The sequence below is a fragment of the Dipodomys merriami genome, unplaced genomic scaffold, assembly GCF_024711535.1.
Source record: "Dipodomys merriami isolate MVZ:Mamm:240054 unplaced genomic scaffold, mDipMer1.0.p SCAF_1, whole genome shotgun sequence".
In the NCBI taxonomy this organism is placed as follows: Eukaryota; Metazoa; Chordata; class Mammalia; order Rodentia; family Heteromyidae; genus Dipodomys; species Dipodomys merriami.
The window spans coordinates 61,574,938-61,718,261 of NW_027202270.1; the positions used below are offsets into that span (position 1 = coordinate 61,574,938).

A 143,324-nucleotide genomic window follows, 5' to 3' on the forward strand; every position below is an offset into this window, starting at 1 on the left:
GGACAGAAAGGAACCTTACCTCATTGTTGGTGGGAATGTAAACTTGTTCAACCACTTTGGAAAGCAGTATGGAGGTTCCTCAAAAGACTTCACATAGAACTCCCCTATGACCCAGCAATCCCACTTTTGGGCATTTACCCAAATGTTTACAAACAAGACCACACTAAAGCTATCAGCACAACTATGTTTATTGCAGCATTATTTACCATAGCTAAGATATGGAACCAACCCAAATGCCCCTCAGTAGATGAATGGATCAAGAAAATGTGGTATATATACACAATGGAATTCTATGCCTCCATCAGAAAGAATGACATTGCCCCATTTGTTAGGAAATGGAAAAACTTGGAAAAAATTATATTAAGTGAAGTAAGCCAGGCCCAAAGAAACATAGGTCCCATGGTTTCCCTTATTTGTAATATCTAGTAGATGTATGAGTCAAGTGGAAAAGGTCAGATAATGTGATGTCAGGAAAATGGACCCTTAGATATGTATTTTAATGTTTTTCTTTTATGCATGTGTTTCTAACGCATTTATAAGATTATCTCTTTGTTGCTTTGTATGTCCCTCCCCCACAGTATAACCCCTGCTTTCACTATATTTGATGTCAGTATAACTTGTGGAGGAGATGGGGAAAAACCAGTTGTTTAAGGATACAGGTGGACCTGTTGCAACAATGAGAAGTACAAGTTGTCATGTCCAAAACGAGCTTTACAACGTCGGTGCGGGGGGAGGGGGGGAGGGGAGGTAAGGGGGGGAAGGAGGATTGGGATTGGGATTGGGGGGGAGGGGGGAGGCTGGGAAGGGATGTGAAGGGTAAACAAAGGAGGCTGCAATGCTTGGTAAGAAATGTACGCATTATCCTGCCCATGTAATTGTAACTCCTCTGTACAGTATGTTCACAAATAAAATAAAATAAAATTTAAAAAAAAAAAAAAGAAGGAAGGAAGGACAGAAGGAAAAGATAGAAAAAAGGAAGGGAGGAAAAGGAAGAGAAGGAAAGGATGAAAGTACAATGGACAACTGGATAGTCTGAAAGAAATAGAATGATCCTCAGGAACATACAACCTATGACGGAAAAGAAACGAAGAAGCAAAAATCTTAGGGCAAAACTGAGTAAGGCAATAAAATCAGTGATTTAGAGTCTCCCATCTAGAAGTATGCAGGTTTCAGGTCAGCATGCTGTCTGTGTTGTGAAAATGTGTTTCTCGGGCAAATGTGACTGGAAGCATAGGGAGTAAACAGGAAAAGGAGAATACATATTGAAAGGAGAGAAAGGAATGCCCCAGAGGAGCTCAATAGACCTAAAAATATTCTGAAAGTCGAGAGGGTATTTTAATAAGAGGTGTTCAAGAGACGCCATTGTGGTATTCCCTAGATGTCGACAAGAGGAAATGCAGTGTGGGGTGAGGGATAAAAATCATGACACAAAAAAGGCACATTGCAGACAAGGAAAATTAAAGGGGAACTCTGCTAGACCAGTATGTTCCCAGTGTGGACAGAGAAACAGGCTAAAGGCAAAACAGGAGGGAATAAAGGGCAAAAGCAAGGCAAAGGCAGCAGAGAGGCCTAGCAGATCCTCAAAAACTTGAAAAGCACCACATAGGACAGATGTGTGATTAGGGTGTATGTATTCAACTCCCATGGAATAAAAATTGTTTTCATATTTTAAGTTGGCCTTATTTTCCGTTATATAAACCCTCAGAATAAGTCCACTTTTCGGGGGAGGGGGAGGACTTGAATAAAATGTTTCCTTTGGTGAAAAAAAAAAAAAAAAGAAAGCCTTGGGAAAGAAATTGGGGGGGGGGGGGTGGTCTGGATAAAAAAGAGCTTAAAAAGTAAGGTCTTAAAATGTAAGTTTAAGTATGTAGCAAATGGTATGAGTGTGTCTTAAAATTGGAGCTTATGAGTAAAGCTGGTGGGGCTGGGAAGTTGGCTCAGTGGTAGAGCGCTTGCCTTGCATGAGTAAAGCTGGTATAAAACTAAGTTAGCTGTGCTATAAATGAAATCAGTATTGGTGACTAATGTGGAACCTTCTTTATGTCTTATCTCTATGCCTACCGCAATCTAGATGCTGGTTTAGTTAGAGCCCGCCAGTAGACTCTTTGGCAGAGGTAGTTCTCTGAAATGGCTGGGGATTGGACTTCTCATGAAGCAAGGTAGCCTTTGTGTTGGAGAAAGTTTGGCCTTGGTTCGAAGAATCTGAGGGACTGAGTCATGTTATCAGCCTCTCTTCTCATGGTCCTCAGGGGCGATAACCCTAATAACTGCCCTGGCTGGCATACTTCTCCTCTTGCTTCTGACATTAACTGTTGGTCTCCATGGATGATGATCCTGATTTCAGCTATTGCTGCCCACCTTGATTCTTATCCTCCTGATGCTATAAATGGGCCCTTATGTAATTAATGAATTAATATCATTCATACAAAAGAGGATTGGAGCTGAAAATTAATGGTAATGAGAACTCAATACGGTTCCATCCCAATAGAAAAACTGAGTCAATGATTTGACTCAGGAACAAGTCAAAGGGGGGAGTGAAGTAGGTGCTGAGAGTAGCTTCTTTCCAGGCTTTGCCTTTGTTTTAGGGATTTTAGGGAGGAAAAAAAAAAAAACTCTAAACAAGGTTAACTTGACCTTGGCTCCAACCAGCCCAGTTCTTGGAATGGGAAGAATGCCTCTAGGTCCCCCTCCCCTGAACAACCTAACCCACCTTGATTAAGGACTGACCCAAAAACAGGTTGTAATCTGGCTCCAACTGGTGACACCACGTGCTTGCAGTAAACTCCGCCTATTGGCCACCTGTGTGTGGTCTGGTATGACCCTACAATCCTTTGTGTGTGTTATGATCCCATTGATCACCTGTGTGTGACAATGCTCAAACTCATGGGTTTGCCTTTAAAAACCAAAGAATGGGGGCTGCTCAGGGTCGCAGTATCGGCTCCCGAGCCTGTGCTGTGGCCCTGGGCAGTCAGTGTAGGAACCTTCTCAATAAAGTTGCTTCCTTATTAACAACTTTGTTGCGGTGGGCTCTGTCACTCCCGATGACTAGGTAGGCTTGCCTGCCTGAGTAAGGGTCTTCCTACCACAACAGTAAATTATTCAGGAACTCCAAACCAGTAACCAACCATGCCTGAGTATTAGTAATTCTTACTTGTTTTATTTACCATAGAAAAGATCTGGAGGGCTGGGAAGGTGGCTCAGTGGTAGAGCGCTTGCCTTGCAATGCATGAGGCCCTGGGTTCGATTCCTCAGCACCACATAAGCAGAAAAAGCTAGAAGTGGTGCTGTGGCTCAAGTGGTAGAGTGCTAGCCTTGAGCTGAAGAGCTGAGGGACAGCGCCCAGGCCCAGGGCTCAGGCCCCATGACTGGCAAACCCCCCCCAAAAAAGAAAAGATCTGGAAAAAAGACCCCTTTTTACTAGGAAAACCCAAACATACTGAAACCAAATCAAGTATTAATACATTTCTAGTATTCTGGGTATCATTCATGGAGGTATCTAAAGAAGTTTCAAAGCAAAAGTATTCAAAAGTGACTAAGCTTACATCATTAAAGCAGTATTCTTTTTAACAAGCTAACATTTACCCCAAAATAGCATTTTTAAATACAACCTCACGGAACCACACAATTTGCCTTAATGATCAGTTATTTAAGTGAATAGTAATCATTTTGGTTATATTTCCTGTTGCACGGTTCTGCTCCCCAGAGACCTCATTCTGATAGCAAGTTAAAACAACTCATAGAAGATGTTTTAAAAGGCACGCAGTCATGAAATGAACAAATTTTGACACTGAACTGCAGATACTATAGTCATCTGCTAACTTTCACAGACAGGCTTACCCACTATCTTCATCACTCTTACTTGTTAAATGATCATGTTGAGTCAGATGAACATGGCAGTTAAATGGACAACATAAACCACGATGAGAATTGTTTTGAAAAACCAGTAGCTTTTTTTTCTTTATTGGTTATGCCTTCAAAGTACATTCTTGATTCAACAATCCCAGAACTCCTTTTTAAGACCACTCTTGGTATATAAATATCACATTTATATCCAGAAATATACATGATGATGAATTATGAAAAAGATACCAACTTTCTTCAAGGCTGGCAGGAGGTATCTAACTTGCCAAATAAAGGAGACCTTAATCTAGACATGATTAAAATTTGACTTGCATTTCTGACTTGATGAAGAAGTATATTGTTCAAAGTAGGGTTTAAATTAAGTGTGAAACTAGCATCACTTATCTATTGAAACAAGCAGGATATATTCTCATTTAAAAATACAGGAAGTCAGGCACTAAATACTTATGTAAATTTTACACATTTTAATTATATAGCCTATTAGTTTTAAACCAGAGCAAAACATATATATATAATATACATATTTTATATATATGTTTCAAATTTCTTTCAAGTTAACTTTTAGGTGTAATTACGAATAACAGATAATCTCTAGACTTCTTATAATACAACTTGTAATAAAATATCCAGACTAACTCTCCATTAAGAAGAAATGTAATGAGGCACACTTTCTAATGGCTGGCATCCTTTTCCAAACCAAAAGAAAAAAAAAGGTAAGGGCACGAATAGAAAAGCTGCTGTGAAACAATTTTCTCATTCCAATAATCTTACCCATTTTGAACAGTCAGATAAACTCATGTTTTAACTAAGTACAATCCTATTTGCTCATTATTTGTACATACAGAATCCTATACATTTCTGCAGCAAGCCCATGAAGCACTCTCTATACTGGCATTTCAGTATTATATACAAAATGTTGCTATTACACAGAATCAGGTATTCACAAGAAGCTGCAGAAAAACTCACACTGTAAATGAAAGCTAAACTTTATAAATTAAAACAATGTCATCTGTACATAATATACAAAGGGTCATGCTCCTCTCATAAGAATAAATTTTCTATATACCATGTGCCATCAAAGCAAATTTTCAAAGGCAGATGCTGCTGCCCAAACATTTGCTAATGCAAATAGAGGGAATATTAGTAAAATCTGTGATTGTATTTTTAACCACCAAAAGGCTCAGCCTTTGGTATTTATTTCAATATCCAAAGGTGAAATCTGTGGGAGAAAGTTCCAAAGTAGCACCTACTTAAACCCAAGCACAAGGATGAGTCACTTTTGAAAATGTTTAAACCCCTTTATCACTTCAGTAAGACCCAAATAAAATACTCCAACATCACATTTCACTAAAATAGGAATTTTTAAGTATGTGTGAAATAAATTGCTTTCAAAATCTCGTCATGCCACTTAAATTTCTTGAAAAAACAAAGTGGCCAAGAAAGCATGTGATCAGGGGTATCGTATCTACCAAACTGATAAAACTCACATAATGGTCATTGCCCTGCAGGGTTTAAAATGTTACCAACTTTGTAGAACCTTCTTCTAAAGTAACAGTATTTAAGAATTTTATTTCAGTAATTAAAAAATTCAGTGATATTTTTAAAACTTCAATTTTCTTACATAATATTAAATAGAATTTTCATTAGCTGATGATTTCCAACGTGATTGTAGATTTCTTATTATCAAGTTTGCCATAGTACCAAGTTTCTCATGCATTTCAAATAGCTGACTTCCTGAATAACTGTGGAGATCTTCTGAATTCAGTTGAAGAGCAAGAGCACTAATTTGTGCCATAAGATTTTTAGATAATGGAGTTTCTAAAGGTACAGGATCAAGCAAATCTGAGGGAAAGGGAGAAATAAAAACAAGGTATATGTCAACTAAAATTTACATTGTATATTATCTCCAAACAGAAGATGAAAAATTATGTTTAGATTTCAAACTGAGAAATGCAATATGAGGTATATATACCAGTCCAAGGGAACAAGATGTCCAAAAAGGTGCCATAGCTTACTATAGTTGGCATAAGTGGACAATATTAATTTTTGTTAATGCAACTGAAACGAAATGGATACCATGATGAACTAGAAACTGCTAAGAGAAAACTAGACATAACTATAAATTTTCCTACACCTGGCACCGAGGACAAAGTAAAACACACTGAAACGTGAAATTTGTCATGCTCAAATTAAATTAAAATTAAATGCATAACACATTCTCAAGAAAAGTTAGTTCACCTTTTAAGTAGAATTGACTATGCTAAAATATACCTGAGGCTAGTTTTTCTTCATCAGTTGAGAGAGATTTATTTTCTATCCCATTTACTGCCTTGTCAGAAAGGTCAAAAACTGGAATCTCTTCAAGTCCACGAGACTTCACCTTGATTATACATTCAAAACACAAATCAAAGCTTGTTTTTAATAGTAAGCATGGCACAAACATGCAAAAGGAAGATAGGTATATGAAATATGTCAAGACATAACAAGCATTGCTAAGAAATCATATTCCAGTTATCCACACAACAAAACAGCTTTTCAAACGATTCGTTCAAGTCACAATTTTCAATATTACTTAAGAAAAGAGTACTGGTAGCTGAAAGAATTCTATTTCCCAGTTCAGGAATGTGGGGAAAAATCTCATCAGATATTGTTAATATATTCTTCTGAAAAGAATGTAATTTTCACACAGGGTGTTAAGATTGATTGGAATACATTTTAAACATCCATGGAAAAGTCGGACTAAAATTTCATCTTGTATAATAAATGTAAAGAAACAAATAATTTAATTTTCAGGGATGGAGACACAGGTTAGTGGTACAGCAGGTAACCAACATTCATGAGGTCTGAGTTCTACTTTGCCATTGTCAAAAACAGAATATAATTTCTGATTACTCTCTAGGCTATGGGCCACTAATGAAAACTAACACTCATGAAAAACCTTCTAACTCTGTCAATGGACTAAAGATTTAAGGGGGTTTAGGGAGTCCCTTAAAACGGAAAGTATACATATGGTTAAGAATCTTAAGTTACCATTAAAATGTTAAAACCTTCAATGACCAAAAGATGCTTATGGGCAAAATGTAGACAGGGATAAAAAATAAATCACAATGGGTGCCAGTGACTCATGACTATAATGCTAGCTACTCAGGAGGCAGAGATCTGGGGATCACTGTTAGAAGCCAGCCAGGACATGAAAAGTCCGAGATTCGTATCACCAATGAATTACCAGAAGAACAAATTTAACAATTTGCTGCACTAGTATGTCGTCTGAGATGAAACTCTTTAAAGAGTAGCTGCAAGAACTATGATGCTTCTTTAATGACATTTCCACAGAATGTTTCAGTAAACTAAGTAAACTAAGAGTATGGATAAACAAAAAAATTACCACCACAGACTTTCCAGAAACCTAGACTTAGTTGTGTAAATTTGGAAAATAAATTCTAGAAGCCTCAATTTGCTCACTAATAAAGTGGGGGTAATGAAATACTTAAATCACAGCAGTAGTGAAGATTAAAATAAATATTACAAATACGTAAGTTTCAATAGGCATCTTACAAGAAGAAATATTGTGCTTTCATTATTATTGTATTATTGTGACATTTGGAAAAATTACCTGTAACAATGTACATAAATAAAAAATAAATAAAAAAAGAATTACCAGAAGTAGAGCTATGACTAAACTGGTGGAATACTAGTCTTAAGCAAAAGCAGCTAAGGGACAGCACCCAGGCCCTGAGTTCAAGCTCCAGGATTTAGGGGGGGGGGGGGGGGGGATGTTTTACAACAGTGTTTATGTAGCACTTGTTACATATGTTTGCAACATGTTATCTAAAATATAGGTTAACACATAATATGTACATATTTTTCATTTGAACATCTATTATCTAAGCTTTTATGAAATCATGGAATTCAATAATTTATTTGTCTCAGTACTGGAGCTTGAATTCAGGGTGGTGGGCAATATCCCTCAGCTCCTGCACCCCCCACCCCCAATCAAGGCTGGTGCTCTACCTTTAGCTACACCTCCATTACTGATTTTTTGCTGGTTAACTGATGTTCCTGGCTGTCTTCACACTACAATCCTCAGATCTCTGTCTCCTGAGTAGTAAGGATTTCAGGAATGGACCAGGCATTTGGCCAAGAGACTGAGACACATGACAAGCTTCTCTGTGGAATGAATTATTCTTTCATAACTTATTTTTTATGGAGGTGAAGAAAACATAAGCTAGGATTTTAAGCAATAGTTTATACAGCAACTTTCGTAGTTTTTATTTTTTTACATGATTCAAGTATTTAGTAACATCTAAGTTTTTACCTGTTGCTCATGATAAACTCTGAGTGCCTTCTTTACATTGATCACCTTCGGGGAACGGATAGGAAGAGCTTTTATTTCAGATGCCGTGAGAGTACTCAAATCCCCGATTGTTTTTATATTCTTGGCTCTGATAAGTTGTCCTAGGCCTCTAGCCCTGAAAGCGAAAAAATTAAAAATGTAGTTTTGTCTTTATTCTAAAAAGCCGGACGCCAGTGGCTCACACCTGTAATCCTAGCTACTCAGGAGGCTGAGATCTGAGGATTACAGTTCAAAGCCAGCCTGGACAAGAAAGTCCATGAAACTCTTATCTCCAATAAACCCTGAGAAAACCGAAGTGGCGCTGTAGCTCAAGTGGTAGAGCACTCGCCTTCAGCTCAAGAGCTGAGGGACAGCGCTCAGGCCCAGAGTTCAAGCCACATGACTGACAAAATAAAAAATAAAAAAGCTGTAGACACCTGCAATTTTCCATTTAGACTAAGCAATAATCTATAAATAAGCAAGGCAAGCACATACGTAGTTCCATTAAAAATAAAAATTAGGAGCTGGGAAGGTGGCTCAGTGGTAGAGCGCTTGCCTTGCATGCCTGAGGCCCTGGGTTCGATTCCTCAGCACCACATAAGCAAAAAGAAAAAGGCTGGAAGTGGCATTGTGGCTCAAGTGGTAGAGTGCTAGTCTTGAGCTGAAGAGTTGAGGGACAGCGCCCAGACCCAGAGTTCAGGCCCCACTACCGGACCCCCACCCCCCCAAAAAAAAGATAAAAATAAAAATTAATTCTGGCACGCATGTCTAGCTTAAGAAAAAGTACTGAAAATAGAACAATCCGGTGTACTTAATGCTTCAAAAAGTATTCTCCTTAATGATTTTAAAACTCTTTAAACATCTGTAAATAGAAACTTCAGTTCTACAAAAGTGTGAAAAACCCAGATACAAACCAGTGGCCAGAGAGGCCTGTGAAGAGAACATCTAGAGAGGAACCAGAAAAGAGGAAAGTCTTGGAGCAGGAAACAGACTGGAAAACAAAAGGTCAAGGCTGAAGGTCCCACCAGTATCTGGCTCCATTACTACATCCAAGGGATGGTTATGGAAAGCTCTGCCCCTCACTGCAAATACACTTTAACTATGGTGTTTATGCACAAATAGGTAACCTAAGAAGACAGAACTTATGTACAGGTACCTCACTGGAAATAACTATGTGTGTATGCACACGCATGTACATGCACACCAGACGTAGGGCTTGAACTCAGGTCAAGATCTAGGTGCTGTCCCTGAGCTTTGAGCTTTGTTTGTGTTCAAGGCTAGCACTCTATGACTTGCGACACAATTTGCTTCTGGCTTTTTGGTGACTAATTGGAGGTAACAGTCTCACAGACTTTTCTGCCCAGGCTGGCTCTGAAATCACAACCCTCAGATCTCAGGCTCTTAAGTAGCTTCCTGAGTAGCCTGAAGCCTGAGCTACTAGTACCCTGCCTTCACTGGACTATCATCTCTCCTAATCTAGATATATCTGCCTGATATTATTTGTAAATCTTCAAAGCTGGAGGTTGATAGTTCACACTTGTAATTTGATTTTTTTTGGGGGGGGGGGGAGGGGGAGGGGAGTGTTTGTCGGTTGTGGGCCTGAACTCTGGGCCTGGGCACTGTCCCTCATCTCTTCGGCTGAAGGCTAACACTCTACCACTTGAGCCACAGCGCCACTTCCGGCTTTTTCTGCTTATGTGGTGCTGAAGAATCAAACCCAGGGCCTCATGCATGCAAGGCAAGCATTCTACCACTGAGCCACCTTCCCAGACCCACACTTGTAATTTGAAAATAATGGTTGAAAGCCAGGCAGATAACCCTAGAGATTCTTTTCTCCAACTAACCTGCAAAAAACCAGGAGATAAAGCTCAAGTGGAAGACTGACAGTCATGATTGACAAAGCCCAGCAGAGCGCACAAGGACAGAGCAAAGCCCCAGTAACAGCAAAAAATAAATACAAAATAAGGGGTTGGGAAGGTGGCTCAGTGGTAGAGTGCTTGCCTTGCATACATGAGGCCCTAGGTTCGATTCCTCAGCACCACTTAAGCAGATAAGGCCTGATGTGGCGCTATGGCTCAAGTGGTAGAGTGTTAGCCTTGAGCTGAACAGATGAGGGAGAGCACCCAGGCCCAGAGTTCAGGCCCCACAACTGACCCAAAAATAAACAAATACATACATACAAAATAAAAAACCCAAACACACACACACACACACACATATATATATATGAACATATTAGCTTTACAATTTTGATAAGACTAAACATTTTTTTTGTGGGGGGGGTCCTATCATGAAACTTGAACTCAGGGCCAGGGTGCTGTCCCTGAGCAATACTGCTTTGAACTATAGTGCCACTTCTGGTTCTCTGGTGGTTAATTAGAGGTAAGAGTCTCATGGGACTTTGCTGCCTAGGTTGGCTTTGAACTGAACCTTGATCCTTAAATCTCAGCCTCCTGAGTAGCTAGGATTACAGGTGTGAGCCTAAAAATCATTTTACAAGTAGAAATGATGTTCATGTTCCTCAAAAAAGATACAGGACTTAACGTGATAATGTATATATAATAAAGGGGCTGAATATAGCACCTGGTTAATACTAAGCAAACATTTATTTTCTTAACATAAATGCTTCTAATACTTTCCCCTTTGTGGCTGTCTCTCTAACTTTTCTCTCGAACAAAAATGTTCGAGAAACATGAAAACTCTGACCATCCAAATATTCCTCCTAAACAAGTGGTATTTTGGAATATAATCCAGAAGCCTAAATAACCACTTACCATATATTTGATGTAATCTGAGGTAAAATGATGTCCACTGGTGCTGCACAGTTCACCAAAGCTGGGTAAACACTTTCTGTTGGGGATAGCATGGATTCTTTGACCATTTCTGTAATCTTAGAATAAATTTCAAAAGCCATTAAACACAAGTCACCCAACTGAACAGGAAAATATAAAGTTACATGAAAACCAAAGCACTTCTTACTAAACACTTCTTTGAGCTCTTAAATTTAGAGCTACGTGATCCTGGGGACAGAAATCCTTTGGCTGAAGTGGTATTATGCTAGACAGAAGGAGAGAAAAAAACACTCAGAACCCTAAATAACTATAGTTTTACAATTTAATTTTTACAAGACTGAAATCTAAAATTTCAAAAACTTAAGAGAATAACCTACCTAACAAAGTTACTTTTACAACCTCTTCATGTTACCATGAAGCAAAGAATATATCTAAACAAAAGTTTTATTAAATTATGCACATACAAAATTGTTCATATTTTAAGGCATAGGACTTACCTTAGACTGTGCAGTAGGCGAAGTTTTAACACCTTTTATTGTGGGAGAACTAATTGAAGAATGAGACCTAACAATAGACCTCCTATCAATATCATCTGCCAATCCTGCTTGGTATATTGGATCTGCAAATGAGACATGGCGAACCTGCAAACACAGGTTAGAATTTTAGTTACTAAAAGTTTCTAAAGATGCCAACCCCTCCCAAACTTAATATACCAGTTACTAAATGGGCAACAGAACTAAGAGACTTCTCAGAAGAAGAGATAAGAATGGCTAAAAAACACATGAGGAAATGCTTATCATCCCTGGTCATACAGGAAATGCAAATCAAAACAAAACAAAACAACCTAAGATACCATGTTACCCTAGTTCAACTGGCCAACATTTTGAATTCTAGTAACAACAAATGCTGGCAGGGATGTGGTGAAAAAGGAATCTTACTGTTCCTGCTGGTGGGAATGTAAATTTAGTACAACCACTCTGGAAAGCAGTTTGGAGGTTCCTCAAAAAACTAAACGTAGACCTTACCTACAACCCAGCCCTATCACTCATGGGCAACTACCCTGAGCATCACAAGCCAGGATATGATAAGAATACCTGCACATGGGCTGGGAAGGTGGCTCAGTGGTAGAGCGCTTGCCTTGCATGCCTGAGGCCCTGGGTTCGATTCCTCAGCACCACATAAGCAAAAAGAAAAAAGCCGGAAGTGGCGCTGTGGCTCAAGTGGTAGAGCGCTAGCCTTGAGCTGAAGAGCTGAAGAGCTGAGGGACAGTGTCCAGGCCCAGAGTTCAGGCCCCACGACCGGACAAAAAAAAAGAATACCTGCACATTCAAGTTCACTGCAGGACTATTCACAATAGTCAAAATATGGAAACAAGCCAGATGCCCCACAATACATGAGAGGATCCAAAAAATGTGCCATCTATTTACAATGGAATTTTACATGGCCATTAGAAAGAAAAATGTCATTTTCAGGGAATTGGATGGAACTGGAATAAATCATGTTGAGTGATAAGCCAAGATCAGAGAGACAAACAGTGCATGTTCTCTATGATGTGCAGACCTTAAAACTTAAAACACACTGGGATATAACAAATTACACAGAATTCTGGATAGCAAAGGTATAAAACCTATACACCTTTAAATATGGTATATAAAAGAAATGTACTTAATATATGATGTATGTAAAGGTATCTCTGCTGTATATCCCCTCCAGAACAATTTTTTTTAAAAAATAGCTAACCTGTAAGAATTTGAATAATCTTTAACAAGGATATTGTCATTTTGGACAATTTTAATGTATCTTACTTTCATGTAAGTGTTCTTCAAGAATACAGTCTACTAATATTAAAGACACCTGGACACAGGTGGCTCACACTTATAATCTTAGCTGCTCAAGAGGCTAAGATCTGAGGATCCTGGTTCAAAGTTAGGCCAGGCAGGAAAAGTCCATGAGACTATCTCCAATTGGCCACAAAAAGCCAGAAATGGAGCTGTAGCTCAAGTAGCAGAGTACTAGCCCTGAGCACAAAAGCTCAGGCCCTGAGTTCAAGTCCCAGTACAAGTACACAGTACGCTATGTTGGAAATGAACTATACAACATGTGCGTGGGAATGGGAGGGAAAACTGGGAACGAGCGAGGAAAGGAGTAACATTGTCCAAAAGGAAATGTATTCTTTACCTCTCTGTACATCACATTCATAATGAAAAATTTTAGTAAAAATAAAAAAACAGAAACTCAAAAGCCAAAATGATGTAATTCCTTAGAAAGGCTAAGCCACAGTTCAGCAAAATAAACACCAGGAAAACTAGTACTCAAAAGGGGAACAGGTCAAAAGGAGGGAGATAAAGGAAAAGAGGCAGCAGGGGACAATGCAGTCATAAAATTCAATGAATACCCTACAACACTCAAGGGAAGGGGTAGTTAGAAGGGATGAGGAAAATGATGGAAAGAAATGACATGGTCTGGGAATGTGGCTTAGTGGTACAGTGCTTGCCTACCATGCATGAAGCCCTGGGTTCCATTCCTCAGTACCACATAAATAGAAAAAGCCGGAAGTGAACTTTTGGCTCAAGTGGTAGAATGCTAGCCTTTGGCAAAGCAGCTCAGGGACAGGGCCCAGGCAGAATTCAAGCTGCAGGACTGGCTAACAACAAAGTCAAGATGTATTCTATTCATAAACTGCTTTGTTGACTACAACTCCTTTGTACAACTACTTAAAGATAGTAAAAAAATATATTAAAAAATACCTTGGAGCAAATGTTTAAAAAAAAAGATTTGGGTAAAGAAAGTGGTGGGAAGGCCTGACTTCAACCAAGGGCATTACATAATAGACATGTTAAACTGAAACCCTTCTGGCACAACTGTTTGAAGATAATAAATAGCTTTCTATTTGAAAATAATAAAATAAAGAACAAAATGAAAGAAGAAAATGAACAAAAGAAACCACTACAGACTGGCACTGGTGGCTCATCTGTAATCCTACTCAGGAGGCTGCACTCTGAGGATTTGGGTTCAAAGCCAGTCAGTCAGGGAAGCAAAGTCTGTGAAACTCTTATTTCCAATTAAGTACCAAAAACCTGGGAAGGTGGAACTGTAGCTCAAGTGGCAGAGAGCTAGCCTTGAGCAAAAAAGCTCAAGTACAGTACCCAGGCCTTGAGTTCAAGGCCCAGGGCAGATGGATGAACATATGCCCACAGATGGACACAGACATTATGTCATATCCCTGAGTTCAATGTGTACATGCCTGGAATCCCAGAATTGAGAAGGCCAAGGAAGATCATGGGTTTGAGACCAGCCTGGATTTCTCACAAGATTCTGTCTCAAAAAGAGTAAAAGTTTCTAAAGTAGAAACAAAACCGTCTAATGTGGTAATCTCTCAATTCTCAGAGAAAAAATTTTCACTGTATCTTGGAAAACTGAAAAGTTGTAAAAAAAAAAAAAAAAACAAAAAACAAAAAACAAAAAAAAACAAACAACTGCCTAATTAAACAAGGGAGAGAGTTCAAACCCTAGTGACAGTCAAACACGTACACAGAAGTTGTAAAAATAATAAGAGGTAGAGGTGACAAATGGAAGTTCTAAGAATGTTAGGTAAGTCAGGCCTGGTGGCTCAAGCCTGTTATCCTAGCTACACAGGAGGCTGAGATCTTTCCAAGCTAGAAGGCAGGCTGAGCAGGAAAATCCATGAGACTCTTAACTCCAATTAACCACAGAAAAAGGTGAAAGTAGCACCGTAGCTCAAGTTATATAGAATGCTAGCTCGAGCAAAAGCACTCAGGGACAGCAGACAGGTCCAGAGTTTAAGTCCCAGGACTAGCGTGCCTCCCACCAAAAGCAGTAACTAATCCATCATGTTTCATCTTTCTTAAACTGTCAATGTACATGTATAGTTCATATAGCACAACCCAAAATCTGACGCTGGAAAAAAAACAAAACAAAACAAAACCAAGTAAGTTGCACATTAACAGCGCAGGCTTGTGTTGACCCCAGCACACTATGAGTGTGAGGCAGGAGAATGTCAAGTTCAAGGCTCTGTCTCAAAAAGCCAAGGGCTATAGATGTAACTAAAAAGAGAGGTCAGAGCTGGGGCATGGCTCAAGATATAAAACACTTAACGTAGTATACTCAAGGCCCTGGATACAATCTCCAGAACCATTAAAAAAAAAAAAAAAATGAGAACAAAAGGGAAAAACTGGGAGGGAAGGGATGACATTGTCCAAAAAGAAATGTACTCTTTACCAGACTTATGTTACTTTAACTTCTCTGTATAGCACCTTTATAACTACAATTTTTTAAAAATTAAAAAAAAAAGGGGTGGGGGGAGGCGGCTGGAAAGGTGGCTCAGTGATAAGAGTGCTCGTTTAGCATGCATGAAGCCCTGGTTCGATTCCTCAGCACTACATAAGCAGAGAGAGTGGAAGTGGTACTGTGGCTCTAGTGGTAGAGCGCTAGCCTTGAGCTAAAGAGCTGAGGGACAGCGCCCAGGCCCAGAGTTCAAGCCCCACGACTGACCAAAGAAAAAAAAAAGGTGGGGGGGGGGGGACCTGAGAACGTGGCTTAGTGATAGTGTTTACCTAACATGAACCCCAGGGTTCGATTCCCCAACAGAAAAAACCTGAAGTGGAACTGAGGCTCAAGTGGCAGAGTCCTAGCCTTGAGCAAAAAGAAGCTCAGGACAGTGCCCAGGACCTGAGTTCAAACCCCAGGATTGATAAAAAAGTAAAAAAATAAAAATAAAAAATTAAAAGAGGTAAAACATTTGCCTAGTATACTCAAAGCCCTGGGTACAATCCCCAGTACCATTTAAGAACAGGTGGGGGGGAGGAGGGCAGCAATGGAGAGACAAAGGGTAAACAAATGAAGCAGTGGTACTTACTAAACACTATGATGATAAAAAAAAAAAAAAAAAAAAAAACTACACAACTTGTAGGTGGGGTTGGGAGGTAAAACTGAGGGAGAGCCAGGAAAGAGGGTGGCACTGTTCAAAAAGAAAAGCACTCGGGGCTGGGAAGGTGGCTCAGTGGTAGAGCGCTTGCCTTGCATGCATGAGGCCCTGGGTTCTATTCCTCAGCACCACATAAGCAAAAAGAAAAAAGCCAGAAGTGGCGCTGTGACTCTAATGGTAGAGCGCTAGCCTTGAGCTGAAGAGCTGAGGGACAGCGCCCAGGCCCAGAGTTCAGGCCCCACAACCAGACCTTCCACCCCTCCCCCAAAAAAAGAAAAGCACTCTACCTGCTTTATTTAACTACAATCCTTGTCTACATCAACTTTAGAATAACTATTTTTTTTAAAAAGAAAAAAAGTTAATTAGATTAAGACTTTATATAGGTACTTAAGCGAACTATCACTATGCCCCAGAACACATTAAAGTGATGAAAATGTTGTCAATGGCACTTAAGTGTTCCCTGGCTTCCTATATTTGTTTCATCACATAGTTTGAGGTATGTTGAACCAAAAGATCATAAGCAATCTTATGCATTTTGCCACAGGTGAACAACATGCACACCTATATAAAATTCCTCTAATTTGCAAAATGAACACCGAAGAGACTGTCTTGTCAGCCCTTTTCCACAACCATGGTAGTGATAAAAATAAATGGACAAAGACAGGTGATGGTGGCTCATGCCTGTAATCCTACTCAGGAGGCTGAGATCTGAGGATCTAGGTTCCAGCCCAGGCAAGAATGTCTATGAAACTCTTACCTCCAATTAACCACCATAAAACCAGAAGTGGCACCAGGGCTCAAGTGGTAGAGCACTCAACTTGACATGAAGAGCTGAGGGACAGCGCCCAGGCCCAGAGTTCAAGACCCATGACCAGACAAAAACAAAAAAATATAAAAAATGGACATATAACCCTAAAATTCTATCACTCACTAGCTGTCACTGTACAGCTAACTATTCCGACTAAATGTTAACACATTAATATTCAGTGTTTGTCTTCCTACCTTGTTAACAGGTGATGAGACTTCATCTTCTTGGGGTCTTTTTAGTCCTCTCTTTAAAATGCTAGTGGATGGAGAAGCTAAAGGAGACCAGACACAGCGTGTCTGCACACCAGTAGGACTTTCGTTGGCTGACACAAGTAAATGATCAAATTCCTTTTGTTTTTCAGGAGATACATTGTTTTGTGTTATCAATTCAGAGACAGTTATTTCAGGTGAAGATTGTGATGGCTCCTTCACTTTTTCTGAAATGTAAACTTCTTGCAAAGTATCATTTCCTACTTCCAGCTGATTGTCTTCCAATTTTGTTTCCTCACATTTATTAAACTCAGTACCTGTTTCAATTGTTTCAGTTTCATTTGAGCCAGTCTTTCCTTCTTCCACGCTCATTTCAACTGTATTAGGAATAAAGTTGTCAGGCTTGGTGTTTAATCTTTCAGTTTCAGCTTCTTCTGATGGAGAGGATTCTTGAGTCAAGTCCTTGTCCTCTGTTTCCTTGACTCCATGAATTTCAGTATTCACCTGACCCATCATTTTTCCCTCATTCTCTTCAACATTAATTTCTTCAGCTTCCAAACATGAATCAGATACATTATTCCTACTTTGCTTCCCTTCTGCTATTTGGTCAGAAATCCCAGTATGGGTATTCGTATTTTCAGGTGTGGTATTTTCAGAAAGACCAATACATGAATTTAAATCCTCAGCCACTGCTTTTGCAACACTCAGTTCTTCCAATCTATCTGCTTTGGGTTCACCACTTTTATTTTCTTCTGTTGCCTCGTATTCAGGTGTATCAATTTTGGCACTCTCTTTTTCCAAGTAGCTAGATTCAATTTTATCTTCTTCTATACTACTTACTTCCATAGCTTCTACTTCCTCTGCACTGGGTTCTGCTATTCCTGTGCACGTAATTCTGTCGTCATTTATATCACTCAGTTCTCTTTTGGGGGAAGTTTCTGGGTTTTGAGCATCTAAAGAATTTTCCTGTAAAATATCCTTGTCATCATCTAAAGATGGGTCCATGGCCTTAAATCTTTTATTAGATGGCTCTCTGCTTGGAGATACTGCTTCCCTAGAATCCACGTGGGGAGTTACTTCGTCCTTATTTGAGGTTTCAGAAGGGACAAATTTATGAGCACTTTCTTCCAAGTTTGTTTCAGACACAATCAACGAGTCCTTAATAGTACCATTCTCCTCTTCAAGACTGAAATGAAAATTCACACGGGGATGGTCATCTAAAATTCTTACTTCACACGTATTAGAGGTTTCTGTTCTAGTCTCTGCTTCTGTTCTAGTCTCAGGTGTGTGGACATCGGGTTTTGTTGTTTCAATCTTCGTACCATAATTTTCTGTGTTCTCTAATTCAATGAGTGATTTTTCCTGAAGTTGTGGTTTTTCCCCACAGCAGTCACAAGCTTTACATCTCCTCACCCTCCGACTTCTCTTATGGTGGCATTCAAGTTTTGAGACAATCTTTTTGGAAATCACAGACATGTTTGAAGTCTCTGTTTTTGAGCATTCTTTCATACTAGTATCAGAATCTTGCTTATGTAATTTTTTACTGGCATTTCTAGTCCTTAGAGGTGATTCTGGTATAGATGGACTTGCAAGGGAGAGTTTTGCAGATTTTCCATTTTTACTTTTTCCTTCATGTTTATTTGGTGTGTCATTAGAAACTTGCAATAAATCTGAAGCTACTGTAGAATCCTGGAGTGTTACAGTACTACTTGCATCTTTTTCACAATCCTGGGATTTTATTTCTATGTCTGTTACAGAAACAGGTTTATGATCATGCAACTGATTTTCAATTTTTAAACTGTCCTCTTCTATTCTTTCTTCTTGTTCTTCCAAGTCAACACTGTCATTGTTTTTATTTTTCCATTTTCCAGATCTCCTCTTTCTACAACTTTCATCTTTTGCCTCAGAACTATCAGATTCTGAGTTTTCAATGCTAGAAAGCAACCCCTGAGATGCTCTTCTTGTTTGGTAACGTGTTCGTCCCCTCAAAGGTTTCTCAAATGATTTGTCTACAGTGTCTTGGCTACCATGCCCCTCAGTACTATTATTCACAAGATCTGGTTTTCTTTTATTTTGGTCAATTTCAGCATTAGCACTGGTTTCACAAGTACTCTCATGTAAATCACCATTCTCAATTAAATTCTCCTGTACAGTTTGTTCAGAAGTCAGTTTCTCTTTATGTAACGCATCCTCTTTCATTTGCACTGGATTCTTCTGAACAGTTTTTTCTTCTTCCTTATGTCTTTCCTTTTTTTGAAGACTATGTTCTTTATCTTGGCTATCAATAGTAGGCTCCACTGTTTCAGAACGAAGCCTTGAAGATCGTCTAAGGATTTTTGGATTTGGAGCTATCTGAACCTGATTATCTTCATTTCCCATTTGATCTGAGGGTATTACTGCAGGTGGTGTATTTTCTTTGGATTCTAAATTTACCCCTATGTTTTTCTCTTCTGTAGTATTGTTTTCCAATATAGTACTTCCTGTTGTAGTACTATTTTCCAATATAGCATTTTCTGTTATTGGCTTAGGTTTTGTATCTTCATACTCCACTGTAGATTCAGAAGAATGAACTGGGCTACCTGACATACACCCTGTTGAATTAACCACATTGGGCAAATTATTTTCTAAGGTTACCAGGCCTTTGGTAGATTCCTGAGTATGTTCCTCTGGTTGAGTTCTTAATAAGGGATCAGATCTTCTATTCTCTGACGGTTCCACTTTACTAGATCTCCGGCCTAATCTCTTAATTCCATTCACTATTTTTTCAGTATCAGACTGTGAATTAGTTACTTCTCTTTTCTTTGTTTTTGGTGGAGTGTCTGTTTTACTCATGTTTTCCTGGTTAGTTTTCACTACAACAGTTGATGAAATATTATTTAAAGCTGATGGACTAAAAGGTCTATTTCCTGAAACATCAAACTTCTCCAATGTGATAAATGTCTGTCTCCTACTTGTAGGCTGAGGGAGTGTCCCAGAAATCGTGGAATTAGAAACTGAGTTGCTGCTGACAACAAATGAATTTTCCACGCTAGATGTACATTCAGTTGAAGTCTTCTTTGATGAAATGGAAGTGATTTCTCTGTCATCATTATTATTACTCAGTATTTCTGGGTTTGTTTCAGGAACACACAAAGAAGCCTTTTGGAGATGTTCGCCCATACCACAGTTTTCTGAGACTTTACTCTCCATTTTCACTTTCTCCTCCTGAAAAGAAATACATAAACATATAGATTAATCAGCAAAAAGATTTATTTTCTATGGAAATTGAAGTACCCAACTTTGGTTATTAGAAAGATAATCACCTGGTGAAGCTGAAGCATACATAGGAAAGCTCTTAGTTCAAACCCTAGTACTACAACCAATACCACCAAAAGACAAAGTTAAACACTAGCTTTTAATACACAGTTAAATACTCTAAAAGGGCAAATAACTATGAGTTTCTAATTTTAAATACTTAGAATCATATACATTTATTTTAAAAAATATACTACAATTCTATTTGTATTATCAGGAGGTTCTACAACTGATCTTAAAATAAAGGCCTATCAACAGCCTTCTAGAAAACTGAAGCAACTCTGAAATGGAGAGGAAACTAAAAACTCTGAAAGAATACTAGGCATACCTTTATCATCTTTGGATCTTCTGTTGATGTTTCTGTTAAGGTAGGAGTTAGCCTGAGATAAATGAATGCAGAGATTAGATTCACTTCATTCAAAAAGTAAGGAAGCGGGGAGCTGAGAAGGTAGCTCAGGGGTAGAGCACTTGCCTTGCATGCATGAGGCCCTGGGTTCGATTCCTCAGCACCACATAAGCAAAAAGAAAAAAGCCAGAAGTGGCGCTGTGGTTCAAGTGGTAGAGCGCTAGCATTGAGCTTAAGAGCTGAGGGACAGTGCCCAGGCCCAGAGTTCAGGCCCCATGACCGCCCCCCCCCAAAGTAAGGAAGCTAGTTTTTTAAATTCCACACTTACATCGAGTCTTCTTGACTAAATTGAGTGGAAAATAAGGCATCTTGTGAAACATCCAGATTATTATACATGGTAGGAATATCGTACCTAGGGGTAGGGTAAGAGTTGTATAATTACAAAAGGCTGGTGACATTATCACAATTTAGAAATTAAATTTATAATTCTACCAAACTGATATACTAAAAAATAACAAAGCCAGGTGACCATTTTCCAGGAAACTGTCTTCCCTACCTCAACGAAGTTCAGATTATAAACATAGGGTGCCCCTCCTAATATGGCACTTTACTCAAATTACACATTACACATTATATACAACATATCTTGCACCAATGAAATTTAGTACACACAGGCTGGGAATGCAACTCAGCAGAGTTACACTTGCCTAGAGCATGTACAAAGTCCTGAATTCAACCCCCAGAACAAACAAAAAAGCAAAAGCCAATTTAGCACGTACACACCTAAGTCTTAACCACAAAGCTATAATGCTTCATAATATCTAAGTATATAAAATAGCAAATTGAAGATCAAAGTCCTACAAACCTCTTTGTTTTGAGTACTTCTTTTTGATGTTCAGTTAGTATTCTTTCCTTTCCCTGTTTTTCTTCTGGGGGTATAAAAACGAAGTCAGTAGACTTTTCTTCTTCTAAAAGCATTCCACTCCTTACTTTTGGAGATGAAGATTCAAGTTTCAGCTGTTGATTTAAGAAAAGCAAATGTACATGAGTTTCCAGATTATTAAATTACAAATGTATACATCTATAAATCCTATAGTGAATACAAGTTTGAAGTTCAAATCTATTCTATCTCCATCTATCCATCCACAACAATCTCATTGGTCTGGCCTGGAACGTACTATGTAGTTCAGGCTAGGTTCAAACTCATCATCAGCACACTTTTCCCCATACAATATTCAAATCAATGTCCTTCACTTTTCCTACCTCTAATAAATACTGAGGAAAGAAAAACTATTTAGGCCTCTTTTCAGGATGCAATTCTGTGTGGTTACGATTGATGTTTTATCTAGGCCTGACTTCTTTCTATTCAAAACACTAAGTTCTAACTCCAGGGAATGGAAACAAGAGTTTTTCTTTGTTGTTGTTCTTGTTGATGTTTTCTTTTTGTCTTGTTTGTTCATTTATCTGTCTTTGGGAGGGTAAGGAGGGACACAGAAAAGGAGAGAGAAAGGGTGAACAATTGCGGCAGTAGTACTTACTAAACACTATGTTGAAAATGAACTATACAACTTGTAGGTGGGGATGGGAGGGAAAAACTGGGAGAGAGCGAGGGAAGGGATAACACTGTCCAAAAAGAATGTATTTATTACCTGACTTCTGTTAACTGTAACACATCTCTACATCACTTTATAATAACAATGGATTTTTATATGTACTCATTACCTAACTTATGTAAACTGTAAAACTCCTCTGAAAACATATGTATTATAATAAAAAAACAAACCAATATGCTATATTTGGCTGCAAGGTGTTGACATACATAATTACATAATCTTATCCTAATTCCTTTGGTTCTGTATTTAATTCTACTCTTATTCCTTGCCCATTCATTATAGTATCTTAAGCAATTATAAATGAACTCCAAGTTCTATAACTTACACAGAATAAAATTACTACATAAGCTAATTATTGCAGCTTTTTTTTACTAAAAAATCACCCAAAACATCCAGATTTACAAGCCATCCTAGCATTCTAAAACTTGTTAATCATCCTCTATACACCCAACACAATCCCATCTTTTATTCAAATATTGCAGTGCAATCTTGCAAGTAAATTGCATGTCTTTAGGCTATCACATATTTTCTAAATCTGCTAAATATACTTTTGTAAACATACTTTGGCTGATGGTTTGATATTTTCTTTTTTATCCTTTGTTTGTGCCAAAAAGGAGTCTCTTTTTCCACTTGATTTTCTTTCCATGCCACTTATCTTCATATTTAATTGTGAATTTTCTGCCTGTTTTGTACAAGGTAAAACAATTAAGGAGAACTCTACTGCTTGCTTTTCATTATGAAAATTTGTTTAGTGTCTACTGCAAATAATATTTCTTCAGACTATTAAAGCCTATTAAAAACAAAGGCTAAGGAAAGCCACGATCTATATAGCTGTCTTCATTTTTATAACTACTTTGAATCATTTAGCTTTATAAACTTTTGAAAATAAGAAATACCACATAAAAACTACAAAGCAAATCAAATTATTAGATTGGAATCATGCATGTATTGCTAAAAATATTTTCTGGCCTGAACTAGGGCTTGAATGCTCAGCTCAGCTTTTTGGCTCATGGTTGGCTCTGTATAGTTCTGGCACAGAAGGTAGAAATCAGGTCTTAATTCCAGGCCAGGATGAGGGGGAAAAAGTTAGCAAAACTATATCAAGAATTAGCTGAATGTGCTGTGGTAAGCCTGACATCCCAGATAAGCAGCATATAGTATCTTTTTTTTTGGTCATGGGACCTGAAGCATATAGTATCTTGGTCTCAGGTTAGCCTCAGTAAAGAAGACTATGTCTGAAAACAGGGGAGGTGGGGGGGGGGGGGGAGGGAGAAGGGGTAGGAAAAAAAGTCATATGCGTATGGATCAAATGAGACTACTTCTCTAGCAAGACCAAGAAAAACCTACAACCCTTCTCTGCTTTTCAGTTCAAATTACAGTATTGAAGGAAAAAAAAAAAAAAAGCAAAAGCCTGTAACACCAGAAGCGGTGTGGTTCAGGTGACAGTGCTGGCTGAGCAAGCAAGCTGAAGGCCTTGAGTTCAAATGCCAATACTGATAAAAAAGAAAAAGTAAAGGTTACTAAAACATGTAGAACGGAGGTTACACACCAAGGGCATTTTCTTTCACACCATAAATATCATGTCTGACTTTATCTCTTGAGAAGTTTTTACTTCAGCCAAAACTAAAAGAGTACTTAGCTATTACATTTCTAAGGAAAAAAGAGCAGGCATTACCTGGTGCTGAACAGAAACTTTTTGTAAGGCTCTACTACTTTATAAATGCATGGTATCGGTATGCAGGTAGATTCAAATCTTCTAACAGTAATCAAATATTAGTTATAGTAGCCTTGGTCCTAATGAGTGATATGACAGAAAATATGTTTTGTACTTTTTTTTCCAAAAATGAGAAAAATGAAGGGTGATTCTTGTTTAGGTATGAACTAGAAATATTATTTGTAGTTTCTTTAAAGCAATATCTAGTCTAGTATTTGAACAGTATATTTCAAAAAAGGCTTGAGTTTGAGGTTAGTTATGTGAGATATCTAGTTGACAACTTTTGCCCTTAATTCATAAAAGTACTTCAGGCTAAAGCCATGCATAATGGTACAAAGCCTGTAATACCAGCTTCTTGGAGACTGAGGTAAGCAGATCACAAAATTCAAAGCCAGCCCAGGCAACTTAAACCTGAGCTCCAAATAAAATGTAAAAGGGAGAAGGCAGTGATGGAATGAAAGTGAAGGCACGGTTCAGTCATATAACAATAGCATGCAGAAAACCCTGGGATCAAGTCCTAAATATTGCCTCTTCCAAGGCTTTTCAAACCAGACAACTGATACTATGTTGTCAAGTATGTAAATACACTATTTCAAAATCATGTTTCACAGTATAATGATGAAGTTAATTTTAAGTAAAATAAATGCTAAGAGAAACATGTCATGCGATATAAATTATAAAAAGACATTTTTGAAGCCAGGCACCAGTGTCTCATGGCTGTAATCCTAGCTACTCTACTCAAGAGGCTGAAAAGGCCTTTTGAAAGCCTGGGCAGAAAAGTACATGAGATACCTATTGCCAATCAGCCGATCACCAAAGAGCCAGATATGAAGCCGTGGCTCAAGCGTTATAGCATTACTCTTAAGCAAAAAAAAAAAAAAAAAACACTCAGGGACAGTGCCTATCCCCAAGTTCAAGCCTCATACAAAAAGTTATTTTTTCATATGTTTACTTCCAAGTACTTATTTGATTTTTAAAAAATGATCATTTGATAATCTAATACTTTATATAAATTTAAAATTTAGAACACTTTTCTCCTTGTTAATCACAAGTAAGCATTTACATTCAAAAGGCAAATAATAACCATCAACTTACTGTATCTGAATATGGTCCACTGGATTCTTCCATTATTTCAACTGTTTCCAAACCAGGCAACAGAAGCAGAAGTTTTGGTTTGGCTTCTCTTAATACTGGTCTTTAAAAAAGTACAAATACACACACAAATATACATATATACATATATATATATATATATATATTCACACACACACACACATATATATATATATATATATCATGTGCACTGACCTTTCATGTTACCAAGATTGCTTTACTATAACTATTAAGCAGGAAGACTGGTTTAAGGACTAAATTTCTTACTAACATTTATAAGTGGAGAAAATCATACAATATTATTTTTTTCTCAATACTTTTTAAGTTTGCAAGTTTTTCTTCATAAAAATAGCCCTCCAAAATTTCTATTTACCGCCGGGCGCCGGTGGCTCATGCCTGTAATCCTAGCTACTCAGGAGGCTGAGATCTGAGAATCACGGTTCAAAGCCAGCCCAGGCAGGAAAGACCATGAGACTCCTATCTCCAATAAACCACTAGAAAACCGGAAGTGGCGCTGTAGCTCAAGTGGTAGAGCGCTCGCCTTGAGCTGAAGAACTAAGGGACAGTGCCCAGACCCAGAGTTCAAGCCCCATGACCGACAAAAAAAAAAATTCTATTTACCATGAAAAAATATCTAACAGAAATATTAACTACCCATGTGTACCTTTAATAGCCACCAAATTTCTACCCTTGTCTTTTTATTAACAATAATAGTGAGGTTGGGGGCATGGCTCAGGTGGTAAGAGCACCAGCTAACAACAAGAGTCAGATACAGAGTTCAACTAGAGGACCAATAAATAAAACAATTGTAATTTTGAAAAGTTATTATTCCTCCCTAAGGGAAAAAGAGAAAAAAGAAAGGAGGTGGAAGAAGAAGAAAGAAGAGATAAGTACCTAAGCATAGTAGTAACATGTCTGTAATCCTAGTAACTCAGGAAAACCATGAACTTGATTGAGGACAGTTTGGGCAATCTGGCAAGTTCCAACTCAGCCTAAGCTACATAGGAAGGGAAATCTGAAATGTTTCCCATTCTGCACCAAAGGGGAAGAATTAATTTTAATTACTTTCCATGGTCCTAAAATTGAAGTTAAGTCTAAAGCCCAAAAGTTAAAAAAAAAGAACAGTATGTTTAATGAATACCCCAAATATGAAACTAAGAAAGCCTCTCCAGTTTCCCATAAGAAAAGTTCATGTTAATATTGTAACACCAATTTAAATTATAATAGAATACTTATAACAAGTTTTATTGTTAACATACTTCAATTCCTCAGGATAAATCAACACTGTCACTTTAGCAAAGGTGGCATTCCAAAACAGAGCACTCTGTTTCCGCATCTGTTTATTCTTATGCAGAAATAAGACACACAGCAGTGGGGAAAGCTGTTCAAGAAGTTCAGTATCATAAGTTCCAGTGTAGCTGAACTGTAGACAAGTAATAATTTCTCCTAGTAACTTTTCCAACTAGGAAAAGAGAAAAGTATATTTTAGTATCAAGTTGCATATTGTTTCTATTTTTAAATTTGAAAAGAAAAATATATAATCACTAATAAACTGACAAATTACAAGTTTGCATGGCTTATGGATACTACAGATTTATTTTTAACAAAAAAGGTAATATTTTACATCAGTTGTAACAAACTTCACATACAAAATCTTATTAGAAACTACTTTAATATAGAGATGAGTTATGACTTGATTATATGAATTTAAAGTTATTTTTAAGGAATGTGAATATGCTTGTGTATATTAAGTGCCTATTAAAAACTAGTAATAAAATCCATTTAAAAATTAACAGTTATGTTAAGAAAGACTGCCTGTTTTTCATCATGAAAGTTTGAAGTACAATTGTCTATTTTTACCTTGTTGTTCAGACAACTATATACTTTAGGAGCTTCATCAAGCCTAGGAAGAAAAACATATAAAACAAATAGCAATGACTATTTCAGGAAGTCCCCTGTTATTTAACAAACTTTTAAAATGAGGCAATACAATCATAAAAACAAGTAATAGACATTTGATAATATAAAACATTCCAAATATAAAGAGTAAAATTGCTAAGCATGAGTCAAATCTATCTTAAAAATAAAATCAGCGGGGCACCAGTGGCTCATGCCTGTAATCCTACCTACTCAGGTGGCTGAGATCTGAGGATCATGGTTCAAAGCCAGCCCTGGCAGGAAAGTCAGTGAGACTCTTATCTCCAATTAACCACTAGAAAACCAGAAGTGATGCTGTTGCTCAAGTGGTAGAGTGCTAGCCTTGATCTGAAGAGCTCACGGACACAGGGCCCGGACCTGGGCCCAGAGTCCAAACCCCATGACCAACAACAACAACAAAATATTAGTAATAATCAAGGTCATACCTTAAAGTGGTCATACTAGCTACTTGGTATTGAATAGGACCCAAGATTTGCAGAGGTATGAAGTTTGTAGATTTGGGGTTAAGCTGCACACAGTATAAATTATGTCTTGGAATTTCCTCTGCAAGTTGATTTATATATAAGCTTTCATGTTTGAATCATAAAAGCTTGTTATACCTGGGATCATTGCATCTAAAGTATTACCTGCTTCCTTTCAAAAGTAAAAGATCATGAAATTAATTCAAACTTTTGGAGGACAATTTTGTAATTTATCCCCTTTTGAGGGGGTAATAACTGGGATCTTAACACTGTGCTGGGCAAAAATTCTACCACTTGAGTCATATACATCAAAACCAAAGCAGCTTTTGTTTTTATTTTTTCTCAATACGATGCCCTGTGTATGCCAGGGAAATCCTGGACTGAGATCTCTTTAGGCTTCCCTCTATCTGGGATGACAGGTACGTGCCATCTAGCTTAGCGCTCTTATTCTGTGCCAGTCCTAGAGCTTGAATTCAGAATCTGGGTGCTCTCACTGAGTTTTTGTCTCACGGTTAATATTCTACCACTTGCCACAGCTCTACTTCTGGCTTTCTGGTGGTTAAATAGAGATAGGAATCTTAGGGACTTTCCTGCCCAGGTTGGATTTTAACCATGATCCTCAGGATCTCAGCTTCCTGTAGCTAATAGGATTGCAAGCATGAGCCACAGACACCCAGCTAAACATCACTTTTTATTGATTGAGATGGGGGGGAATTTATGCCAGACCTGGCCTCAAATGGCAATCTTGAAGCTCTCAAACCTGAAGAGTAGCTTCGCTTACAGATATCAGTCTCCACATTTCATGAAAGGAATCAGATTCTACACCAGTGGACAATGCAGGTAATGATTACATATAATGTTCATATGCTGTTATGGCGGAGAAGGAATAAAAAACATGCCTATTCTATTTAATGAAATACTATGCAGACATTAATGAGATTTTCATGTATATGGTGGAAGATATACACATATATTAAGTGCCTACTTACACAATTGTACAGTAAGTAGCATGTCAATTCTACTTTCTATTTCTATTACAAATTAAATGGAAAATACTGCAGTAAATTGAAGGGGACTAGGATTAATTAAAAAACAAACAAAATTTCTAAATGACCTGTCAACAAAAATGATCAAGATTAGAATCCCATAAAACCAGAGCTCAAGAGAAAATGCTGCTTATATACATTTAATTCAGAAACTAAGCCAAAATACTTACTTTGAATTTTCGTAAAATAATGCCACAGGTCTTATTAAAGTTGCAAACATTTTCCGAATCACAGAAGGCAGAGAAATATGTCCAAGTACATTGGAAAGAATGCTGATGACTGAGTTTCCAATTGCAAGCAATGTATCAGAATGTCCTTCCTTGAAGCTCAGAGTATGGAAAGAACACATAATTCTCACAAGCATCTTAAACAATGAAGCTAATTTCCCTAGAGGTTCTTTCTTCTTTTTGGACCAATCTGAAGATCTCTGTGGTGCTAAGACATAATTGAATTGATTACTGTGTTTCTGTGAATTTAAAATTATTACAAAATAAGTCACCCACAATTCCCAACTTGACCATACTACACTATGGAATAGTAACAATTTCCTTTCTGAAACCCCTAATTTTCTATTTCTATTCATGGATATTCAAAATCTCACTGAATAAATTTAAGCAGCAAGGTCACTGGCTTTCTTTTCTTTTCTCTTTTTTTTTTTTGGGGGGGGAGGGGGGCCGGTCGTGGGGCCTGAATGCTGGGCCTGGGTGCTGTCCCTCAGCTCTTCAGCTCATGGCTAGCACTCTACCACTTGAGCCACAATGCCACTTCTGGCTTTTTTTTCCTGCTTATGTGGTGCTGAGGAATCAAACCCAGGGCCTCAAGCATGCAAGGCGAGCACTCTACCACTGAGCTACCTTCCCAAGCCCCATTACTGGATTTCTTTAGGTAAACAAGAAATTAAAAGGTAAGAAATTGTTGGAAACACAAATAAAATAAAATTTAAAAAAAAATTGTTGGAAAGGAAGATACTGGTCAAGATTCATTGTACTCATCTGACTTGTAACACTATTTAAAATATTTCAAAAAGCTAAGAAATATTTCTCACTTAGGGTTTACAATGAGTAAACTCAATACTAATTTACATGTAATTCTTCATAAATACCAACACTGGTAAAATTATGTAACTATAAAACTCATCCACTGGGCTGTGTGGAACTTCAGTGGCTTGCAAAGTAATCTCTGCTATTCCTTTTTATAAACTAATAATGCAGTAAGCTATGTATAGTATTCAGAAATCATTTCATTTTCTGATAGCAAGATTAAAGCCTGCTTATTAGCCCAAGAAGTCAGCTGAAATTCATTTCAAACAATATATAACCTGTTTTAAGATATAGAGCCTAAGGTACTCTGCCCTACAAATAAACATATTTTTACTGTTCGTAATGTGTTGCTCCCTATTACTACTATACTGAGAACAAAAGCAAAGTAATCCCCTCAAAATTTCCTTATGTTTTAGAAATTTTCTCAGTATGTTTTAGAAATCTTTAATTCAGGGCTGGGAAGGTGGTTCAGTGGTAGAGCGCTTGCCTTGCCTGCATGAAGTCCTGAGTTAGATTCCTCAGCACCACATAAGCAGAAAAAAAAAAAAGCCAGAAGTGGTGCTATGGCTCAAGTGGTAGCGCGCTAGCCTTGAGCTGAAGAGCTGAGGGGCAGTGCCCAGGCCCAGAGTTCAGACCCCACCACCGGACCCCAAAAAGGAAGGAAGGAAGGAAGGAAGGGAGGGAGGGAAGGAGGGAAGGAGGGGGGAGAGAGGGGGAAATCTTTAATTCATTCAATGGCAAATCAAAGTATTTTAAAAGAATACTAGCATTTTTCAATAAAAGTTGCCTTTCACTAATGAAAGAACATATAAACAAAAGTCTACTTTTACAAGAATGAAGTACTAGACTGAAATAATTCAACATTTACTACAACTTAATTCAGAATTAACAAGAGAATGTTGTTTTAAATACCTGACAACTTGTTTTAACTTGAACTAATTATAACTAAGATGTAAAAATAAAGTCAGGTGTTGGTGGCTCATGCCTGTAATCCTGGCTATTCAGACGGCTGAGATCTGAGGATTACAGTTCAAAGCCAGCCCCAGGAAGAAAAATCTATGAGAAGCTCACCTTTGATTAACAACCTGAAAATCAGAACTGGTGCTGTGGCGCAAAGTGATACAGAGTTCAAGGACAGCACCCAGGCTCTGAGTTCAAGCACCAAAACCAACAAAAAAATTTTAAGTCAAATTCTTGGATTTTACATTTCTTACCAAACTGTAACCAATTAATGATTCTTTTGTATAGTTAATAATTATTTCAAATCAGACTTCCAAATAAGAATGTTTTAAAGAATATTTATCTGGCCGGGCGCTGGTGGCTCACGTCTGTAATCCTAGCTACTCAGGAGGCTGAGATCTGAGGATCGCGGTTCAAAGCCAGCCCGGGCAGGAGAGACCGTGAGACTCCTATCTCCAATAAACCACCAGAAAACCGGAAGTGGTGCTGTAGCTCAAGTGGTAGAGCGCTCGCCTTGAGCTGAAGAGCTGAGGGACAGCGCCCAGGCCCAGAGTTCAAGCCCCACGACCGACAAAAAAAAAAAAAAAAAAAAAAAAGAATATTTATCTGGTTAATTTATCAGGAGAAATTAACTAGATAACCTAATTGAGTATTAAATTGAGTATTTACCATTCTATGTTTAAGAAAGGAATACAGATAACGTGTGTGCAATGTATGTGACAGGCAGAAAGGAGAACTGAGAAAGAAACAGAGAAGGGACGGTGAGAGGGGAGAGGAGAGAGAACATGCATACAAGATTCTAACAAGGGGGGAGGGGGGGGAAGAGAAGGATTGGGATTGGGGGGGAGGGGGGAGGCTGAGAAGGGATGTGAAGGGTAAACAAAGGAGGAGGCTGCAATGCTTGGTAAGAAATGTACGCATTATCCTGCCCATGTAATTGTAACCCCTCTGTACAGTATGTTCACAGATAAAATAAAATTAAAAAAGATTCTAACAAAGTAATTAAAATAGTGAAATAAAATCAAAAATCAAAACATGATAGATAAAACCATAGGTTAGCTGTTTATACAGTATTGGATAAATAAAAGTAATAAAAATACTTACACTTAATTTGAGGTTGATATTTATTATTATATGGTGAAAAGTCAATGCAATTAACCATCACAGTAATAATATGTACAATCCTGTCCAAGAAGATCACATTCTAGGGGAGAACATAAGTACCATAATTAGAAACTTTTCTTCTGCTCAAGGCTAGTGTTCTACTACTTGTGCCACAGCTCTACTTTTTTGGTAGTTTATTAGAAATAAGAGTCACGGACTTTCTTGTTCAGGCTGACTGTGATCTTCAGATCTCAGCCTCCCGAGTAACTAGGATCATAGGCACAAGTCTAGCTTACAAAGTACTAGTATATTCAATAAATAAGCAACAAGGAATCTCACAATTATCATATTTCATATTTTTACCACATAAAGTCTAAGTATATGCTGAGAAATATTTCCCATAATTTATGTACCTCAACATAGGGGAAATATTAATCTTCCTGATACATACAGAACTCATTATATCAATCATAATTTAAGATTCAAATTAAAAGGTTGTAGCTCCCGTGCCATTGCTCGGGCTCCTAGACAAGCTCTCTACCACCAGCTCAAGTAACTAATTCTTCCTAATATTCCCCTTGATAATTACACAAGTATTCATTAAATACAAAATGGGAAAAAAATAGTTCATCCATATTTTCTTCATCCTCTCTGATATATCTGAAATAAAAACAAAGCCAGGCTCAAAGATTATCTTGATTTAGAAGAAAAAAGGGGAAAGACACAAGAAATTACAAATAGAATAAAGGGTCAAACATGGTGGCACAAGCCTACATTCCCAAAACTGTGAAGCTGTGGAAGAAGAATCTGTAGTTGTAGGCTGACCAAAACGACATCAAGACCTTATCTCAAAAACAATGAAGCACAGCAGCACACGCTTATAATATCAAGGCCAGAACTAAGCTACTCAGAATCTGTCTCAAAAAAAGTTAAGGACACAGATAAAAACACTGCAAAGCTGGCAGCCAGTAGATTAGACCTGTAATTCTAACTACTGAGGAGGCTGAGATCTGAGGGTCATGGTTCAAAGCCACCCTGGGCAAGAAAGGCCATGAGACTCTTTATCTCTACTTAACCATCAGAAAACCAGAAGTGGCCCTGTGTCTCAAAGTGGTGGAGCATTAGCTTTGAGCAAAAGCTCAGGACAGCACCCACACCCTGCCCTGAGTTCAGGCCTTCAAGCCCATAACCAGCAAAAAATAAAAATAAAGAAGAGCATATGTCAATTGTTAGCTAACATCTTTTACAGTTAAGACTTTAACAAAATAATTATTACTTTCTTATTTAATTTGGTATCAAATAGTAAAATGGAGAGAAAACAATAAATCTTATTTCTCAAGACAATAACCGGGATGATATATGTAGTAAGTAACGGGAAATAAAATATCCTTAAAATACGGTTCAAACAATGGTAGGTATAGTCATACTACAGAAAACTGTACAGCAGTTAAAATAGCAATTACATACATGGCTGTATGTGGACAGATAATGCAAAAAAACTGAGTCTGTAAATGAACACTACTACAACTATGTATGTACCATTTACATTCCACTGAAATATTTAATGCACCTACCTAAATGATTTAAAGTGTATGGAAGCTGTGTGCCAATGTCTCCTACAGCCCTATTCAGGAGAGTGATATCTGAGGACTATGGACAAAGCCACACAAGGCAGACAAATCTTGGACACATCTCCAATTCATTAGGAAAAAGTCAGAACTAAATGTTTGGACAAGTGGCAGATCATAACTGTGAGTGGAAAAGCCTAGTGAGAATAAAAGGCCAGGAGTTCAAACACTTTCAAACTTTCCTGTACACACAGACACATACACAGTATAGAAGGAAGTATGTAGGTTCCATATGAATCTGTATTATTTAATGCAAAGGATTTTATAAGCATTTGAGGATTTTGGTATCCCCTTGGTCCTGTACCCAATCCTCCCTCTAGAGCTTCAACAGGGGTGTTTTTAGTGCAATTTTATTTGCACTTCAATGTATACCTCAATACAATTAAAATTCAGTCATCTTTTCTTCCTAAATTAAAGCCTTAAAAATGTAAGCGTGTGCTTAATTTCTTTTCTAATACCAGTACTGTTGCTCATACACATTAGCTTTATTAAGTTTTAGCCTTACAGCTCTTTCCCAGGTTTATATTCTGTGCTACGTAGCTTCACTCCAGTTCTCTAATTTAAAATACAAATTAGCCAGGCACTAGAAGCACATATCTGTAATCCTAGCTATTCAGGAGGCTGAGATCTGAAGACTGAGGTTTGAGTCTACGACCATACCACCCTGAACGCACCCGATCTCGTCTGAAGACTGAGGTTTGAAATCAGCCTGAACAGAAAAGCCAATGAGAATCTATCTCCAAATAATCAGCTAAAAGCTGAAAAGAGGTATGAATCAAGTAGTAGAGCACGTCTTAAATGGAGAAAGGCCAAATGAGAACATAAGGCCAAGGCCAAGCCCCCGGAACAGCACCAGAAAAAGGAGAAGAAACAACAAAAAATTAAACACCACACATACACTACTACCCTGCATCCCCATATGGAAGTTTTTGCTTTTTTGGTGCTTGTTCTGGGGCTTGAACTCCGGGCCTGAGAGCTGTCCCTACGTATTTGTGCTCCAAATTAGCACTCTACCACCACTTGATTTAACAACTTCACTTCTGTCTTTTTTGGCTAACTGGAGATAAGAATCTCACAGGTTTTACTGCCCAAGCCAGCTTCGAACCAAAAACCTCAGATCAGAGCCTCTTGTGTAGCTAGGATTACAGGGGCCCAGCTGAACAGTCTTATTACAAACATATGGCAACAGTCAGGCAGGAGTGGCTCAGACCTTAGCTACTCAGGAGGCTGAGATCTAAGGATCATAATTTGTAGCTAGCCCAGGCATAAAGTCCCAGAGAGACTTATCCCAATTTATCACCAGAAGACCAGAGTGGCATTGTGGCTCAAAGAGGGAGAGCTTTGAATGAAAAAGCTAGGGACAGTGTCCAGGCCCTTAGTTCAAGCCCCACAGCAGACAAAAAAATAAATAAAATTAAAAATATATGGCAATTGTAAACATACCTAATCTAGAGCAACCAAGTAAAAATGAACTCAAATTAGGAAGTTTTCACTTCTAGAAAAATAGAATATTTCTCAATGACACGCAAACACTCATTTAGATTGCAAATAACTTCCCAGATCTACTGAGTGAAGATTATTATAAGCTTGCAAGGAGATACTGTATGCTGGTGGCTCATGCCTATAATCCTAGCTGCTCAATCCTAGCTACTCCATCTGAGCTACCTGAGATCCCAGTTTGAAGCCAATCTTTCCAATCAGGAAAGAAAAGACCATGAAACTCTATCTCCAATTAAGCATCAAAAAGATGGAAGTATGGCTAAAGTAGTAGTGCACCAGCCTTTGTTTTTGGGTGGTGTGTACTTTAGTCATGTTTTCTTGGTTAGTTTTCACTGTAACACAATCATTGCCAAACAAATCAGACTTTTGACATCTAACTATAAACATGAAAAAGTGAGGACCAAGACAGCCAAGGCCTGGCACTGTTACTCTGGAATAACGTTAAGCACCAAACGGCATATAGTAAAAAGAAAAAAAAGAAAGAAAAAAGAAAAAGCAAGCAAGCAATCTTAACGCTCATGGCCACATAAAAAGGATCTAAAAGCTTGAAGTCACAGCCTGGTTTACAAAGATGAACTTAATATTAATTGGGCCTCTTTAATGATTGATAATTACAACTGAAATTTTATCTCCATTTTCCAAGAATCCTTTAAGTGGAAAAACGTCAATACTGGGACCAACTCACCAAAAGGATGTCATCTTCCAAACTAGACAGTATCTTGGAAGAAAGTTCTTCACAGCATAAATTCTCTTCTGCTGTTGCCACCAAAGCAGCACAACGAGCAAATGCTTTGTATAATTCTGACCAAGTTCTAAGTAATGTCTTCATGGTGACCTAATAAAAGGAATTTTATAAATATATACCGGTGTATAAAATAGAACCAATGTATCTTTCACATTTTGTTTTAACAACTATTAAATAGAGCCAAGCACTAGGTGACTCACAACTGTAGTTCTAACTACTCAGGGGGCTAAGATCTGAGAACTCCAATTCAAAAACAGCTTGGGAAGAAAAGTCTTTAAGACTCATAGAGAAGATCAGGGACAATGTGCAGGCCCTGAGTTCAAGACCCAGGAACAGCACACACACACACACACACAATATGTATATGTATGTGTGTGTGTGTGTGCATATATATATATATATATAATTAGGTACTTTTAAAATATATATTTTTAAGATGTCATAGAGGAATATAAGGGAATATACACAACTCCCTTAAAAGTTTTAATTTAAGAACCCAAGGTAGTGGCGCTGTGGCTCAAGCAGTAGAGCGCTCACCTTGAACTGAAGAGCTGAGGGACAGTGCCCAAGCCCAGAGTTCAAGCCCCACGACCGAAGGGGAAAAAAAAAAGAACCCAAGGTAGCCAGGCGCTGGTGGCTCACGCATGTAATCCTAGTTACTCAGGAGGCTGAGATATGAGGATCACAGTTCAAAGCCAGTCAGGGCAGGAAGGACAGTGAGACTCTTATCTCCAATAAACTACCACAAAACCGAAGTGGCGTGTGGCTCAAGTGGTAGAGTACTTGCCTTGAGCTGAAGAGCTGATGGACAGCGACCAGGCCTGAGTTCAAGCCCCACACTGACCAAAAAAGAACCCAAGGTAAAAAGAATCTTGATGTTTTTACCTTTTTCCTTCCCCTAATGCTAATAGTAAAGTCACATCAAAGTGCTATTTTAGGAAAACTTAATATTGGCATTATTTCTTATGCATAAAAACAACACAGAAGCCGGGCGCTGGTGGCTCACGCCTGTAATCCTAGCTACTCAGGAGGCTGAGATCTGAGGATCGTGGTTCAAAGCCAGCCCGGGCAGGAGAGACCGAGAGACGCCTATCTCCAATAAACCACCAGAAAACCGGAAGTGGCGCTGTAGCTCAAGTGGTAGAGCGCTCGCCTTGAGCTGAAGAGCTGAAGGACAGTGCTCAGGCCCAGAGTTCAAGCCCCACGGCCGACAAAAAAAAAAAACACAGAGCCAGGCCAGGCACAGGGCTCATATCTGTGATCCCAATTCAGGAAGCTGAGATCTGAAAGCCAGAGACTGTTATCTCCAATTATTCACCAAAAAGCCAGATGCGGAGCTGTGCAAAAGCCTTGAGTAAAAAAGCTAAGAGACAGTACCAACACAGAAATATAATTTTAAAATTTGTCAGACTTACTGTGGGAAAATTCTGTTCTGAAAAAACATGATTTATTGGCAAAATCAAAGCAGAATAGATGGCACTAAAATTGTGTTCTAAGGCATCACCTTGATTAACTTCATTGGTCTGAAATAGGAAAAATAAAGTTATGACAAATTACCATCTTTAATGGTCTATGTTAACACAGAATGTGCCCTACCATGACAATATATTTAAGAGATGTTGCATTCCTAACCTTTAGACCTATGAATGATGTCATATTGAAGTGAGGTGGACCTGAATATGATGAATGGTATCCTTAAAAGAGGAAAAATGCCAGGTATCAGTGACTAATCTCTGTAATCTCAAAAAGGCTGATATCTGAGGATCCAGGTTTGAAGTCAACACAACAGGAAAGTCCATGACATCGTATCTCCAATTAATCACCAGCTGAAGTAGAACTATGGCTCAACTACGGCTGAAGTAGAACTATAGAGCAACAGCTTTGAGTGAAAATGCTATAGGACAGCACTCATGTTTCTAAGTTCAAACCCCGGTACTAGCAAGCACGCATGCTGCGTGCACACGCACGCACATGCATGCACGCACACGCATACGCACGCACACATACATACATACATACACACACACACGTGCGCACGCACACACGAAAACCTGGATCAACATCAACATAAAAGCAGAGAAGAGTTCAACAACCATCACAAAAGAATAATATGTGAAGATGGAGGGAAAGAATGAAGAAGATATGGATAACACAAATAAGGCAAATTGAAGGGATTATCAGATACCATCAACTGGAGAAAGGGAATAGATTGTCCCTCGGAGCTCCAGAAAGAAGCAATCCTATCCAATACACTGATTTTGGACTTCTGGTCTTCACAACTATGAAAATAAAACTCCTATTACTGGGACTAGGGATATGGTGCCACAAAGGAGTATTTGCCAAGCCCTGGGCTTTTATTTAACACTGAAGGAAAAAAAATATATTAAACTCCTAACTACTTTGGACAGCATTCTGAAGGTTCCTCAAAAAACTAAACATAGATCTTCCCTATGACCTAGCAATCATTCTTGAGCTTCTACCCAGAATATCACTAGCCAAGAGACTTGCATATTCATGTCCATTGCTGCACTATTCACAATAGGCAAGTTGTGGGAACAGCTCAGATGCCCTACAATAGGTGAGTAGATCCAAAATATGTGGTACCTATACAATGGAATTTTACACAGCTATTAGAATATTATGCCATTTGCAGGGAAATGGATGGACCAAGAGCAGATCATGTTAATTGAGATAAGCCACATATGTAGAAGCTCTAAAATACACTGAGACATGGTAATAGACACTCACATAGTTGAGATCAAAGCAGAATACTGTTAGGCGAGGAGCATAAAGGCACAATGCCCATGTCCATCTGAACATACAAAATAGTATTTATTGAAATGAACTCCAAGAATTAGAAACGAAATTTTTTTTCTTTGTTGCTGGAAAAAAAAAATCCTAGTTGGGTGCCAGTGACTCATCAAGACTATGATCTTACTCAGGAGGTTGAGATCTGAAGGATCAAGATCAAAGCTAGATTCCATCTCAAAAATAACCAGTAAAAAGTATGGCTTGAAGTGGTAGAGTGTCAACCCAACAAGCAACCCAACCAAATGAGTGAACCTGAATACTCCTAAGTTCAAATCCCAGTGTTGCCATCAATCAATCAATCAATCAATCAATTCCTGTTGCTTTCCCCGCCGCCCCCCCTCGGTTGGTCATTAAGTATAAACTCTGGGCCTGAGCACTCTAACTAAGCTCTTTAGCTCAAGGTGAGTACTCTACCACTTGAACCACAGTACTATTTTTGGTTTTCTAGTCTCTCTCAGACTTTCCTGCCCAGGTTGTCTTTGACCCGTGATCCTCAGATCTCAGCCTCCAGAGTAACCAGGATTACAGGCATGACCCTCCGGCACCCATCTCCTGTTGCTTTTCAATCATCAGGTTGTAGCAATTTACTCCTAGAATATATGGAAACTAATGTATTGATTTAAAGCCTTAAAAGAGAAGCAACTCCCAAAATCTTTTACTACAAACACATAGTATGGATTTTACAAACACTTCTGCTGCCGGGTGCTGGTGGCTCACACCTGGAATCCTAGCTACTAAGGAGGCTGAGATCTGAGGACCACGGTTCAAAGCAGGACCAGGGAGGAAAGTCCTTAAGACTCTTATCTCTAATTAACCACCAGAAAACTGGAAGTTGCCTGTGGCTCAACTGGTAGAGGCCTAGCCTTGAGCTAAAGAGCTGAGGGGCGGAGCCCAAGCTCCGAGTTCAAGCCCTAAGACCAACCAAGAAAACAAAAACAAAACCCAAAAACTTCTGCTGTCCAAGAGTAGGAAGGATTTTAGATATGTGAACTATTTTTCTTATAGAGTATCTTTAAATAATGTGCTTACTCTACCTGTCTTCATATGATATCCATGTGAAGTATATGGATTCAGCTCAAAGAATATTTCCAAAAATAGTGAACTTGTGCTACATAATATCAACTCTGATACCTTTTCAAGTACTTAAAATGTCAGAAACAGTCAATTTAGATTGCTAACTTAGAATACTGAATAAACTGGCAAAATCATGACTTGACCACAAGAATATAATTTGCAAGGAATGGTGGCACACATGATTGTAATCTAAGCATTCAGGAAGCTGAGGCAGATATTTTGAGTTCATGGCCAACCTGGACTAAAGAGCAGTAACCAGTGTTACTCCACACCCCCAAATAACTGTGTTCCCTACTTATACAACTACTAAGGACCCACATATCAGAAGACAGAGCTCAGAAGACAGAGAGCTGGAGGCCAGAGTAGGATACATAAAGTCCCTGTAGCAAACATGAAGCAAAAATATACATAATAAAAAGAAAAAAAAGCTCATGTAAACATAAGACTTTATAATCCCATTCAAATCCTTTTATAAACCACTGGAGAAAACAGAGCTAATCATTTCTACTACTTTGTTGACAAATAAGGCAGAAATACAGGGAAACTACAAAAATATTCAATCACATCAAATCTAACAATACATATTTATTAATTACACAGGAATTGAGTAATTGTCATCTACTCATATTCAAGCTTCTATTCATTTTCTTATCATTAAAAAAAAAGAAAAAGAACCTAAAATTCTGGGAGAAATATGTAGCAGACTTCTACTATACCTGATTGATCATTTCAGTTAATGGGGTAACTATAATACTCCACATTCTCCAAAGATGCTCCTTGTTTTCCAACTGCTTTGCATTTTGGTTAATAACATTTAATACAGAATCACTGAAAGCTAGTGGTGATGTTGGACCAGAAAGCACACAGCCTACAAGTGTTTCCAGACTGAGGAAAAACCTAAACAAATTAAAATCCCATTAATAAGTACTTTGTGCAGATTCACATTGTTAAAAACAAGAAATGGCAATTTACAAAACCTGTTCTGAAAATCTGTTTTGTCAGTACAGAATTTAACTTAGTGGCTCACATTTGATAAGTACCCTACCAATTGAGACACACCCTAGCCCTTTTTCCTTTATTTTTCACACAGTCTTACAGTTATTTCCTGAGTTGGCCTAGACAGTGGTCCTCCTACTTTTAACTTCCACACAACTAGCACAATAAATATATAGCACTAAGCCCAGCTTTCCTGCTGAGATGGGATCTTGCTAAAAACTTTTTGGCAAAGCTGTCCTTAAATTGGGATTCTCCCCATATCTATCTCCTGAACAGCTTTAATTACAGGTGTGGGCCAAAGAGGTGGTTTTATTTTTTTTTTGAGACAGGGGACAGACTATGTAGTCTAGGGAGGCCTAAAACCTACCACCTTCCTGTCTCAGTTACCTAATTACTGGGATAACAGGCATGAACTGCCATAATTGGTTAGATACATCCTTTTTTCATTAAAAAAAAAAATATGGTAGCTGGGCATCAGTGGCTCACACATGTAATCCTACTCAGGAGACTGAAATCTAAGAATCATGGTTCGAAGCCAGCCAGGACAGGAAAAGTCCCTGAGACTCTTATCTCTAACCACAAAATGCCAGAACAGTAGCAGAGTGCTAGCCATGACCACAAAGCTTAGGAACAATGCCTAAGCCCATAGTTCAAGCCCCAGGAATCCCCCCCGCAAAAAAACACAGTACCATGTACGGTGATACACAAGCTTTACATCAACATGAGCTACATAACAAGACTCTCAAAAACCAAAAACTTTTGGTGGAATATGCTTATAATATCAGCACTTGAAAGAATAAGGAAGGACAATCTAATCAGAAGTCAGTCTAAGCTACTGGCTACATATAGACGTATAGCTATATTATGAAGACATATATAAAGCAAGACTTGATTTTGAAAAGCTTCATTTATGACAAAAAAAAAAGAATCTCGTATATTGGGGCATTGTTTCACAACAGAAACAATATGAAGTTTCAAGTTAAAGTTTAAATTTACCTTTCATCTGCTACACCACATTCCAAAAGATTATTGTTGAAAAATAACTGAATTAAGAACAAAGCTGGAGTTCCCTGAAAAAAGGAAAAAAACAATCCCATTTCAAGGAATAATGTACTTGTTTTCTACAAACAGTCATTTAAGAAATATAGTATTATTTAGGGTATGACTAGTTTATTACCAAAGCTACATTCAATACTGGGTATGGTGGTCCCATTATCATCGCAGTATCTTGGAGGCTTAAGGCAAAAGGAGTTTGAGGACAAGGCCAGGTTGAGATATAGAGATATCCTAACTCCAAGAACAAACAAAACAACCCTAAATACAAGTATCAATCAGCATGTTCTAGTCTAACTATTCTGTCTACGTATCAAGGAATGTGTGTGATTCCAGACATGAAGAGCATTGACTTAAAAACCTCCTGGACTCACATACCTACATATCATGCAAACAAGCATGTTTCACATTAAGCTAATATTCCTAATCTTACAAAATTTTTAATATTTAACAATAATAGAAAACTTAACTGTAGGGCTGGGAAGGTGGCTCAGTGGTAGAGTGCTTGCCTTGCATGCATGAGGCCCTGGGTTAAATTCCTCAGCACCACATAAGCAAAAAAGAAAAAAGCCGAAAGTGGTGCTGTGGCTCAAGTGGTAGACCACTAGCCTTGAGCTGAAGAGCTGAAGAGCTGAGGGACAGCGCCCAGGCCCACCAGAGTTCAGGCCCCACAACCAGACCCAAAAAGAAAAAAAAAACCTCAACTTTAGTCAATTACTTAATCCAGAACAATTGACAGCACTGTATTATTCACATTAAGCTATTACTTTTTTTTTAACTTAGTCAACATATTTTGAATGCAGTCATCATAAAACTTTAAAAAAATCTACCACTTGTAATAAAGCAAATAAAAAACATGAACTTCTGGGGATGGGGAGAAGTTACCAATTTGATCATATCATTACATTGAAGATACTTGCATTAAGAATATCCATATTAGCAACTTGATATGCAGGTGAACCTAATACTTTCTGAGGAAGTTCTTTAATTGTAATTTCCATGAGGACCTAAGAAAGATAAAAGGTTTTACAATATTCAGTCATATAGTCTTTCTACTTAGCTAAGTCCACTAATGTTAAATATTTTTATAACTTAGCAATTTCTACAAGTAGTGTTCATTCATTAATGTAAATATACATTTATTTGCTTGTATATATCTGAATTAACAGAAACAAGAATTTTTGCATCAACATATAGATGTTTTCCTAAGAATGTACATCATTTGTTTATTCAACCATGGATGATAAGGATATTTCTATTTTTTATGCTGCTAAAAAATTCTGAGCTGGGTGCTGTTGGCACTCCCTGTAACACTAGCTACTAAGGAGGCTGAGCTCTGAGGACCAGTTCAAAGCCAGGCCAGGAAGGAAAGTCTGTGAGACTCTTAGCTCCAATTAACCACGGAAAATCAGAAGTGGCACTGTGGTTCAAGTGGTAGAGGGCTAGCCTTGAGCTGAAGAGCTCAGGGACAGCACCCAGGCCCAGAGTTCAAGCCCCATGACCAACAAAAAAAAAAAAAAGAAAAAAGAAAAGAAATTCTGTATATCCTCAATAGTAACAGGTTTACAACACAAACTAGAAGCTGGGTCCAGAATTGCTAGAGCTAAGCCTCCACCAAACTGTTCTCAATTTGTATTAATGTAAAATCTAACCATACTTGTATTGTGACACTATGCAAGGTGTCCTAAAAATGACAATTAGTAAAAATGCTTTTACATATTTTGCTTTGAAACACATCAACAGGATTTATTTGTGTCTGGCCCTTAGTCCTTTACACGTATCAACTCAAACATTTAACCTCTATTATACTGGATCTTTAAAGATGAATCGAAGTGGTCACAAACACAAATCAATTGCTCAAATTCATTTAACTCGGTAAAAAAGCAATTTACATTATCTGCTCTACATCCTTCCTTAATATTAAGAACACTGTACTTCCTAGTACATTTGTCAATCCATAAAGAAAACCTGTAAATCGTTACTTATTTCATGTTCAATTTATGAGACTATTCAAATGCATTTAATATCAAAAAAACTCTCTTAATATATAACTGGAAGCCAATTGCTCGCCTCCATAATCGCAGCTACTCAGGAGTATACTAAGATCTGAGGACTGTGGTTTGAGGCCAGCCCAGGCAAAAAAAGTCCACAAGACTCTTGTCTCCAATTAATCATCAAAAAGTCAGAAACAGAGCTGTGGCTTAAGTGACAGTATACCAACCTTGAGCAAAAAAGCTCAGGGACAGTGCCTAGGCCCTGAGTTCAATCTGTAGCCCTAGCACAAACAAAAATCTGTAGCAGTTGTGAAGTGATGGTATTATTAAAACTATGTTGCTAATTCTCCAATGAAAAGTCTACCTCAATTCTAATCTCTGAAAATATCAACATAAACTCAATTCCAAAACATGAACTTTAAAATCAATTTTCAGGTGTACTTACTAGTGTTTTTGATGCAAGAAATACTTCTGATTTCACTATACTTTCCAAAGATTTTAGTATTAGGGTTAAAACTTCAGAACCTGGCCTCTCTTTTTTGTTACCTGTCAAAAAGAAGCAAAGGGAAGTGTATGGTTCTAAACATATTAATACAGGTGAGATGAAATTTTTCTTTCTGAAAAAATTTTTTTACTAAGTCAATAATCACTTTAAATTAGTGTAAAAAAACTGTAAAAATTTAAAGTACAAGGTTGGGAATTAGCCCTGGGTTTGATACCTTAGTACCACAGAAACAGAAAAAAACGAAAGTGATGCTGTGGCTCAAGTGGTATAGCACTAGCCTTGAGCACAGAGAGCTCAAGGACAAAGCCCAGGTCCAGAGTTCAAGCCCCAGGACTGGCAAAAAAAATTAAAGTACATGTGAAATTCAAAGATTTCAACTTCAGTGTAATAATGCTTACCTGACTCAGTCACAGACTTCACCAAGATAATTAGCTCCTTCCAGATAGCACTGACCACTGCATCTATTAAACAAAGAAAATAACCACTTTTAACAAAGCTTTTCTTGTTCCCTTATATCAGTAACAAATTGAGCAATACCTAGGTAATCTGAATACAATTTCATTATTTATACATCCACACATTCATGAAAAGACCACTTCATTTTTGTTGGAAAACATTAATCTTGTTTTCTATAACAGGACTGTAACATGCTAACACTGGGATATGTAACAGAGGAATATATAATAAATTCATAGAAAGTTCAGGTACATAATATAATCTGGCCAGTAAATACCACTAAGTACACGCAATTTATCTTTTCCCCATTATCTGTATTTTCTGTATTGAATACCAATCACTTTTTGTTTTTGTTTTGGCCAGTCTTGGGGCTTGAACTCAGGGCCTGGGCATTGTCCCTGAGCTTCTTTTTGCTCAAGGCTAGCAATTTACGACCTGAACCACAGTGCCACTTCTGGCTTTTTCTGTTTATGTGGTACTGAGGAATCGAACCCAGGGCTTCGTGTATGCTAGGCAAGCACTCTACTACTAAGCCACATTCTCAGTCCAATACCGATCACTTTTAAGAAAAGGAAAAAAACAATGACTTAAAGGCATTCTGACAACCAATCTAATGGGGGAAAAGTATGCTTCATTCACCAACTAGGTTAGAGAGAATTAAAAAAAAAGCCAACCATTGGTCACTCAGACCTATATAATCCTAGCTACTCAAGAGGCTGACACCTGGAAGATAATTACTCAAAGCCAGCCCAAGCAGGAAAGCCCAAGATTCTCATGCCCAATTAACCACTAAAAATGTCAGAGGTAAGTAATCTCAGATTCCCAAGTGCTACTATTACACAAATATAAAATTATCAGGGATAGCATCCAGGCCCCTAAGTAATTTCAGATTTCAAAGTGCTACTATTACACAAATACACCACTTATTCAAATTTTGATGTTTTGCTGTTCAGAACACAGAAATCTTAATGCAAAGGGGTCCAGTCACAGAGCCTAGACAAGAATCACATCACCATTTGTCATAAATACACTGCTATATGTTGGTGGCTCCTGTCTATAATCCTAGCTATCTAAGAGGCTGAGATCTGAGTGGATAGGAAATGTCAGTGAGGCTTTTGGCTCCAATTTAAAAATTTTTTTTAAAAATAAAGCTAGAAGTGGAGTTATGGCTCAAGTGATAGAGCACTAGCCTTGAGCAAAAGGGGTCAGGGGCAGTTCCCAAGCTTGAATTCAAGTCTCAGTACGATCACAAAATAGTAAGTTACATTCTTATACATACATTAACACAAGTTACATACTTCCCTATACAACGCAGTTTCTCCATTTGTAAAATGAACTGACAAAATGTTGCCTCAAGGATTAAATAAATCAACATAAAGATTTTTGGTACAATATAAATACTTGCTTTAACTTCCCAAAATAATTTTGAATAAATAAAAAAAAGTTCTTGTAATTACCTGAACCATCTTTTCCAACTGCAACAAAGCTATCATGAACAGCAGTGATGAGGATATGTGCATGTTTGGAAAAAAAAGAAGGACTGCTGATTAACGGATGTTCAAGTGGCTCTAAAAGGGAGAAAACATAAAGTTATATAAAACAAAAAAAATATGTGAAGCAAATTTATCAACTTATAAAATTTTAGATGGTTGGAATAAGTGCTTATTATTTAAAAGATTATACAGAATTACAATTGCGCAGTGGAGAAAATAGAAGCCTCATCAAAAGTTAATTAATCTGTCTCCATTTGTTAGGAAATGGAAAGGTTTGGAAAAAATTATATTAAGTGAAGTAAGCCAGGCCCAAAGAAACATAGGTCCCATGGTTTCCCTTATTTGCAATATCTAGTATAGGTATGAGTCAAGCGGAAAAGGTCAGATAATGTGATGTTAGGAAAATGAACCCTTAAATATGTATTTTAATGTTTTCGTTTCTTTCATGCATGTGTTTCTAACGCATTTATAAGATTATTTCTTTGTTGATTTGTATGTCCCTCCCCCACAGTGTAACCCCCGCTTTCACTATATTTGATGTCAGTATAACATGTGGAGGAGATGGGGACAAACAAGTCGTTTAAGGATTCAGGTGGACCTGTTGCAACAATGAGAAGTACAAAATGTCATGTCAAAACCAGCTTTACAATGTCGGTGTGGGGGGGAGGGGGGTATGATTGGGTGGGGGGAGGCTGGGAAGGGAGGTGAAGGGTAAACAAAGGAGGAGGCTGCAATGCTTGGTAGGAAATGTATGCATTATCCTGCCCATGTAATTGTAACCCCTCTGTACAGTATGTTCTCAAATAAAATAAAATAAAATTAAAAAAAAAAGTTAATTAATCTGAATTATTATCGTAAATTATGTTAAGAACACTTACATACCTAAGTTCAATACAAGTTTCTGTTGCTTGGCAAAACTCAAGACTTCTGGACCTAACAAAAAGTGAAGCAACATTTCTAGTCCCAAAAGTTGAATGGAAGATATTGTGGACATTCCACTTGAACTTGAACTGGAACTTGAACGTGGAGTTGCAGGACCTCCATACGGGGAAGCACCTTTAAAAAGGAAAAACAAAAAGTTATACAAGATTTTTTTTTCTGTTGCCCAAATGCACCCATTTTCTCTTCAATAAAATATGTCTTATAAAACAGCTGTGTGCTGACGACTCACACATGTAATCCTAGCTATTCAGAAGGACAAGATCTGAGGATTTTGGTTTGAAGCCAGCCCAGGCAAGAAAAGTCCTTGAGATTCTCATCTCCAATGAACTACCCAAAAAACTGAAAGTGGAACTGTAGCTCAGTGGTAAAAGCACTGGCCTTCAGCAAAAAAAATAGGGCAAAATACCAGGCCCAGTATTCAAGCCCAAAACCAGAACATGAACACACAAAAATAATAAATACAATTTCAATTGTACAAGCTATTAATTGCCATGTTGAAACTATTAATCTATACATTCTGTGTGTGAGCTAGGACCAGCACCAAAAAAGGGGGCGGGGGATGGGGGGAAAGGGTGACACAAACCTGTAATCCCAGCACTCCATATAAACTGAGGCAAGAGAACTGTAATGAATTGAGCCTGAGCTACATAGGGAGATCATACCTTTCCCTTATTGTTTCTCCTCCCAAAGGCATTCATTTCAAAAAAGCAAGGACATCTCTCTTACCTTTGTGTACAGGAGTCATAGGAGTTAAATTTGGAGAAGTGGGTAAACGAGATGAACTGCTTCTAGGTGAAGCATTATTATCAATGATTGTACTCTGAATCAGGGGCACACAAACCTATTAGGACAAGAAAAAAAGGACAAAATGTCTGCTTATAATCTATCTAGATAGATCTCTCCTGTTTCTAAAGTCTTTTATAATACAAATTTCTGAACACCCTTAATTAAAAAAATATATATCTGAAAAGATCCAAAACCAGAAATTTCATGAGCAGTCAATGCTCTGGAAACTCTGAACCTGACCAGTCTCATGAAAGGTCAGTCTAAAACAGTCAAAGTAGAGACACAATATTGTAGCTGGGCACCAGTGGCTCAACACCTATGCCTATAATCCTAACTACTCAGGAGTCTGGCATCTAAGGCTTGCAATTTGAAGCCAACAAGGGCAGAAAAGCCATGAGACTCTTATGTCCAATTAACCACCAGAAAACTGGAAGCAGAGCTTTGGCTTGAGTGAAAGAAACTCAGGGACAGCACCCAGACCCATAGTTCAAACCCCAGGCAGGTTCAAAAAAAGAACCCAAAAAACTCAATTTACACTCTTTTTCAGTAGTACTGCATTCACTTCAGTGCCTTACCATGGTCAAGACAGGTAGACAGGTCCTCTATTGCTGGATCAATGCTGCAGCCCACTATTTACAAAATTATCCCATTATCAATCACATCTTGATACTAATTAATTCCAATAAAAATGCTGGACAACCAGAAAATCGGCCTATTAAACTCTTGTAATGGGCTGGGAAGGTAGCTCAGTGGTAAAGTGCTTGTCTTGTATGCATGAGGCCCTGGGTTCTATTCCTCAGCACCACACAAGCAAAAAAAGCCAGAAGTGGCACTGTGGTTCAAGTGGTAGAACACTAGCCTTGAGCTGAAGAGCTGAGGGACAGCGTCTAAGCCCAGAGTTCATTCAGGCCCCACGACTGGCAAAAAAAAAAAAAAAACTCTTGTAATGTAAGAACTTGGACAATTTGTTATGATTTCAATTATACATCTATGTTTATTTTCAATTATCTTGTTTTACGAAGCTTCTTCAAAGCAGATAAAATGTAAATCTCCTTTTCCAAAACAGTGGACTCAACCAGGTACTGGTGGCTCACGCCTGTCATCCCAGCTGAATCAGGAGGCTTGAGATCTGAGGACTGCAATTCAAAGCCAGGCCGAGCAACAAAGTCCATGAAACTCTTTATCTCCTAACCACCAGAAAACACGAAGTGGCGCTATGGCTCAAGTGGTAGGGTTCTTTCCTGAGCTGTAGAGCTGAGGGATAGCGCCCAGGCCCAGAGTTCAAGACCCATAACTGACCCAAAAAACCAAACAAACAAAAAAACCTGGGCTCTACTTCAGATCATTAGAGAATATTCTCCACAGCAAAATCCAACTTCTCAGTTTAAAAAAAAAAAAAAGGTCTTAGCTAGGCACTGGTGGTGCGCACCAGCAATGCTAGCTACTCAAGAGGCCAAGTAAGGATTGAGGTTGAAAGCCAGCTCAAGCAGGAAAGTCTCTGAGACTCTTATCTCCAATTAACCACCAAAAAGCCAGAAGTGGATCTGTGACCAGTGATAATTTGAACACTAGCCTTGAGCAAAAAAAGCTTGGAAACAGCATCTAAGCTCTAGGATTGGCACTTAAAAAAAAAACAAAAACTTCTTTTGGCTCTCCTGAAGACTGTGGTCTACTATCACATAGCAAATGTAACCAAAAAAAAAAAAAAAGACTACTATTAAGAATTTAAGAATTTGGGCTGGGAAGGTGGCTCAGTGGTAGAGTGCTTGCCTTGCATGCATGAGGCCCTGGGTTCGATTCCTCAGCACCACATAAGCAAAAATAAAAAAGCTGGAAGTGGTGCTGTGGCTCAAGTGGTAGAGCGCTAGCCTTGAGCTGAAGAGCTGAGGGACAGCGCCCAGGCCCAGAGTTCAGGCCCCACGACCGGACCCTCCCCCCCCCCCAAAAAAGAAAAAGAATTTAAGAATTAAAGAAACAATGAACATTTATGTTACCTGTTCAAAATTAGCAGGAAGATATGATCCAAGTCTCTTCATTAAGTACCACCAGACTTCTAGTTTTGTTAATGCCAGAGCTTCTGTTTTCACATGGATGGAACTCAAAGGCTGCATCAATAACTTGAGTCTTTTTGCACTACACAGTATATCTTAAAATAAGCAAACACATAAAAAGTCTAAGTTAACGTTTACATTTCTTAAATGAGCTACTTAAGTCTTTTTTGGCACATTAAAAAAATGTTTTAAAAAAAATCCTAAGATTGTTCTTGTTCTATTCAAACTTTTCATTTTGACAGTTGGACCAAACGCCTTAATAGGAACTGGTAATACCTATTAGATGATTAATCTTTAAAAATCAAGCTGGTGGGATGCTTTTCCAATCAGATGACATATTGCAATGTCTATACTACTCCTTGCTGTTACAAATGGCATAATGAGCCGGGTGCCCATGGCTCATGCCTGTAATGGATCTGAGGATCACAGTTCAAAGCCAGCTGAGCATGAAGGTCCCTGAGACTTTTATCTCCAAATGACCACCAGAAAACCAAAACTGGTGCTGTGGTTCAAGTGGTACAGTACTCGCCTCGAGCTGAAGAGTTCAGGACAGTACCCAGGAGTAGAGTTAAAGCCCCATGACCAATAAAAAAAATTTTTTTAATAAAAAAAAAAATGGATCCAGGCAATGGGTGTCTCACGCCTATAATCCTAGCTACTCAGGAGGCCCAGGCAGATAAGTCCATGAGACTCTTATCTCCAATTAACCACCAAAAAAACAGAAATGATGCTGTGGCTCAAGTGGTACAGTGCTTGCCTTGAGCTGAAGAGCTTAGGGACAGGGCCCAGGCCCAGAGTTCAAGCCCCACAACCACAAAAACATAAATACATACATACATAACAGCATGCCATACAAAGTCTCCTTTAATTACAAATCCTGATTTTACTCAGCTCAGATAGATCAAATCTTTGTCTCTTTCTAATCTGCCATTTAGACATCCTACCCGATAAAAATCAGATGAAGTGTATAAATGTATAAGTCATTGTTTTGAAATCTTATAGCCCAGGCTGGCCTTTAACTAGGAATCTTTTTGCTTCTGTTGTATGGCTGCCTAGATTACCTGCATGTGGCACCACGCTCGAACTGTCTAATTCTTAAGTGATTGCTATGAGTCTCTTATAGCCTAAGCTGACCTTAAACTGGGAATTCTCTCTCCTCTGAAGTCTGACTGTCCCCATGCTTGGAATGTGATTTCTTAAAAGACTCCTTTAGTTATTTTTGTTCTTCCTTTTGTCCTACTTGCCATAGTCTGCACTGGAAGCATATCAAAGATAAAATAGGACAAGTAGCCGAGTGACGGTGGCTCACGCCTACAATCCTAGCTACACAGGAGGCTGAGATCTGAAGATCACGGTTCAAAGCCAGCCCGAGCAGGAAAGTCCCTGAGATTCTTATCTCCAATAAACCACTAGAAAACCGGAAGTGGTGCTGTGGCTCAAGTGGTAGAGCATTCTCCTTGAGCTGAAGAGCTGAGGGAGAGCCCCCAAGTCCAGAGTTGAAGCCCCATGACCGACCAAAAAAAAAGGACAAGTATCTGATTGCTCAATGGCTTCCTGTATCCAATGACTTCCAGTCATGAACTTTAGCTCTAGACTTGACTTAAAGATTTTATCTTTTCATTATTTCACATTGCTACAAGCAATTATATATAATTCTAACAGATTTAACTGTCAAGTATTACTCCATACTACTAGCTATGCTAACCATGCTGTTTTTAAGTAAGCAGTATTTTATTTCCAATTAGCTGGGCATGGTGGCTCACACCTGTAATCTCAGCACCAGGGAGTTTGAGGCCAGGCTAGACTACAGTTAGTTCAAGAGTCGAAGTTAGAAACATGATGTCCGAAAAAATCATTATCTAAAAACGCACGTGTATCCCACAACATACCTTCTTAATATTCTTAGTGAAACAATAACTACTATATAATTAAAAATTATAGTAAAATAGGGAATATCACTATTAACAATCTTTGGTAAGGGAAAATGGATAATTTCAACATTAATATTATACAGTAGTGATTAAAGATAAGATCAGCTTTATCATAGTTGTTAAATATTCATACTGCAATATTTTAGGCTAAATATTATTCACGAATCTGTTAAATAAATACACTCAACAGTAGATAATAAGCTAAGGCTAAAAGAATCACTGCCTTAATGTTAACCCTGTACGAGGTACTTGTTCAGAGATACTGAAGAAATGAGGCTCTTAAGCTAGTGATAAATTTTACAGCTATCATTGTTTCTCACATCTTCTGCTGGCTTTGTCCTCTGGTATACTTACCTTTCCTAAAATAGTTACAGTACACCTCAGATCTACTGTATAAAATATGTATAAGTGTTCAACTCAGTGCTAGAACACATGGTATTTTTCCTTTTTAAAATAAAAACTTTTGGGGGGGTGTAGAATTATAGCAGAGATTAAATATGGCCTCACCTTTGTTAGGGAAGGGCTCAGAAAAACACACACACACACACACACACACACACTAGTAATTTCCAATGTCTCTTTAAAAAAATCTATCATTACAGGTACTGGTGGCTCAGGCCTATAATAATAATCCTAGCTACTCAGGAGGCTGAGATCTAAAGATCGCAGTTCAAAGCCAGGCCAGGAATAAAAGTCTGTGAGACTCTCATCTCCAATTAAACACCAGAAAACTGGAAGTAGCATTGTGGCTCAAAGTGGTAGAATGCTTCCTTGAGCAAGAGCTCAAACAGTGCCCATGCCCTAAGTTCAAGACCCAGGTACAAATAAAATTCTATCTTTACTACAGATATTGTTAAAGTTTCAGTATAAACTCCAAAGAATCAGGAAAGCTTCGATGTTTAACCTTGCCTAATAGCAAAATAAACAAAAAATTTACATGCCTGGATTTAAAGCAAAATTATCTATTAAGCTCTTCCAAGCAATAAAAGCAATTTTTTTCACCATGGGTGTTCCACTACGAAATCCCAGTTCTTCCAGCTGTAACAAAGAATTGATGAAACTCCCACTTCGATGCAGGGTCTAAATAATGAGAAAAAAAATTAAATTATTTTTCTGCTTGAAACAAATTAATGAAGATAGTGTCTATATTTTTTTATCTATTCACTTAATATATGCTCTTAGGAATTCATAATCTCACAAAAGAGACAACAGATCTATTTCCCACAAAACATAAGCTTGTTACGAAAGATACATATTCCTAGAAATTTGAATTAAGAAAATCTTAAGGCCAGATGTGTTAATGTATACCTGTAAATCAGCACTTTGGAGGCCAAGGCAGGAGGATCTTGAATTGGAGACTGTCTCAAAACAAAATTCCTTAGTGGTACTGGGATTTGAACTCAGGACCCCATATTTTCTATGTAGAGAGACATTCTACCATTTGAACCAGTCTAAAAAAGGTCTTACTTTATACCTAGGCTTGAACTCAGGGTCTCACACTTGCTAGGCAGGTACTCTACCACTAGGACCAATCTACCAGCTAGTTCCTTGCGCTATTTTAAAGGAACAGTCTCACTCACTTTATACCAGAGGCTAAATGTGGCTTCCCTGCATATCAGGGATTAATAGCCATGTGTCACCTCAACCAATCACTGGTCAAGATAGAATCTAAAGAAGAGTTTTTGCCTCTGTTGACTTTGAACTGCCAATACCCAATTTCTGTCTCTCAAGTAACTAGAATAATAGATGTGAACTACCACACTCCACTAAGAAAATATTGAGGTGTACACACATATTCAAAGCCACGGTAATAAAACATTTTTTTTAAAAAGGCTTAATAAAGCATAGTGTACAATGCAGAAAAAATATGGAAGGTAAGATAAATTCCATGTTTTATCCATTTAAGACCAAAGAAATAGATACAGATTGAATGTACATTTTCACTTTGTAAAAAGAATTTTATAGAGTATTTTCACTGTTACTTATGTTTTGACTGACACTCAACACAAAGCCAGGCATAGAATTTTTCAGTCAAGGGGGAGAACAAATTTAGAGCTTGAGCCTGGCATTGGAAGGTCATACCTGTCTATAGTAGCCACTCAGGAGACTGAGATCCAGAGGATGGAAATTTTAGGTCAATTGAGTTGACAGTATCAGCCAAGCAGTACCAAACTGGTACTGCCAATAAGTAAGTAGGTAAATAAATAAATAACACTTTGTACTCTAGAAGATTTTCAGATAGGATATTCAACCTGTATCTATATGAAAAAACATGCAAAAAAAGACTAAGAAAAAGAAATGCTAAATTCTGAAATTAACAAATCCTTTCAAGCAACTGAAACAGGCATGGAAATCAGCTGAGACGTTTCATGAAAGACAAATATAAATGATATCTGCTAACAGTATTAAAATGAGATGTCAAGTAACTTAATTCCAAACACTGTATATGATTAAAATGGAAATAGTATCTAACAAAAAAACTATAAATATATGGCAAGAAAACAATACATAAATAGTCCTACAAATCAATAAAGCACATGTAAATGTTTCTTATTTTTTTATTTTCAAGACAGAGTTTTACTATACAATCTAGGCTGGCCTCAAACTGGCAATTCACCTGCTTTGCTTCCCCAGTGCTGAGATTACAAATGTTCACCACCATGTTTGGCTAATTATATATAATCTAAAATGACAACAAAAAGGCTTAGAATATCAGACTCCTTAAGAAATTTGCTAGAGCTAATAAATTTAGTAACTTCAAAGTCAAATCACTCTTATGCAAAACTCAAGAATGAACAATCTGAGTAGCAAATTAGCAAAGCAATTTAATTTACCTAGCACCTAAAAAATAAATATGTGGATCACTTAATGATAGGAAATTTGTTGTCATGCAAAGTCAAGAGTGTACTTACACAAACTTAGATGGAATAGCCTTCCATACACCTAGTCTACATGGTGTATATATGGTATAGCTTATTGCCCCTAGGGCCAAGGTGAACAAAACACAAGATTAAGTCAATCACAAGAGAAGATGAAGCAACTAATACACATGATAAAAATGAGATGAATTAACCTGACTTAACACAGTATACTACTTTACAGTAAGTGTTTTTATATTTAGAGTACACTGTAAAACACCATATACATTAAGCAGTTAATGTTGCTTATTATCAAGCATTATGTATATATAAAATTGTATTGCTATGCTTTTATATGACTGAAGCGCAGTTTGCTAACAAGATCACCACCAATACTTGAGTAATGCAATTTCAAGATGCTACATGCATCAAGCATGAGTGAGGTCCTGGATTTAAATTCAGTAGCATAAATAAATAAATAAATCAAGAGTTCTGAAGATAGCGGTTAAAACCAAAAGTGCATTGAGACTCTTTATCTCCAATAACAAGCAAAAAAAAGCCAGAAATGCAAGTGTGGCTCAAGTGGTGGTAGAACAGAAAAAAGATAAGCAAGAGCACAAAGCCCTGAGCTCAAGAGTTCAAGGCCAAGTACCCGTGTGTGTATATGGGGGGAGGGGGAGGGGATAGCCAGGCACTAGCAGCTCACACCTATAATCCTAGCAACTCAAGAGACTGAGGTTTTGAGGATTGATATTTAAAGACAGACCAAGAAGGGAAGTTAATGAGACTGTCTCCAATCAACCACTGAAAGTGGGAAGTGGAGTTGTGGTTTGAGTGGTTGATTTCCAGCCTTGAGAAAAAAAGCTAGGGGTAGCAAACAAGCCCTTAGTTCAAGAACAGCACCAAAGAAATAAACACACACACACACACACACACACACACACACACACACACACACACACACACACACACACACACACACACACACACACACACACACACACACACACACACACACACACACACACACACAGCCAATTATAATGCTACTCGCTGACAGCAATTTCTAGCTCTATTGAACTCTTAGGGGACCACTGCACTATGTCTGGCCTGTCACTGTTTGAAACATCATTATACGGCAAATTATAGAGTTCTAACCAAAGAAGTTAACAATTTATACGATGAAAACTATAAGGGATTGTTAAAATAAGCTGAAGACCAAGAAAAATTAATATGACATATATATTCAGACAGGACTAAACAATGTTAAAACAGCAAGACTATGCAAGATTCCAACAACTAGCTAGGTAACAGTAGCTCCCTATTTACTCAGGAGCAGTTCAAAGCTAGCATGGGCAGGAGAGTCCATAAGACTGTAATCTCCAATTAACTACCAAAAGACGGTGGCTCAAGTAGGTAGGGCACCAGACATGATTGCAAAAAGCTAAGGGACCAATGTCCAGGCCAAGTTCAAGTACCAACATAAGCACAAAATTCCAACAACCTTTTTCAGACAAAAATAACAAACATTAATGACAGACCAGGCTTACAGACCAAGGGAGCAGAGCTCAGGAAAAAAAAAAATCCCTGCATACATGTTCAAATACATCTGACATGGGTCTAGGACTATATTGATTGAAAAGCCTTTTCAACAAATGGTAGCTCATGACTATACCCTAGTTACTCAGGAGGCTAGAATCTGAGGATCTTGGTTTTAAGCCAGACAGGTCAGAAAAGTTCGACTCTTATTTCCAATTGAGCAACCAAAAAAGCTCAAAGTGGAAATGTGGGTCAAGTGACAGAGCATTATCCTTAAGCAAAAAAAGCTAAAGAAGAATTCAAGTAGCCGGGTGCCGGTGGCTCATGCCTAGCTACTCAGGAGGCTGAGATCTGAGGAACAAGGTTCAAAGCCAGCCCAGGCAGAAAAGTCCTTGAGACTATGATCTCCCATAAACCACTAGAAAACCGAAGTGGCACTGTGGCTTAAGAGGTAGAGCACTTGCTTTGAGCTAAAGAGTGCAGGGACAGCGCCCAGGCCCAGAGTTCAAGCCCCATGACCGCCGACCAAAAAAAAGGAATAATCAAGTCCCTGATACCAGTACGTACACATACATACATGCACACACACACAGACAATACCCATTTACAACAGAATGAAGCTAAATCATTACCTCACACATTACCAAAACTTGATTCAAAATATTTTAAAGATGAAAATTAAAACTGTAGGGCTGGGAAGGTGGCTTAGTGGTAGAGCGCTTTTCTTGCATGCCTCTGAGGCCCTGGGTTCGATTCCTCAGCACCACATAAGCAAAAAGAAAAAAGCAGGAAGTGGCGCTGTGGCTCAAGTGGTAGAGCGCTAGCCTTGGGCTGAAGAGCTGAGGGACAGTGCCCAGGCCCAGAGTTCAGTTCCCACAACTGGACCCAAAAAAAAATAAAAAGAAAAGAAAATTAAAACTGTAAAACTTTTTTGTGTGTGGTACTGGGGCTTGAATTGAACTCAGGGCCTAGGAGGTGTTCCTGAGCTTGCTTTCTTTTTTGCTCAAGGCTAGCACTCTACCACTTGAGCCACAGCTCCACTTCGAGTAAGCGAGTAAGTCTCAGACTTTCCTTCCCAGGCAGGCTGGCTGACTTCCAGCTACAATCCTCAGAGCTGAGCCTCTCAGTAGCTAGATTATGGACATGAGCCACTATACTCCAACTTCTAAAGACTTAATATATTAAAATTCCTTGGGAACAGAAGGGGAAAAACTAAGAGCAAGGGAAGGGGGTGACAATGTCCAAGACAAAATGAACTCCTAACCTAGTTTATATAATTGTAACCCCTTTGTACATCACCTTTATAATAAAAAAAATTTCCTAAATCTCTGACAATTAGGGACAATTGCACAAATATAGCATCAAAAACACAGACAACTGAAAGTATATTGTACTTCACAAACTGTGGATACAGTTTAATGGTAGAGCACATGCGTAACATTGTATATGACCCTGGGTTTGATCCTTAACTACAACCCCCAAAAAGACTGTGCAAAGGACATCATCAATAAAGCATGAATACATCTTAAGGCAAGCTCTAATGGTTCACTTGTAATCCTAACTATTCAGGAGGCTGAGACCTGGATCATACTTCATTTATTTATTTTTTTTGTCGGTTGGGGGCCTGAACTCTGGGCCTGGGCACTGTCCCCTAGCTCTTCAGCTCAAGGCTAGTGCTCTACCACTTGAGCCACAGCACCACTTCCAGCTTTTTTTGCTTATGTGGTGCTGAGGAATCGAACCCAGGGCCTCATGCATGCAAGGCAAGCACAGCACTGAGTCACCTCCCTAGTCCTTGGATCATACTTCAATGCCAGCTGTGAGATTCCTTTTCCAATTAGCCAGGCAAGAATGCCAGCTTGGAGGTGTGGCTTAATGTGGCAGAGCACCAACTGCGAGCAAGAAAGATCAGAAAGAGGCCCTGAGTATAAGCTCCAGTACCAGCACTCCCCTACCAGAAAAATATCAAGCAGGGAGCTGGTTGATCATTCCTATAAAGGCTGAGATCTGAGGGTCGGAGCTTGAAGCTGGCCCAGGCGAAAGAGTTTTTGAGACTCTTCTTTCCAATTGACTAGCAGATAGAAGTGAATTGTGCCTCAAGATAAACCTTGAGCAAAAAAGCTAAGGGAAGATCACCTGGCCCTGAGTTCCAAACCCCAGTACTAGCTTATTTTAAAAAATAAATAATAACCTACAAAATGAAAATGTCTGTAATGCACATAAGTGAAAAGATTAACATACAAGACTATATTAAGGTCCACAACAAAAACAACCCAATTCAAAAATGGGTAAAACAATTTGCTAGATCACACTGTGTTTCAAAGCTTGAGGTAGAGCCTATGCCTATAACCTTGCCTGAAATCTGCAATATACTGTAGGCTCAACTCTGAGGATTGCAGTTTAAAGCCAGCTGGGCAGGATAAGGGCAAGAAAAGATTGTGAGACTCCAATTAACATGTAATCTCCAATTAACAACTCTTTAAAAAAAAGTCCAAAGTTGAGTATATGAACAAGCTTGAGTAAAAAAGCTAACTGACAGGGCCCAGATCCTGAGGAAAAAATACGATGCCAAGAGCTATTAATATCATACAATCTTTTTTTCCCTGTGCTAATTTGTGTAGTGCAAATGTAATCAGACGGTCTGGGAAGGTGGCTCAGTGGTAGAGTGCTTGCCTTGCACGTATGAGGTCCTGAGTTCGATTTCTCAGCACCACATAGAAAAAAATGGAAATGGCACTGTGGCTTAGGTGGCAGAGTGCTTGCCTTGAGCTGAAGAGCTGGGGGGACAGTGCCCAGGCCCAGAATTCAGGCCGGACAAAAAAAAAAATGTGATCAGATGTACTTTCTGACAATATAGGTAGCAAAAAAGAAAAGAAAAAACTAGGGGCTGGAAAGGTGGCTCAGTGGTAGAGTGCTTGCCTTGCATGCATGAAGACTTAGGTTTGATTCCTCAGTACCACATTAAGCAGAAAAAGCCACAAGTGGTGCTGTGGCTCAAGTGGTAGGACGCTAGCCTTGAGCTGAAGAGCTGAGGGACAGCGCCCAGGCCCAGAGTTCAGTCCCAATGACCGGCAAAAAAAAAAAGAAAAGAAAAGAAAAGAAAAAAAGAGACATTTCTCTGGATAAAATAAAGCAAATGGTCAGACCACATGAAAAGATTAACATTAGAAAAGCAAACTACAACTGACACTGACCTTCACATCAATTAGAATGACTAATAGTAAATAAATGGCAAGAATGTTGAGAAGGCAGGACCTTAGAGCATTATGGGTACAAATATAAAATAGTAATGCTGCTATAGATCATTTAGTGGTTTCTAAAATATTGAAGCACAGAACTTAGCATACATATGACCCCATAATTCTATTAAATTCTATATCCAAAAACCTGAAAACAAGGACTCCAAAAACATTTCTACACCTATGTTTATAGTCACACCAAATATCCATCCAGATGAACAAAAAAATAAAATCCAGTACAGTATTACTCAATCACTTGAAGCTTTACCATATGCTCTTAAATGGATTTTGACATTATACTTAATAAATAAGCTATAAACAAAGGACCAACGTCATGATTCCACTTACATAGGGAAATAAGCAAATTCACACAGAAAGTACAACAGATGTTTAATGGTGGGGAAAGTGTGAGTCAATGCGTTAAGCAAGGGTTAAGAAATGTCCGGCCTGGGCTGGGAAGGTGGCTCAGTGGTAGAGCGCTTGCCTTGCATACATAAGGCCCTGGGTTCGATTCCTCAGCACCACATAAGCAGGAAAAAAAAAAGGCCGGAAGTGGCGCTGTGGCTCAAGTGGAAGAGCACTCGCCTTTTGCTGAAGAGCTGAGGGACAGTGCCCAGGCCCAGAGTTCAGGCCCCACAACTGGACCCAAAACAAGAAATGTCCAGCTTGTGGGCCTCATCATTTGGTATGTGATGGAATAGGTTGCTTCTCACAGGCGCCTGCAGCCATCTATCTGCCTATTACTTATTCTGTATGGCCTGTGAATGGAATTATAAAATATCCAAATGGCTCTTGGCAAAGAAGGTTCCCTACCCTGGGCACTAAAAGGGTAGTTTTTATTGGAGATGGAAGAAAATGTTTTGGGTATACACAGGACTGTTTATACAACATATTTAATACCATTAGATTTAATACCACTGAATGGTTAAAATAAATGAAGAGTACCCTCCCACAAAACTGGCTTAGTTATTGTTCACTGCATGTTCTATTAAATGACCTCAACCTTTTAGTAAACATTAGCCATCACGTCTATACAACATACTATTGGATTTCTTTGATTTCTTGTCAACTGTTCAACTGACAATCCTATTTCATGGTTCTCTAAAGACAGAATTAAAAACATGTTGATTTTCTATCTATAAATTAACACACATTCTACACAGGCCAACACAGCCTTTTTGTGCTTAAGAACACCAGCTAGGGCTGGGAATGTGGCTTAGTGGTAGTACTTGCCTAGCAGGTATAAAGCCCTGGGCTTAATTCCTCAGTACCACATAAACAGAAAAGGCCAGAAGTGGCACTGTGGATAGCCTTCAGCAAAAGCAGCTCAGGGACAGTGCCCAGGCCCTGAGTGCAAGCCCCAAGACTGGCCAAAAACTGGCCAAAAACACTAACTAGACAACACACAGCCTGATACTTAATGCACTTTTAATAAAAACAATCTAAATACCACCTGAAACTAAAGCGACCAAGAAACAAACATGCTTAAGATATGAAAGCTAAAACTAAAGGCAGAGTATAACCTTGCTGGACCCTCAGCTGAGAACATACCCTTCTGAGTGACTCAAATTCTTGGCTGCTGTCTGTCTACAAATGATGTAAAAGCAACACCAGGACTAATATGGGATTGACAAACAATTCAGTAGCTACAATTAGTAAATAAGGCAAAAATAATGGAGATAACCCAACTAACATTAAAGCATAAAATTGTCAGACCCTGGGAAAGATAAACAGCTCTTGGGGGGGATGCTAGTGAAAAAGGATTATCAAAGACAACAATGAATATGGTTAAGTAGACTACCATCATGTATGAAAACACAACAATGAAACCTACTAAAAGTGTTTTGGACAACAGGGGAAGAGTAAAGGAGGATGATAGAGGGGGTGAAATTGATTTGAATACACTGTCTACATGATCAAAAAACTCTTTGTACAACTAATGTGTGCTTAAAAATACAAACAATTCATTCAGTAACTATGTCACACTTACCTTTCCAAGAAGTTTGACAAACAAAGGCCATAATTTTAATACATAGGTCTCATTTTTGTTCAGAAATAGTTTTTGGAGTTCTGAGATCAATTTCTGTAAACAAAATTAAGGTATTTACTAAATAATCTCTTGGAAAGGAAAATAGTTTCCAATATGGAAGTCTACCTATAATTCCCCAAAATTCATTCCCCAAAATTCATTCTCAGCCAAACAGCCTTAACCCCAACTTAAATAAACATGGTGCCAGTGATTCACTTATAATCCTAACCTAATCTTAGCTACTTAGTACACTGATATTTGAAGGATCACAGTTCAAAGCCAGCCCAGGCAGAAAGCCCATGAGAGTCCATCTCCAAGTACTAGCAAAATGACTGGACAAGTGGGTCAAGTGGTAGCATACTAGCCATGAGCAAGAAACTTTGAGTAAGAGTTTAAGAACCTGAGTTCAAGTCCCAGCACCGGCATGCATGCACACGTGCACGTACACACACACACACACACACACGCACGCACGCACGCACGCACGCACGCACGCACGCACGCACGCACGCGCACACACACACTACAACAAATAGGAAATACCTAGACTATAGCATTATTTTAATGTGCTCATTTTTTATTTCTGACCATAAAGCCATTATCAATATAGATTTGGCTGTAGGGGAGAAAAAACAACAAATACCAACTCAGCCAGTCCTTTTGCACTCAAGGTTTTCTCACCAAGAATGAATTTATCCTCTGGACTTCAAGTCACTTAAGAGCACCTCCCACTTGTTAGGTACATCCCTAAGCCCAGATGACCTAAGTTTTACCTTCCTTGTCTACCTCACTAGTCTTTCTGATGGTACATCTGTATCTCAAGGGTAGGAAATACTTTCTTGCCAAAAACCATTTAATTATTCCTGCTTGGGCTTAGATTTCTGGCTCACACCCAAATATCCTAGCTATTCAGGAGGCTGAAATCTGAAGATCATAGCTTAAAGCCAGCCCATGTGGGAAGGTCTGTGGGATTCTTTTTTTTTTTTTTTGGTGGTCAGTCATAGGGCTTGAACTCTGGGCTTGGGCACTGTCCCTGCACTCTTCAGCTCAAGGCGAGGCTCTACCACTTGAGCCACAGCGCCACTTCTGGATTTCTAGTGGTTTATTGGAGATAATCTCACGGACTCTCCTGGCCAGGCTGGCTTTGAACCCGATCCTCACATCTCAGCCTCCTGAGTACCTAGGATTACAGGTGCAAGCCACCAGCGCCCAGCAGTAGAATTCTTACCTGCAATTAATCATGAAGTTGAAAGTAGAACTGTGGGGCTGGCAAGGTGGCTCAGTGGTAGAGCTCTTGCCTTGCATGCATGAGGCCCTCGGTTCGATTTCTCAGCCACCACATAAGCAAAAAAGAAAAAAGCTGGAATGGCGCTGTGGCTCAAGTGGTAGAGCGCTAGCCTTGAACTGAAGAGCTGAGGGACAGAGCGCAGGCCCAGAGTTCAGGCCCCACGACCGGACCCCCCCCCAAAAAAAAAGTAGAGTTGTAGTGATAGAATGCTAGCCTTCAGCAAAAAAACTGAGGGATGGTACCCAGGCACATACCCACAGAAAAACCTCTTAGATTTTTTTTTTTTTGCTGGTCATGGGGCCTGAACTCTGGGCCTGAGCACTGTCCCTCAGCTCTTCAGCTCAAGGCTAGTGCTCTACCACTTGAGCCACAGTGCCACTTACAGCTTTTTCTTATTATGTGGTGCTGAGGAATCCAACCCAGGACTTCATGCATGCACGGCAAGCACTCTATCACTGAGCTACCTTCCCAGTCCCCCTCTTAGATTTCTTAAACTTCAAGTTCTGCCTGTTGTTGGTTCACTTCATAGACCTGATGGAATAAATTCATGGGCCTCACAGGACCTCTGAGCCGGATAATCCCCACCCTTGCTCTACCGTGTCTGTGTTGTACTTCATAGTGGTCTTCACTTATATATACCTTACTCCTTTACTTATATGAGAAAATAAGCCCACAACCTTTGGTTTGCTACTACAGTTACAGTGCCTGAAACAGTGCACTTCATGTAACAAGCTAAAGAAAAACTCGTTAAAAGAACAAAGCCCAGGGGCTGGGAAGGTGGCTCAGTGGTAGAGTGCTTGCCTTGCATGCATGAGGCCCTGGGTTCGAATCCTCAGCACCACATAAGCAGAAAAGGCCAGAAGTGGCACTGTGGCTCAAGTGGTAGAGTGCTCACCTTGAGCTGAAGAGCTGAGGGATAGCACCCAGGTCCAGAGTTCAAGCCCCACAACCGACAAAAAAAAAAGAAACAAAGCCAAAACAAAGTCCTGAAACAATGCAACTAGGAAACTGTTCCAACTAGATGAACTTATCTTTTCATATTTTACAATCCAAATAGTATTGAAGGAGTTACACGTCTTTTTCAGAAATATAATCCTTTTATATTCACCATCTACAGGAGATGTGATAAACTTCAGTAAAAATGAATTGAAAGAAGGAATTCATTTTTACTAAAGCAGTTCTTTATTTCTTCTTCAATCACCTATACTAGGCACATCAACCTTACATCCCTGGTCAAGTCTTCATTTTAATTCAAAGCTAAACTCCCCTATTACAGTCAACTCCTACAGTGAGCTGAGTCAATTTGAAGCTTAATGCAGACCACTCTAATGCACCATTCAGATAATTTTTACATAATGAAGTACTTACAGTAGTCATAAGCTGCTCTGTAATAGATGCTACTTCTTGTTGTTTCTGAAGCAACAGTGGCATTCCCATCTCCAAAGCAGTGGCTCCCCGTAAATGGATCCTCTGTGCTGAGTGAACCAGTAAAGGGATGACCAATTTTGCCCATCTCACTGCTTCTTCTCCCATTTGAACTGGTGCTTGTTCTATTAGCCTAAGACAGAGAATTCAGTGACTAAATTAGCTTGATGTAACTCCCAAAATTTAAACCAATACAAAACAGAAAAGTATGCCAAGTATACCTGCATAAAAGATTGGGGGGAACGGGGGGGAAGTATGGGGGGGAGGGTGAGTCATGGTACTTGAACTCAGGGCCTGAGGTGTCTCTGAGCTCTTTTTGCACCTCTTAGAGCCACAGCTCTACTACCAGTTTTTCTGAATGGTTAATTGGAGTCCAAAAACTCATGTAGACTTTTCTGCCCCAGCTAGTTTTGAACCTCGATCCTCAGATCTCAGCCTCCTGATTATAGGCATAAGCCACCATTGCCCAGTGAAATTCAACATTGTTATGAGAGCAATACACAAACATAATCTGATCATCAATCATAGCATCAGAACACCAAGTAAAGCAAATAGCTCAATAGTTTTTAAAAAATGGAAAAAGAAAAAAAAAAAAATAAGGAAAAGTTTGTGCTGTTATCATGCCCATGGAAGAGTAGAAAGGGCTAAGAAAAAGGTATTTTTCTGCTCCCAGCTAGCCCTAGCCAACTTATGAGCCTTCACTATTTTTTAAATCTTGCAAAACCTTTAGCATGTAATTTTTGATACCAGAACTGAATTATAATCAGAAATTTTAATTTTTAAAACTATGTTATTAAAGCTGGGCAACAGTGGCTCACGCCTGTACTGTAATCCTAGCTACTCAGGGGACTGAGATCTAAGGATCGAGGTTCAAAGCCAGCCTGAACAGGAAAGCCTTTGAAACTCTTTTCCAATAAACCACCAGAAAACCGGAAGTGGTGCTTGCTTTGAACTAAAGAAGGACATGCCAGGCCTAGAGTTCAATCAGGAGAAAAAAAAATTTTTTTAAGAATAACTCAGTAAAAAACTTTATTAACTTATGGATATCTACTTCCATCTTTTTTTTTTTTTTTGGTGGGGTCCGGTTGTGGGGCCTGAACTCTGGGCCTGGGCACTGTCCCTCAGCTCTCAAGGCCAGCACTCTACCACTTGAGCCACAGCGCCACTTCCAGCTTTTTTTCCTGCTTATGTGGTACTGAGGAATCGAACGCCGGGCCTCATGCATGCAAGGCAAGCGCTGTACCACTGAGCCACCTTCCCAGCCCCTACTTCCATCTTTCTTTACTTGGTTAGGTTTTTCTTTTTTTTGTGTTTGTACCTTGACTCACATGCTCACTTAGCTGGCTTTCTTCCTCATGGCTAGCATACCATCTAAGCCACAAATCCAGTCCGCTATTTTTTTTTTTTTTTTGCCAGTTCTGGGGCTTAAACTCTGACCTGGGCACTATGAGCTTTTGCCTAAATTCTACCTGCAGCCTAATGAAAAATAACTCTAAATTTACACATTCTAAATTTCATAGCAATCAAACACATACCTTACAATAACATTTAATGCTTCATAAACAACAACAGCAGAATGCTGCTCTCCTTTAGTAAGTAGTATTTCTAGTGTATCAATTATACTGGACACCTGGAAGAGTGAAAAACAAATCAAATATGACAGAATTCTGAAATGGAACATAACATACTTAAGACACATAAAAACTATACTCACCAATTTGCCAATAATCTCAGTCGAAATCATCTGTTTGGCTAATAACCAAAGTGCCCGGGTACATACATTTTTGTCTGAATTCTTAATAACCTCATTCACTCTTAAAAGTAGTTCCTTAGTATTTTCTTCTAAAATGAAAAAAATTTTCATTTTAATGACATAGAAATTTACAATCTTTGAAATTTTAAATACAAAAGTAGAGAAATATACTCTAAACGTATGCAGACACATAGAATAAAAAGAAAGAAAATGCAGACCACAGAAGCTTCCCCCCAAAATGCAATCAGGAGGAAATAGCACAGTCAGTAGTAAAATCCAAGACACTTTGTACAACTTAAATAACTATAGGACTAGGATAATTTTTGACAAGATTCCATGACTTCTCTATCTCTGCTCCAAATGACAAACTACTTGAGGCTGCTTATACTTCTCTATATAAAATGGTGCAAGTAGCCAGGCAGATGGCTCATGCCTATAAATAATCCTGATACTCAGGAGGCTGAAATCTGAGGATCATAGTTGGAAGCCAGCAGAACCAGAAAAGTTGTCTTATTGCCAATTAACTACTAAAACAGCTGTAAGTGGAGCTGTAGCTCAAGTGGTATAGCACTAGCCTTGAACAAAAAAGCTCAGGGAGAAGACTGGGAATGTGGCTTAGTGGTAGTGTTTGCCTAGCAAGCATGAAGCCCTGGGTTCGACTCTTCAGTACCACATAAATGGAAAAAGCCAGAAGTGGTGCTGTGGCTCAGGTGATAAGATTGCTACTTTCCACAAAAGGAGCTCAGGGACAATGCCCAGGCCCTGAGTTCAAACCCCAGGACTGGCAAAAAATAAATCAAATAAAAAAGGACAATATAAGCCAGGCATCAATGGCTCAGACCTAGCTACTAGTAATTACTATCTAGTAATCCTAGCTTCTACTCAGGAGGCTCAGATCTGAGGAATGTGGTTCAAAGCATGCCTCGGCAGCCAAGTCCATGATTCCCTTACCTCCAAATAGACAGCAAAAAGGTCACAAGTAGAGATATGGTTCAAATGGTAGAGCTCTAGCCTTGAGCTACAAAAGTTTAGGGACAACCCGAGTTCAAGCCACAGAACAGGCACGCGCGCGCGCGCGCGCGCGCACACACACACACACACACACACACACACACACACACACACACACACACACACACACACACACACACACACACACACACACACACACACACACACACACACACACACACACACACGAACGAACAATATAGGTGTGGAGCACAGCTGTATTCCCAACACAGGAGGCTGAGGCAGGTTATCTTTGAATCTAGCCTGATATATACTGAGACCCTAAGAGAACAGCAAAAAAAATAGCAACAACTTTCTGATATCCTTTATTAATCATTCCTGAGGTCTTCTCTAAAGATTACCTGTTTTTATTATGGCAAACTGCTGAACATTACTTGAAACTTACAAATCAGGTTCTGCAGCGGGGCACTGGTGACTCATGCCTGTAATCCTAGCTACTAAGGAGGCTGAAATCTGAGGATCTCGGTTCAAAGCTAGCCAGGGTAGAAAAGCCCATGAGACTCTTATCTCCAATAAACCACTAGAAAACTCGAAGTGGCGCTATGGCTCAAGCGGTAGAGTCTGGCCTTGAGCTGAAGAGTGCTGGGATAGCACCCAAGCCCAGAGTTCAAGGCCCACAACCGACAAAAAAAAAAAAAAAATCAGGTTCTGCACTTTCGTTACTACTTCTAATCCCAAACTATCCCTTATTGTGAGAAGTTTTCAGTTCAGCATGTTCCCTAGTACATATGCCTGAATAATCAATAAATTAGTATTCACTGACAACAGCTATGTTCTATTTATAAAGAAAAAAGTTTTTTTTTTCTTTTTTTACAGCCACCACATTTTATTTATTTGGGACTGGCAATGAACCATGCTAAGTATGTGTTCTACCACTGAGAACTGTATAGTCCCAGCCAGCATGTTTAGATGATATTAATCTAAACCTCTCAAATAAATCCTAAATCAAGTTTGATGGAACATGCCTATAATCCAGTACTCAAGTGCTGAGATAAGAGGATATGAGGCCAGTTTGGTCCACATAGCCAGACCTTGCCTCCAAAAACAGAGGAGGTAGGGATCCTAAACTACATGTTATAAAACAAATCCACAAATAACAATACTTTTAGCAGTATATTATTCATATTTTAAAGTTCAAAAATTTAATGGTCATAACAAACTTACCTGATAACCCAATGGTAATTTTGGGATTATGGAAACAAAATCCCAAGGCCTGAAGAGCAGCACAACTCAGCTCTGAGTTTTGACTGGAAATGTGAGCCTATAAAAACAAAAATTACATTGATTGAAAAAAAAAGAGTATTTTTTTTGGGTCCGGTCGTGGGGCCTTAACTCTGGGCCTGGGCACTGTCCCTCAGCTCTTCAGCTCAAGGCTAGCGCTCCACCACTTGAGCCACAGCGCCACTTCCTGCTTTTTTCTTTTTGCTTATGTGGTGCTGAGGAATTGAACCCAGGGCCTCATGCATGTAAGGCAAGCGCTCTACCACTCCCAGCCCAGAGTATTTTTTAGAATACTAGATTACACACAAAACAAATTTATTACATTTTGATCAAATAAACAAATCTTACAAATTATGTTTTTAAAAAAAGATAATCAAGTATAAATAGCTTGGCAATGAAAAGTTGAGGGAATTATATAAACATCTGCTGAAAGAACATTTTTATTAAATATAAAGGGCATCTAAATCCACATAAAAACAAGAAAACCAACACATTAAAGATATTAGAAAAAAGCAGGGTGCTAGTGACTCAAGCTTGTAATCCTAGTTACTTTATAGTGGTAGAAATAGCAACCTTGAGCCAACCAAGAGAAAGCATAAGACCCTGAGTTCTCAAGCCCCAGTACTGACACAAAGAATATAATATTCCCTAACATCCTAAAATTTAAAACCCAACCCATACTAAACAGGTGTCCCAAGGGGTCTAATGGTGGAGTGTCTTTCAACATTTACCTTTAACTCCATGCCACCTTTGTACACACACACAAATTTTACTGAAAAGGTGATGTAGAGGGGTTACAGTTACCTAAGTCAGGTAATGAACATTGTCACCCCCTCCCTCTTTCTCTCCCTTTTCCCCCTCCCCCGAAGTTGTACATAGTTCATTTCCAACAGTGTCTAGTATCACTTTTAAATTGGTCCATCCTTTATCCCAGTGTCTGTGCTTCCCCTCCCCAAATCCATGCCACCTTTAGCAACTGTTTTTTTGTACCAATTCCTACTCCAAAGTGATTTACACCTTCAATAGCCTCTATTAAGTCAGCTATCTAGATTCCTCAATGATTGTGCCCAGGGCACCCTTTTATAATTAAAAAAAATTAATCAAAAGACCCAACCATAGAAAAGATATTTATTACAGGAACCTGTTCAGTTAAAAATCACTTAAGGTTTACGACTTTAAGAGGTCCTACACCCTAGAGACAACATAGGATTGTGTTAATTAATGACATTTGCTTTAAGTCATTCAGTGGTCTTTTTTTTTTTTGGAGGGGGGGGACAATGGAAGGATTAAGTTCATGTCCTCTTTCATATCTTAACAGTCAAGGGTCATCCTCAAGAGTGCTCTCAGACAATTCTAGCAGAAGTCTCAACAGTAACAAGTCTAGTGTGATTTTGAAGGAATTGTGCTTCAATTCAAATAATTGCTTTTGTTGACTATCCTGTTGCTTACCTTCTCTGTGCTTCCAAATAATTAATTTACTTTTTAGTTTTAGTTTTTGGTGAGACTAGGGTATGAACTCAGGGTCTCCAACTTTCTGGATAGCCACTTTTTTTTTTTTTTGGTCAAGTTGTGGGGCTGGAACTTTGGGCCTGGGTGCTGTTCCTGAGCTCTACAGCTCAGTGCTCTAGTGATCAACTGCTTGGAGCCACAGCACTACTTCTGGTTTTCTGGTGGCTAATTGGATGTCTCATGGACTTTCCTGCCTGAGCTGGCTTTGAACTGTGATCCTCAGATCTGTCCCCTGAGTAGCTAGGATTACAGGTGTGAGCCACCAGCACCAGCTGGTGGCCACTCTAGAGCCTTTAAATTTTTCAAATAGGTTTAGCAGGTTTTTACCCCAGGCCAGCCTTCCCACCTAAGGTGGGGTCTTTTCCATCTCCTGAATAGCTAGGATTAGAGGTAAATCACCAAGCTTTGCTAATCTGGCAAGTCATATATAAACCCTATTTGGAAACAACCTAGCTCAAAATGCATGTAACAGGGTTTCTGACCCTATATGCTGTTAAATATTAAATGCAAGCTGGACACTGTTGGCTCATACCTAATCCTAGCTACTCAGAAGGTTGAGATCTGAGCATCGAGGTTCAAAGCCCAGGAGACCCTTATCTCCAGTAAACCACCAGAAAAAAGAAGTGGTGCTGTAGCTCAAGTGGCAGAGCACTCACCTTGAGCTGAAGAGCACAGGACTAGCACCCAAGCCTAGAGTTCAAGCCCCAGGACCACCAAAATAAAAAAAAAATTAAATGCATAGAAGTCTGTATCTTGGGCTGGGAAGGTGGCTCAGTGGTTAAGCGCTTGCCTTGAATGCAGGAGGCCCTGGGTTCAATTCCTCAGCACCACATAAGCAAAAAGAAAAAAGCCGGAAGTGGCGCTGTAGCTCAAGTGGTAGAGTACTAGCCTTGAGCTGAAGAGCTGAGGGACAGCGCCCAGGCCGAGTTCAGGCCCCACAACTGACCAAAAAAAAAAAAAAAAAGGCCTCAAGGTCTTTCCTGCCTGAGCTGGCTTTGAACCACAATCCTCAGATCCCAGCGTCCTGAGTAGCAGGGATTATGCATCAGCCACTGGAGCCCAGCAAAAATACAGACTTCTTATGAGCCACCAGCACCCAGTGACCTTGAGACTCTTATCTCCAATTAACCACCAGAAAACTGGAAGTGACACTATGGCTCAAGTAGTAAAGTGCTAGCCTAGAGCTGAGGGGCAGTGCTCAGTTGTCAGGCCCAGAGTTCAAGCCCCATTGACTGACCAAAAAAAAAAAAAAAAAAAAAAAGTACGTATCTTTTTGTTTAGATTCTTTTTTGGGGGGTAGGGAGAGGGGGGTCCGATTGTGGGCCTGAACTCTGGGCCTGGGCACTGTCCCTCAGCTCTTCACCTCAAGACCAGCACTCTACCACTTGAGCCACAGCACCACTTCCGGCTTTTTTCTTTTTGCTTATGTGGTGCTGAGGAATCGAACCCAGGGGCTCATGAATGCAAGGCAAGCACTCTACCACTGAGACACCTTCCCAGCCCATACCTTTTTGTTTGTCTAAGGACGGGGGCTTGAACTCAGGACCTTGTGTTCTAACTTGGCTTTCTCTGCTCAAGGTGGCACTCTACCACACAAGCTACATTTTTTATGCTGGATCTTGGGTGCTGTGTTGTCCTTGAACTTTTTTGCCCAAGGCTGGCTACTACAGGAGCTACAGCTCTACTTTCAGCTTTTGGGTGGTTAAGTGGATTTATGTCTCAGATCTTCCAGCCTGGGAAAGCTTCTAATCTCAATCCTTAGATTTCAACCTCCTGAGTAGCTAGTTTTACAGGTATGAGCCACTGACGCGGTGTATCTATCTTCAATATCAAATATTCTGGAATATGGACCAAAGTACCCCAGTACCACTGTCCCCAAAAAAAGCTGTTAAGATGTGGGAATTAAGAGTGCTGGTCCTAACTAGTTTTGTGACTGTTTAAGTCACTTTTCTGTGTCTCTGCACAGACGAAATAAAGATTATACCAGAAGACTCTATTGAAAAAAAGGTGGGAGGAGGTGGGAGGTCATGAAGCCCCTATATAGTCAAGTGAGAACTCTTTCCTCCTCACTTGAGGCTATCTCAAGCTTCCAGGATGTAGAGAAGTGGGAAGTTCTGCCTGCCTAGACAGAAAGGCACATGAGATTGTACCTCCAATCAACTAGTACAGGACTGGAGGGATGGCTTAAGTAGAAGAGCCTTGACAGGAAGCAAGAATGTTGATAGGAAGCAAGAACAATAACAGTAAGCAAGAAATACCAGCTATAATTCTTTGGATTCAGGTGTCTATGGTTGATTTGGGGAAAATTAAACTAATTTCTTGATCTGTAAAGTAGGGGAGGGACTACAGTATCAGCTAGGGTGAAACTAAGAGGCAGAATATTTGCCTAGCATGTAGAAGCCCCGGATTCTGAAATCTTCAGGGGGAGGTGGAAAGTAGTAAATTCCCAGAGAAATTTAAAAAAAAAAAATTAAGTGGAGGCTGGGCACCAGTAGTTCATGCCTATAATCCTAGCTACTGAAGAGGCTGAGATCTGAGGATGGTGGTTCAAAGTCAAAAAAGGCAGAAAAGTCCTTAAGACTCTTATCTCCAATGAACTGCTCAGAAAAAGCTGCAATTGGCAAAGTGGCTCAAGTGGGAGAGTGCTAGCCTCGAGCAAAAAGAAGCTCAGGGACAGTGCCCAGGCCCTGAGTTCAAGGCCCATCACCTGAGTTCAAGTCCCAGGACGCGCCAAAACCTTTTTTAAAAAATAGAAAATAAACGAAGTGAAGAGTGCCTATAATCAGGGGTACCTGACCAATTTTAACTAATCAACAAAAGAAGTACACTAATTTAGTCATTACTATAGTTATTTTGGACTTGATCAGCTGGGTGGTTCTAACATCCAATGTGGTTAACTAAAAACAATACAGACCTTTAAAACTTCGCACAGCCGAGGAAGGTTTTTCTCCATGTGTACAATGATTTCTTTTCCATCTTCTCCAGTCATACGACTTAAAAGACAGAACACAAGCTTAGGCTTAGAGCAGAAAGAGAAGTACTGTACCTGCTGCCTCGAGTATCTGGATACCCTTTAAGGGCATCAACTCTCTAAAATGAATCCACCCACCCAGTCCTTAAGATCACACAAAAGTGCACCCATTGAAAGGACTTTAGCCTCCACAACACACTCAGTTTTGACGGTCTCAACTTGTGAAGGCGGGACGGGAATCTCTGGACAAATTTATTCAGTTTATTTTTGTTTAACTCTTTACTACCATTCCGAAAACGATCAACCCCCAAAACCACACCAAAAACCCGAATTGCTATTTCCCTCCTCCATCGGGGAAATCGACACGGAAGACGCCTCCTCTTCCCAACTCCCTGCAGCTGGAACTTTAAATTCCTGGGGTTTAGGGCCCGGGGGGCTCCTTCCCTCCGGCCCGAGGCTGGAGGCACCGCGGGCACGTCACTGACTGCACCCCCACAACGCGCCCGCCATCCCCGCGTCCTCTCTCCACCCCGCCAGACTTGAAAGCAACAGCCCACGCCCCCCGGGGAAATGCCCGGGCGGGCCGCGGCCCCGCGCCCGGCCTCACCTGGTCAGGGTCAGGTACGCGTCGGTCTGCGCTCCGGGGGAGGCGGAAGGGTCCTCCAGCGTCTCCAGGAGCGGCGCGAGGGGGCTGGGTCTCGGGGTCGTCATGTCGGCTTCCCTGCGGCCCCGGCCGGGGGAAGAAATGCCAGTGACCGACCCTCCGGCCCCGCGGAGGGTTCCCGTCCCCGACACCTGCACTGCCCGCCCGGATCCCCCCCACCACACACACACACACGCTCCAGCCGCGGCGTCCCCACCTTGCAGCCCGGGGCGCGCGAGCTCCAGCTCCGAGCTGCGCCCAGGCGGCGCGCGGCCTCTCTCGCACGCGGGCGCCCCCCGCCCTCCCGCCACCACTTTCGGGCAGCTTTCCACGCAGGGAACGGAGGGGAGGGGGCGGGAGCCCGGGGAGCGGGGCCGCGCGCGCCGCGAAAGGTCAGAGGTAACGCCACGCCGAGCGGGGAGGGGGGGGGGATGATAGGTGGGGGCCCGGCCTACTGGCGCACGCAGGATTACTTACCCCCACGGCGGGCGAATGGGACCGGGTTCTCTGGGCTGCAGCCCCGCGGGACCCGGATGCAGCCGCCGCTCGACTTTTCCCAGCAAGCACTGTTTACTCACGCGTGCGGCCTGCTCCCGCCAGGGCCAAGATGGCGGTGGGGGCGGGGCCTGCAGCGCGCGGGAGTCCGGCAGGCCTGGCGGGAGAGGCTCGAGCCAATCCTACAGGCCGCGCGGTGCGCTGCGGACTTCGACCGCCTCCCACTGCCAGCCCCGGGCCTCAGGCCCCACCCTGCCCCTCGGGTCCCTTTGGGGGGGAGGTGGGGGCGTTCGGCCTCAGGTAAAGGATTTCAGATTCGACAGCCGAGTGGGCCCATTGAAAAGTTAGCCTTCAGGCTAAGTTTGCCCAGTCCCGAGTTCGGGGCTTCCTTGGAGTGTGGGGGGCCCAGAGGGTGAAAGATTAACAGACAGTTTCCAGGCTTGTTTTTGAGGGGCTGGGGCCTTCCCACCCCAGGCTTTAAGCATGCAAATGCTCTAGCTCCGAGCTACAACTCCAGCCCCAGACCCTTCGGGATGGCTGCCGAGAGCGACGTCTTCGGCAGGTCCAGGTTTCCCAGGGACCCCAGCCACAGCTCATCTTCCTAAACCTCAGTTTCCTCCTTTAGAGAAATCGGACGTCCCGTGGAAAACGAGGGCGAAGGCTGGGGTTCGTGGGTCTCAAGCAGTACATAACAAAAACCTGAAAAATAGGCCCCATTAAAGTGCAGATTTCTGCAGAGGCTGGGCCCAACCCTTCCACCATGTGATTCTTTAGATTTACAGAGTTCTCCCAACCCCCCCACCCCCACCCAGAGGATTTGCATTCTTCTAGGCTCGGTGTTGCTTCCTGAGTCGGAGTGGATCTAGGGCTTCATCCTGGGAACAAGTAGTTAACCTTCCCGCAGATATTTCTCAATATGATTATATTGTTCCTCATTTAAACACCTCCAAACTTTTTCCATAACTGGCAGGAGGGTGTCTACTTTAAACCAAGCAGCCTCGTTTTTCAATCTGACATCTCAGTTTCCACACCCAGATGAGTTCCCCACCCCTCACACAATACAATCATTAGCCTGGAAGCCTGGACAGTGTTTTTTTTTCTGCTCCTACCTGTACGGTATGCATTTACAAAATGTCCACTAAGTGAAGCACTCAGTACTTGGTATGTTGTTATTTTGTTTTTGCAATGCGAAAATTGAATGCAGGGTGGGGAGCGGGTGGGAAGGTGGCTCAGTGGTAGAGTGCTTGCCTTGCATGCATGAGGACTTGGGTTCAATTCCTCAGCACCAAATAAGCAGGAAGAAGCCGGAAGTAGTGCTATAGCTCAAGTGATATAGCCCTAGCCTTGAGCTGAATGCTAAGGGACAGCTCCCTGCCCCCAGAGTTCAAGCCCCATGACCAAAAACAAAAGAAAGAAATTGAATGCAGGGCCTTGTGGTGCTAGGCAAGCCCAACTCTCATATATATGTACCAATACTGGCCTGGACATTGTCTTTTAGTTTTTTTGGCTCAAGACTTGCATTCTACCACTTGGGCCACACTGCCCTTTCTGGCTTTATTTTGCTGATTAATTGGGAATAAGAGTCTCACTGGACTTTCCTGCTCAGGCTGACTTCCAGCTCAATATGCAGATCTCACCCTCCTGAGTAGCTAATATTACAGGTATAAGCCACTGGCGCTAGACTGGAAATTAATTAGATTCTTATAATGGTGAACACATATGTCTGGTTGAAATATAAAGGCTGTATGGCCAAGGATGTTCTAAGTGCAGCCTAACATGTTTTTTAAGATTTGAAGGCAAATTCACACATTTTCTGGGCTTTGAAAGAACATGTTTTTTAAAACAAAGAGAAATTGATTAGAGGAACTGGGATGTAGCTCAGTGGCAAAACACTTGCCTAGCAAATGCAACATCCTGGGTTCAATCCCCAGTACCAAATGGTAGAGCACCTGCCTAGTTATCACAAAGCCCTGAGTTGATACCCAGGGCTGAGAAGGAAAAAGGAAAAGAAAAATATCTCAGCATTGGTGGCTCACACCTGTAATCCTAGCTACTCAAGAGACTGACATCTAAGGATAATAGTACAAAGCCAGCCTAGGCAGGAAAGTCTGAAACACTTATCTCCAATTAACTGGCAAAAAAAGAAAAAGAAAAAAAGCTTGGAAGTGGAGATGTGGCTCAAACACCAACCTTGAGGGGAAAAAGCTGAGGGATAGCACTTAGGTCCTGAGTTCAAGGCCTACCCAGTAGTAGTATACACACATACACACACACACACACACACACACACACGTTATTAGACAATGGGTAAATCTGGATGTGGTAACAGAAGCCTGTTATTACAACACAGGGGAAGCCAATTTCAAGGCCAGCTTTGACTACACAGCAATACTCTGTCTCCAAAGAACAGAGAGTAAATGAAAGATGTAGATAAGACTGTCATGTTTAGGTCTCAGTCATAATAGGTGTTCAAAAGTAACTGTAGGATCAAGGTTTGAAGGCAGTCTGGACAGGAAAATCTGTGAGACTCTTTATCTCCAAATAAACAGTAAAAGGCTGGAAGTAGATCAGTGGCTTAAATGATAAAGCTACACTAGATAATGATAAAACTAGACTTGAGCAGAAGAGTCTCAGGGACCACAGCCAAGCCCTAAATTCAAGTGCCAGGACCAACACCAAAAAAAAAAGGTAGGAAGGAAGTGGAGGAGGGAGAAAAGGAGGGAGGGAGGGAAGGAAGGAGAAAAAGAAAAAATAATAAAGGGAAGGAAGGAAGACAGGCAGGCAGACAGTCCGTCCATCCAGTAAGGCAGTCTAGGATAGAGGTGTGACTCAAGTTGAAGTGTGCAAGGTTTGAGCAAGAAAGCCAAGAAAAAGAGTCAGGCACCAGTGGCTCACACCTGTAATCCTAGCTACTTAGAAGACTGAGGTCTGAGGAATTCAAATCAAAGACAGCCTGGCAGGAAAATCTGTGAGACTCATCTCCAATTAACCACCAGAAAACCAGAAGTGGCACTGTGGCTCAAGTGGTAGAGCACTAGCCTTGAGCTAAGGGACAGTGTCCAGGCCCAAAGTTCAAGCCCCAAGACAAAAAGAAAGAAAGAAAATGGGGGGGGGGGGGGGGAGGAGAAAGAAAGAAAAGAAAAGAAAAGCTAGAAAGAACTAAAGACTTTGAGTTCCAGACCAAGTACCTGAAGAACAACAAAAAGTAAAAGAATTGTAAAACCTGTTATTTTCTAGGGTGGCCAGAAAAATTGTAGCTAGAACATCCAATTTGTCTTAAATAAGGTTTCTTAATCCAATCCTGTTCCTTACCCTGCTTTAGTCCTCTTTCTATAGAACACTAACTTGTGTTCTATATCTTCCTGTACTGATTAGTATTTATATTGTATCAGGGCAAGGGTTTATTTTACTCATTTTTCTCCTAGTTTTTCACAGATAAAGAAGAGTCTTGGCAGCTGGCAATGTGGATTATTGGTTGCATACTTGCCTCATAAGCATGAAGCCCTGGGTTCAATTCCTCAGAACCACATACACAGAAAAGCCAGAGGTGGTGCTGGGGCTACAAGAGTGCTAGCCTTGAGCAAAAGAAGCACAGAGACCGTGCCCAGGTCCTGAGTGCAAGCCCCAGGGCTGGCCAAAAAAAAAAGTCTTGGAGGAGGGATTCATGGTCATCTGCTGGCACCCTTCCAAATGTAGCCCTAACCCTCCCTTTGTCAGCTTCTAAACAACTCAGAGCCTTCCCTTTTTCAATAACAGTGAGTCAGCCAGGTATGGTAGTACACAGTTATAATCCCAGTACTCCAGAGGCTGGGACAAGAGATCAGAGATTTAAATGACTGCATGGGCTATACTCAAGAAGTCATTGGTTCTGGGTGAGGGTTTGTGATGTTTCCCTTTGGAAGTAGGGACCCTTCACTTTGCATTTTAGTCCCAGGTCCTTGGCTTCAATCGCAGAAGGATTTCAGGACAAAACACACTGGTAAGAAAACTTAGCAGAGTTTTATTGAGTAAGCAAGCAAGCAGAAAGGCAGAGGCAGGCTCTAACAGAGTAGGTGCTCAAAGGGAGACACACTGAGCTCTTTGACATCATGAGTATATATGATAAAAGCTAAGGTTTTGTTGTAAGGTGAATCATCCCAGAAGCCACATTTGAAAATATAGAATATTGGAGTCTTTATTATGCAGTGACCAGGCTGCAGGTCGCCAGTTGTTACAAAGGCCTGCAGCATGTAAATACACATAACACTGCTAGAAAACATGCTAAAGAGGAAAGAAATAGCAAAAACAATACCAACAAGCCAATTCAGCTCCAATGGAGAGCTGAATTAGGACACCATGATGTCTGGAGATGAGACAGGAGGACACAGGACACGATCCTGGAGACACACGTGGCATCCCCTGACGGCTAGGCTGGTCTGGGCCTAAATAGGTTGGCACAGGGGGTAGATCCTCAGGAAATTCCCAGTCCCAGGCACTGGACTGACAGATTCAGTAACCTATTAGCCAAGTGCCTGCCTCTGCCTCCAGGGGTCTGGGCACACCCTTTACCTGGGAGGCAGGTGATTGGGGAAGGGGGTGTTCCTTCCCCCAGCATGAAAACAAGATGCTAGACCCTACTATGGTGCTGGCCAGACCTGAGCTCTTTACTTCAGCTTGAGTCAATGTTATTTTAGGGTAAGTGTTTTTCTTTGTTTTCACACCTGGCACATTTCACTATTCTTGGTGTTACGCTTTTATCACTTGGGCTCAAGATCTTTAAGACTAACCTCACTAAAGTTTGATCATTGATGTAGGGGCATCCCTTCAAAGAAGAAATGCATTGTACCAAATACTTTTTTTCAAGACAGATGTCCACCTTTAATCTGAATCTATCCATGAAGCAAGAGTCTGAAATTTTTATATTGAAGAATGTTTTATAAAAAGTAAAGCCAAAAAAGCTAAACAGAGAAACTGGCCTGTACCTTCCCTTTCAAATGACAATGTCTTAAAGACAAGGAAAGCAGAGAAAATATTCCAGAACAAAGAAGACTCAAGACCATAACCACTAAAGTCAGGACTTGGCCATAGATTGGAAACAATTTTTGTTTACAAATTTGTAATGAAATTTGAAAGAAAAAAAAAAGACTACATTTTTAGTTTGAGGCTGCAACTCTGTGGGAAAGCGCTTGCCTAGTATTCACAGGATCTGGGGCTCCATTCACAGAGGTGGAACAATAAATCAAAAGAAGAATTCACAAACCTGACTGCTTGTTCTGTAGCCAAAGACCAAATTCCAGCCAAAGCCATTTAAATTAAGTCAGTTGATGTAGTTAGTGATACCAATAATCCTGCTTCTGAAATTAACCAATCAGGGATGAACTCACTACAAAACTCACTTCAGCATACAAAACCATTTAACAATCTAACTCAGAAGAGAAAGTACTAAGACTTAATAAACTCAGAACCACACACTCTTGCTTAGCATTTTTACTCAAGTCTGATGCTCTATCACTTGAACCACACCTCCATTTCTGACCCTTTTCTTACTAGTTAGTTAGAGATAAAGAGTCTCTTGGATTTGCCTGCCTGGGCTGGCTTCAAATAATTATCCTCAGATCTAGCCTCCTGAGTATCTAGGATTACAGGTGTCATCAGCACCCAGCATAACCAAGCTGGTTATGCTTGAAGGATGAGATTAACCTATTCACATCTCCAAAGTTCCATACATCCTCGAACTCTGTACTTCCTCCAAATCCTGATTCCTGATTCCTATCATCTACTCTGACTAGAGATTCTGTCTGACCAGCAGAGACTATTACTTTTTTTTTTTTTTTTTGGGTCCGGTCGTGGGGCCTGAACTCTGGGCCTGGGCACTGTCCCTCAGCTCTTCAGCTCAAGGCTAGCACTCTACCACTTGAGCCACAGCGCCACTTCCGGCTTTTTTTTTTTATGTGGTGCTGAGGAATCGAACCCAGGGCCTCGAGCATGCAAGGCAAGTGCTCTACCACTGAGCCACCTTCCCAGCCCCAGCAGAGACTATTACTATAGTAAGGAAATTTAGCTTCGTCTTTTTATTTCAGATACCCAGTGATGGTTTCACTATCCTTCGGTAATTCAGAAAATTCTACCACAATTTGTGTGTGTGTGTATGTGTGTGTGTGTGTGTGTGTGTGTGTGTGTGTGTGTGTTTTGCGTGCACACGTGCACACACATGCATGCATGCTGGAGCTGGGGTTTGAACTCAGGTCTGACCCTGAACTTTTCTTCTCAAGGTTGGCACTCTACCACTTGAGCAACAGTCTACTTCTGGCCTTTTGGAACTTAGCTGGAAATAAGAGTATCACATGGGTGTCTACCCTGGCTGGTTTTGAACCATGATCCCCAGATCTCAGCCTCCTGAGTAGCCTGGATTATACATGTAAACCACCATCATTGTCATTGACTCACAAAGAATCCTTTTACCATGTACTGGTGGCTCAAATTTATAATCCTACCTAGCCAGGAATCTGAGATCTGTGGATTGAGGAATTCAAAACCATCGTAGGCAGAATAGTCTACAAGACTGGAGGAGAAAATAGAACATTCATATTCTCTAATATACAATCGAAATCAGTGTGGACACTCCTCAAAAAACTAGACTTACATTATGACCCCGCAATACCTCTCTTGGGCATATATCCAAAGGAATATAAATAAAACAAACTAAAGAGATACCTATAAACACATGTTTGCTGTAGTTGTATTCACAGTAATCAAACTATAGATTCAGCTGAGATGCTCAATGCTGAACAAATAAAGAAAATATTGCACACACAGACATACACTGTAGAATATTACTCAGTAATTAAGAAAAATGAAATCATATCACTTTCAGAAAAATGAATGGATCTGTAGAAGATCATATTGTCTGGAATTAGCCAAGCCAAAAAATGAAAAATTACATATTTTCCCTCATCCCTAGAGGATAGATATAAAATGATGAAGATAATGATAGTAGTAATGGCAATGGGACCTGAATATAAAAGGATGGCTGTCTAAGAGAGGATCAGCAGAGGAAGTATCAAGGAAGGGAGAGGTTGGGGGGGGGGGGGAAGAATGGGAAGGGATGGGAAGGGGAAACAAAGGAGGAGGCTACAATGCTTGATAAGAAATGTACTCATTATCTTGCCCATGTAATTGTAACCCCTCTGTACAGTATTTTCACAATTAAAAACAAAAATGGTCCTTTGGATGGTACTGAGGCTTTAGTAGTAGAACCATCTGGCCATCTTCCTTAGCAAACACAAGGCCTTGAGTTCATTTGCCAGTAGAACAACAAATCCTTTCCAAATCTGAACTGAAATCTTACTGGATGTATGCACATGCCAACATCAGTACATTTGTTCATTTGTATGTATCTTAATTTCTTTCTTTCTTTCTTTTGTTCTTTCTTTCTTTCTTTCTTTCTTTTGTTCTTTCTTTCTTTCTTTCTTTCTTTCTTTCTTTCTTTTCTTTCTTTCTTTCTTTCTTTCTTTCTTTCTTTCTTTCTTTCTTTCTTTCTTTCTTTCTTTCTTTCTTTCTTTCTTTCTTCCTTCCTTCCTTCCTTTTTTTTTAAGATCTGAGACCAGGACTCAAACTTGGTACCTGCCAATTTTACTTCGGGCGGGGATGGGGGTAGGGCTAGAGCTCTACCAACTGAGCCACACTGCCAACCCCCATTTCTTTCTTTCTTTCTTTTATTTTGTCGGTCGTGGGGTTTGAACTCTGGGCTTGGACGCTATCCCTTAACTCTTCAGCTCAAGGCGAGCACGCTACCGTTTGAGCTACAGTGCTAGTTCCGGTTTATTGGAGATAAGTGTCTCACAGACTTTCCTGCCCAGGCTGGCTTTGAACCGTGATCCTCAGCTCTCAGCCTCCTGAGTAGCTAGGATTACAGGCGTGAGCCACAGGCGCCCAGCCCATTTGTTTCTTTTTAACGAATGTCTTTACTATAAAGATCACCTTTACCTGAAAGTAAACATTTTTTAAAGGAATGAAAAGAATGGAGAGAAGCTATAAATATATACGAGCAGGTTTTAAATTGAAAATATTCAAGTAACATAGAATTATTCAAAGGATAATAAAGTAGATATGCAAGAAGATGCTAAATTGATGACAGAAAATTGGGTTTTAGAAAAGATTCTAGACCACTACAGAATTTATTGAAAAACTCATCTGCATATAGCCTTTCATTTTCTTAGAATATATTCATAATGTGTCCTAAGCCTTGCTAGGAAGATCAATAAATGAGCCAAATCCATAGAAATTGTTTTCTACTTTTCCTCCTGTGAGTCCTGCCGTCCTTTTACTGTTGGGAAACAGAGAGGTCAGCAATAAAAGGGCACTTAATATTATTCTAAATATTTCACATATCTGAATATTGTATCCAAGAAAATCCCAAAGGACTTACATTTATCATCACTGATAATACTAGTACCTTAGAGTACATTCTAGTTTCAAAATTTATATACATTCTCCTATTTCCTATATAAATAATACCTTCTAAAGAGAACAATAACAAAATAGTGTTTCATAAAGACAAAAGGACCTATTGAGATGAACTAGAATAAAAGAATATCACAAGCAAGTGGATAAAACAATGCATGTGAGAAAACATAAACAGAGAAATGTAATGCTGGCCTTATATAACACCCACATAAATTAACTTCTGTGGTTTAGAGAAAGATTAGTATTTTTTAATTTATACTTCATTATCTAAAACTATAATTTCTCAAAGTTTAAGTTTGCATGAAATTGATTATTAAGAGGTATAGTAGCATACTAGAAGTGTAGCTCAAGTGGTAGAGAACTAGCCATGAGCAAGAAAGCTGACCAAGGAACCAGGAGCCAAGGTTTTGAACTCAAACGCCATACACACACACACACACACACACACACACACACACACACACACACACACACACACACACACACACACACACACACACACACACGCACAGAAGTGTATTAGGTTTTGTTGTTTTGGTTTTATTTTATGCCAGTCCTGGGGCTTGAACTCAGGACCTTGGCACTGTTCCTGAGCTTCTTTTACTCAAGACTAGAGCTCTACCACTTGAACCACAGAGCCATTTCCGGCTTTTTTGATATTTTTAATGGGGATAAGAGTCCCACAGACTTTACTGCCCTGGTTGGCTTCAAACCATTCAGATCTCAGCCTCCTGAGTAGCTGAGATTACAGGCATGAGCCACCTGTGCACAGCTGTGTATTAGGTTTTTATTTTTTGATTTCATGTATTTTTATTTGCCCAATTTTTATTATTAATAAGTTTTTTATTGTGAAAATACTGTACAGAGTGGTTACAATTACATGAGCAAGATCATGAGTACATTTCTTTAACAAGTATTGTTGCCTACTTTATTTTCCCCTTACCATCCCTGCCCTCCCATTCCCCCTCCCCCCCCAAGCCCGCCATTAAAAAAAAACACCATAAAGTTGAACTGGGAAGGTGGCTTAGTGGTAGAGTGCTTGCCTAACATGAAACCCCAGGTTCAATTCCTCAGGATCACATAAACAGAAAAAGCTGGAAATGGTGCTATGGCTCAAGTGGTAGAATGCTAGCCTTGAGCAAAAGAAGCTCATAGACACTGCCCAGATCCTGAGTTCAAGCCCCAGGACTGGCAAAACAAAACAAAACAAAACAAAAAAAAACTAAATAAATAATGAAAAAAACCCAAAAATCATAAAGTTACTATTACATAGTTCTGTCACTCAAACATTTAACCAAACAAACTCCAGGCCATTGTCTATGCTTTGGGACCCTCTTCATCTCTCTTAAAAATCATTAGCTTTGGGCTGGGAAGATGGCTCAGTGGTAGAGCGCTTGCCTTGCATGCCTGAGGCCCTGGGTTCGATTCCTCAGCACCACATAAGCAAAAAGAAAAAACAGCCGGAAGTGGTGCTGTGGCTCAAGTGGTAGAGTGCTAGCCTTGAGCTGAAGAGCTGAGGGACAGCACCCAGGCCCAGAGTTCAGGCCCCACGACCGGACCCAAAAAAAAAAAAAAATCATTAGCTTTCTGAGTGCTGGTGGCTCACTCCTATAACCCTTGCTACTCAGGAGGCTGAGATCTGAGGATCGTGGTTTGAAGCGTCTGGGCAGGAAAGTCTGTGAGATTCTCATTTCCAATAAACTACTCAGAAAAAGCCAGAAGTGGTGCTATGGCTCAAGTAGTAGAGTACTAGCCTTGACAAAAAGAATCTCAGGACAACACTCAGGCCCTGAGTTGTCAAGTCCCAAAACTGGCACTGCCCCCACCCTAAAAAAAAAATCATTTGCTTTCCTCTAAAGGTGTCTGCATCTTCTCTCTTTTCTATGAAGAGGGTACTTAAGCTACACCCAAATGGCATTTTAACTCCTGTTTTGTGTGGCTGTCATGTATGTATTTGCATTAAACTTTTTCTTTTCTTCTCCTGTTAATCAATCTACTGGCATTTTCCTTCAGAGGCTGAAGAGGACAACATGGACTAGAGGAAGTGGCTACAGCAACTCTTCCAAGCCTTGATTTATCAGCAAAGCCTTCTTCCCTTTCTTCCTCTTTTATTTTTTTAATTTCCCCGGCTAGTCCTGGGACTTGAACTCAGAGCCTGAGCACTGTCCCTGATCTTCATTTGCTCAAGGCTAGCACTCTACCATTTGAGCCACAGCACCACTTCTGGCTTTTTTTCTTTGGGCTTATGTGGTGCTGAGGAATCGAACCCAGGGCCTCATGCATGCAAAGCAAGTGCTCTACCACTGAGCCACCTTCCCAGCCCCCCTCTTCTTCTTTTTTATTTGCATACATTAGTTAAATGAAAGCGGGTATTTCACTCTGACATTTCCATGCATTTATACAATGTATTTCCATCACCCCTCTATCACTCTTCTTTTCCTGCCCCCTTTCTAAAACAATGTCAATAGGTTTCAATGTTCTGTGTCTATACATACATTCTGCTACTATATTCATATTCATCCTTACTCACTTTCCTTGTTAGTCCAACCCTCTCCAACTAGTATCCCCTACTAACAAAGCCAGTTTCCCTACTACCACCCTCCTTATTTAGCCCATATACATTTGTGGCTACCAATTTCTATATAGCCAAATTCATTGCCATGGTGTGGGTGTGGCTTGAATGTCCCCCAAAGGTCAATTTCCATTGGAAATTTGGGCCCAGGATAGCACTATTGCCCATTGCAGAGCATCTAAGAGGAGGAGGCTAATGGGAAGTCATTTGGGGATTAAGAGGTTGCTCTTGTTTGGTACCTGTAGTGCTCATGATAGGATGTTATAAAAGGAGCAAAGTTAGTCCCTCCTGTCCATACTTTGTCTGTTACTGTTTTGAGATGTATTCATTTACCAAGTACTATATACTACCATTGCTGCACAGGCCATTAGTTGATACAGCCAAGGGACAGCCCTTGCCAGATCCTACGTTATTGGCTTTTGGATGTTTTTCAGTCTCCAAAACTGTGAACTTAACAGACTTCTCTTTTTTTTTCCTAAGTAGCTAGATGTCAGGTATTTCATTATAGTGATCGATACATTCACTGACTCTAAAACGTCTCCATTTCACTTTTCAACTTACTTTATTTAGGCCTTTAATTTCTCCACCCATTGAAACTGCCCACAAAGGTCACTGCAATACTTTAACGGGTTTCTACAATGTAGTTTATTAATTTATCATGTTCATTAATTATTGCTTTTCTTCATCCACCACAACTTCTACTTCTCAAAGCCCAGAGATTTCTATTGGTTTTCTAGTGTTCCTTACATATCTAGAACAATGTTTGGCATGTACATTTCTGTTAAATTTAATTGGTAATCATTACCTCTCACACAAAGAGTAGCAAGTGTGGCTTTCCCCAACCCCTAAAAAAGGTGAAGAAGTAAGCAAAAACTATAATTAGATAAAGAAATATCTACTCTCATAATGGGAATATTCATTTTATGAACTAAATTTTATAGGAGGCCATTGGTTGGACTGAGTTCCTGCCTAATGCCTAAACACCTGTGCTAATATTCCACGTCATCAAGAAGAATTTATTTACATAACCTTCCAAGAAATCAGGGGTGAGATAATAGCCAAATCCCTTACCAAATCATTCTGATATCTCTTTTTTTGCCACTTGAAATATAAAGCTCTATTTTCATTTTTTTCTGATCTAATAATTCTACATCTAGATCACTGAACCACAAATTATAACACTGCACAAGTATGTATGCCCAAGAATATTTATTGCAACAATATTTATGAAAGCAATCTAAAAGTCCAACAACTGAAACAGATTTAAATAAAGTATAAAACAATCATACCATAGAATATTGTTCAACCATTCAAAATCATGTTTTTGTAAAATATTCAATGATTTGGGAAAATGCTTAGGATCTAAAGTTTAGAGAAAAATGAGGATATAAAACTTGATGCTGGTGGCTTACCTATAATTTCTAGCACTCAAGAGGCTAGGATTTGAAAATCTGTTAGAAGCCACCCAGGGCAGACAAATCTTTGATGCTCTTATTTCCAATTAAACAAGAAGTTGGAAGTAAAGGTATGGCTCAAGTGGCAGAATAACAGGTCTGAATGGGAAAAGCCAAGTAATAAAAGGCTTGACATTCAATTCCCAGTACTGGCACAAACAAAACAAAACAAAACAAAACAAAACAAAAAATAGTGCCAATGGCTCACACCCGTAATCATAGCTATTCAAGAGGCTAAGACCTCAGTTCAAAGTCAGCCTGGGCAGGAAAGTCAATGAGACTCTTATTTTCAATTAACTACCAAAAAAGTCAGAAATGGAGCTGTGATTCAAGTGGTAGCACAAAAGCTCAGGAACAGTGCCTAGGCCCTGAGTTCAAGCCCCAGGTCTAGCACACACACACACAAAAGTTGTTTATGGGACAGACTTTCAAAATGTCAAAAACAAATATATAGATAGATAGATGGATACCATGAATACATATACCATAAGTAGAAAAATGAAGAAAAATATATAAACATGTTAACAGTTATTTCTATGTAGTAGGGTTATGTGAGATTTTCTCTTTGAAATGTTCTGCATTTTTCCATTTTCTTCTAGTGTTTCACATTTTGAAAAATAATAAATAAAAGTGAATAACAATGATTCAAAAATGATATCAAAGACATTTCAGAAGACGCAACCATAAACACCATATATTTGTTTTATAAGTGGCTAAACCTTCCAGCCAAAAAGTTTTTATTTCCAGTGGAAGTAGTACTTGTATTTTTTCCTTGACTGGCTTTGGATACAGGATCCACAGCGACATACTTGATTTGGAAACCTCCTGCTGTGATGGAAGAGTCACTCAGGAACTTCAAGGTCATAACATTTCCTGTGAGGAGAGGAGCCAACCAAACACCAACAATGTTACTGGTCTTTGATTTATCCCACAATTCAAACACCCAGTCTTTTTCCTCAGAAAATTTAAGCACTGATGAACATGACTAATACCCAATTGAGAAGTGGATTCTCAGGTTTTTGTGTCCATGGTTTCACTGGCAAGTGGAGCAGGAGAGAGTTTCCTCACCACAACCCGCTCCACCCCCCCCCCCCCCCACTCCCCAGTCTCTCCTAAAGGAAGAGGTGGAGGCTGAAGTGAGGCTATTTGGAGATTAAGAAGAAGCTCTTTTTTTGGTACCTGGAATTCTCATGAGAGAACTCCATTAGACTCATTAGGAAAGTCTATTTGGAGCCATGTGCCGATGGCTCATGCCTGTAACCTTAGATACTCAGGAGGTTGAGATCTGAGGATTCTCGTTGGAAGCCAGCCTGGGGCAGAAAAGTCCCCATGAGACTCTGATCTCCAATTAAACACTCAAAAGTGGAAATGGAGCTGCGGCTCAAGTGGTAGAGTGCTAGTCTTAAGTACAAAGAGGCTCAGGGACAGCACACAGGCCTCCAGTTCAAGTCCCACCACCAACAAATAAAAAAGAGAATCTATTTGTAGGATGGGGAGGGGGCAGCTCAGGAGTAGAGAGCTTGACTAGAAAGCTGAGGTCCTGGGTTGGATCCCAGAATCACACAACAACAACAACAACAACAAATGGTTGTTGTAGTAGGAACACTGACACAATTATCTCAAGCAGCAATTCAAACCAGTAAGGTGTGAATGGGTCATTACCAAATGACACAGAGCAACAAACTTTACATTTGCATGTTCTACTGCAAACAGAGTACTTAAATTCATTTCACCTATCAATAAAGATTAAAATGTACTTAAAAGGTTTAATGGATTAGTTTTCCTAGGAAAATTGTAACAGAACGATGAATTTTAAAGGATTAAGCATTAATCATTCCATGACTGTGCAGAAACTTTCCCTCTTGTCTTGTAATGAGGACAAATACACTAGAATTGAGTGCATTGCAAGCCTGGTGTGGAAGTAAGTCTATGGGAAGTTGCCTGTTTCAAGATTGCTTAGGCCTGGTGGCAGTGGCTCACACCTGTTATCTTAACCACTAAAGAGGTTGAGAGATCTAAGGATCCTGTTTCTAAGCCAGCTGAGGCAAACAAAGAGGAGAAATACCAGAAATGGAGGTATGGCTAATGTGGTAGAGTGTCAGCCAAGAGCTGGGGAATGGGGGAGGCAAACAAGAGCAGCTTTGAGTTCAGGCCACAGTACTGGCACACAGAAAAAAAAAATTACTAAGAATTGCAATTTAATGCAGTTTTGCTGGTTTTAGTATTGTGATGATTTTATGACCTGGTGAGAAAATAGAGCCCATAAGAATATGAACTTCTGGTGCTGGTAACAGAAATTAAAAGAGAAAATAAAGACTTCTAAGAAAACGAAGGTTTGTAGCTTTAAAAAAGAGCAGTTTGAGATAATTTAGGAAGTAGCATTACAAATGAGCCAAGTACTGGTGGCTCAAGCCTGTAATCCTAGTTACTCAGGCGGCTGAGATCTGAGGATCACAATTCGAAGCCAGCCTGGACAGGAAAGTCGTGAGACTCTTATCTCCAATAAAACTACTCAGAAAAGCTGGAAGTGGTGCTGTGGCTCAAGTGGTAGATGGCTAGTCTTGAGCAAAAGAAGCCCAGGGACAGTGCTTAGGTCCTGAGTTAAAGCCCCAGGACTGGCAAAAAAAAAAAAAAAAAAAAAGAAAGTAGTATTGCTTATTGGGATACATTTATGCTATAAGAAGGATTTTTTTTCTTTTTGAGGTATATTTCTTAAATCAAGAGACATATTTCTTAGCACAAAAACACAAGATAATTTTGGGAGGGGGATAATTTGGACAATACAGTCTTTTGTAGTTGGCCTTTTGAGATTTGCTGTATAAATCAGTAAGTTAAAAGTGCTTTTGAGGGGCTGGGAAGGTGGCTTAGTGGTAGAGTGCTTGCCTAGCATGCATGAAGCCCTGGGTTCAATTCCTCAGTACCACATAAACAGAAAAAGCTGGAAATGGAGCTGTGGCTCAAGTGGTAGAGTGCTATCCTTGGGCAAAAGAAGCTCAGTGACAGTGACCAGGCCCTGAGTTCAAGCCCCAGAACTGGCACCAATAAATAAATAAAAATAAAAGTGCTTCTGAGTCGGGTGCCAGTGGCTCACACCTGTAATCCTAGCTACTCAGGAGGCTGAGATCTGAGGATCATGGTTCAAAGCCAGCCTGGGCAGGAAAGTCCATGATACTCTTATCTGCAATAAACTGCTAGAAAACTGGAAGTGGCGCAGTGGCTTAAGTGGTAGAGAGCTAGCCTTGAGCTGAAGAGCTGAGGGAGAATGCCCAGGCCCAGAGTTCAAGTCCCACAGCCGACCAAAAAAAAAAAAAAAGCCTCTGTGGTTTACCAATAAAGAAATCTGTTTAACACTATTTAACCCAAAGTTTATTTTAGCTTAGGTTTATTTCCTTATGTAACGCTATTTAAAATATCATACTAAACTGTGTTCTTCAGAATGCTGTGTGGGGGAATGTAGTAAGATAAAAATGTGAAAATTGCTGGACATCAATGACTCACATCTATAATCCTAGTTACTCAGGAGGCTGAGATCTCAGGATCATAGTTTGAAGCCAGACAGGGCAGGAAAGTCCATGAGCTTCTTATCACCAACTAACCATCAAAGAAGAGGGAAGTGGAGGTGTGGCTCAAGTGGCTGAGTGCCAACCTTGAGTCAAAGCTCAGGGACAGCATCCAAGCCCTGAGTTCAAGCCCTAGTACTGACACACACCCATGTGCGTGCACACACACACAATGAAAATAATTACATAAAATTATTTTCAGTGATAGTAGGTATTTTGAACAACTTTATAAATTGCTTCTGCCTTTCATCAACAATCTCTCTTATGTTATTTTACATTTTGTGATAAATGGAGCACCTCACACATATTAAGCAAGCACTCAACCACTGACTGATAGTCTCAGAATCCAGGCATTTTATTAGAAATCATAGCTGTAGTAATATGTATGGATTGGCACATTCAAGACTATCACTCCATTTCCTGCACATAACAAAAGTCTGTGCGCATTTTTGGCATAAAAAGTTGGCACAAGTCTTTAACTGTAAACAAGTCTTGCCTTTTTTTGTCACAAGCTATTTTAGCCTCAGTCCTGTCCACTGTAACGAGTGAATGATAGATAATAAGGCTCTGCAAAAAAGAAAAAAAGGAAATCTTTGCTGTGATTCGGACATTACCTGTGCTAATGATGTCTTCTGGAAGCTCATCACCACAGTACCTGAAAGGGGATTTTTAGAAAAGAAAGGTCACATGAAAGAACATAAGCAGCTGTTACAGGAGTTTTACTGAGAATAAAATGCCTTACATTCCTTCAGAAAGGTCTCATTTTTCTTTATTCTTGTTTATTTTGCTACTAATGGGGTGCAACTCAGGACCTTGGTGTTGGTCAGCTGGTACTCTACTAAATACTTGAGCAGCATCTCCAGATTGGATTTTTGTTAATTATTTTGGAGATGGAATATAGCAGATTTTTCAGTCTGGAGTTACCTTCAAACTACTATCCTCCAAATCTCAGCCTCCTGAGTAGCTACGATTATAAATGTGAGCCATTGGTGCCTGGCTTTTTTCCCTTTTAATTAAAATTCTAGGATAAATTGTTTTAAATGTGGAAAAATTATAGATATAAAATTTCTGTTTTGGGGGCTGGGAAGGTGGCTCAGTGGTAGAGTGCTTGCCTTGCATGCCTGAGGCCCTGGGTTCGATTCCTCAGCACCACATAAGCAAAAAGAAAAAAGCCGGAAATGGCGCTGTGGCTCAAGTGGTAGAGCGCTAGCCTTGAGCTGAAGAGCTGAGGGACAGCACCCAGGCCCAGAGTTCAGGCCCCACAACCGGACCCCCCCAAAAAAAATGGAATAGGAAAACAAAAAAAATGATGATCCAGCATGCTGAAAATCCAAAGGAAAAATATTGAATAATGGAGCAATTTTTTTAGTGACAAAGAAGATTGCTTTTAAGACAATATTCATTGTATAGCTAAATTACATGAGAGATGGGCTGTACCTTACATTACTAATATAGTCATTGCGTTGTATAGAGAATATAGGCAACAATTTTCTGACTATGTAGTCACTTTTAGGATGCTGACACATTAGAAAACTTAGCCGTGCACTGTAATTTTGACTATTCAGGAGGCTGAGAACAGGAGGATCATGGTTTGAAGCCAGTCCTAATAGAAAAGTCTGTGAGACTACATCTCCCTAAAATAACTAGCAAAAAGCAGAGCTGGAAGGATGGCTCAAGTGGTAGAGTGCCAGCCAAGAAAAAAAAGCCAAAGGAGAGCATGAAGAATTGAGTTCAGGGCTGGGAAGGTGGCTCAGTGGTAGAGCGCTTGCCTTGCATGCCTGAGGCCCTGGGTTCAATTCCTGAGCACCACATAAGCAAAAAGAAAAAAGCCAGAAATGGCGCTGTGGCTCAAGTGGTAGAGCGCTAGCCTTGAGCTTAAGAGCTGAGGGACAGTGCCCAGGCCCAGAGTTCAGGCCCCACAACCAGACCCCCCCCCCCCAAAAAAAAGAATTGAGTTCATTGAGTTCAAGCCCCAGTACCAGAAAAAAAAAAAAAAGGAAAAAAGAAAAAAAAAGAAAATGAAAAAAATGACTAACAAAAATTCAAACTCACATGTTTCTTCTTTCTCCTACTAGAAAATAATAAGCAGACTAGACAAATTAGTTCTTACAATTTTACAATGAACAAAAGACAGAGATTACTAGTCTAATAGTAAGTACATATAACAGACAAATGAGAAATAATTTAATTGAAAACTTATTGGATATCACTGGAAAGTAGATACTGGAAAGTCAATATTATGGATTTGGTTGATTATTCATTTACTTGTGTCTGTCCTGGGGCTTGAACTCAGGGCCTGAGTGCTGTCTCTGTTTTTTTAGCTCAAGACTAAAGCTCTACCATTTGAGCCAGTTCTACTTTTGGCTTTTTGCTGGTTAATTAGATATAAGAGTCTCATAGTCTTTCCTGCCTAGGCTGACTTCAAATCACCATCTTTAGATCTCAGCCCTGTGAGTAGCTAGGATTACAAGTGTGAGCCACTAGTGGCTGGCTGGATTTAACTGATTAAAGAAGCAGGAATACTGAATGTTCGATTGTCTTTTTGTGTAGGGAAAAAACACATACCTTCCCACAAAGCCATGGACATCATCGTAACTGTCATATATTTCCACATAGTCTGCTAAGCAACCTGGATCATCTTCTAGGTCAAAGTCCAAAAAACTCAGGTGAATACGCTGGCCATACTTGAGTCTAATGTGCCAGTAGCAGATTTGGTTGTCATCATACTCATTTGGGAAGCCTGGAGATTTGAAAATTCTCTTTGGCTCTGTAAAGACACCACCACACTCTTTTGCTGAAATGGAGAAAAAAGAAGAAAAAGACTCAGGAAAAAGTTCACACTCCTGACACCTCTTGCACTTTTTAGACATTATTTTTTCTTTGTGCCAATACTAGAGCTTCAATTCAGCCTTGCAAGAGTTTACTTTGTCTCCTTTTCCTTTATTCAACCAAGGGACAAATTATCCAAAACAGTTAGTTTGGTAACATTACTTTATTGCTTAGCTATTTGGCCATAACTAGTTTATAATCTCCATCTCCCCCTTTTTTTTGTGGCTAGGAAGTTCTCTGACATAGGAAAAAACCTGAAATCTCACCTCAAGCATGTACCAATTATTGGCCGTGTGATCTGGGGTAAGTGATGCAACTTTTATAAATTTCAGTTGTAACAATGGCTCTTTGTAGAGCTGTGACTGTTTAAATGATTGCAAATAAAGGAACATAATTCAGTGTGTGAAACAGAGTGAGCATTCAAAGAATGATATATATTGTTAATAATAATCATGACCACATCCACTATTTCTGGAAGGAAAACCCATTTCTTGTAACAACCTGTTAGTAGCCTATAAATGTTTTGTTGTTATTATTGTTGTTGTGTATGTGTTTTTACAATGATTATTTCTAACAACAAACCGTGTGGGTTGTAGCAATAGGCATCCCATCTTTCACTCCTATTGAGCCGGAATCCATAGTCAATAATCCCAGTTTTTCCAAATCCACAGTTGGGACCTGGCTTCACAATGGGGTATCCAACTCTGCCCTTGGCCATCCAGCCAGCAGCACAGACATGAAATCCTACAAGAGGAACAAAGCGTTAGATGCTTAACTGGCAAAGCCTCACAACCAAGCAGATGGGTACCTCCAACCATGTTTCTCAACTTTCCGAACCCAGCTCATGTAAAATGTAAACAAACAAAAAGACTTCTTCCTTTAAAAAAATGTTTCAACACACACAAAATAACAGATAACTACTGTCTTTGTGAAATAAAAGAAAGAGATGTCACTGCACTAAAAATTATAACACATGGATACACAGATCATCCAAGTTCAGAGGTGGCTTCTTTTCACATATGATCTAACCTGTGCTATGGGAGAATTTCTTAAATTATGAAACATTTCAAATGATAATTTAATTAACTTTTGTTTCAAGATCAATTGAGATAAGTGTAACATTAAAAATTTTTTGAATGGTGGGGGGGGTGGGGGAGGGGGGGAAGGAATAGGATTGGGATGGGGGGAGGGGGGAGGCTGGGAAGGGATGTGAAGGGTAAACAAAGGAGGAGGCTGCAATGCTTGGTAAGAAATGTACGCATTATCCTGCCCATGTAATTGTAACTCCTCTAAGCTCTGTACAGTATGTTCACAAATAAAATAAAATTAAATTAAAAAAATTTTTTTTGAATGAAGATAGATTTTCTTACCATTTTTTTTTTTTTTTTTTTTTTGGGTCCAGTCGTGGGGCCTGAACTCTGGGCCTGGGTGCTGTCCCTCAGCTCTTCAGCTCAAGACTAGCGCTCTACCACTTGAGCTATAGCGCCACTTCCGGCTTTTTCTTTTTGCTTATGTGGTGCTGAGGAATTGAACCCAGGGCCTCATGCATGCAAGGCAAGCACTCTACCACTGAGCCACCTTCCCAGCCCTTCTTACCATTTTTGAGTAAAGGCTCATCTCTGTTTTCTATGCTCAAGCCTGGAGGCCATTTTTAGTGTCTGCTAATGCCATCCTAGATCTATTTTACTGAGAGTCCTTCTGCTAGTAAAGCCAAAGGACATGTTATCTATCCATCCAGTTCTGCCCTACACAGCTTGTAATCAAGGAGGAGCAGTAATATAGGGAGACTTTGGGACTCTTGGAGAGAATACCTTTACAGTTGTCCCTCCAAAATCTGGGTTCTGGCCAGGCCCAAAGAAACATAGGTCCCATGGTTTCCCTTATTTGTAATATCTAGTATATGTATGAGTCAAGCAGAAAAGGTCAGATAATGTGATGTCAGGAAAATGAACCCTTAGATGTGTATTTTAATGTTTTTTTCTTTCATGCATGTGTTTCTAACGCATTTATAAGATTATCTCTTTGTTGCTTTGTATGTCCCTCCCCCACAGTATAACCCCTGCTTTCACTATATTTGATGTCAGTATAACTTGTGGAGGAGATTGGGAAAAACCAGTTGTTTAAGGATACAGGTGGACCTGTTGCAACAATGAGAAGTACAAGTTGTCATGTCCAAAACGAGCTTTACAACATCGGTGGGGGGGGGGGAGGGGGGGAAGGAGGAGGATTGGGATTGGGGGGGAGGGGGGAGGCTGGGAATGGATGTGAAGGGTAAACAAAGGAGGAGGCTGCAATGCTTGGTAAGAAATGTACGCATTATCCTGCCCATGTAATTGTAACTCCTCTGTACAGTATGTTCACAAATAAAATAAAATTAATAAAAAAATTAAAAACAAACAAACAAACAAAAAAACAAAATCTGGGTTCTGTATCTAGGCATTCAATCAATTGTAGATAAAAATATTACTTTAAGCTGGGTGTTGTTGGTAGCACACATCTATCTGTAAGCCTATCTACTTAGGATGCTGAGATCTGAGGATCACAGTTTAAACTAGTGTGGGAAAAGTTTTATCTCCAATTAATCAACTCTTATCTCCAATTAATAAACAAAAAGCCAGCAATAAAGGTGTGGCTCATGGGGCTGGGAAGGTGGCTCAGTGGTAGAGCGCTTGCCTTGCATGCCTGAGGCCCTGGGCTGGATTCCTCAGCACCACATAAGCAAAAAGAAAAAAGCCGGAAGTGGCACTGTGGCTCAAGTGGTAGAGCGCTAGCCTTGAGCTGAAGAGCTGAGGGACAGCGCCCAGGCCCAGAGTTCAGGCCCCACGACTGGACCAAAAAAAAAAAAAAAAAAAAAAAGGTGTGGCTCATGTGGTAGAGGACTAGCCTTGAGTAAAAAAGCTAAGGAACAAGCCTGTAATTCTAGCTACTCATGAGCCTGAGATCTGAGTATCAAATTCCAGCTAGGGCAGGAAAGTCTATGAGACTCTTTTTTTTTTTTTGGTCCAGTTGTGGGCCTGAATTCTGGGCCTGGGCGCTGTCCCTCAGCTCTTCAGCTCAAGGCTAGCGCTCTACCAGTTGAGCCACAGTGCCACTTCCGGCTTTTTTCTTTTTGCTTATGTGGTGCTGAGGAATTGAACCCAAGGCCTCATGCATGCAAGGCAAGCGCTCTACCACTGAGCCACCTTCCCAGCCCATCTATGAGACTCTTATCTCCAATTAATCTCAGAAAAAGCTGGAGGTGGCACTGTGGCTCAAATGGTAGAGTGCTAGCTGTGAGCAAAATGAGGTCAGGGACAGCACCCAGGCCCAGAGTTCAAGCCCTAGCACTAGTGTGTGTGTGTGTGGGGGGGGCGGGGAATAGGGGGTATGGGACAGAAAGCTAAGTACAGCCTCCATGCCCAGAGTTGAGTTCAAGTCGTAGTACACACACACACACACACACACACACACACACACACACACACACACACACACACATACACACACACCTACCTATAAAAAGTAGTTTTAAAAAAGCAATACTTTAAGAGGAAGCTAGATCTAAAATATACCCAGACATGATAAATTATACAGAACCCTAGGTGTTCACACACAGTGAGACCAAAGGAGGATACACAAAGATGCAATGCCTCTGTGCCTCTGATCACAGAAAATAATATTAATTGAATGAAAAAAATTTTAAAAATGCATCTGGATATTGGCTCAAATAGTCCATCTGCTGCCTAGCGAGTGCAAGACCAAAAATTCAAACCTTAGTACCAACACCAAAAACAGAAAGAAAAAAAGAAGGAAAAAGGTGGACTCCACAAAAATTGCTCCTACACTGAACATTTTCAGAACTTTCTTGCTATTTCCTAAATAAAAGTATATAACTATTTATAATAGGTATAAGTGATCTAGAGATAACTTAAAATCTATGGGGCTAGAATTATAGCTTGGTGGTAGAACACCGATCTAGCATGTGTGAGGGTCTGGGTTTGATTAACAGCACCACAAAATTAATTAAAAGATGAATAAATTAGCACATAAAGCATACTAGAGGATGTGAAATACCGTGCCATTTTACGTAAAGACTTTGAACATCTTTGGATCCTGGTATCCATGGGAATCCTGGAACCAGTTTTTCACTGATACTGCAGACAACTGTATATTAGGTAATGTGTAGCATAGTCTTTGCCAGGCATTTTCCACAAGCAGTGGAATTCTGATGCAGGTGGTCCTCTCTGAAAGTTCAGTCGAGCCTAGCAGCTCCTGCCTTACTTTTTGGTAAAAAAGCAATTAGCAGGTTTTCACCAGATATGACATCTTCCCTGTTTCTTTCTTCTGCCCTTTTACAATGTGCTTATACTTTCCCTGTAGGTTTTTTGTTTTGTTTTTGTCAGTTAAGGGGCTTGAACTCTGGGCCTCTGCGCTGTCCCTGAGCTCTCCAGTTCAAGGCTAGCGCTCTATTACTTGAGCCACAGTGCCACTTCTGGTTTTCTGAGTGGTTTATTGGAGATAAGAGTCTCATGGAGAGGCTGGGAAGGTGGCTTAGTGGTAGAATGCTTGCCTTGCATGCATGAGGCCCTGGTGCTGTGGCTCAAGCAGTAGAGCACTAGCCTTGAGCTGAAGAGCAGATGGACAGTGCCCAGGCCCAGAGTTCAGGCCCCACGACCAACCAAAGAGTCTCACAGACTTTCCTGCCCAGGCTGGCTTTGAACTGTGATCTCAGATCTCAGCCTCCTGAGTAGCTAGGATGACAGGTGTGAGCCACCGGCGCCTGGCAGGTTTTTTTTTTTTTGGGGGGGGGGGTCCGGTTGTGGGGCCTGAACTCTGGGCATGGGCACTGTCCCTCAGCTTTTCAGCTCAAGGCTACCATTCTACTACTTGAGCCACAGTGCCACTTCCGGCTTTTTTTTTTCTTTTTGCTTATGTGGTGCTGGGGAATTGAACCCAGGGCCTCATGCATGCAAGGCAAGCGCTCTACCACGGAGCCACCTTCCCAGCCCCAGGTTTTTGTTTTTTAACTTAAAGAACAAATATACTCTTCACTTGTGTTAAAAAAGTATTGGGGGGGAAAAGGTTTTGAATTCAACTTTCTTCTTACCAAGTACATTTCTTTTCCTCCTTCACTCCCTTTCTCCCTCCTTTTCTTTCTTCCTCTTTCCTTCCCCCCTTGTCTGTCTCTCTCTTAGGGGTTGTAGAAAAAGTAATTTTGCCCCCCACCAGGATAAAAGAGAAGAGAAACCATTGTCAAATCAGTTACCGATTTTTCTGGCTGCTTCTAGCTGCTTGTAAGTAGCGAGGCGGCCACCTTCAAATTCGCACACTGCCTTTGCCTCTGCGTAGGTGAGCTTGTATTTACCAGACCTTGCTTCTCTGTGGTACACGCCTGCTGCTTGTTCTGTGAAATCACAAGGTATCATGAATGCATTATTACCCATTCTGGCCAAACAAGGAAGTTTGCTGGAAGATTACATCAGGTACTGTTCTTGCCAAAGAACTTTCTAGGTCAATTGCCATGGGTGGCTAATTTTTCATTGTTAGAAATCCTTGGGGGAAAAGATGAATGAGGGGAATTTTAGGGGAGCATTAACAAAAACTGGATATGTGTCTGATAGGAGAGCCTAAAAAAAAGGTTAAATATAACATTGCATTTCTTTATCATCCACAAGTGATAACACGTTTTGGCATTCTTTTGGCATTAAGTCATAAAAACTTGGAAAGATACCAATGAAAATGGCTCCAGTATAAAGGTTCACACTGATGGAGAAAAACAAGCTAAAATATCAACTTGACGGAATGACTAAAGTAACATAATTGAGAATTTAGTAAATAAATTAAAACTGTGGAAAGGTCTGAAGGAATCCAAAGTAAACAAAAGAAAGAATAGATTCAAGCAGAATAGAGAAAAAGACTGGGTATGCCTATCAGTTCCTAACTTCTTTATTATATTTTAGGGAGTGGTAACTTATCTGTGAGTTGTCTTCCAGATCACTACTTAAAATGGATGGCTTTAAGTTCAGAGCACTTGGTGCCATGAAAAAACAGTGAAGACATTCCTAGGACATAAAGCTAGCTCTAGCAGTGCTGATATGCTACATAAATCTGCTAGATGAGAAGATGGTACCCTGACCTGTATAGTTGGCTACCAATGGGACCACATATTTCTTGGCATTCAGCAAGATATACCTTTAGTAGAATTTAGAAATGGAGGTCATTTTAATGCTCCTTCCCAAACTTGGTTTTTTTTTTTTTGGGTCCGGTCGTGGGGCCTGAACTCTGGGCCTGGCACTGTCCCTCAGCTCTTCAGCTCAAGGCGAGCGCTCTACCACTTGAGCCACAGAGCCACTTCCGGCTTTTTGCTTATGTGGTGCTGAGGAATCGAACCCAGGGCCTCAGGCATGCAAGGCAAGCGCTCTACCACTGAGCCACCTTCCCAGCCCTCCTTCCCAAACTTTTATCTTGACATTGCCACTGTTGGATGGAGACAGTACTTGATATGTTTCTTGCTTTTCTAGTTTCCTGGGACCCTGCTCTTCTCTGCATTAGAGACCAGAGAATAGCAATGGCATCAAGTCACAGCCAGTCACCATGGTTCCCCTTAGTAAATCTCTTGCCCGTCAGGAGATTTCATGTACAGAAGCCTTAGTAAACTTTTGGTAATTTCCAATAATTATTTGGGGCATGTATCAAGAGGTATTTTGCTAGGCATTATGGCTCAAGACTGTCCTCTCAAGAAGCTTACACACTACTGGGCAACATGAACATCTTTATAGTGTGTGTGTGTGTGTGTGTGTGTGTGTGTGTGTGTGTGTGTGTGTATGTGAGGGGGGAGAGAGAGTATATGGTTTGGTAGTGCTGGGATTCAATTTCAGGGCTTTGTACTTTGTAGGCAGGCAGGCACTCTATTACTCCAGACATAACTTCACTCCTTGTTTTTTTAGTTTTTGAGACAGGGTTTTGCTTGTCATGTAGCCATAGTTAGTCTAGAACTCATGATTCAACTGTCTCAGCTTTCCAATTGTTAGATTGCAGTCACTTGGCTGGTGGAATAGGTTTATCTTGATATAGATAGGCACTAAGGCTTTTGCTAGACAACACAGGCATGTCTAATTTAATTATACTAAGGATTGTTAATTTTACAATTGTAAAATAGCTGGGCACTGGTGCCCAGAATCCTAGCCACTCAAGAGGCTAAGATCTGCGGATCCCAGTTCAAAGCCAGCCAGCCAGGAAAGTCCATGAGACTCTCATCTCTAATAAAATTACCCCCAATAGATTGAAAGTGGAGCTGTGGTTCAAGTGGTAGAGTGGTAGCATGCGCTTTTGTGCTCAAGGACAGAGCCCAGGCCCCAGAACTGGCACTGGCACATGGGTACACGTGTACATACACGCACTTGCGTGCGCACATGTGTACACACACAAGACACAACTTGTAAAATGGTATCTGTGCTCCAAAAATATAGAATAAGAGAAACCTTTATTTTAAAAAATGCAGCATGGGCTGGGAAGGTGGCTCAGTGGTAGAGTGCTTGCCTTGCATGCATGAGGCCCTGGGTTCGATTCCTCAGTACCACATAAGCAAAAAGAAAAAAGCTGGAAGTGGCGCTGTGGCTCAAGTGGTAGAGCGCTAGCCTTGAGCTGAAGAGCTTAGGGACAGCGCCCAGGCCCAGGGTTCAGACCCCACGACCGGACCCCCCCCAAAAAATGCAGCAATTATTCTAATAGCTGTCTTTTCTTTTCTTTCTTTTTTGTCAGTTGTGGGGCTTGAACTTGGAGCCTGGGTGCTCTCCTTGAGGTCTTTTGCTCAAGGCTAACATTCTACCACTTTGAGCCACAGCACCACTTCCAGTTTTCTGGTTGTTAGTTGGAGATGAGTCCTACACAGTCCTTCCAGGGCTGGTTTTAAACTCAGATCTCAGGGGCTGAGAAGGTGGCTCAGTGTTGCTTGCATGCATGAGGCACTGGTTTGATTCCTCAGCACCACATAAGCAGAAAAAGCCAGAAGTGGCGCTGTGGCTCAAGTGGTAGAGTGCTAACCTTGAGCTGAATAGTTGAGAGACAGCACCCAGGCCCAGAGTTCAAGTCCCCCGACCGACAAAAACAAACAGAAAAACCAAAACCCCCCTCAGATTTCAGCCTCCCGAGTAGCTATAATTACAGCCATAAACCACCTGAGCTGGCTTGTCATGTTTTTCTTAAAATGATTTTCTTCCTATTTTACTCCAAAATTGAAATGTAATGGGCTGGGAATGCGGCTTAGTAGTAGCGTGCTTGCCTAGCATGCAGAAGCCCTGGGTTTGATTTCTCAGTACCACAAGTGGCACTGTGGCTCAAGTGGTAGAATGCTAGCCTTGAGCAAAAGAAGCTCAGGGACAGTGCCCAGGCCCTGAGTTCAAGCCCCAGGCCTAGCAATAAAATAAAATTAATATATTTTTAGAAAATAATTTAAGAGTTTCCTCCCAGTAAGTTTTAAAAATTGTTACCTTCTAGCAATAAGATAGTAAGTAAAAGTAACAAAAATAATTTGCAGTAATTGTCAATTTATTAAATATTAATATTCTGCAGTTTTCCTCAAAGAGCACTAAATTTCCCAATATGTTAACTTATGACAAAATTGAATACTCTTACTCCATTTGGCCATTTTATTTATTATGTGTTAGGCTATTTTATTTATTTGTTTGTGACTGGGTCTTGCTATATAACCTAAACTGGCCTTGAATTTATGTTCTTTCTGTCTCAACCTTTTGAGTTTGAGATTCTAGGCATGCACCATTATACCAGATGGCAATTTTAAACAAGACATGAAATTAATTACTTTATTCTCATTTTACAATCTCACTTTACAATCTGAGGGGCTCCACTATGACTTCTTGAGTTTAACATTTACTTTAAGCTATTCCTCAGGTTAGAATTTTTATTTATTAAGATGGACCTTTTGGGCTGGGCGTTAGAGCACCTGGGCCCTGAGTTCAAACTCCAGTACCAACTCTCCCTCCCTCTCCCAAAAGATGAATTTTCATACAATATAATCCTAATTTAAAAGATTTTACCTTGCAGATTAAATATTTTATTAATTCTTATAGTGAATAATCAGTAATATTTTTAAATTAAAATTTTGCTTAATCAGCCAAGCACTGGTATCTCATACCTACAATCCTAACTTCTCAGGAAGCTAACATCTGAGGATCATGGTTTGAAGCCTGCTGGGGCAGGAAAATACATGTGATTCTTATTTCCGGTTAACTACCAGAAAACCAGAAATGGTAGAGTGTTAGCCTTGAGTAGAAAAGCTCAGGGACAGCATTCAGGCCTTGCGTCCAAGTCCCATGACTTTACTAAAAAAATTGTTTAACTGATAAAATAATTTTTTTCCCCTGTTAAGAACTGGCAACCATAGAATGTTGGCTGTGTCTTCACTACTGATTTTACTGGGGAGAGTTGTATAACTTGTATAAATAGCTGCCTGTGCCTCAGTTTCTTCATCTGTCCCATTATAGCTTCTGGACTCATGACATGTTACTTTTCCTTTCTTTCCTTTTCAGATTCAGTAGAGGTTAAAAATAACTACTGTCTGTGCCTTTCAATTTTTATGATAAATGTAAATGGACTGACATTTCTTGTCCTATAGTAGCTGTTCTTGTTTTAAACTACTATTTTTTTTCTTTTTAAAAAAATTTTTATTGTAAAGGTGAAGTACAGAGGGGTTACAGGCCATGTAATGAGTATATTTCTTTTTTTAAAAATTTTTATTGTAAAGATACTATACAGAGGGTTACAGTTACATGAGCAAGGTAATGAGTACACTTCCTATTGAGCATTGTTACCCCCTCTTTAAACTACTATTTAAGGAACCAGAAAACCACAGAGTTCAGGTGTCCTGTTCTAGATAGTTGCTGCAGATTCCTGCCTTTGAATACAACTATCTTTTCCCTCTAAACTGTTGCTAACATTATATTGACCCTGACTGATTGGAAACAGCTAGTGCAAGGAAGACTGGTTAATAATTTGTCCCATATTGAAGCAATTTACACTCATCCCAAACCTCAGATTTGCAGCATACTCTTTACAAAGATTTGGGTCATTGCTTTCTGTCTCTGGGGCAGAACCGCTCTTATCCATATTTATGTTTTTGCAATACACAACATCACTTAACAACAACAACAACAACAACAAGAAACACTTTGGGGCTGGGAAGGTGGCTCAGTGGTAGAGTGCTTGCCTCGCATGCATGAGGCCCTGGGTTCAATTCCTCAGCACCAAATACACAGAAAAAGCTGGAAGTGGGCGCTGTGGCTCAAGTGGTAGACCGCTAGCCTTGAGCTGAAGAGCTCAAGGACAGTGCCCAGGCCCAAAGTTCAAGCTCCACAACCAACAAAAAAAAAAAGACTCCATCTCCAAAAAGAAACACTTTCAAACCACTTGATCACAAAGAAGCTTGATAACATTTCAAAGTTTACATAAATGATCATAATTCTTGTTACCTTTATGACATTTTTAACGCTATATGCGCTTATCTTGTGTGCAAGATATGTGTGCAATTAAAATAAAGAGAAATTTAGCATATAAATTTGTTTGTTGTTCTACATTCTGTCTAGAATGCATCTTGACCAAATAGATCACACTGAAACTAGTTCACTGGCTCAAGCTGAGAAAAAGCAGCAAGGCTCTGCATCACAGATCAGGCTTTCTAATGAAATTCACATGCTTGCAGTTATTAACAGAGAGAAATACACTGAAAGGGAAAATTTGTCTACAACCATGTGTTGCTTAGCAAGCATAAAACCAAGATCTAGGTTAATTGGGCTTTCTCTTAATTTCTTTATTTGGTGCACGAATCTATCCAAGCATTTGAATGTTTTTCTCTCTTTAACACAATTGTGGACAAAAAGCAGTATCAATTTGAATCAACATAGTTAAAGTATTACTTGCAATATACATCATAAGAATTGAAAGTATTGTTTAAACAATACTTTCATTGTTTAATACTCAGAACATTATAAACGGTATTGTTTTTCTTTTCCCCTCCTTTCATATTGTTTATCTTCACCATTTGGTCTGTGTCATTCCTTACATTGAACAAAACCACAAAAGAAACTTTTCTTGTCCTCAAAAAGGTTGGAAAGTATTTTTATATGAATAGAAGAACAAGAAGAATCAAAGTGGCAAGATTACATTCAGTCAAAGAAACATTTCCCCCTGCCCCCTTCCATATTGTAAGCTGGGTTTGTCAAAATTGTCAAAAGAGGTTTAGAAAAACTTCAAATATACCCCACAGTTTAGAGGATATTGAACAATGGCTCTAATTTTTTTTTGTATATTCCAGTTGATCTAAAATCTGACTGCAAATACAATTAAAGTACAAACATTGGTGTTTTAGTTTGTTAAGATTAAAAGCATGCTACCACATCTGTTTTTAAAAAAAAACCTAAAAGTGCATTTTTATAATGTCTATTGATTATAACACTACTTTCTATTGAACAATTCAAAAATATTTCATAAAGCTATTCTTAAGCTGAAACAAGAACACTTAAAAGATATTTCAATGGCTTTCTCTCTTAAGGATTGTCTTTGATCAGCCATCAATAGATCAGTAAGTTTTACAGCCCTGATTCATTCTACCTTGGTTTTACAGCATTAGTATTTCTAACAAGAAGCTTATGAGTGAATTTCTTACCAAGCCATATGGAGTTATGAAAGATTCCATTCTTGAATCCCCATCCTTGAGCCTCTTCCCACAGCAAGAGGAACAAGTAAATTAAGACGATCATGTCTTCAGTGGAAGAAAAGCTCTCAGCCTGTCAGGGGCTGCTTGTGATGAATTCTCAGAGCAGTGCCTGAATGTGACTGAAACATCTGGTTTCCACATCTTTTAAATAGTTTTTTTTTTCAACTGTGAGGTCAGTTAGTCTTCTCCAATGGTATTTTCCGTTGTAGAGTTACACAATTAACTCAGTGTCTGAGGCAAGCCCTCTGACTCATTTGCATTGGCAAGCAGAACCAAGGATATAGGATGATCATCTACGTATGAAAATTCTCTTACTCAGAAAGGCGTTCATTTATGCTGTCTGTTATGGTTTTCAATTAGGAAGTTTGTGTAAGTCTGTGGTATTCAGCAGTGATTTAAAAAAAGCCAAACTTCAGCTGGAATTTTAAAAGAAATTCTAAATGTTGTGTTGGTAATGTTAATGATAGAGGTAAGGGTATCTCATTAATCATTTTTTAATTTTTAAAAAAATTTATTGTAAAGGTGATATGCAGAGGGGTTCAGTTACTTAAGTCAAATCATGAGTACATTTCTTTTTTCTTTGTTGGTCATGGGGCCTGAACTCTGGGCCTGGGCGCTGTCCCTGAGCTCTTTAGCTCAAGGCTAGTGCTCTACCACTTGAGCCACAGTGCCACTTCTGGCCTTTTCTGCTTATGTGGTGCTGAGGAATCGAACCCAGGGCCTCTACCTTTTAGCCACCTTTCCAGCCCTCATTGATCTTTAACTTGACCCTGGCAATCCTAATTGTTGCCAAGTCTGGGTAGAAAATTTAAAACAAATCTCCAGCTTTCTCTAGTAATGTAGGACCTCCTTATTCTGTCTACTTGTGTTCTGGGGTAAAATCTGTTTCACTCCTTGGTTTGTTGTGATCAGCAAGTAATTTAAATGTATCAGTTTTCCCAAAAGCAGTTTAGTTTCAGAGCCTGAGTATACCATTATAACACAAATTTTACAAGGTAACATATTCTTTCTGTGTTGGGAAGCAGGTGAACAGAGAGTAATAAGGTTAATAAAAATATGATCCTAACTGTGCGTGTGTGGCTCATGCCTGGCTACTCAGGAGGCTGAGATCTGAGGATCGCAATTCAAAGCCAGCCTGGGCAGGAAAGTCAGTGAAGTTTACCTCCAATTAACCACTAGAAAACTGGAAGTGATGCTGTGGCTCAAGTAGCAAAGTGCTAGCCTTGAATTGAAAAGTTCAGGGACAGTGCCCAGGCCCAGATTTCAAGCCCTACGACTGACAAAAAAAAAAAGACCTAAATTCCCTAGATTACTCTAACCTTGCCAAAGATTATCAAAATACTAGGTGACAATTATCATAGTAAAGTCACCATATCTGCTATTGATTGATAGCTGTTTATTGGCAATTTTTTGTTGTTGGCTTGAACCTAGGACTTCATATACTCATCTGGCTTTCTTTCTCAAGGCTGGTGCTCTACCATTTCAGCTTTCCACTTTCAGCTTTTTGCTTGTTAATTGGAGATGTATCTGGTCAGCCTGATTTCAAAGTACAATCCTCAGATCTCAGCCTCCTGAGTAGCTAGGATTACAGGTGTGAACCATCAAGCTGGCAATTGGCAGTTTTTGTTCATCTTTGTTACCAGCTATGTTTTGATACTTAGCTTCTTTAGTCTTGATGCCAAACTGTTTCCCATTTGCTGGGATCACAGCTCTTTCTTCTGGGCTTTCTTAGTCCTTCCAGTGATAGTGGTTTGGAAAAGCTAACTTCCTACCTATGTTCTGGTCTGATGTTAGCATTAAATCCCTAGGACATCTTTACATCTTTAGCCTGGTCTCTTCTCTCAATGACAGGGCAGTTGTGGGGATGGAGAATGACAGTATAGAATTTAATTGATGTTCATTGAAATATGTACCAGGATTCAAAATTTGTATTTTGCAGCTGGGTACAGGTGACTCAGGACTGTCAGTTACTCAGAAGACAAAGATCTGAGGATCCTAGTTTAAAGCCAGACCAGGCAAGAAAGTCCACGAGACTCTTCAATCCAATTAGCCACTAAAATATGGAAGTAAAGCTGTGGTTTAAAGTAATAGAGTACCAGCCTTGAGTTAAAGAGCTAAATGACGGAGCCCAAGCCTCAAATTCAAGCTCCACTAGCATGCGTGCATGCACATACACACAAACACACACTTACATTCTGTTTTTGGGGGCTGTGGCAATGAAAGGCGAGGGAAAAGTTCAATGATTAATTAGTGAGGTTAAATTGGATGCAAAAGCGGATATGGTCTAGACCATGTGGGTGTGTCTGTGGAGACACAGGCTTAAATTTGTGGCTTAGAAGCAAATATAGCTTTTTATTTTTTTTTAACAATGGGTCAAACTGTATCCTTGTTTCAGCATTTTGTTATTTCCCTTCCCTTCCCAAATTAGAAAAATGTATATACTAGATGCAGGGTCCCAGAATCAAATTCTATGACAAAAGAGGTTATACCATAGGGGAAAGAATATACAAAAAACAAAACAAAACAAAAAACTCACATAGTACATTAAAAGCAACAGCAACAAAGAAAAACCTCTTGTGTCCATATCTTGGGGTTCATTTCTCTTAGCATCATCTTATATGGTTATATGAACATAGCTTTTGACCTTTTCTGCTTATCTGGTAGGATTATCCTAGATGTATACTAGTTATTGCAAATAAGGGAAAGCATGGGGCCTGTGCTTCTTTAGGTCTGTCTTAATTCACTTAATATGATTTTTTCCAAGTCTTTCCATTTCCTAACAAATGGGGCAGTGTCATTCTTTCTGATGGAGGCATAGAATTCCATTGTATATATACACACCACAATTTCTTGATCTGTTCATCTACTGAGGAACATCTGGGTTGGTTCTATATCTTAGCTATGGTGCAAATATAGCTCTTCTTGCACACTGTTACTGAAAAATGTCATAGTTGTTTGGTTACTTTTTCTAGCTATGCCATTTCTATATCTTCCTCAAGCATCTAATTTTTCCCTACTTTTTATTTGTTAAAAATTGCTCTCAGGAAAATGTTTGCAATTAATCAAGTAGCTAATAACACATACCCTTCTGTGTTCATTTGCATTTTAATGAAATTCCAAATATAGCAGGGTGTGAATGTTCAACTTGTTGTAATATGAAAATTTAATGAGCTGATATGATGGATTAACCCATTGGAGGATGGGGGATATTTTCCCCTCCTCCCTACTCCTTTGAAGAATATTTCCCTGTACAGTGTTTGGAAAATCTGTCCTCCCTGTTATCAAGAATATAGAAAATAATACCTATGCCAGGTATGGTGGTGCATGCCTGAAATTCCAGTGTTTCAGGATCAAGTTCTGGTTCAAGTTCAAGACCAGCTTGGGAAATATACCCAGATCCTATCACATACAAACAGACAATGTCTAGTGCTGTGAGCTCTGCTTTTGAAAGGATGTTCAATTCTATTGTGGAAGAAAGAGGAAATGAGGTATTTATATATATATATAAAAAAAGGCAGGTAGGTGCCTTTTTTGGTGGCTCACACTGGTAATCCTAGCTACTCAGGAGGCTGAGATCTGAGGATTAAGATTTGAAGCTAGCCCAAACATGGAAGTCTGAGAGACTCTTATTTCCAATTTCCAATTAACCAACAAAAAAATCAGAAGTGGAGATGTGGCTCAAGTGATAGAGTGCTAGCCTTGAGTGAAAAAGCTGAGCTATAGCACCCTGTCCTTGAGTTCAATCCTGAGTATTGGCACAAACTCAGAAAAGAAACAGGTAGTTAGTTGAAAAAGCAAGTAGCTATTAAAGGTGAGGAGAAGAGAAGGAATGGGAGGGCTTCTATGAACTTACCTGGGACTACCAGATATGCTGAGAGAAGATACATTGTTAAAAATTCCATTTTCAAGACTGAAGCCATGACTCCATTGGTGGAGTTCCTACCCAGAAAGGGCAAGATCCTGAGTTCATACCCAGGTTACCTCCCATCCCCATATATTTTTACCAGTTAAGTGTTCTATCTTTGTGGATAAAAAACTCCCTTCTTTCAAACTCTTGACTCATAGGTCAAGGTGTACATAACTCTTCTTGTGTCTTTAATTTCTCTTTTGGTTGCGTTTTCACAAGGTTTGAGTGTTCACATGCCTGAAAGCATAGCAGGGAAAGTTCCATGAAGGGAGAGAGGATGTGTCTGCACAGAACTAACCCAGAAGATCTGGGACAGAAGCTGGGACAATAGCTCAGTGATGCCACTATTGCACAAACCTGAATAAAGTAAAAATCTAAAGTAGTATTTGAAATATCAGAGAAAAGAGGATATTTTCAGTCTGTGTGTGTGTGTGTGTGTGTGTGTGTGTGTGTGTGTGTGTGTGTGTGTGTGTGTGTGTGTGTGTGTGTGTGTGTGTGTGTGTGTGTATGCTGCATTTAAACCACAGGGGTTGATCTCAGGATCTGGGTGGTCTCTTCAGGTTTTCCACTCAATATTCATTGGTTATTTTGAGATAGGCCTACACCTGAACCCCAATCTTCTTATTTTGTGGTGCTCACTTTAGCTGGAATGTCAGGTGTGTGCCACTATATCAAAGTTTGCATTGAGATGGGAGCCATGAGAACTCATTTACATGGACTGGACTGGTCTGGGTGCATGATTCTTCTGATCTCACCTCCAATGTACCTTGAATGACAGGCAAACAACAACACTATATCTAGCTCTTGATTGAGAAGGGGCCTCATACATTTGACCTAGGCTGTCCTCAAACCTGTATCCTTCTGATCTTGGCCTGCCAAATAGCTAGGATTACAGATGTCAGCCACCAAGCCTAGCTGAATAATGATTACAACTCTTTTTTTTATTTTTTAAAAATTTATTTTCTTGGGCTGGGAAGGTGGCTCAGTGGTAGAGCGCTTGCCATGCATGCATGAGGCCCTGGGTTCGATTCCTCAGCACCACATAAGCAAAAAGAAAAAAGCCGGAAGTGGCGCTGTGGCTCAAGTGGTAGAGTGCTAGCCTTGAGTTGAAGAGCTGAGGGACAGCGCCCAGGCCCAGAGTTAAGGCCCCACGACTGGACCCCCCCCCCAAAAAAAAATTTATTTTCTTGTAAAAATGCTGTACAGGGGGATGATTACAACTTTTGTTGAGGCAGACAGCAAGATGGACTATCAATAGAACAATATGGAACCTTTGGAAAAGTTAAATACTTAATAATTTTATATCCAAGAGTTCTTAATGAATATACACGTATGCATCACACTGAGCAGAACAATGTGCTTTTGAGTTCACAAGAAAACAGATGTTAGAAAGAGATCTGAAACCAGCATTAAATTTTCTTTTATAGTTACATGGTATGACTTCCATTAGTAGCCTTTAACCAGTACTAGACACTATGTTGGAAATGATCTTCATACCTTGTGGGGAAGGAAATGGGTCGGGGGAGGGAAATGAGAGAAAATGAGGACAGGGATAAACATTGTTCAAAAAGAAATGTACTCATTACCTTTCTTATGTAACTGTAACCCCTTTGTATATCATCTTTACAATGAAAAAAAAACCCACAAGTAACTCCATTTTGGTCTCTTGTAGCAAAATGGTGATCTTTTTGGCCATGTGTGCTTAGGCAGGAGCATGCAACTAATTTTGGCCAATGAGATGTGAACAGAATAAATGTGCCATCTTAGGGCTGGGAAGGTGGCTCAGTGGTAGAGCGCTTGCCTTGCATGCCTGAGGCCCTGGGTTCGATTCCTCAGCACCACATAAGCAAAAAGAAAAAAGCCGGAAGTGGCGCTGTGGCTCAAGTGGTAGAGTGCTAGCCTTGAGCTGAAGAGCTGAGGGACAGCGCCCAGGCCCAGAGTTCAGGCCCCACGACCGGACCCCCCCCCCAAAAAATGTGCCATCTTAGAAATGAGGATTTTAGATGAATGAGGAAGAATCACCTTTCCCTCTAGGATGGAGGGAGACTTTGAGATAACGGTTTCTCTTGGGTCTTCTATTCACTTTTAGATGTAGTGTGTAAATGAACTATAAACCTTTGTTATTTTAAGTCATTGGATTTTTAGGCTTATTTATTATAGTTCATTTTTTCCCCATTGCTCCATATCTTGTGTAGTCATCTGTCACTTGACTTGAAGATAGAGTTGAGGCATGATAATTTCCTTTGTAGCTTTTACTATTGTCTCTGAAAGAGACAGGGGCACACACTACTGCAAAATTTTCAAGTTGTAATCTCTCACTGGTATCATTATAAAGTTGGCCATATGAACCATAAAATAGTGTCCTTGAATGGACATGTGCATTCTCTGTTATCCTTTTGTTCTAGCCCAGCCTACTTGAATAGACAGACAGGAATGGGGACCCCAAATACACAACATCACGGAGAGCAAGCATTATCTGTGTGCTGGCACCGACACTGAACTCCTGAAGCTGGCAGAGAGTTCTGCATTCAGCCCCATTCCATGTTTCCCCAGCCAAGGAAAGTGTATTATATCAAATGTTCTTTACACGCATGGGAATCTCTATCTCTGTGTCTGGCTCCCTGGAGAACCCAACTATCACAGATTACTTCACACTTCTGCTCAACTGAAACTTCACCAGGGGCAGAAGTCAAGCTCTGTGAAGGTGTCAAATTGACCCAAAGAATTCCTTAGCTTAATGAGCAAGTGAAGTAAATTTAAACTTCATGTGATCATCTCTGGACATTCTTCTACAAAGTTGAATGATGCACATGAAGCCCAATTTCTTATATGTTTTTGTAGAGCAATAGTGAACCATTACCTGATGTTGTCAAATTTCTAAGGAAATAACCTTAAAATACCATAAAATCCAAAGCTAATAAAAGCAAACAGAAGTTAACTAACATTACAGTTCATTTTTTGCTGTGCAGAAGTTTTAAAATTTGATGCAGCCCATTTGTCATTCATGCTCCTACTTTCTAGGCCATTGGGAGATCCGTTCAGAAAATAATAAATGTGCTCATGTTCCACATTTCCTACTATGTGTCCTGCAGTAGTTTCAGATGTTACACTTAGACCTTTGAGCCACTGGTAGTTGATTTTTACATAGGATGAGAGATAGGCATCTAGTTCAGTCTCCTGAACCTAGAGGACCAGTGTCCTAGCATCGTTTGTTGAGGAGGCTAACTTTTCTCCAGTGTATATTTCTGGTTTCTTTGTCCAAGATCAGACGTACCTGTGTGGTTTTATGTCTGGGTCTATGTTCCATTGGTCTTTGTGTCTGCTTTTGTATTAGTTTTGGTTACTGTGGCTCAAAGTATGTTTTGAAGTTTGGTCTTGTGCTAGCTCCAACATTGCTCTTATTGCTCAGTATTACTGATAATTATGTATCATAATCAAATCTCTGGGCTGCCTGATGAAATGCTAGTATTTCAAGGATGAGTGTTGTAGGAAAGAATCAGGCTTACAGGCTTATTCAAGGCTGGCCCTGATGAAGAGGGGATTAGCTCCTCCAATCTCTGACTTGCAGTGTTCAGGGGTAAGAAGAGTCTTTATGAGGCAGGGAAGAGGAGGCACTGAGGCTGCTGGCTGGGTGATGTCTTCCTCAGTAAGCAGAGCACCTGGAGAACTGTACAATGAATTTGAAAGTCCTATGGTTTCTAAAGGAAAGGTGGGACAAAGGATGAGGACTCTAAAGAAGGAGTTAGAAATTAGCATCTGAGTGAGACTTCCCTTCAGCTACAGGATTAGGGAAGAGCAGATGGGCTGAAGAGATGGGTGGAATGTAGGACTGTTTTATATGTATATACATGTATATATGTGTGTATATACATGTATATGTATGTATATATACTTTTATTTTGGTGGGTCATGGGGCTTGAACTTAGGGCCTGGGTGCTGTCTCTGAGCTCCTTTGGTCAAGGCTAGCACACTACCACTTTGAGCACAGCTCCACTTCTGCTTTTTTACTGGTGGTTAATTGGGAGATAAAAGTCTCATGGACTTTCCTGCCCAGGTTGGCTTTGAACCATGATCTTCAGATCTCAGTCTCTTGAGTGGCTAAGATTACAAGTGTGAGCTACCAATGCCCAGCTTTTTTTTTTTCCTTCCTTTCCTCCTTCCTTCCTTCTTTCCTTCCTTCCTTCCTTCCTTCCTTCCTTCCTTCCTTCCTTCCTTCCTTCCTTCCTTCCTTCCTTCCTTCCTTCCTTCTTTCCTTCCTTGCTTTCTTTTTGTATACTGAATGAAAATTGTTCTGATTTCATCTGGGTTCCCTTGGCTCATGCCTGTAATCTTAGCTACTCAGGAGGCTGAAGATTCCTGTTCCAAGCTAGCCCAAGCAGAAAATTCCCAGAGAATCTTATCTCCAATTAACTACCAAAAAGCCAGAAGTAGAGCTATGTCTGATGAGCTAGAGTACCATTCCTGATTGAAAAAGCTGAAGGATAGGGAGAGTGCCCAAGCCCCAGTACTGACATCACAAAACTAAACAATCATAGCATAAACCCTTCCCTATATATTTAATCATGATCAAACATATTATTCATATTTTACAAGCTCTTCAGAAAATAAGGCTTATGTATTTAGCTAGATAAGAGGGTGATAGGGTTGACCAATCTTCTTAAGGAAAAAAGAGATTCGTTATTAGTCATTAAAAACCAGGCCATAATTCAAAATTTGTGCTGAAATCAAAATGGCCTAGGTTACTTTTGATTACCCTTAAAATGGAACTGAAACCCTTTTGTGCAACTACTTAAGATTAGGCAAAAGAAAAAGGGCACTTGAGATGAATAGCTCCGCCCTTGAGCCCATATAGATATTTTTCGTGAAGAAGCATCACTGAGGGCATAGTTTGTGTCAAACAGTCTGCTATGTGCTAGGGGGATCAGAGGTTAATAGAACACATGATCTCAAAAGGTTCTGTTTCCTATTTGGAAGGTTTCAAGTTGGTTCAAGTCTTTCCTTGGCAGGATTGGAAAGAGGTTTAGTTAAACATTCCAGTGTCATTCATTCCAAAACTGACGGAGGTGGGCCGCCTACCAGGAGAAGTGTTTCTCCTGGCACCTTTGATACTAGTAACTGTCAAAATCTATCTATCTATCTCTATCTCTCTATCTCTCTGTCTATCCATCTATTCATTTCTATCATCTGTGTATGCTTTCTAACCCCTTTCAGTTGCCCCTTTTGGTTGGTCATGGGGCTTGAACTCTGGGCCTGGGCACTGTCCCTCAGCTCTTCAGCTCAAGGCTAGCACTCTACCACTTGAGCCACAGTGCCACTTCTGGTTTTCTGAGTGGTTTATTGGAGATAAGAGTCTCACAGACTTTTCCTGCAACGTCTGGCTTTGAACTGAGATCCTCAGATCTCAGCCTCCTGAGTAGCTAGGATTACAGGCGTGAGCCACCGACACCTGGCAATAGAAACTTTTTTTTTTTTGTCGGTTGTGGGGCTTGAACTCTGGGCCTGAGCACTGTCCTTCAGCTCTTCAGCTCAAGGTGAGCGCTCTACCACTTGAGCTACAGCGCCACTTCCGGTTTTCTGGTGGTTTATTGGAGATAGGAGTCTCACGGTCTCTCCTGCCCGGGCTGGCTTTGAACCGCGATCCTCAGATCTCAGCCTCCTGAGTAGCTAGGATTACAGGCGTGAGCCACCAGCGCCCGGCTAGAAACTTTTTTGACTTAAAAAAATCAGTGACTCTTTGAATTTTTCTTCTGCCAGTTGTGGAGCTTGAAGAACCTGGGCTCTGTTGCTGAGCTTCTTTTGCTCAAGGGTAGCATTCTACCACTCGAGCCACAGTGCCACTCCCTGAGTTTTCTGTTTATGCTGTCCTGAGGGCCACATGCTAGGCAAACACTCTACCACTAAACCACATTCCCAGCCCTTAGTGACTCTTAAGAGTGGAATACAAAGTCAGTGTTTATGTGCATCTGATTATACAAAATAATATTTTTTGAAATGAACTCCAAGGTTTTTTTTTCATTGTTGCTATTTGTTTCTTTTCTTTTTGTTTTGTTTGTTCATTTATCTGTCTTTGGAAGGGCAAATGGATCACAGAAATGGAGGAACAAAGGGTCTACAAATGCAGCAGTGGTACTCACTAGACACTATGTTGAAAATGGACTACATAATTTGTGGGTAGGGGTAGGAGGCAAAAGCTGGGTGAGAGGGAAGAGGTGACATTGTCCAAAAAGTAATGTACTCTGTTCCTGATTTGTGTAACTATAACCCCTCTGTACATTGCCTTCATAATAACAATAAAAAGTTTTAAAAAATCAGTGAATATTAATTGTACAAAAAGTTTCACTGTAGTCGGGTGCTGGTGGCTCACTCCTGTAATCCTAGCTACTCAGGAGGCTGAGTTCTAAGGATCCCAGTTCAAAGGCAGCCTGAGCAGGGAAGTCCTTAAGACTCTTATCTCCAATTAGTCACCAGAAAACTGGAAGTGGCACTGTGGTTCAAGTGGTAGAGCACCCGCCTTGAGCTGAAGAGCTGAGGGATAGCGCCCAGGCCCAGAGTTCAAGCCCCATGACTGACAAAAAAAAAAAAAAAAGTTTCACTGTGGTATTTCACATACACATATACATATGTTGTACATTGATCAGACTATTGCTCTTTTTCCTTTCCCTCTACCCTTCTATTCTTCAACAGTTTTCAAGGCTTTGCCTTGTTTCACCTTCATACACAAAAATAATATATTTTGGAATTGTTCACACTATCAGTCTCTCCCTGCCCACCCCTAATCAGTCTTTTTTTCTTCTTTTTTTTTTTTTTTTCTGGTATTGGTACTTGAACTTAGCTTTGGAGTTCTCCCTCATCTTTTTCTCTCACTGTTTAATGTAAGTAGCTTAACAGTCATGATATCAATTGGTAAAGGTATGATTACATAATAGCTTTGGCAGTATGATGAAATATGTGCAACCATGTGCGGAAGGAAGAAGAGTTCTAAGATTTATGTGGGGAACCTTTATTTACTCATATTATTTGTGCATTTTTAAATGATTGTGTAGTTACTGAGTAATCTAAACTAATCTGGAAGTGAAAAAAAAAACCACTGACTGGTTTTGCTGCATAATGTGAGACTCAGGAAAAAAATGGAGGACATCTTTCTGACACCCTCATTTTGCAAACACAGAAATGGGCGCCTAGAGAAATTAAGTCACTTAAGGTCATATTTATCAGAATCTAAATGAAAACCCAAGTCTACTCAAGCTCCTTCTTGCATCATTATTAATAAGATCACATCCTTATCTGTCAGAGGGAAGTAGATGTTTCCTTAAAGCAGCTCCTTAATCCTATCAGTGCAGAGTCAATGCGTGGTTGGGCCTCACAGATATTGATGGCCTTTGGCTGGGCGCAAGGACAGAGGCATATAAAATCCTGGCTGTAGTGCCCTTGAAAAGGAAGATGATGTGGCGCATATTGAGACAAAACATTGTAGCTAATAGTGATAAGTACAATCTTTAACCAGAATTATCTCTGGACTGTGTTGGTGTCTTTGTGAGATGAACTTGCCAGGACTAAAATGTCCCATATAGAGGAAAACATGCTGGAGGCTGAGAAACTGAGGTTGATCTCTCTTGGAGAGCAGTACTTCAGGATAGCTGTGAAAAAATAGGGGAAGCAGAAGGAGGCATCTGCAAGGAGGAAGGAACCATTCAACCCTTCTGTATAAGAGTTTGAAGCTTATCCTGAAATGTAAAGAACATTTTTCCCCCCATGCCGGTACTAGGGTTTGAATCTAAGGCTTTGAGCTTGGTAGGCAAGGTGCTTTATCAGTACTTGAGTCACCCTCCCCTTCCAATCCCAAAGAGTACTTCTCAAGGGCCCAGAAATCACCTAGAATATGTTCCCCCCCCTTAATTATTTCAATTTCCAAAGGTTTTCCAGAAATCTTCTCATTCATGAACTTGTCAGGCTCTGTACAGAGTAAAATGAATGAATTAATTAGATTAATTAGGGGCTTCAATCTGTTTTAAGGATGGGACTTAAAAAGGCAAAGCATATATTTCTCTCTCTCCATAAATTTGGCATACATTACTATAAGGCTCAATTAGAATATAGCAGAAAATAAATATTCACAAGCACACATGCTTACATTTAAAATTATTTATGCCTAAATAATTCCCCATGCATACCATTCGTTTTAAAAGTGTTTTCTTAGAAACCAACTGCAGTCCATATATCTCTACTACAAGCAAAATTCTGGAGTTGCTATAAAAGATAAAGCATTCATAAAGAATACATTCATAAGAGGACTAAAGCAAGAAAACAACAAGTTGTTAAGCAGAAATTTTAGGGGAAGAAGTTCTAAGACTGTTTTGAACACAGCAGTAGCTATAAGGAATAGGAAGTATCTCTTCAACTTTCATTAGCGAGATCAGAGAAGCATCTAGAATGGACCCTGTTCTGACAATTGGACAAGAGCAGAACTGTTCCTTCTAGTGGAGTAGTGCAGGAGAAAAGTCTGGTCAGAGGAAGGACAACATCCAGAATGACTGCTCACTCTCAGAAGAGGAGAGAAGCTGCCATTTTTTAGTAGATGACTTACTGTAGCATCCCAGCTTGCAGCCTCCACTCCTACTCTACTAGTGCATAGTAGAATTCTACTAGATGCAAGAATTCTAAGAAAAGTAGAATTCTAAGAAAGATAAGCATGGGATCTCACAGACGGTAACCCAAGCATCACTGATCATGAAAGGAAATCAAAATCATGAAAGGCAGGTACCAGACTCAACTGACAGAATTAATATAAGAGAAAGCTGATTTAAATAGATCAAAAGATAAGCCCGTGGCTTACACCTATAAGTCTAGCTTCTCAGGAACTAAGATCTGGATGAGCATGGATCAAAGCCAGCCGTGGCAGAAAATTCTATTTGACTCAGCCTCCAATTAACCAACAAAAAGCTTGCTGGAGGTATATCAAGTGGTAGAGTGCTAGCTATGAGCAAGCGAACTGAGAGCATGAGGCCCTGAGTTCAAACCCCCAGTACTTGTGCATATACATGTTCATACATGCATGTGCTCTCTCTCTTACACACACACACACACACACACACACACACACACAGATAAGAGTGGATTGCAACCAAGAAATAAGAACAGAAATGTTAATAAAGAGAAGCAATGAATGATGTTGGCAATATAAGAATTGAAGTAAGAAATAGCTTGGTGTGGTAATCACATCTGTAATTTCAGCATTTAGGAGGCTGAAGCAGGAGAATCATGAATTTGAAGCCAGCTTGGACCACAGGGCAAATCTCATCTCAAAATAATGAAAAAAAACGTGGTACTAGCGGCTTGGGAGGCTAACAGCTGAGGATTTCCAGCCTGGGCAAAAAAATCTGAGAGACTAAAAATTAGCTTTTGACCATAAACCTGTTAGCTCACTGGACTAGTTTACCGGCTAACATGTGGATAAATAAGTCCTCTGCAGGGTTCCTATGTGAATTAAGTGAGTTAATACATAAGAAGGGCTTGCAGTATCTGCTATTATAAGGAAGAACTCAGTGAACACTAAACACCCGTGGTACTGTGTAGTATAGTTTTCAAAGACATCCTCATTAGGTATTTATCTAGATCCCATTCTTGTTTTGTTTTGTTTTGTTTAGCCTGGATTTCACTGTAAACTTGGCTAGCTTTGAACTTGAGATCTTCTTGCTTCAGGCTCCCCAGATTATAGATTTGTATCATCTTCACTTAGTCAGATAATATTCTTAATTTATAAATATTATGCATCTTCTCCTTAAACATCTTACTTACAAATTAGAACAAAACATGAATTCATTTTAATAAAAAAGAATTGTATTCAAATTGTTATTATCCTCATTTCTTTCCTCCATCATTAAAAGATCAGGGTCAAGGCCACAAATTAGCAATTACAAACTAATGAATGATTGAATTATTTTCAGCATACTTTCCTGCTTCCTTTCTTCTCCTGCTGCTCTTCTTCTTCCTCTTTCTTCTTTCTCTCTTTCCCTTTGGTTCTCCCCTTACCCCAACTTGTTCCTGGAAATAGAAGGAAAACTTCCAAGAGATAGTAATTTAGGATTTTACACGGGGAATTTCCTTTCCTGTCTTCATTTCCAGCAGGTCATAAAAAATTCAAAAGCAGGATGTGTGGGCATTCTGTATTCTCTGCCAGAAGACTTCCCAAAGGAGAAGAGGGGGGAAGGAACTTTAAAGGAAGTGACACAAAGTCAGCAAATAGCAGGGGAGGGAAGAGGACTGGTTATAGACATTGCTGCTTTTCTTTCTCTTATTTAACAAATTTACTGCCTGCTAGGCCCTTGCATTCAGATCTCATTAGCTTTTTAAAATTAGGTCAGATTGGGAGTATAACTCGGTGGTATGCCTAAGACTCTGGGGTTGATTATCAGTATTTTTTTTTTAAAGCAGAAACAAACATGACATCTCAAAATTTCATTTCTGACCCTCTTATTGATGTTCTCATGATGAATGTCTTTTGGAAGTTGATTTGTACAACTGGCAAGCATTGCTTCTTTATTAAAACTGAATTCTCAAAATAGTATCACTATAGGCAATACAATATATTTTATTCTTGAATTAAAATAATTGTAAGTTGTGTTGGAATTTCTCATCTTGTTCTGGCTAATCTGGACAAATTCTTTTTACCTTCCTAATTATTTATCTTTATGACAGACTTGCTTTATAGTTCCATTGATTGATTGATAAAACCCAGAGTGGGTTTTCTTGGTGGTTACAGAAAGAAAGGCTACAGATGAGCACAGTTTAGTTTTTCTCTATAATGTAAGATTTCTCTGTGTGTATCAGTGCTGGGGCTTGAACTCAGGACCTGGGTTCTGTCCCTTTGCTTTTTTGCTGAAGGCTGGGCTCTATCACTTAAGCCACAGCTTTATGAATGGCTTTTGGTAGTTAATTGGAGATTAGAGTCTCATGGATCTTTCTGCCTGGCCTAGCTTTGAAGTGGGATCCTCAATCTTAGCCTTCTGAGGCGATACCAGTGCCCAATCACAGGGGATACTTTTAAAATGATTTTAGCTTAACAAAAAATACTTCAGACAACATCTACCAGCTCTCCAGCCAGGAATTCTCTGTGAAGTGTTCTCCAGTAGCAATTAATCAATAGAAAATTTCCTTTGTATTCTCTTGGCACATGGTACATAGTTAGTCTAGTATCTTTTTGTATGCCTGTCTCTCCCATATAGGCTGTGTTGATAGGTATGTGTTTTAAAAGCTGTTTTAGACAAGATCTTGGTATATAGATCAAAACCAGCTTCAAACTCACAATCCTTCTGCCTTAGGTTCTGTAGTGTTGGAATTACAGGAATGGACCACCATGCCCAATGAAAGGACTTATAATACATAATGACAATTCACCTTGTAGTTAGTATTATTTTTCCTCCTCTCTGTCAACCACTGGCTAACATATCTTTTAAATCTCTGTTAATTTGGTAGATCATAATTGACATTGTACTGCCATTTTTATTTCTATCACTTTGATTATGTTTGAGATGAAACATTGAATAATATATTTAATTTTTTATGATAATGGCCTCAAATTAATCATATTTTGATGTCAGTATAATTCTATTATTTTACTGTGATGAGCCTTACCCACTCTAATCCATTACCCTTTCCTAGTCAGCATCTCTGGGGATCAGTGTGTAAAGCATTTCACTGTGGTGATTTGATTGAGTTATTTCATGGGAAGATACTCTAAAGGCAATAACTTGTTCCTGGAAAAATGGTACTATTGAGCCAGTTCTTAATAATTATCTCAGCCCAGTCATACGACTTCTGAATTACACACCACTACGAGTAAGTCCAGTAAAAAAAAAAAAATTATTCCAAATGACGTATTGCTAATAAATCTGGAGACAATTTTAAAAGTCCATAGGGAGTTAGTGGAAAATTGTTTTTTACATCAATGAAAGTTTGCAGGACATTTTATGTATATTTGTGTTGAAGAATCTTATTAGGGAAAGGGATGTAGAAAATATGTAGAAATTTGTCAATGCCAGTATTGAGGTGAATGTTAACAATAATAACAACATAAGATAAAATTAACAGCAACCACAATGGCTGCTATATAACTCAAAGGTCATTGGCATTATTCTAATTGTTTACACATTAACAAGTTGAGTCTACATAATTTCTCTGCCTTCTCCACCCTACTTGATTTCCTATGAAACTGAAGTTCATAGGCTGCAATGCTGGGGTCATTTCACTGGAAAAGGAGTTTGGAGAAGCAGGAATAGGGTGAGGCTGAATATTCATTTCTATTCAGGTGAAGGGAGGCAGTGACTGCATCCTTTGCCACAACTTGTCTTGGGCTCTAGTGCTAGCTAACATCTTCTTCTCTTCCTGTAGGGGGAGAAGTCTTTTTTTTGTGTGTGGGGGGGGGTTCGGTCGTGGGGCCTGAACTCTGGGCCTGGGCACTGTCCTTCAGCTCTTCAGCTCAAGGCTATCGTTCTACCACTTGAGCCACAGTGCCACTTCTGGCTTTTTTTCTTTTTGCTTATGTGGTATTGAGGAATCGAACCCAGGCCCTCATGCATGCAAGGCAAGCGCTCTACCACTGAGCCACCTTCCCAGCCCCAGGGGGAGAAAGTCTTTATATCTACTCTTTTATAAAACCATCTCGTCTTACCCACCTGGAGCACAGCAACTCGTTTCTGACAGCATCATGGCTGAAATACTTGATTGACAGTTTGAGTGGATCTAGAATCCTAAGTGTAGAAATAATCCTCAGAATGTAATGATACTGCTTTATTGTTTTTAGCTTCTGGTGTTGCTATGGAGAAGTCTGATATTTCCATTTGTGAAGTTCTTTCCTCCCCACCCTAAAAATTTCTAAAATAGTTTTTGTTGCTGATGTTATAGTAATCAAAAAGGAAATCTTTTTTTTTTCTTTTTTTTTCTTTTCTGTGGTTTATTGGAGATAAGAGTCTCATGGACTTTCCTGCCCGGGTTGGCTTTGGAACTGAGATCCTCGGATCTCAGCCTCCTGAGTAGCTAGGATTACAGGTGCAAGCCACCGGCACTCGGCCAGAAGGGAAATCTTTTTAAAGGATTTTTTTCTTTCATTGAGATGATTACAGGTTCTTAAAAGCTGCACATCTATACCCTTTAGTTCTAGGAGTGGTTTTTAATTATTATTATTTTTATTATTTTGCTGCTAATTTCCTTCTCGCTGTTTTCCAAGTTCTCTCTTTCAGTGTTGATATTACTATACATCAGATGTTGGGACTGCTAGTCTTATCCTGCAACATTGACTTTAAAAAGTTTGTTATTATAAAGGTAATTTACAGAGGGGTTACAGTTACATATAGGTCAGGTAATGAGTACATTTCTTTCTGGACATGTATATTGGCTTTTTAGTTTACTTCTGTTACTATCTTTCAATGTTTCAACTAATTTTCCATTTCAGATATGAAGTATTTTTTTTTCTCTCTATTGGGGCTTAAACTCAGGGCTTTACACTCTTATTTACCTTTTTCTGCTTGTGGTTGACATTCTACTTGAACCATGACTCTAATTCTGTTTTGTTTTTTTTTTGCTGGTTAATTGGCGATACTAACAATAACAATAATAATAATATAAGATAAAACTAATGGCAACAGCATTGGCTATCATATATTGGTGCTTCAAAGGTTACAGTCATTATTCTAATTGTTTTAAGGATTTTTCCTCCTGGATTGACTTCAAACTGAAAGTTTTAGATCTGTTTCCAGAGTAGGTAGGATTATAGACTCATAAGATTATAAGATCATACTTATAATCCTAGTTCACCTTAGTTCTCTCATCACTTAAAAAGAATAATTTGGGCTGGGAAGGTGACTCAGTGGTAGAGCGCTTGCCTTGCATTCATGAGGCCCTGGGTTTGATTCCTCAACACCACATAAACAGAAAAAGCTGGAAGTGGTGCTGTGGCTCAAGTGGTAGAGCGCTAGCCTTGAGCTGAAGAGCTGAGGGACAGTGCCCAGGCCCAGAATTCAGGCCCCATGACCAACAAAATAAAAAAAAGAAAAAGAAGAAAGAAAAGAGTAATTTTCAAAAATTTTTTTTCTTTATTCAATACTTTTGAAAAACAACTGTCTTCTTTCCTTCCTTTCTTCTTTATTTCTTCCTTCCCTCCTTCTTTCCCTCTTCTTCCTCCTCCCCCCCCCCCTTTCTTCTTCCTTGTAGCCCAGTTTGGTTTAATCTCCCATTTTCCCCTTTTTAGCCTCTTGAGTGCTTGGAATTACTCTGGGTCTTCAATAAGCCATTAAAAAAACAGATATTTATATCCTATGGGTATAATACAAGAGTTTTGTTTTATTATATCAGAATATTGTCTAGTTTGTTGTTGTTTGATTTGGTCACATAGTCTTCCTTGAAATTATTCACATTTCTGAGACATGCCTATCTGGCCTTCCATTAATCCAGTCAGCACTGATGAACTTCTAATAACTCTACTTTTTACTCAACCCATCTTCAACCACCTGCAAACAAGAAGCCCTGACAATCAACACAGAAGCCAGGAGTCTGAAAGCAGAATGCAAAATCCCAGTGTTTCTACAGAAAATAAATTTAGGAATGGAATAGCAGTGTTCGCTGCCTTTGACAACAAGGGTGGACTTTTACAAGCTGTCCCGTTGCAATCTAATAGTAGGGCAAAGGCCTACTTCGAAGCCTCTGAAATCCCATGTTTGTTATGTTAGAGCCAAAGGGAATGACTCACTAATGAGGACCAGATTTGCCTTTGTCTAAAATGCCAAGGCAGTTATTTAGTAAACCTGAGAGAAATCCCCCCAAACCAGCACAAATCTACAGTCCAATAAGTTAAGTGAGAAATGAGAGTTTCGGGCTACCAGTACCATACCACTTCCATACCTCCTCAGCTAAATTGCAGAAATTCAGCTTGGTTTATGGATGAATATTACGAGCTACTTGAAATTGGTAGCAAAACTAATCTGCCATGCTCACATGCATACACACCCATGTGTACAAGCCACATCTTAAGTAAAAAGAAATAAAGTGACATGATCTTATTGGAAAAAATGGTTCCATAGCCAAGTATGGTGTTACATAGCTGTCAACCTCAGTATTTGAGAGGATGAAACCTGGGGTAGGGGGAATCCGGAGGGGTATCACGAGTTTAAGACCAGCCCTGAGAGATCTTGTCTCCAAAAGCCAACAAAATCAAACCAAACCAATCAAAAGCAAATCAACCAACCAAACAACAAAAGCTTACTGGCTTGCTTCATTTTTACAGCTGAATAGTCCTTCTGTGGCATCTCTTTGAGGACCTATGCCTGGCTATATCAACTTGAGAATAATTTGCCTAGGTCTATGGATGCTCTAATTTTTAAGTTAATTAAATGTATGTAATTCAAAAGTGTTATCTAGAGAACGTAATAACCTTAGTACATTGTCTTTATGCATATCTGAAATACCATAGTGAAAAACCGTTGATGAATTAATACACACTAAAAAAAGAGAGAGAGTGACAGATAAAACAGAAGGCATTGGAGGTGATGATTGTATGAGTTTATGTGGGATGAATGGAGAGGGTAAGTGAGGATGAATATGGTCATCAGAGGTTATTTGAATATATGAAAATAGAACAATGGAATCTGTTGAGATTCAAGTGGGTTGGGGAACAGCGATAGAGGGGGTGAGTTTGATGGAGATACATTGTCTACCAGGTGGAGATGTCACAATGAACTCCCCTTGCATAACTAATGTATGGAAATAAAAATCATTTTAATATACATGGAACAAGGTCAGGCCTGTGGCTGGTGCTGATGGGCAGTGATTGACCTCCTCTTTGGCTTCATTTAATTTGCTTGAGTGCTCACAGAACTCAGGGAAGCACAGTTGCTGTTTTATTGTAAAGTGCATTACAGAGGACAAACGAAGAGGGACAGAGGGCAAAGCATGGGAGAAGGGATGCAGAGCTTCCTTATTCTCTCTAAGCATGCCACCCTATGGGAACCTCCATGTGTTTAGATATTAATGCAAACTTCACTGTAGAGGCATGATTACTAAGAGACTGAGTGACAAACCCTATGAGACCTATCTGTTAACATTTTCTTTTTTTATGTGCTATTCCATCTGTCACAAGGGTATAAGTCAGGACTCCTCTCGAATCAAGAGAGTTTCTGACCTACTGACAAAGTGGGTCAGAATTAGAATCCAGGAACCATGGGCAAAAATCAAAGTATAAATCACATAGTTCCACAGCTGCTTTTTACAAGCCATCCACCAGCCACATTTGTAGCCTCATCTGCTCCCCACATTCAGAATCAATTTGTGGCTCCAATCTCTGGGCTTTTGTAGGTCTAGGCAACCAGCTCTGTGTGTGTGTGTGTGTGTGTGTGTGTGTGTGTGTGAGTGTGTGTGTGTCTGTGTGTTTTAATCACTAAGTGAACATTTAGTTTCAGCTTTCTCTAGTCTGAAAAGTTAGTTATAAGCCTGCCTAGCTGCCTCTTGGCTGCAGTTGCTCTTGTCCTGTTATCTCTGTGTTTGTGAAATTTTGAACTTTTCCTTTGAAACTTCCTTGTCTCTTTGTGTTCTCATTCCTTCCCTTCTCCCCTCCCTTCCCCTTCTCCTTCTTTCTCTTCTTTCCCTTCTTCTCTTTCATCTTTCCCCCTCCTCCACCTTTTTTTTTGGGGGGGTCCCGTCGTGGGGCCTGAACTCTGGGCCTGGGCACTGTCCCTCAGCTCTTCAGCTCAAGGCTAGAGCTCTACCATTTGAGCCACAGCGCCACTTCTGGCTTTTTTGTTTTTGTTTATGTGGTACTGAGGAATCGAACCCAGGGCCTCATGCATGCAAGACAAGCACTCTACCACTGAGCCACCTTCCCAGCCTCCCCCTCACCTTTTTTCTTTCTTTCTTCTCTTCCTTCGCTTTACTCCACTTTTCTCCTCCCATCCTTGCCTACAAGTTACATAGTTCATTTTCCATATGGTGTATACTGAATAGCATGGTTATACTTGTTCACCCTTCCTCCCTCCCTTTCTGAACCTCTGTTGTTCCCCCCAAAAGAAAAAAAAAAACCAGCTGGGCACCAGTGGTCATGCCTGTAATCCTAGCTACCCCAGAGGCTGAGATCTGAGGATCATGGTTCACAGCCAGCCCAGGCAAGAAAGTCTGTGAGACTCTTATCTTCAATAAACCACTAGAAAACCAGGAGTAGTGCTGTGGTTCAAATGCTAGACTTGAGCTGAAGAGCTGAGGGACAGCACCCAAGCTCAGGGTTCAAGCCCTGTGACTGACAAAAAAAAGAAAAGAAAAGAAAAGAAAAAAATCCCCAAACAAAAACAAGCACCACCATCACCACCAATAACAACAACAAGCAACATGTTTTTTTGTGTCTATGTTGTGTGTTAGTACTAGGAATTGGCTCTAGGCTTGGGTTCTGTCCCTTAGCTTTTGTGCTCAGGATCAGTGTGCTTCTACCACTTGCAGATTACAGGCATGAGCCACCAGCACCTGTCTCTTTTAAATTTCTTTATTATTTCAGTGAGATTTTGGGTGACAATGATGGCACTCAGGTGTTTTATATTTGATTTATAATATAAACATAATGGTCATTGCTTTCAAAGGATTAATTTTAGAAAGTATCTGTTTTTAAAAGGGAATCATAAGACACTGTTACTTGTTCTTTGCTATCTGTCCTCCTATTCTGCTTAAGTAATGGAGATTTCAGGAGGGAACAGACTGCCTCTTGGAGAGTATATATGTAGAGAGTTTGTGTGTAGAGCATGGCAAGGGAAGGTTTCACAGTCAAATTTATGGAGCTAATTTCTGATCTGTGAAATCTAAGAAGCTGATGGTCAATTCTGCTATATGGAATATGGAGCAACAAGATAGAAAATTCTATATAGTGACCCTGGAGATAGCAATAAGACAGAAAATGGGGTTCCTGACCCTGTGGAAATGCTTCATCCTTATCCTTGGGATGCTGTGTGAGAGAAACTGACTTTAACACTTACTTTCTATGATACTTTGACTTGTTCATTTTGTTACAAAGCTGTATCAATACATATAAATTTAATACACGAGTGCCTGGCTCTGTGAGTGATTTTATATGTTACTAATATAAGAAACCATTCATTGAAGATTTAGGGAACAGCTGGGCACCACTGGCTCACGCCTGTAATCCTAGCTACTCAGGAGGCTGAGATCTGAGGATCGTGGTTCAAAGCCAGACCCAGCAGGAAAGTCCATGAGACTCTTATTTCCAATCAGCCACCAGAAATCTCAAAGCGGTCAGTAGCTCAAATGGTAGAAAGCTAGCCTTGAGCTGAAGAGCGGAGGGACAGCACCCAGGTTCAGAGTTCAAACCTCACGACAGACCAAAAAAAAAAAAAAAAAAAAAAAAGATTTAGGGAACTGCTGGTTGCTGGTGACTCATACCTGTAATCCCAGCTACTGAGGATGTTGAGATCTGAGAATCCTTGTTCAAAAGTGCATGTGAGATTCCTCTTCTCTCCACTTAACCCCTAGAATGCCAGAAGTGGAGCTAAGGTTCACGTGGCAGAGCACTAGTCTTGAGGGAAAAAGCTCAAGGATTCCACCCAACCTCTGTGTTCAAGCCCCAGGACTGGCACAAAAGAAAAAAAAAAAAAAGATTTAGGGAGCGAATATTCTCATCTTTTTTTTTTTTTTTTGGCCAGTGCTAGGGCTTGAACTCAGGGCCTGGGCACTGTCCCTAAGCTTCATTTACTCAAGGTTAGCACTCTACCACTTGAGCCACAGAGCCACTTCGGCCTTTTCTGTTTATGTGGTACTTAGGGCTTCATTCATGCTAGGCAGGCAAGCACTCTACCACTAAGCCACGTTCCCAGCCCCAGACATTCTCACCTTGATCTTGGAATGCTTTCTGTAAAAACCTGTGTTCATCATGAAACTAATTTTTAAATATGAGGAAGCTGGGGAAGAAATAGCAATCATGCGTTAGTTGAATAATTTTAGGCTTATTTTTATTATTAGTGAAAAGTGGGATTTCTTTCTCCATATTTTAGTCAGACATGATATCATCAAATTGGTTACTTTTTTCCTGAGTAAAAATTTATTATTAATATTATTAGATTTTTATACTTTTATTTTCTCTGACTCACTGTGGTAACTTCCCACAGATCTAGCAAATAGTCCTCCTCCAAGTGAAGCAAAGCTCCAGATACTCTGTGAGGCGTTTCTCACCCAGCCATCACAGCACACAGTCCCAACATAATCCCTCAGTCATGGGGGGTGGGGTGTGTGTGTGTGTGTGTGTGTGTGTGTGTGTGTGTGTGTGTGTGTGTGTGTGTGTGTGTGTGTGTGTGTGTGTGTTTTCTGATGATTCATCGGATTTCTTACTTCTTCTCCAAGTCTAGACTTTTGGGTTGGGAGAAGGTGAGGGAAGACTAATAAATTTTATTTATTTAACCTTCTCTTTAAAAAAAAGAAAATTCAGTGTTAGCCAGGTGCCTGTACCTTACATCTGTAATTCTAGCTATTCAGTAGGATGAGATCTGAGGATTGAGGTTCAAAGCCAACCTGGGCAGGATAGTCCATGAGACTCTTATCTCCAATTAACCACCAAGAGCTGGCAGTGGAACTGTGGCTCAAGTGGTAGAGTGAGAACCTTGAGAGAAAAAAAGCCAAATAAGAGAAGAGGCCCTGGGTTCAAACTCTGATACTGGGGGGAAATGGGGAGGGAATCCAGTGTTTACAAGTTTTATTTTAATGAAGTAAGACTTTTTCTAGATTCTTCTTTATTGATATTTATGGAATTTCAGTTCAACATATCAAAAATATGCAGATATTATGTGTTTGACTTGACGAATTTTGGATAAAATGAGCACTTGATGAACATGATTATGCCTTGAAAAATTTTCCCCAAGCTCTATACCACCACAACCAGTTTGTTTTCCAGTTTTAATATTTAATATATGCTCATTTTGGTTTTATCCTTTATCAAATTTGTATTGTAGCAAAGGTCAAAAGACCTTTTTAGCATATTGTCTGGAATCTTGTACTTGCCAGCCATACCTTGTGTGTACAGACCCTCTTTTATTTGGCTGCTTTTTTTCTGGGTTTCTGGGACACAGCTTCTGGTAGAATGTCATTTCTTTGCTTGTATATCACAAAAATGTGCAGTAAGCTTCTCTTCCATTTGTACTAATTCCTTCTTTCTCCACAATACCTGTAGTGAAAGTTATAAAAGTGTTTGGACATTACTAAACAATATATGTAGTTGGTAGCAGGCATCTGCCATTTATAATTAATCTGAATCCTTTAAACACACTTGTTTTCATGAATAACCACTCATAGTAGAAATCCTTCCTTTTAATGAAGAGAATAGCTTCCAGCGTCCTTGTTGCTGGTGCAGATATGTGACACAAATCCTGCTGATTGGATGTATCTGATGGAGCTGGCACAGAGATTACTTACTTGGTGGAAGAGACAGAACACAGAGTACCCATTTAACTGGCGTGAAACTGAACAAAGGCAATGCTTTGGGGAGAGTGGTTGCTAGGATCAATTTCTCAATGCAGCAGTAGTAGGGATTGTGTAAGATCATTAAAATAATACTTGTAAGTGAATTATGCCTCTCTGTTTCTATGTCACATATAATCAGTTTATTAAGTTCAGAGTCTATTAGTCTATTTTTCTACCTCCTGTGTAGCCAGGACCACCATATGAAGATACATAATTTAGTCTGCTGAAAAATGATGGGTCATATGGAAAGCAACACTTTTTAGCTAGGAGCTGACAAGGTCTCAGAAATGTGGTCAGGTTCATCTTGGACTGTCTAGGCCATATTGGTTTCTACCTGAACATAATTACATGCTGAGGAGCCCAGAAATCAGACAGGAACAGGACAACTATGCAGGATACCAAGAAAAAAAACACAAATTATTGTTATTTGAAGTGATTTGTGTAGGTGCAGTAACAAGAGCCTAATCCCTAGTGTTGAGATCAGTGGGCTGAGGGTAGAGGGGAGGCAGGAAGACTATTCACAGAGGCTGGAAGGACATGAGGATAATTGCTCCTAAGGCTGGAAAGGGCAAATTGTTTAGTGTCCTAGAGGAAAAAGTGACACCATTACCTGCTAATAAATAAAACAGGCTAATTGAAAGTGCCAAGTGGTTCTGTCAACTTTGCATGAGGATATTATAAAAGAAAGAAACCCTAAAAATAAGAAATTGTTCCCTTTAGCTGAGCTCTGGTGGCTCATGCCTGTAATCCTAGCTACTCAGGAGATCTGAAGATTGTGGTTTGAAGCCAGCTTGGGAGGGGTTGAAGCCATGGACCCATTGGTAGAATACTAGCCAATGAGTAGCAGAGTTTGAGTTCTGGTCTCAGATCTAAAAAAAAAAAAAAGGAGAAAAAAGAAAAGACAGCCTGGGCAAGAAAGCCCATGGAACTTTCTCCAATTAACCACCCTAAAGCAGGGAGTGGAGCTGTGGCTTAAGTGGTAGAATGCTAGCCTTGAGCACAAAAGCTCAGAGACAGCATCTAGGCCCTGAGTTCAAGGCCAGGACTAGCACAAAGAAAAAGAAGAAAGAAGAAAAAAATATTGTTTTCTTTGTAAGCAGAATGCAGAGTAAATATGGATAATGAAAGCTGTGGAAATCTTTTTATGAAGGAGAGAGAGGAAAAGAGAGTGATAGAAGGGGTGAGATGATTAGAATATCTTCCATATATACATGGAAATGTCACTATGAAATCCCCCCATATAACAAATATATGTGAATTAAAAATTATTTCAAAGTTAGTAGATTATGCCATACACGTTTATTATCTTATACAGATTTTTTTGTGTAGGTACCCATCGTGGGACTTGAACTCAGGACCTGGGTTCTGTGCCTTGACTTTTTTGCTCAAGGTTGGCACTATACCATTTTGAGCCATAGCTCTACTTCTGGCTTTTCAGTGGTTAACTGGAAATCAACATCTTATGGTCTTTCCTGCTAGGGCTGGCTGTTTGTTTTTTTGTTTTGTTGTTTTTTGTTGGTCATGGGGCCTGAACTCTGGGCCTGGGTGCTGTTCCTCAGCTCTTCAGCTCAAGGCTAGTGGAGGGCTGGCTTTGAATGTGGGTCCTCAGATCTCTTCCTGAGTATTATAGTATTATAGGTGTGAGCCATAAGGGCTCAGCTCAGATTTGAGGTCCAGGGATCCAGGAGTAGTTTAGTAGGATGGGCTGGGCTTAGAGTCTCTGGCAAGTTAAAATCAAGCTGTTGTCTAATGCTGTTGTCATCTCAAAGCTGAAGATCTATTTCCATGTTCACTTACATGATTGTTGGTTAGCCTCAGTTCCTCATTGGCTTGAAGTGTCTGTTCCTTGCTAGGTGGGACTTTCCCTGGGCTGAGTCTCCTCACAAGACAACAAGCTTCCTCTAGAGTGAACAGTGAACGAGACAGGCAGAGAGAGAACCCAAGTTGGAAGCCAGTGTGTGTGTGTGTGTGTGTGTGTGTGTGTGTGTGTGTGTGTAGAGTGAACAGTGAACGAGACAGGCAGAGAGAGAACCCAAGTTGGAAGCCAGTGTGTGTGTGTGTGTGTGTGTGTGTGTGTGTGTGTGTGTGTGTGTGTGTGTGTGTGTGTGTGTGTGTGTGTGTAATACTGGGGTTTGAACTCAGGATCATGGCTCCAGTCATTTATTTATTTATTTGTCAGTCATGGGGCTTTGAACTCTGGGCTTGGGCGCTGTCCCTGAGCTTTTCAGCTCAAGGTGAGGCACTCTACCACTTGAGTCACAGCGCCACTTCCAGTTTTCTAGTGGTTTATTGGCGATAAGAGTCTCACAGACTTTCCTGCCCAGGCTGGCTTTGAACCATGATCCTCAGATCTCAGCCTTCTGAGTAGCTAGGATTACAGGCATGAGCCATCGGCGCTGGGCTTCCAGTCTTTTTTAGATGTACTACAAAGTATGACTCCTGTGTAGCTGGGATGACAAACGTGCTTGACTTTTTCTGTGACACAGAGTCTCACTTTTTACCTGGACTGGCCTTCAATCATGATTCTTCTAACTCTGCCTCACAAGTGGTAGGAATAACAAGCATGGGTTACCATCTTGGCAATTTATCTATCTTTAATATTAACCCCTGATGACTACATACAAGTTTTTGAACTCTTTCAGCATACTTTCCAAATACCATAATTCAATATGAATATAGATCTTGCCTTCTATTTTTCCTGAGCATTACTGAAAAAGGAAAATAATCATGATACTAGGTGCCCTTAGAGTTTCATATTTTCAGTCTTTATTTGATTCTTATTCTTCAACGTAGCTCTGTTGAGGGTCTCACTCTTATGTTTCCATGTTAGCTATTTGAAGCGTCTCAAGCTTTCTCCATCACGACTATTTCTCTTTCTGAAAACAAGAAAAATAAAATTTCTGCCTCCTATGAGATAAAAACAAAACCCCTAATAAACCATTGAGAAGCAAATTTCATTGTTTTTCCGACCATTTCCTTCTCTTTCTAAAAAATTATGAATTATCACTCACATTTCTGCTCTCACTGGCAATGAAGCTTGAATCAGAAATTGCATATCTGAGCACATCGACAAGTTTAATTTAATAATTCAGGCCTGTCAAGGAATAAATCAACCGCATCACTGAATCAATTTTTCTTAACATGAAGAAACCAGGTCTGCCAAACATCACCATTTACCAAAACTGGAATATTTTCTTAGGGTAGAATTGTAGACAAGTTTGAGAAGCAATGTTTGTTTTGCCTCAGCACTGTAATTTATGAATTTCAGAGTATGCCAGGAAGGTTGGCCGGTGCCTTTGGTTCCAGATACATGGGAGGTCAAAGCCTGTGCTTAGAATTTCTCTTGCCTAGTTTGGGCCACATAGACTCAGTCTGAAAAAAACAAATGAAATAAAACCAAAACAACCAATCATTACTACCACCACCAAATATTAGAGTGGAACTCAGCAGTTAGTGTAGGTGTAGTTGAGCTTCTCCATGGATCCCATGGCCTGTGGAGAGTTACGAATTCATAACTTTTCCTGCTGTTTTGGTGCTGGTCCTGGGGCTTGAGTGCTGTCCCTGAGCTTTTGTGCCCAAAGCTAATGCTCTATCACTTGAGCCATAGCTTCACTTCTAGCTTTTTGGTAATCAATTGGAAATAGGAGTCTCATAGACTTTGCTGCCTACATTGGCTTTGAATAATGATCCTCAGATCTTAACTCCTGAGTAGCTAGGATTACAAGCATGAGCCACTGGTGCCCAGCCATACACATCCTGCTTTACAGCTCATGACACTGTGAGGATTTTGGGATTCTTGTTTAACATGGATTTCAATATGCCTTTGACTTGTAGAGAGGGATTTACTTTTTCTTCCTTTTAGAAGAAGTAGTCTTCCTTTTCTGGATTAATCCTTTCACCTTAGCACTCCTCTAACATTCTCCTCATCTTCTTCATTCTTTTTTTTTTTTTTTTTTGTGGTGGTACTGAACCCAGGGCCTCATGCTCTTGCCTGGATTTTCACTCCCATAGGATGCTCTCCTATTTGAGCTATACCTCCAATTCTATTTTTTTTTTTTTTTGCTGGTTAATTGAAGATGAGCATCTTGTAGACTTTCCTGCTTAGGGTGGCTTTGAACCTCAATTCCCAGATCTCAGCCTTCTGCATAGCTGCAGGAATAAGCTGTTGGCTCCTGTCTTATTTCCCATGAATTCTGTTCTTTGACTGTATCTGGAATCTGTTTTTCCTTTTCTTACTCCACACAGTTGTTATCTGACTATAGTCTAGTCTGCTTTCGTTACCCTCCCCTGATTCGTTACCAGTTGATTGATTACATGCAAGCCAGAGCATTCCTCTCTTCTTAAAGATCCATCAATGGCAGAATGCTGGTGGCTCACACCTGTAATCCTAGCTACTCAGGAGGTCAAGATCTGAAGATCCCTGTTTGAACCCAGCCGGTGGAGGACAGTCCATGAAACTCGTATCTCCAATAAACTACTCAGAAAAGGCCAGAAGTGGAGCCCTGGCTCAAATGATAGAGTGCTAGCCTTGAACACAAGGAGGGTCAAGGACAGTGTGCAGGCCCTAGTGCAAGCCCCAGGACTGGCAAAAAAAAAAATCAATGACACTTCCCCTTTCTTCCTCCTCCTTGTCTTGCTCTGTCTCTTCTTTCTTTTCCTCCTGTCTTTCTTTCTTTTTTGTTTTTCTTTTGAAGCATGATTTCATAGCATAGCCCAGGCTAGTGATTCTACTGCCTCCTAAAAGCTGAGATTATAGATGTGTACCATTATGCCCAGCTACCTACCTTCTTAAAATCCCCCAGAATAAAGTTTAAACTCCATGATTTGGTGGCAGCTTGTATTTGCCATCCTGACTACAGGTGCTGTCTTCTTTTTCAACCTACTGTGCTATTGTTTCCTTTCTCTAATATTGGTTTGGTGAGTTCATTCTATGGCCATCCACAACATCCTTTGGAAATTTCTAACATAACACTAAGCCTATCTTGTTAGGAGATTTTCTTGGCTCGAGTTCCCAGCCAGGAAAGGCAAGTTCTCATTATGTAGCCCATGATGGCCTCAAATTTGTGATTCTCCTGTTCCTGCCTCCATGTGTGCCACCATGCCTGGCTATATTTTCTACTCTGAGTATAGGAAACCTAAGTTTCATGAGTATACGAATGTGCTTGTTTTGATTTTTTTCTAAAATGGTAGCAGGTACAAAATAGAACTTAAATACTATTTCTGAAATAATACATTTTTTCTGGAACAATTGAGTAGATGAATGTTCCCCAACTCTCCAGTGACATCCATCTTGTTTAACTCATTTCACGCATTTGCTCACATACTTACTTTATGCTGGAATGGGACACACAGTCACTGCTTTCGTGGAGCAATGATAGGCCATGAATGCATACATAAAGAAGGGGGGTATGTCAGGGACTCAGTATTCTGGTTGATGAAGAATAGTGCTAGCAGAAAGGATCAGGAAAGGCCTTTCTAAGGATGTGACTTAAGCTTAGATTTGAATGGTGAGGAGACAACTATAGGATCACTGGCTATGATATTGATAATGATAGGAAGCTGAAGCAAAAGCTCTGTGGCAAAACAAACTTGTTCTGTTGTCTACACAGAAGAAGAACACCAAGGTGCTGGGGCATGATGGAGGAGAGCGTAAGGAGCAGGGAAAATGGACAATGGCTGCACAGTGACCTTAAACAAGTCAGTGGGGTATGTGTGTAATGGCAGGCCTTGGAGGCTTGTCAGCAGGGATAACATGAGTTAAATCATACTTTCAGAAGTATGAATTAAATGGCACCTATTCAGAGAATAACTTGAAGTAGTGAGGGAAGAGAAGACCATGAAGTCCACTGCAGATTTCCAGGGTGATATGAACAGTGGCAAAGGAGGAGGAGGATTGTACTGAATCAAAATTGGAGATTTGCTCTTGAATTGGCTGAGAAGAATGAGGCAATATAAGCTTTTAAAGATTGATATGAGTCTAAATCCTTTACTCATCTTTGTTACCAGTGTTGTAATCAAAATAATAGTGAGTGAGAGAGAGAGAGAGAGAGAGAGAGAGAGAGAGAGAGAGAGAGAGAGAGAGAGAGAGAGAGAGAGAGAGAAGTGTGTACTGAAATGCAAAGACCTTGTACCTCTTAAACCAGTAGATAGTTAACTTTAGATTGTGTCTGTCCCTGAGAATCTTGAGAATATCCTTAAGGGGGAGAATACCCTGGCTATTGATGCTTAATATGTCCAGTCCAGCAGGCTGGTAGGAGATACCTAATATCTGCCCCAAACAGCATTCTCAAAAGTAAAAATCCCACACAAAAAGATCTTCCTTCAGTGAATTTGTGACAAAGGGTGTGGCAAGACAATTCGACATGATTAACTAATGTGTTTCCCAGCTGTAAGAGAAGATTATCAGGCTGCTACGGTAGTGTTTTACTAGTCAAATAAGGAAAATGTGAAAGCTCCAAGGAAAGGGAACTTTCCTTGAGCCACAGAACCACTTCCGGATTTTTCTGTTTATGTGATACTGAAGAATCAAATCCAGGGCTTCATGCATGCCAGGCAAGCACTTTATGACTAGGCCACATTCCCATCCCTGCTAAGAAACTTTATATATTTTATTTAGTGGCATTTTTTTCCAAGTATGTATCAACACATATTGGGAGGAGTGGAGGGATGAAATCACTGTAGAGTTAATGTTTGCAAGTGGGTTTAAATATTTTAAAATAAAATTAATATAATACATATAATTATTAAGCAAGGAAAATTTAATTTTTGGTTGAAATTACAGTGTATTTCTTCTTTTTTATTCTTTTCCATGAGAAGGAATAGTTATTTTAGAAATAACTTTGTAAGCTAGGTGTGGTGGCTCATGCTTGAGATATTGATGAGACGTGACTGTAGTTTGAAGCCAACCTGGGCAGGTTAGTCCTTGAGACTTTTATTTCCAATTAACCACCACAAAGCCAGAAGTGGAGCTGTGGCTCAAGTGGTACTGTGCCAGCTTTGAATGCAAAAGCTTAGGGACAGTGCCCAGGCTATGAGTTCAAGCCTCAGTACCAGCACACACATACATACAATAAAATTATATAAAATAAAATAAAAGTAACTTTGTTGTAGAGGAATGGGAATGGGGATGAGATACTGAATGGCAGCTATTAGTGAGAGGGGTTTGGGCTAACAAAGAGGTGAAGGAGGTTGAATATAATCCAAATAGATTATTTGCAACTATGAAAATAAAACAATGCAACCTGTTGAGATTGTTTTTGGAAAAGGAAACAGGGTAGGAAGAGTGATTAGAAGGAACGAGATTGATTGAAATGTATTGTAAACATATGTGGACAACTAACAATAAAATCCTCCTGTACAACTAATATAAACTAATAAAAAATTTTGTCATTCAAATAAAATATTTTTGGTAGTCTGTGAATTCAATGTAGGACCCTGTGTACACTACCCTACCACTAAAATGCTTTTTATAAAATGGAAAACTATTCTATGAGCTTGACAGAGGAATTGAGTAAAAAAAAAACAAAAAACTTCAATTAAAGCAAAATTTCAGGCCAATGTAAGAAACAACTTTGAAGAGAGAGTTTAGACATGCAATGGACATTTCTCTAACACTGATTTTGTAAATGAAGGCAGAATATTGGAATTTGTAAGGCCCATTGGACTGCAATGATTAATGTACAGTACTTCTTGGAATTTAGAGAGTCAGATTTGTAGACTGATTGCCATCATGTTTTTATCCAAAGCGGGGTATAAGTGTGTTCTGGGGAAATTCATTCATTGTAGGAGTTGATCTCAGCAACAACAACAAAATGTTAATTCCATAATCAGAAGTCCTTCTCTTCCTTCTTCCCAATTTTTCTTCCTCTTTTATTTTTCCTTCTCTTCTTTGAATTCCCATATAAAGTAACTTGAGTTCACTTCCCACATAGTGATGGGAAGATCAGATATACAAAAATCTGTTTTCCCTTTTTTGAAGATTCTAAATACAATATATCTTCATAAAGACAGAGACTAGTTTCACCTACATCTTTTACAATAGTACACAAAGTCTCACACAAATATAATTATGTTAAGACAATATGTAAGGAAATTTACCATTAACCATTTTAAGTGTGTAATTTGATTGTATTAAATATATTTACAGTGTCATGAATCATTTTTCCCACTCATCTCTAAATCTGTTCATTTTGGTGCCTGAAACTCTATGTTCATTAGACAATTCACTCATCTCTTCCTCAAGCTCCTGACAATTACTTGTACTTTCTGTCTCTATGAATTTGATTCCTCTATGTACCTCATATAAGTGGAAGCATACTGCACTAGACATTTTGTGAATGACTTACATCACTTAATACAAGTAAACATTTATACTGGTACAAGGTTCATTTACACTGAAGCCTATGTCAGATTTTTTTTTCTCTGAAACATAATAACCAGTGGGGGATGTACTAAGGGGAATTTAATTCTATTAAATGCATTCACTGCTGGGCGCCAGTGGCTCAAGCCTGTAATCCTAGCTACTCAGGAGGCTGAGATCTGAGGATCATGGTTCAAAGCCAGCCCGGGCAGGAATGTCTATGAGACTCTTATCTCCAATAAACCACTAGAAAACCGGAAGTGGCGCTGTGGCTCAAGTGGTAGAGCGCTCTCCTTGAGCTGAAGAGCTCAGGGACAGCGCCCAAGCCCAGAAAAAAAATGCATTCACTGTATTTTGCTTATCCAGTCATCTAACTAAAATTTCTTGAGTGATAATCCTGTAATCTTTCATTCTACTAAGGATTCTATTTGGAGGTCAGGAAAAGGAACACTGTACCACTTAGAAAGTTTCCCAAAATTTCCCAATTGCGTGTGTGTATGTGTGCATGTGTGCGTGTGCGTGTGCGTGTGTGTGTGTGTGTGTGTGTGTGTGTGTGTGTGTGTGTGTGTGTGTGTGTATGAGAGAGAGAGAATGGGAGAGAGGAAGGAGGGAGAGAGTGCTGAAGCTTGAACTCAGGGTCTAACACTTTTGCTTTTTTGTTCAAGGCTGACATTCTACCACTTGAGTCACACCTTCACTTCTGGTTTTTATTGTCTAACTGTATATAAAATCTTATGGACTTGTCTGTCTGGCTTGACTCTGAACTGAGATTGTCAGGTCTCAGCATCCTGAAGGATTATAGTCATGAGCCAGTTCATTTCCTGATTTTCTTGATAGCCTATCGTTCTTTAAGATGTTCCTTATTCTGAGACATATCTGCTGTTCTCCAAGGGAGCAGAACACGTTCCGAGGATTCTAGCCATTAATATATTCACATTATCTAATTCAACAAGTTCACACAAATCACTCCTGTGAGAATTATACTTCTTAAGTCACTATGGTAGCCATTTTGTCCACACTGGCTAGATGGCCTTTTTAGTAGAGAGAGTCTAGTAGACTGGGCCTATCCCCAATCCAAGATCAATGCTTAGAAAGAAGTTGTGCAGATGTGGCTACAAATCAAGTCTCCCTCATCTCAACCCAACTTGCTGTTCTCAGCAGTGTGATTTTGAGAGTGTGTTGCAAATTAGCTGTAGGAGACAAGGGAAAATGCTTTCCCTAACATTCTTTTGTTGTGCTATCTAAGCCCCACAGAATCTCTCATTACCATCACAATATTTTCAGAAATATTCAGATTGATCCACCTGTGATGAAGGGTGCCACACTTAGAGAATGATGAAGACTGAACATCTTACCTTCAGACACTTGCGTATGATCTCACAGTCATCATTGCAGACAAGAAATCAGGTTGCTGCTGACTCACAGCTGGTTCCATTGCACACACTGTCTCCTACATGGGTTCAGAGAACTGATGTAATTTCTGTAGAAATTTCTTGGAAAAATAACTTTTTTTGGTGTGTCTCCTAGCAATATTACTTTGGTTTATAGCCAGAAAAATAATAAGTTGGCTAAAATCTTAATTAACATGTGTTGAACTATTTCTTTTCTTATTATTTTCTTCTGGGATGCCCTTCTGTAAAGTTTTGTGTGAGCCAAGCCCAGAGAGAATTCTCTATGGCAGTCCTCTGGCACTCTGGTTACAGCCTTTCCGATAGTTCAACTTCCATGCCAGCCAGAACTTGCAGAGAGTGGAAACCAATCCAAAGATGAATAGCATTTAAAAGTCTTTCTACTCCCTCCCCACAATACTGAAGTCAATCAGAGTGAAATATGAGAAAGTGTAATGTTTCTACACTTTCAAGTTTGTACCATGGCAGGGAAATTCCCTTATAAATAAGTTTTTTTTTATTTCTTCCAAAAAGAAGTTTATTCCAAAGTGGTATACTAACTGCCTGTGGGAGTTGGTGAAAGTCCCATCTCTTTGACTCATGTGTGTAACTCAGTGGGAGTCCATTTCTGCAGAGATTTGGTGGTGATGATTTCACTGTTTTTTAATCTCATGTCTACACTTTAGTTTATTTAGCAAGTTTGCCTAGTGCAAAAAGTCCCATCTATGACAAAGCCATTCTTGCATTTTCATTTGTTCTTTTGTCCTTTGAGCTAGACATGATTCATACACTCCACACTTTGGTAGGTGGTACTTATGAGTTAGGCCAGCCAGTAAAAGATGGGTCCATTCCAGATTGTTACTGACACTAGTTTTTTGACATCCATCAGTGCAACTGGTCATGTCTGTGCATAGTCAAAACCCTCAGTCAACAGTGCAGCCTTCTCAGTGGACACTGGTGAAATTTGCTGCTTTTCTGTCTCCCAGGGAGAAGCCAGCGAAAAGCTACTTAGAAAAGATGCTCTAGGGTTAAAAAAAATCAGCTTTCCTGAGTATCTTTCTTATTGGAACCAAGGTCAACTCTTAGGTAAATGTTTTTGCTCCATAAATTTCCATTGAAACTGAGGTCTGTAACCCAGATTTCATGAGCTCCCAAGAGTCTTGAATGACTTAGGGGATAAATGAAACAATTGAAGTTTTATGTAGAGCTCTGTGTACTTGTGGGTGTTTCTGGGGAAGAGAATTCCTAGTTTCCTTCAGAGTCTCAAGTAAGACTGTCTCTCAGTGATTTAGAATGGTTGTATTATGATATAAATTGTTACTAATTATTTTATTTTATTTTTGTCCATCATGAGGCTTAAATTCAGAGCCTGGGAGCTGTCCCTGAGCTTTTGTGGTCAAGGCTAGAGCCCTATGACTTTGAGCTACAGCTCTACTTCTACTTTTTATTTTTATTGTTATTACTGGTGGTTAATTAGAGATAAGAGTTTCAGAGGTTTTACTGACCTGTGTGACTTTGAACTGCCATCCTCAGATCTTAGTCTCCTGAGTAGCTAGGATTACAGATGTGAGCCCTCAGTGACCAGCATTGTTCCCGATTATTTAGTCAATCAATATCTAGTAAGAAATTAAGGGTAAATAATCACTAGAAAAAGACTATATTAATCAAGGTGTTTCAGAGAAAGTCTATATATACATATATATGTATGCACACAGATTATGAGAGATAAGCTCACATAATTATGAAGGTTGACAAATCTTATACTCTATCATTTAAAATGTAAAGGCACAGAAAAACCAAGCTCAAAAGTCCTTAAAATAAGGACCAATAATGTCCAAGGTTAGGAGAAATTCATGACTTAGTTTAGAGAGAGAAAATTCACCCTTCCTTTGTCTTTTTGTTCTGATCAGGTCCTCCAAAGATTGGATGATGCCCATTCGCTTTGGTGAGGGTGATCTTCCTTACTCAGTTTACTAATCAAATCCTAATCTGGTCTGGAATATCTTTATTTACTTATTATTTACTTATTTTTTGGGTCCGGTCATGGGACCTGAACTCTGGGCCTGGGCACAGTCCCTCAGCTCTTCAGTTTAAGGCTAGTGCTCTACCACTTGAGCCACAGCACTACTTCCGGCTTTTTTCTTTTTGCTTATGTGGTGCTGAGGAATTGAACCCAGGGCCTCATGCATGCAAGGCAAGAGCTCTACCACTGAGCCACCTTCCCAGCCCCTGGAATATCTTTATAGACACATTCCAATGAAAATTTATCAGCTATTTGGGCATTCCTTAGTTCAATCAATAAAATTAACAGGCATTGTATTGGTCATTTTTTGGAAGAAACAAATATACAGTATAATCTTGTTTTGAAAAGGATTAACATTCTCCAGGGGGAATGAATAATCTAACAGTTTTCTCCAAACAATGAACAGTGCAAGACTGCAAATATGCTTAGTAGGTGGGACAGATATAGTGTACTAAAAAACTTCCATGAGGAGACATCATAGTAGCTTAAACTTAAGCCTGGAGATACATCAGCAAAGCCCAACTGAGGTGTTTGCTAATGTGGTGTGGAAGTTTACACTAGTTGCTAAATAATGAAGCCTTTTTGTAATTAAGTAGCATGATTTCTCCTGCCTCTATCCCAGGATACCTAGCCCTGGCCACCAGGAACACCCACCTCTTGTCCCCTCTACCTTCCTAGGATCCAGCAACTTATGGATTCTGCACTATGCTGCTGGAATGGGCCACTCTATTTGTATAGGCCAATTGTTAATATTTTTAGTATTAACATTGCAATTAAACTGTGCAATCAATGCATGTTTGTTTAAAGTATTACTGAAGGATAGAAAGAAAAATGGTGAGAAGAAAAAGAGGCCCCGTTTGTTCAGAAACTGGATAACTGACTAATTCAGTCAGATATAGAAAATAGGACTAATAAGGGGCTGGGAGGGTGGCTCAGTGGTAGAGTGCTTGCCTTGCATGTATGAGGCCCTGAGTTTAATTCTTTAGCACTACATAAGCAGAAAAAGCCAGAAGTGGTACTGTGGCTCAAGTGGTAGAGTGCTAACCTTGAGCTGAAGAGCTGAGAGACAGTGCCCAGGCCCAGAGTTCTGGCCCCATGAATGGCAAAAAAAATAAAAAAATAAATAAAGCTCAAAAAAAAAAGAAAATAAGACTAATGAATTATAAAATTAGAAAGTCACGTGGAGCTATTCTGCATGGTAATGGTTTGGCATTAGGACTACAGGAAGGGCCAGTTCATTTTAGAAGAGACAGTACATTTTAGGCTTTGGATAAATTTGACGTCTTGGATGCCATCTGCAAGTGCTTAACATGTGGAATGACATGATGAAAGTAGCATTTTTGAAGGATCATCTGGCAAGGGGTGTACAGGATGAAAGGAAATGGGGAATTACCAGCAGGATGAGTTCCAGTTGTAAACTAGCCATCACAGAAAGTTCTGTGGGAATGAAACAATCAACTATGAATTTTCATGTAAGAGGATCTGGAGAAAAAGAGACACTGGCTATGGCAGAAGGATTGAACCTAAACATAACTGGATATAAATGGATTCTTTTTTTGTAAAAATTAGCATACATTAGTTATGTTAGAGTGAGATTTCATTGTGACATTTCCATATATGTATACCATGTATTCCAAGCAATTTCACCCCTCTGTCACTCTCCTTTCCCCGTTTCAATGGGGTTCATTGTTCTGTTTCCATACATGCAAATCATCTACTTTGATAAATTGTTTCTCAAGAAAACTGGACCATCTGGTCACATTGTTCTCAGAAGGAGGAGGACAGTTTAGATTAGGGCCCAAGAAAAGGCTCCAGGAAGATCAGGGACAATTACAGTGCTGTTTGGGTTATTTCAAAGCAGTAGGATAGATGCAAGATTGAAAAGAAAATCACTCCAATTACCTGTCCCTTTATATGTACTTCATGATCAATATGACAAAAACAAGTGTGTGTGAGAAGCAAAGAGAGAGGGAAAGAGAGAGGATACCAAAAACTTGTTATTTGATTTCCTTGTTCTTCCTTTCTCTATTCAATTCTAGATAAACAGCCAAAGAAGACTTGGCTGCCAGACTCCTTCTCTAGCAAACATTGCACAATTCTAGGGGACACCAGAGGGCATGTGTAGTGCACACCCATGTCATTTCATGCAGTTGCTTTGGTAAACTGACTCAGGTCCTAAATTTTATGAAGTCATTTAGTTGTTTTCTCCTATCTAACATCACCCCTTTAAACCTCTCTAATGGTTATTTAAACTCAGAAGAAAGTATTCATATTAAAATATTATTTAAATTTGCATTGGTTGTTTAAAAGTTTTTCTTTTCTCTCTCCTTCCTTCCTTCCTTCCTTCCTTCCTTCCTTCCTTCCTTCCTTCCTTCCTTCCTTCCTTCCTTCCTTCCTTCCTTCCTTCCTTCCTTTGCTGTTGTTGTTGGGTTTCTTTTCTTTTCTTTTTTTCTTCAGAGTTGGCAATTGAACCCAGGATCTTGCATAAACTAGACACTCTACTACTGAGCTATATCCCCAGTCCCCCTAAATTTTTTTTTTTTTGTCGGTCATAGGTCTTGAACTCTGGGCCTGGTTGCTATCCCTCAAGGCTAGCACTCTACCACTTGAGCCACAGCACCACTTCTGGCTTTTTCTGTGTATGTGGTGCTGAGGAATCGAACCCAGGGCCTCATGCATGCAAGTCAAACACTCTACCACTGAACCACCTTCCCAGCCTCCCCCTAAATGTTTTTATTTACATTATTTCATTTAATCATTATACACTGAAACTGTTAGATGAACATTATTATCTTCTTTTTTTTTTTCTTCTGGTCCTGAGGCTTAAACTCTAGGCTTGGGTGCTGTCCCTGAGCTCCTTTTGTTCAAGATTAGTGCTCTACCATTTGAGCAACAGCACACTTCTGACATTTTCTGTGATTTTAATTGGAGATAAGAGTCTCACAGACTTTTCTGCCTGGGCTAGCTTCAAACCATGATCCTGAGAGCTCAGCCTCCTGAGTAGCTAAGATTACAGATGTGAGCCACCAGTGCTCAGTTTATC

General features: G+C 39.8%; 2 protein-coding genes across 3 annotated transcripts; both read right to left on the bottom strand.

Annotated features, from left to right (window-relative positions):
• Window positions 1-3,933: 3,933 nt before the first annotated feature.
• Rif1 (replication timing regulatory factor 1) lies at window positions 3,934-73,613 on the bottom strand. 2 transcript variants are annotated; one of them, XM_070023405.1, is made up of 36 exons: window positions 73,527-73,613; window positions 73,014-73,127; window positions 72,350-72,428; window positions 67,870-67,966; window positions 65,635-65,762; window positions 65,456-65,550; window positions 63,864-64,053; window positions 61,169-61,261; window positions 52,484-52,622; window positions 49,555-49,706; window positions 47,501-47,615; window positions 46,715-46,888; window positions 45,797-45,907; window positions 44,282-44,344; window positions 43,824-43,924; window positions 42,305-42,391; window positions 41,328-41,401; window positions 40,052-40,232; window positions 36,866-36,973; window positions 35,391-35,540; window positions 31,578-31,677; window positions 28,644-28,908; window positions 26,889-26,931; window positions 26,288-26,490; window positions 25,011-25,110; window positions 22,764-22,883; window positions 21,454-21,605; window positions 20,917-21,000; window positions 20,571-20,622; window positions 16,934-20,152; window positions 11,484-11,627; window positions 11,174-11,251; window positions 10,969-11,084; window positions 8,177-8,330; window positions 6,133-6,241; window positions 3,934-5,703 (listed from the first exon to the last, which is right to left on the bottom strand). In XM_070023405.1, the coding sequence occupies exons 2-36, from the start codon at window positions 73,115-73,117 to the stop codon at window positions 5,489-5,491; spliced, it is 7,395 nt and encodes a 2,464-aa protein (XP_069879506.1). In that variant the 5' UTR covers window positions 73,118-73,127; window positions 73,527-73,613; the 3' UTR covers window positions 3,934-5,488. The 2 variants fall into 2 exon arrangements, with proteins under 2 accessions (XP_069879506.1, XP_069879513.1); XM_070023412.1 differs by lacking the exon at window positions 11,174-11,251.
• Window positions 73,614-85,769: 12,156 nt separating this feature from the next.
• Window positions 85,770-104,207, bottom strand: Tnfaip6 (TNF alpha induced protein 6). Its single transcript, XM_070036217.1, has 6 exons — window positions 104,064-104,207; window positions 97,650-97,787; window positions 92,987-93,148; window positions 92,141-92,369; window positions 90,190-90,230; window positions 85,770-86,888 (listed from the first exon to the last, which is right to left on the bottom strand). The coding sequence occupies exons 1-6, from the start codon at window positions 104,155-104,157 to the stop codon at window positions 86,719-86,721; spliced, it is 834 nt and encodes a 277-aa protein (XP_069892318.1). The 5' UTR covers window positions 104,158-104,207; the 3' UTR covers window positions 85,770-86,718.
• Window positions 104,208-143,324: the final 39,117 nt, after the last annotated feature.

Coding starts and splice junctions, on each gene's coding strand:
- Rif1 (XM_070023405.1), bottom strand. CDS start 73,117: ATGACGACCCCGAGACCCAGCCCCCTCGCGCCGCTCCTGGAGACGCTG. Junction 26,491..26,888: donor ATAGTTGTCTGAACAACAAG/GTAAAAATAGAC, acceptor CTCTTTTCCTAG/TTGGAAAAGTTACTAGGAGA. Junction 11,252..11,483: donor CGCCTACTGCACAGTCTAAG/GTAAGTCCTATG, acceptor CCTTCTGTCTAG/CATAATACCACTTCAGCCAA.
- Tnfaip6 (XM_070036217.1), bottom strand. CDS start 104,157: ATGATCGTCTTAATTTACTTGTTCCTCTTGCTGTGGGAAGAGGCTCAA. Junction 97,788..104,063: donor TCATAACTCCATATGGCTTG/GTAAGAAATTCA, acceptor GTGATTTCACAG/AACAAGCAGCAGGCGTGTAC. Junction 93,149..97,649: donor AGAAGCAGCCAGAAAAATCG/GTAACTGATTTG, acceptor TTCCTCTTGTAG/GATTTCATGTCTGTGCTGCT.